Source organism: Melospiza georgiana, chromosome 2, assembly GCF_028018845.1.
Source record: "Melospiza georgiana isolate bMelGeo1 chromosome 2, bMelGeo1.pri, whole genome shotgun sequence".
NCBI lineage: Eukaryota > Metazoa > Chordata > Aves > Passeriformes > Passerellidae > Melospiza > Melospiza georgiana.
In genome coordinates this window covers 111592754-111736932 of record NC_080431.1, presented here as the reverse complement: position 1 = coordinate 111736932, position 144179 = coordinate 111592754, and the positions used below count along the sequence as shown (strand labels likewise).

Below are 144179 nucleotides of genomic sequence, written 5' to 3'. Positions count from 1 at the left end.
ATCAAGAATATATTTTCCCTCCCATTTACACACATTCTTCTGTCCTGGAGGTCACTCTGCTGGTCCCTGGTGGTCAGTGACCCCTCAGTGATCCCTGACCACACAGTGAACTGGTGAAAGGTGGGACAACTGGGCTGGTTGCTTTCCAGTTCTTCCTTCAATTTCCCCAGTTTCAGAGTTGCTTAAATTTTATACAATAGGTCAGAAGTGTCCAGAATTTATTTAATCCCAGGAGTTGGTTCACCTGCATGCTTTGTCCTTTTAAGTATGGCAGGTGCCCAGATTCTTTCACAGGGCTTCCTCTGTGCTACCACAATCATCATACTAAAAACCTGGATGCTTGGCTCATCCTTTGCCAGAGTTAATTAGGATCCTTTTGGGTCTTTTATTTTACTTTGGGCTACTCCTGGGTTCTGCAGTGAACCTTACATGAGGGGTTGTTCCTCCATTATATTTACATATTTTCTTATTTTTCTGAATGCACATGTGGTTTCTGTTCCACTTGGATACTGTTGAGAAGAGTAAAGTGGAAAAGGAGAAATAAAGTAAATGGTGCCCTCATTAATTTAAATAAACTTTAATTATTTTTTTAAGGGGAGATCAGTTGCAGAAATTGTTACTGTAAGAACAATTTCTTTTTTAAAGGTGAAATAATTTAGTGAGAAATATTACTTTAAAATGGGAATTACCCTCAAATCTAACACTACAGAAGTTTATGCAATGGACTGTAAGCTGCTGTATGTCTGAGCAGTTTCAGGGATTGGTACATTTATCTTGTCCACATACTTTGCTCAACAAGAAGCAGGAATATATTAACCCATTCCAATGTCTTTTCTACATGTCTTAATTTTTAATAAAAAAGATTAAACAAATAAAACAATTTATATGTGCATGTGTATTAAATTATAGGGTTTTCTAACAAGTTCACAATATTTATATTAAAATTTTTTTATTACTGAAATGTTTTCTTAAACAGATGAGTAGCAAAAAATTTTATAAACATTTCTAGTACATCTTTCTCTGGTTTTTTTTCTTACTTTCCCAAAACTTGTCAACTTAAATATTTAATTCTCATTTTTATAGTCCTGCCATACAATTGAGATTGTGCTTTAGAATTGCTGGGTTTCTAAAATTTCACCACTAAACCTATCACTAGGTGGAGTTTGTGCTCTTCAAAGGTGTCACCAGCCCCTGGAGCCAGAAATTCTCCTTCTCATGGCCCCTGAAAGAAGTTAAAGATAGTCATTCTGTATCAAATTTTCTGTTTCCAAATTCTCAGAAAACTTTATGTTTTCTGGCACATTGCTTTTGGCATTAAAGTACTCCGCTACCTCAATGTATTTATATAGTGCATTTTGAATGTTTTCAACTGTGTGTCCTTGTAAAAATATAAAGATAAAAAAATACAATTACTCATTTATTTCTAAGTATACATAGATGGACAGTGGTCAACTTCTGATAAATCTAGGTATACATGTTTTATTTAAATTGAAGTGGAATTAGAGCACCTTGCATACACAGATATACGAGTATGTGCACTGAGACATATATGTGTATACTTATAGACAGAGATACACAGATATATGTGTGAATGTGTGTGTGTGTGTGTGTGTGTGTGTGTGTGTGTGTGCACATGGATGATCAAATGTGTGCCTGACCTCCTGAAATTTCCATTTAATCCATATATTTACATATGCACATTTACTGACTTCCAGAAGCATAGGACTCATTTATGCAGCTGCTGCACCCATGCAAGTTTGTGGTAATTGAAATTTAAAAAGGAGAGAACGTGAAAGAAAGCTGATTTAGACACTATTTTATATGCCCAAAGTTAATAACCATAATTAATTTTGTGCAACTTCTTCCTTTTTATTCCACATCTTACTTGTACAATATGCAAAATACATCCAGTCTTTGTCCCTGGGGAATATTTTATGTCATGTTTTGACATTAGGGTAGTTGAAGTGAGCTGAATCCCTATCATGATGGTAAACCACTCTAAGTCCTGATAATCAAGAATACAGAAGCTAATCTTGCATGACTATAGAGAGACTAAGTATGGGTTCTTAAAACATACTCATGTACTCAAACTACTTTAGCTCTTTAAACTAGAAATATAAATATAAATATAAACATAAATATAATATTTCTAAATTCCCTCACAGTGCTTTTAGAAACTATAATATACAACTCACTACTTAGGGGAGTTTACAACATTTGCACACTGTGTTATGTCTAAATTCCTTTAAGGGCCTAAATAATGTTTTGATTAAGTGTAATGAGACCACCATCAGTGCTCAGTATCTCATAGTGATGAGCTTTAAAGTTCACACCTATCTGCCCTTCAAGACTGTTCTGGAATTACATTTTATTCATGCTATGTAATTACCACTTTTTTTTTTTTTTTCAGGACCAGATTGTAATGACTCAGCAAAAGCCTTGCAAAATCTAAATCTGGAGAAACTGTAGTTCTTTGATTTGTACACAAAGAAGTTTTTATTCTTGAGACCATTCTCATTTAATCTCAGAACAGTTTAGACACAGCTGTTTCCAATCACCCTCATCAAAAGCTTAAGAGATATTAAGTTAGAATTTTAAGACATGTTAACAGCATCAAGAAAATAAAAAATACAGAGATTTTGTTCTTCAGTACATTTATTATACATGAGACCATGATTTAGCATTTACCATGATGATTTACCACATACTGATGCATCAGTCAGTATCTAACTGGGAATGAAATATTGTATTCCCCCCAAAATTTTCTGTTTTTCTGGCTGCCTAAGACACACCAGTCCTTCCAGATGGAATGAAAAAAGGGAACTGGTGCTCTCCAAGATTTGCTACATGTGTACTCCATCCATGTGCTTTCTGCATGCCTGACCCAGACCTTCATATTAAAATTTTCCACAGCAAGGGTTTTGGCAGTGGAAAAGTTACTCTTGACATCTGCTTTGTGCCATTTTTAGGAGGCCACCTTTAACTGGGAAGAGCCGAGGAGATTTCTTCAGATCACTGACGTAGGGAGCAAGAAAGTGCTCAGGGATGGGACACACAGAGACTGCTGCCCTGAAGAAAATTTCACTTCCCTAAAATATGCTATTTTTACAGTCAGGGCAGTATCTTCTTTTATATTTTTGACAAGGAGTGTGCCATTGAGGTTTAAGTGTGACCTAGGAAAGAAAGTTATTAGGATATATTAATTTTAAGTTTATTGTTTCACACAAGAAGCTATGTGATCATGATCTCTGTTATTTAAGCTCCCAGAACAAGAATTTCCATTGGTGTACATCTTCCTGACATTTTTAGCCAATGCTGTCCTCTCCTAGGCTGGCCTCTAGTGTTTCTTTCCTGTCTGTCACTTCAGGAAAAGCAGCTTCCTGTTAACAAATGTGAATATGTCACTTAAAATGCAAAGTTAGCCAAGAGCCCTGTACAGGCATGCCCATGGGCAGGGGAGATGCCCTCTGAAAACTGCACTGAGTGAAGAACCAGCTCTGCATGAAGGGATGATCTTGGGCCAGCAGTGGTGTTTCTTGGCTAGCGCTGGGGTTCCTGTCAGGAGCTGACAGCAGCAGCACAGTGTGTGAGGAATTTTGTCCATCATTCCTCAGAGAGCACCCTACATGACACTCACCCACCTGCCTCTTTCTGCCCATGCCTTCCTCTGAATAATTTTGCCTTTTTTCCTCTTCGTGCCTTCACAACAGCAGCACCTATGGAAGGTCTGTTCTTCCTGCCTGCTGTCTCCACAAGTCAACCCCAATCTTTGCTTCTATTTCAGCCTCCCTCTCCCAGATTCTGTCAGAGTTTCTGTATCATTATCACCACTAGTAATGGAGGGATGGGACAATTTTCAGGCTAAGAACCATTTATTGCTCAGATAAACATCAGTCTCAGTGAGATTTTAAAGGAGCAAGTATCCAGCCATAGCTCAAGAGCAGTCACAACTTCTTTGTTAAAAGACAATATTGAACTTTCTAATCCAATGGACAGTCACTACAAGGTTGATTTTGCTTTTCTAACCTACCACCTTTACTCACTTCTACTGCACTGTGGATATTTTGACCCAATAGGTTATCATCACATGTATGCACATACACTTCTATTATAACTTTTAAATTCTAAACTTATTTTATACAGTGACATTACTATGCTATAGACCCTTCACCATCTTACCCAATACAATTTCTTACTTACTTAAGGTATATTCTTACAACTATAGAAACATAAGTTTAAGGCTTTTCTACTTAATGTCTGTGCATTGAATTTTTACATCAATCCAAGCTCCTTCTAAGTCTGCAGATCAAACTCTTCAGTGTCTGTGGAAATTTCTGTTTTTCCAATTCCCGCATTTCCAACACTGGAGTGCACCCCACAGAATGGCTCTGAGTGCGATCCCAAAGGGATGAGTGTCTGAGCACAGCAGGCTGACATCCAGAGGGAAAAATTTGGCCACAAGAGCTGGCAGTGACCACCAGCTGGAAGGAGGGTCTGGTAACAGTAAATGTTGAGTTAAAAATCAAAATGTTGAGTATTTTTAAGTGCCACTGCCACTAAAAATGATGACAAAGTAATGATAAGCTCCAAGAATTCTAGGAATTGTACAGAAGAAAAGCATTATTATGATTATAATTTTATTTTAAGACTGTCTATTTCTGCAGATATTTATAAGAGTAATTCTAAGTATCAGAGCATTTGCATTCGGTCAGGCAATTCACTGGACTAAAACTGTGTGGTTTGGATTGGGGCCCTATTTGTCATCCTCTTATGATGAATTAGACCTTACTCAACAAAAGCTTCATTACACACATGTGGGTTGTTTGGGTATTGTTTTTATTTCCTTATCATTCTTTTACTATTTGGAGAAAAAATATTAGATTGTTACACATTATTAAAATTTGATTTTAATTAGTTTCTCCTCTCTTGTATTTTTATTATCACTGTAACTACAGTTGTTACAGCTATTTTGGTGCAGAGTAATAAAATTATACTTCTGAACTGCTATTAAAAAAAGCAGAAAAGAAAAATTATGTAATTATATTAACTCTTTGACATAACAAGAATAATTCTTTAAGCCTCCAAGAGCATGTAACTTTGTTTTGAGATTTATTTTTCTATTCAACCAAGACATTTTCACACATTTGAGTCCTCTAGTGTTGCTTGATTTCAGTCTTGAAAATTTTCTTTCACCTCTGAACCATGAAAACCGGAATTTTCCATGAAAAGCAGACTGGTTAATTCTTGTGTAATACCAGGAGTGCCAGGAACTCCAACTCACCACAAGCTTAAATAGTTAGAATTTTTTTCTATAAAAATTAAAAGCTGAACTGGGAAAAAAAAAAAATGGACTATGCCTTCCAATTCAATACATGTGACATTTGTTTAATTCATTCATAGTTCCATACACTTTCTCCTATTAAAAGGTCCCTTAAGAAAACTACAAAAATCTAATTTGTTATTAGGACTTCAACACTTTTTTTAAAGTTGCCTTGAATTTGCCTTTCAAGCCCCAGTCTTTTGGGTGATTTCACATTGTTTTCATTTTATCAATCATGAAGAATGGATGTTACATTGCTCAGAGCAAACTGGAGTCTGGATGAAGGCACATCTTGGCAATGGCATTTTTCCAAAGTTCATTTCAAACGGGCCATGAAGGATGCATTCCCACTGCTACTTATGCTCACACTTTTGTGTAAATTTGAGCTGTAAGTTGCAGACTGTGTTAGCTCTTAAATCTGTTGCCTTTCTCAGGGCAGTTGGGACCCTCCAGGAGCTGGATGTCAGAGGAAAAGCAGCATTGCAGGCACGGCTGCTCACAGTGCCCGCTGCAAGAGCCCTGTTCACAGGACAGCCAAGACAAAGAAAAAATTCTGCAACCATCAGTGGTCATGTTGTTTGAGCAGATGGAATTGCACATGCACAATCAGGAGCAACAGCAGAGCAGTCTGAGGTCCCACTGACTCCAGGGAATCAAACAGGATTCTTACCTGTACTAATTCAGACTCCACAGCTGCAGTCACTGATGGCATCTACTGCTGAGACCTCTCTCTCTCACGCTGAGGAGACAGCCCAGCAAGGAGGGTTTGCCACCACAATCACCACATTTCTGCACCCTGAAAAGGCTCAACAAGGCTGCCCAGGAGAGAGGCTGTGACCTCTGGGCAGGGTGGTGCTGGGACAGCTGATGGAGAAGCTGCAGCTGCATTCACACTTCTGGCAGGGGCTTCTTGAACGAGGCTCTCATAGCAGTACAGACCTTGAGCTCACAGAAATACCTAAATGAAGGCCAGTGTTTTGGAAATGGGCAGCCACAAGGACAATACACGAAGGGAAAGCAAGAGATACCTGACCCATTAAGATCTGCTTCAGGTACCTTTATTATTCAATGATATCAGAACACTGAACTCTCAGAAAAGCCTTGCAGCACAGATAAACTGATTAAAGCACTCCTTTTCCTGATGTTCTTCTTTAACCAGAGCAATGTTAGTATTTTAACTCTTCACATGTGGTAATCTAAGAATTCCTTAGGCTGTTAAATTGCAGTTACTCTGATGACACTGACATTGGTTTTGTTAACATCTTTCATTTTTTTTGGCAAACAAGTTCAAAACGGATTATTGAGCCCAAGCGCACTCAGACTCCACCAGGACTGGGCAGAGAACTTGGAGAACAGTTTGTGCTGAGGCCCCAGTGCCACCCAACCCCACCAGGAATTTCACCCCAGAGGAGCTCTAGCACTCGCTCCTGTGCACACCTCAGCCTCAGACAGCAAACTGGGGGACCTAAGTGGGGAGGTATCCAGGGGCACTCCTGATCCAAAGGAAAAGTCAGATGAAAAGAAAATGCTTGGAGAAAGCTGCCAAACACAGCACTCACACAGATTTTTATTTTAATTACCAGCAAGATGACATTTTTCTTAGGTCATTTTGGTGTAACCAGCCTCAAAGTGTGGCAGAATTGTCACCTTCTTTTGTTTCCGGACTAACATTTCCCCTTGAGGAGACTCTCCTTCCTCTGCAATTCTGTCTCTTATTTTTAAAGAAGTATTCCTTTCCTGACTAGATGGTATTTCACTATTTGTCCAGGAAACAGAACAGAATGTGGAAGGGACCCTCAGAACTCCCTGGGCTCACTCCTCTGTACCACCCCAGCACACAAACTCTGGCTGAAGCTGCTTTCACACACCTTTATGGGCTTTTCCCACATCTTTGCCAGTTTAGATTACACATTAAATGCTCATGGTAGGAAGTGCAAAAAGAAAGAAACCCCAAATCTACCTTTAGTTAAGCTGCAGGGTTGACAGATGTCAAATCAAAAGTGTTGGAACATATGACGCTCTGCCTGAAGCCTCCACCTCCGTGGGCTTGGAGTGTCTGGGGAATTTGCTTTCATGTGAAAGGCAGTAAGAAAAGCCTCTAGTCTTCGTGGTTATGGAACAAAGCCTGAAAATGTAACTCCGCATCACCCTGGCAGCTCAAAAACCTAATGAGAAATGTGATGACACCAAACTTTCTTTTCTTACTCTCATGACTTGGGGATTTTTTTTTTTTTTTAACATTTAAAGCTGGCCATCTGCAAACTGCTGAGCAACCAGAGCAGTTCATCTTGAGAAATACAGTCTATTTCCTTGCACTGCTGCCTGCAAAATCCCAGGCATGCGTGGGCAGGGCACTGCCACCGGGATGGGATGGGATGGGATGGGATGGGATGGGATGGGATGGGATGGGATGGGATGGGATGGGATGGGATGGGATGGGATGGGATGGGATGGGGGCCGGCAGCATGAAAACTCCTCAGGGAGGTCCTACCATGCCAGAAATGTTACCGGAGAGAGCAGGAGGGGTTCATCCTCCCCATCCTGCCCTTGTTCACTGGGAGCCTATTTGCCTTGCTTCCTGCCTTGGAAGGACAGACGGGAGGACATCGGGACAGACACACTGTCCTGGCTCATGGCACCGAGCAGGGACCCCACTCCCGGGCTGCCTGAACAGCAGCGTGGGCAGCAGGGGCAGGGAGGGGACTGTGCCCCTCTGCTCTGCTTAGCCCCCAGCCCGGATGGTGCATCCAGCTGAGAACCCCCGCACGGGCAGGCCGTGAACCGGCCGCAGTGAGCCCCGAGGCGGCGGCACTGGAACGAAGTGATCTTTACGGTCCCTTCCAGCACAAACCATTCTGATCCTGTGATTCTGTGACCCCTGTCCGAGCCAAGGCACCACCGGGTCACGGGGCAGCAGGAGCCCCTCGTGGGGGACAACACACGGCACACCGGAGTCCCGGCGGATCCCAATCCCGGCCCGGGAGGCGGGGCCGGGCAGCGGGAGGAGTCTTCCCAAGCGCCCGGGAGCCGCTCGGTGAATGGCCCCGTCCCATTCCTCCTTCTCCTGCTGCCGGAGCCCCGCGCCGGGCAGAGCCGCCGTGAGGAGCATGGGGAGCTGCTGGCTGTGCCTCGCCGCGCTGCTCGCCCTGGGCGCCCGGGCCAGCCTGGAGTACGCGGGTGAGGAAGGGGCGGCGGGGCCGGGGCAGGGCCGGGAGCGGGGCCGGGCCGGGGGCGGCGGGAGCGCCGCGGTGTCCGCGGCAGCCTGAGGGGCCGGGGCCCGTCCTGCTCACTCGCTGCCGACCCGCAGCGCTTTGTGCCTCGCTCTATGTCCGGTCCAGTCCCGTCAGCGTGGATGGAGCCGCGTCCTGGGAGTGGAGAACCGGGTTGTTACTGGAGTGGGTGCCAGGAAAGCTTCCCGCCGTGCCGGGTTTGAGCCCTGCCGGGGCGGGCTGGTGGTAGCTCCCTCTCACATCTGCACCTCCGTGCCGCCGCCGTGGCACTCGGAGAGAGGAGGTGACAGCCGCTCAAAGCTGCTGAACAAGAGTTGTGTTGTCCCTAAGCGTAAAGTGTAAGTCCGATGGGCCAGCCCTGCCTCAGCAGTTTTTGGTGCCCGGGTGAGACTGCATGCAGCAAGGTAATTTCTCTTTTTAATGTGAATAATGAATGGGTGAGTCTGCCTGGTTTCTTAGGCACCTAGTACATTAAAAAATGCATGCTGATGCCATTTCACTTCTAAGTGTTTGTATTTCCTGTAGCAAAATTTAAATGAGCTCAAATTTAGGTTCCATTTCCATGCAAAAAGAAAGGGGTATGTGGTTTCTGCCTGTTCTAAAGCAGATGCATTTTGTCAGATTAGACACTTCTGATTTGGTAGCATGGCAAACAAAGCCAGTGTAAACTGCCGTGCCCTGGTTGTGGTTTAACAGGTGTAGTAAGTGAGAATTTGTGGTCAGAACAGAGCCTTTCATGTCAGTGGGTATGGATTCAAACTGATGTGTGTTACTGGCATGAAGGGGAAGGGCAGCAGTGAACACGGGAGAAAGGTGTCTTAATACAACTTACAGCTGCATGTTGGTGATACCCATATTTTGTTTCCTGGAGCTATCCCTGCCTAATATGTAGTTCTGTCCATGGAGGGGTGTAAAGTGGAATAGGGGTGGTATTTGTGAGTTGAGGTTTTGCTTTCCTTATTTTCATTGGTGGGTTAAGAGTGGCTTTTTTCCAAGGGGGAAGATGTTGGAACACACGTTTATGCTCTTTCTTTACCAAACACTAAAGTATTGGACACATCAGTTGCTAAATCAACAAAGACCACAGAAGTTCCTGTCCTGGCATTTCTCTGAGGATTATTGTACTGCCAAATTCTCTTTATTTTCTTAGGAAGACGAGTGAATGCTTTAGTTTGCGGTTCATGTGAATGTCAGTCTTCAAATAGTTTACAGAGGATGCTAATATCCTATCCTCTGTTTTCCTAAAAGGACAAATGTAACCTCTCTAATCTCAAAAGTCTTAAGTTTTGCATGTAATCTTCAAGTTGTCTGCACAAAAGCCTGCTTGTTTCATCTTTCACTCATTTGAAAGTCCAATTTCCTCCTAATGCTTAGTGTCAAAGGCTCCAAAGAGCTTAAATCGTCAGCAACTGTAATTGTAAACCCTAATATTAAGTGAATGTTTCATGTTACTTTTCTTCTGTTTATTTTTACTAGAGAAATGTGGTATTCTTTCAGATCCTTATTCCCAGTATGAAATCTAGTGAAACTGTTAATGGGTTTTTCTCTAATGGTACTGTGTTGGTGTATAACCATGCACATTAGGTACAGAATGCCACTAAGTAAACTAAAATGGACTTAAAAAAAATAAAATCTCTACAGCACGTGTGTGTGGGGCCCTCTTGATTATACAGGCACAAGCTTATTGAACCATTATCAAGATGTTGACACTTTGTAGGCAAAGCCAAGCAGCCTGTTTTGGATTCATGCAAAATGTTTGTAATTCAATAGTAGATTGTTCTTTAAATATCAGAAATAGTCCAATCAGCTCTTGAACTCATAATTTGATAACACTGAAGTTTCTGGTATAGGAAAGTTGTGTTCCACAATTCCAAAGACTATGTTAAACACCACACTAAATAGGTGTAATTTTCATGCCCTAAGAATTCTGCTGTCAATTTTTTGATGGCAGGCAAGTAGAAATCAAGCTGGTATTCCACCTGGGAAGTTGTAATTAAACTAATTATCTACGTGACATAAGAACGAAAACTGAGAAATATCCAAATAATTAAAATTCTTAAAATACTTAAAAACCTTTGAAGCAGCAGCTGCTTTAACTGGAACTGTATTTTCATATTTTTAAGTTTTGAAAGGATGCTGTGGATTATCACATTGATATATTCAAAGCTAAGAAGGCACTGATGAAATCTCTCTGGTGGCACTACTCAGAGGAAAGTCTATTTTCTCCTCAAGAACAGTTTAGAGATGCAGCTTTTGGTAGTTAAAACAAGAGTGAAACCTTTTTCCTAGGGGCTGAAGAGGGAAATGTGCCCTTGGAGCTCTTCAGAGACTTTCTGTGGTGTTGGGGAGGGTACAGCTGTCCATATGTACATTTTTATGGGGATCACTTGTTCAGTATTTGGGGGGTGTGAAGGTGAAATCAAGTGGCACTGTATGATGTAAGGCTGTGGTAGTTGTGTCTTACGCTATTGGTAGATGAAAAGAAAAGCTCATCTATGATAGAATGAATGGGTTCTGTGCATTGGAACAGGATACTTGTGTGAAGGGCCATGAACCTTGAGGGAGATGTCACTAAAATCACTTGAGAGCCATGTAATATTATGGAACTATTTTCAAAAGCTGTATGAGATTTAATTCAAAGAAAACAATATATACATAAGCACCATATGCTTATAACCTATGTATATTCTGGATTAAATATGGGTAGGTGGAAGTCAGGTTGTGGAAGTGGTGGTTCTCAAAGCTGTGTGCTAGGTCAAGAGCTCATCTGTGAGTGAGACTGCTGAGTGCCTCAGCCCTTCAGAGACAGGCAGTTCTCACCCAGTAGTTTTTATGCTATAAATAGACAAAGGATAGGAGGACAAAACTGAAAGAAGAGAGTATTTAAGACTGCTTAAAGTCAAATGGCAGGCTTAAAAAAAAACCTGGCATCACAATGATTTGATTCCTGCTCCATCAGACCCAGCTGCGGAATGGTCCAGAAGCAATCTCCAGGGCCCTGAGCAGCTGGTGCTCTGCGCTGCCAAGGGTGGGGCCTGTTGTGTCCGCTCAGAGTTCTTTTGTTGCATTTTTCTTCTAAACACAGTTTGCTGGCTGCCTTGGCGGTTCTGGGTGACAATTTGTGTGCACAGGATCCAGTGTGGAGCTGCAGGTGCCGCTCGTGACCGTGGTGGGCACAGAGCTGGAGGTGTTGTGTGCTGGCCAAACCCAGCATGGGAATGAATACTCTAAGGAAAGGTGTCCTGGTCCACAGCAAGGGGCTTGATCAGCTTTAGGATCCCTTCCAATCCAAGCCATTCTATGATTCTGTGATGTTCTGAATACAAGCAGGTGTTCTAAGGCACGACTTCATCCACAGTTGTGCTTTGGATGGGCTGGCTCTGTCTAAACAAGTTCCAGTTACCTGGACAGTTGCATATGAATAAGACTTCCAGCAGCATTCTCAGGTGACCTCAGGCATAACAGATATGTCATGTTAATATCAATCAATAATGTTGACTCATCTCCTGACACTGCTTTCATATATTCCTGAGTGAAGTGGAGCGTTTTCATGAGCTGTAGTAGTTCCCTACTGAAAACTCCTTGCAGCTTAATAAGCATTACCAAAGCAGTACATTTTTTCCTGAGTGGTCCTTAAATAATCAGGTCATTGCCTCCTCTCTGCTCAGCCTGCTCACTCTTCAGCAGCACCTGGGGGCTTCAGTGCAACTGAAATCTCCAGGGTAAGATCACATAAACAGAGAGTGAAATTAAGGATATTTCAATGAGTTGTTGAACTGTCCTTTTCACTCAGAGTGAAATACACCTTGCCAGAAAGCACAGACAAATTAAGTGCATTTAATGTCCTGGGTAGCCAAGTCTGGGCAAGCACTGGAGGTGGTACAGGAGGTGCCATAGAACCATCAATGACAATTTTTTTCATGTCTGTAAGCTTCTGTACCCCTTTTCTTGGTCCACTGCAGCAGTAAGTCTGGCATGACAAAGGCTTGCCAAACGTCTACAGTGTAAAATCTTGCATTTGAGATAGCCATCAGTACATGTCCTGCCCTCCTCTGGGTGAGCACCCCTGGCTGTGAGTTAGCAGGGTGGTTTCCATGGGATCACAAGCCTCTGGGGAAGGGGAGCCTGCTAGTGAGCCAAGCCAGGACAAGATTCACATGAACTGTTCTTGGATGTTCTCCTGTGCCCTCTTGTGGAATTTGATGTGAAATAGGCACTGAGGGTGGGCCCCACCTTGCTGCTCGGGACAGTGCTGTCTCTTCCAGCCTTCTGCACATCCTCACTGCCCTCCTTTTGCCTGTTGAGCATTGGCTCAGTATTTGGGAAGAGCTGCCGACCCCTCCTGGCAGTGTGCAGGGCGAATTACAGGCTGGGAGAGGGAAACACCTCCAGCCATGGCAGAGTGCTGAGCTTCTGGCAGCCTGTGCAGCTCGAGCTGGGGGTGGCTGGACATTTTTGGCAAAGGTTTTTGCCTTTGGAGCAGATAGTTTCTATAACTTCATGCTTTTTTGCTTGCTCAGTGAAAATACGTCTTCGGCTAAGGACAGATGACATCTGTGGGGTTCAGGTGGGCTGCTCGAAAAGACCCAAGTTTTTCTTTTCTGCCTGATACATAGACCTGAAAAATAAAGAATGCTTGAAATTTTGGGTTGTTCTTCTGGGACACTAGAAGGTTATTATGAGCTGTTTTTGAGAAGAAAAAAGAAGACCCACAACAAACATGCAGGATGTGTGTCATAAAGATTCTTGATTGCATTCATTTGTTTGAAACTGGTGAGTAAGTGTCTCTTTATGGGTGGATACATCTTTGATTTGTATAGTCTTTGATTTGTGATGTGCCGCTATGTGTCCGTCAGGGAGACGCAGAAGAAACTTCTGCAGCTTTGCAGTAAGATATATAACATTAAAATTTATCTTAGTACTATCACTTGCTTCAGATCTTGCAGTAGATAAAAAAATGCATGTATGAGAGTACAGCACATGTGAAGACTGGATGATTTAGAAGTTTTGTAAATAAATCTTGTTTTGAAGATTCTGAAACTACTGTGCTGTTGATATGGAAGGAAACTCTTTCCCATTGTGCAAAATTTAAAATTTGTCACAACTCTGAATAGACACATCTCCTTATAATTTGAGCAGCATGAATGAAGACATCTGATTTTTTTCTTCCCTACGTCTTGCCCTCTTCTTGTTCTTTTGAGGAAATGCCACTGTTATTTAGGGTACTGGATTTAGATGTGTTGCACACACATTCACAAGAATAGCACTGCAGTTTGGAAGCAGTGCTGCAGTCAGGCTTTGGCAGCCATGCCATGTTGTGCTGCCTGGTTTACCCAAAGCCTACACTTAACCAGCTTGGGCTGGCAACATGATTCACTCAGCAAAGTCTGTCTCCTTTTAGGCTGTGTCAAGAGAGTTTTAACCTGCCAGGGTCTGTGCTCCATCCCGGTGTCCCTCGGAGGTTTTTTGTCAGACTTCCTGATGCTGACTGGCCAGATGGGGGAAGATGCTGCTTCCAGCTCCTGCCTCAGTTAAATTGTGAGCCTCTGCCTGTTGGAGTTTTCTTTGGAGTTGTAAACTCAAATATAATTACTCAGTTTGAGTCTGCCTGTCTTGAGTCCATCCATTGTGGCTTTCTAGTTATACTGTGTGATTTGTTAGTGAAAGGGTCCCAAATTAACATGCCTCTGCACAGCTAGTCCTGAGCATTAAAACCATGTTGGCTTGCATTCCCTGTTCTAAACTGCCCAGGGACAGATACCAGAAACATTGCACCTGAGTTATATGTCATAGTGAAATGTGTAAATAAGAAAACCATCCCAACAAAAAATATAAAGTTATTTCCCATACTTGCTGGGAAAGGAGTGGACGTGAGTGCTGTGTGCTGAAAGCAGGTACCTTTCCTATTACTGTAATAAGAAAAAAAACCAAAAAAACAGATGACTTGCTGAAGTCACCTGAAGAGGTGACTTGTTTCTTGTGAAGGCATCTGACTGGTAGTTTGCTTCAGCTTTGCAGTACTGATTTCTTTTTAGTCACATTAAAGCAGTTGATTGACCTGTGTCTGCATTCCCTTTGTAATATGGTTTGTGCAGAGAGCTTTGACTGAAAACATTCATTCAGCTGCAGTTATTGCCATTGCACCATATCAAGTAACATCATGTGTGTGTATTTAGTTATGGAAATGCTACAGGTGGCTTTTGTGTCTCTTTGGAGTTGAAAAAGGGTGACCTGGACCTGGTGGAGGCTCTGGGCATTCCTGTGTGCTCTTCTGGCTTGTCTTTCCATTGCTCTCCTTATTGCTTCAGTTAAAGCTTCTGGGTGTGCATCCATTTTAGTGGGTGTCTGGAACAATATTTTGAGTTTCTTGTTGGTACTTGACATTTATTATAATGAGGTAGGAAATACATATCTGGGAGGAACAGGAGATAACCGTAACTGGAAACTTACTTTGACTTAGAGTTTAGGGAAATTTCCAGTCAAGTACATCAAATCCTGAGTGTTTCTTTAATAAGGGAAGGCAGCATTTGTAGGAATGCCAGCAGTGCTCCTGGTATATCACTGATACCTCTGTTTCACCAGCGCTCTGGAAGCTTGCAGTGTTTGACTGTCTGACAGCTTGTCATCTTTTTGGAAATTGGAACACCTGAATTGTGTTTTGGCTCTGTTTTTAGGAGAAGTGTTTCTGATTGGGGATTCTGTACCTCTCTCTAACTGCATGTCAAAACCAAGAATATTAAACTGTACCTTTAGATGTCTCCAAGGCATTTCAGACCTCTTGGATACCAGGAGCAGCATGAGACATGCACTGCAGCCCTTTAAGTACTTTTGTTTCATTCTTATCCAAGCCCATTCTTTTGCAATATTTTTGTCTGCCATATTGTAGGCAAGTCATTAATATGTGTCATACTTATAAAATCACTCAGACATTTTAGCAATAATATGCATTAAAAGCCATAATTTTTTATTTTGTGTGTAATAAAAAGCAACTTTTAACTCTGCAGAAAGATAATGTTGATTTATAGCTAATTTTCCTATTGGAAGAGTAAATTGGTTTGCCAAAACAGGTCAGTCCAAAGGAATTGAAAGTAAGTCCTCCATCTGAGTTAGAAAACATTTCCCTATTTGTAAGCCCATCACAAGGAGTATGGGCATACATTTACTTGCAGTGCGTGAATTTTGTGTCTGAAGTACAATCCTGGTCTCTATTTATTATTCTGCCATTAACAAAGCTTCTCTTACTGCACAAAGACCATGAGAAGGCAGGACAGGCCACAGAAGAGGATCAAACTTGTAGTATGTGACATATGAGAATAAAATGAAGTATTAATGGTGGATTTTGTGGTGTAGGTGGTGATCAGGGTTCCAGTTCACAGGAAGCCATGCTCTCCAAAATCCTCTTGGCCTTTCTTGTATGAAGACACCATGGTAAGTGGGGCTGACAAATGGCTACAGAAGTGCACAAATGCAAGAGAAAAGTAAGACCTGATTGCTGCAAAGATGAGTAATTTAAATAAAGTTCCACCTGCAAGTCCTGGGCACCTGTTCCATTCCACAAACTCCTCACCCTCCTCCCAAGCCCTTTTCAGAGCTGATGCAGCAACTCATGTTTTGTGTTTTAAACATTACTTTTAAAACCATGCTACTCAATTCCTAGTCACCTCTCATTTCCAGTGTGCAGAGAGCTGTGAGGAATCCCAGCCACTGCAGCGAGGCACTTTCTGTGTGTGGAGGGGGCAGCTTGGCAGGCACCATGGTGCACAGCAACTCACAAGTTCAGACAGCACTGCAGCTTCTGGGCTTTTACTTGTCAGCCACCTGCAATGAGAGCATTCCAGCCCTGTAACAGGCTCCTGAAACTCTGACAGCTGGAGCAAGCTCCCAGCAGCAGCTGCCTGATGGACTGCTCCTGCTGACAGCTCCTTGCCAAGGCACAGGGCTGTCGAGGGATGGTTGAAACAAGCTGTGCTATATCTGCTTTTTCCCAGAAAATGTTTCCTGTTCCCAGACTGAGCTGGGTTAGTGTCAGGTGTTGCTGGAGGTTGCCCTTTGGCTGTTTTCTTAGTGTCAGATGTTGAATTTGTGTCAGGTTGCTGTTAAATCCTTACAAATGAGAGGCTGTGAGTGCACAGGGGCAGAGTGGCCAGAGGCAAGTGCCTGGGGAGCTGCTGTGTGCAGCTTGTGTGACCCTTTGCCTTCTGCCAGGACTCCCTGCCAAACACAACATCCCATTTCCCTCCGTGCAGTGAGGCCAGTACAGGCCTGTGATAGTAGCAGCCAGGGAGTGATGCTGTCTTTTGCACACAAGACACACCACACTGTGAAACTGACTGTACAGGATGTTTCTCATTTTTTTGTGTGTTATAGTAAAATTTTGTAAGAGGTGAAACTTTAAATCATGGAAAGGAATCAACTCAGAAGCACATTTTTACATAGACAACTCTGTGTATCCTTTGGTTATTTGGTCTGTCTGCAATGGAAATCCATGTCAAATCTTGGAGCATTTTTAATGACATGGATTCAGATTTACAAAGGGAAGGTAAGAGCATCAAATCCAGGAATATGAGCACTTGATTTCATGTTTGGGTGGTCCAAATCATTATGGCTTTTTACAAAACCTGTGTTCCTCAGCTGAAGAGGTTATTTTTCTATGAAATGTTGTACCTGGTTGAGATACATAGGAAACTGCAAAAGTGATGTTTTTCAATTATTAAAAAAAAAAAAAAAGGGGGGGGAGGATTCAGATTTCTCTTTTCTTCACAGAAGACTTCAGGGTGAGGTTTGTCCTGGTTCTGTGAGGGCTGGTAGTGGGACAGGGATCTCCAGCAGCCCAGAGGCATGAGCAGAGCTGGGACAGGGATCAGCTCTGGCTGCAGGGACAGGCGCACCCCGAGGCCAAGCCCCTGTCAGGGCTGGAGCTGCTGTGAGCATTATGGGCAGTGATACGTCTCACATGTTTGGGTAAAATTCCACATTATTTACAGTGTATTAACTCTCAGTAACAATTTAGGCAGTGGTTTCATTTTTTCGTGAGAACTATTTCTAGCTTTGTACCTTTTTTGTGGATTATTTTTCCCCCAGTGTGTTTCACATGCTCCCTTTTTACATCCATCTCTGGTCCACATGGAAGATTTGCAGATTGTCAGTCTGCTTTTAATGGCAAGCCCTGAAACATCACAAATCAGTTTCTCAGACTTTGATGCTTCTGTGAGAGGAAACAGTGAGAAATACAATGGCATCTCAGTCCTGCCATTCTGAGGCAAACACCTGATCCTTGGTGTATGTTTTCAGTGTCTTTGACTACTGTAATATTTTGACACTCAGAAGAAACTGGTGTAACGAGAATACCACCAAGTCTGTACATCTGTTGTTTAAAAATATCTGTTCTGCTCCAAGTTTCTCTTGTTTTGTTCTTGTAGTTTTTTTTTCTGACAGTCATTAGTTGTCATCCTAAAGATGTTTATGAAACTTGAGAATTTTTTCACTACTAAACTGATTTTGTGGAAACTAAAATTCATAGAACTGACTATTAAAGGATAATACACTAATTATGATAAGAACCTGACCTTGGTAATTTGAAGCTGTCTGGCAGCTTTGCTTGCTGCAGCTGGCCATTCCTGCCAGATGTTGTTCATCAATCCCTGCATATCAGCCTGCCCTTAATGAAAGGGACCCAGAGCATGGCCATCCTTATTAGGTATCATAGCTGCACCAAACACAAACTTCACATTTCCCTGCTGAGCCCTGCAGCTTCCCAGCACGCTCTGTCCTGGTGTCAGGAGGCTGGGGCTGCACCTGCCACTGCAGTTTTAGGAGCTGAAGGAAACAGGGCATCATCATCCTTCTTGCTGAGGACCATGGTGCTGGCCATACCTCTTGTATTTTTTGTATTTAAAACCTTTTTATATAAAACCAAGTTGGCCGTGTCCATGTTCCTCTTCTTTCCAAACAGGTTCCTTTTAGGGTTCCTTTTTAGGTGCTTCAGTCAGCTCTCCTGTTTCTGGTAGTGGCCAGTGGATTTTCCATTGCCCTTTTCCCTCTCCTGAAGAAGCAAGGTGTAATTCTGGAAACATGGCCTCAGTGTGTTGAGTTCATTAAGTTTGTTTAAGTTATTATATTGGTGTTGCCTGGTCTCCTTTTGCCTTAAACTGGCAGTTAGGGTTCCAAAGGCAGAGGAAACTGAATATTATTTTGATTTCCTTTTATTTATTTACTTTCTAGTTTGGGGCATTTGCAGTTCCTGAGCATTGTCTTTGGCACTATGGCTATGTGTGTGGATAGATAGGTTAGACAGATAGATTAGATTGATAGATAGATTAGATAGATAGATAGATTAGATAGATAGGATAGATAGATAGATAGATTAGATGGATAGATAGATGGATAGATGGATAGATAGATAGATAGATAGATAGATAGATAGATAGATAGATAGATAGACAGACAGATAGATAGATAATCATAGAATATCCTGAACTGGAAAGGACCCACTGGGATCATCAAAGTTCAACTCCTGCTCTGCACTGGGCAGCCCAAAGAACCATACCTGACAGCATTGTCCAAATGCTTCTTGAGCTCTGCCAGGCTGGTGCTGTGAGCACTGCCCTGGGGAGCCTGTTCAGTGCCCAGCCACCCTCTGGGGGAAGAACCTTTTCCTGATATTCAACCTAAACCTCCCTGACACAGCTCCAGGCCATTCCCTGGGTCCTGTCACTGTCCCCACAGAGCAGAGATCAGTGCCTGCCCCTCCTGTTCCCCTCACAAGAAGCTGTGACTGCACTGAGGTCTCCCCTCAGTCTCCTCCAGGCTGAGCAGACCAAACACCCTCAGCTGCTCCTCACTCAGCTTCCCCTCAAGGCCCTTCTCCATCTTTGTAGCCTCCTTTGGATGCTCTCTAATATCTTTATATCTTGTTTATATTGTGGTGCCCCAAACAGTGTGTATCATCAGTGAAGCTGGATCTTCTAAGCCAATATCCTCTCAAATGACCTTGGCAGCCACTCTTTCAGAAGGAAATTTGTTTACCCTCTTGATTTTGATGGAAGTGAGAGCATCTTCCTGATGGGGATTTGCCACTGACATGAATATTAATGAAAAAAGAGCAAGGGTTTGTCTCAAATGTTCCTTTAAAATCTAATCAGCATTATTTTTTGCTGGCTCTGTGAAAAGAAATTTTGACTCTACCTTAGGATGTGATTAACATTGATTATTTTAAACAAAAGGAGCAAGCTGCTTCTCAAGAATTGGTTTATACAACTTCTGTGCTTTTGGTTATATTAAATACTGTTTGTTGTGAGGCTGTTTTTAATGCTATTCTTTGTAAAAAAAATTAAATCCCTATCTCCTGTGTCCTGACAGCAGTTGCTTACCTTTTCCTTCAATTATTGGTTTGCTATTAAATTTGAAACTCCTGTACATCTTCTTTTGGATTTTGAGTTCCACCTGTTTTTCTGTTGTCTTTGCTCAGTTTTTGTCCTGTTGACTGCCCTACTTCCCCTGGAGTTGTTCTTTCAGCTGTTCCTCTCTGGTGCAATGCCTGCTTTTTCTCTACCCTTGCAAAGCATTAGTAAAGCATGAGCAGAAGTAGTCCTGGAGTCCTTAAGTCCCTATTTTCTTCAAAGAAGGGTGCTTGCTGCCAGCTTAGGGTTTATAGTATTTCTGTGTTGCTTCTGACACTCTGTGTCTCCACTTACTAAAGAGCAGGAGGAGATCACTGTCAGCAACATCACATTTTTCCACTCCCCTTCTGTTTTCTAGGAACTTGTTGGAGAGTTTCCTATGGATTACAGACAGCTCCTGATGCTAGTTTTCAAGTGTTGGTGTAGTGTCTGACACTTGAAGCTGAGATTTTTCATAGGGAGCCTTTCTTTTAGTCTGCTCATAAAATCTGGAAAACCTTTTTAAAATGGCAGAGCTTCAGAAATAATGTGTCTGAAGGATAAAAAACCCCAGTGTATCTGGTACTGTAGTATTCAAAGTTAGAGGCTGAGATGTGCCAGTTTCCAGTGTCAGCATTAAAAAGAAAAAAAGAAAAAATTTCTTCCATCTGCCACCAATTCAGAATAGATCAGGATTAGTTTTCAACCTCCTCCTTTGGAAAGTTATCCAAAGTCCCCTGGAACTCGTCATTAGAGAGACTTTCAGCTTAAATGGTCTTTATTTAATTAAACAGTTACTCATAGTCCTACCTCTTTTCAGTCCCTTATTAGCCTTCCATAGGTGACTTGCTGTTTTTGTGTTTTCAATGTGCTCCTAAAATGTAAGCCTATGTTAAAGACTCTTAACATCTTAATGTAAGGGAAAAAACCCCGTATTGAAGTATGTTCACAGGAATTATTTCTCTGTTTTCCATTCAAAGTCACTCCCTTCTTCCCACAAGTGAGAGTCCCTTGCTCCTGACTGCAGTGACAATGTCTACATGGATTAACCACCATCTCATGGTGTGGAATAACCACTGAGACACCGCTCCAGGCTCTGACCCTTCACAAAAAAACAATCTTTGCAGAGCCTCCTGTGTTTTGTCAGACACAGAGTGCAAATTCTTCTGTATGGAACATTCTTCTATATCCATGGACAACCCCATAGCTGCTGTGCCTATTGAAGGCTAAGCCAGAGTTTAGGTCTAGCAGAAAACCTATACCTAAAGCTAAACTAAACTAGAAAAGCATCTGTGATCAGGGTAACAAATATATTTTGCAGTATGCAGCTAAATGTCTGTGTTTTGTGTAGATGTAATGCAGCCATACCTTCCTTAAACCTATTGATTAAAGGATGTACATTTTGTTCAGCTGAATTGGTTTGCATTTTAGTGTTTGTGACACTTTTCATCCTCTCTGTGGTAACAGCCTGTGACAGTTTCTGATCATAAAGAGAGATGCTGCCACTAAATGTTTTAGCATTATTTATAGAGGAGTACCTTAGGAAAAAATCAAACTTTTAATTCCTCACAGCCTGAACAAGGGAAACATTTTTCTCTCGTCTCGTCCATCTTAGTCTGCTGCTGGCATAACGAGGTGCCTTTCCAAATGATCAGTGACTTCTTTTGTTTGCCTGCCTTTTCAGAGTTTTTATTTTATTTTGCTGTGTTTCACTTCACTGAAAGTTCCTTATTTAGGTGGAGCCCTTTAAAAGGGAGGAAAGAAGCTTTTGAACCTTCTCTTGGTAGCTTAAAAAATCAGGGAAGCTAACTCTTCTTTTTCCTCTGCTCCTCATTATTTAAGTCTTCGGGCAATGAGCCAAATCAAACAAAAACCAACTCACTGATCGGGCTGAAAATCAATATCACTTGAGGGCAGTCTTCATGTATGTAATAGTCAGATTTTTTCCTTTGAGCCAAGCTGCCAGCTTGATCCCATTCTCTTGATGAATCGTTGTGGCACCTTGTGGCTCATACTGCTCAGCCACCAAGGGAACATGGCTTATGTGGGAGACATGGATCAGCAGAGGAGATGACTGATACTTTTCTTGAAGTTGCACTGATGTTAACTCCCAAATGTATCTTTACTGGCCTTTTGAGCTTTTTTTTCCCCCCACAGTAATCAGCACTTTATTCCAATAGCAGAGGCCTTTCATCCATATATTTCACTGGTTTTTGGTCTACATTTTCCTCAATTTTCTGTTGAAAACCCAATTTGTAGATGTATACACGTTTGATAACTTAAAATTAAATTAAATCGTCACTTTTCATTGAATCACCCAAAATGTCACATCACAAAAGCAATTCAGGGCAAACCAGAATTTCCAGAACTAGTATTCTGGAAATACCTCGTTTGTTTTCATTGAATATAAGGACACCATTTTCATGAAGAATATATATTTTTTTAACAGCTTCAAATGAATAGTATTTAAAAAACAATCTTTGGCCATTTAATGGTGCAAACTGCAAGCAGCATTTGAACATACTGCTCATTCTAACACTAAACACCTGATTACAGGGGGAGCAAATTCATTTGCAATGGAGCAAGGTATGCAGGAGCAGCCTGGGACTGCACTAAGGTTCCTGGATCTTATGGAGGTGTTGGCAAAGAGGTTTGTAGCTTCTTGTTATGTCTGCCAGCTTTCCCTTGACTGCAGCTGTGTTACAGCACTTCTGCCTGCATTGAGTCAGAGCCACTTGAGCCACTTCCACTTTTTATTGCCAGTCTGGAGTGGGAAAAATAAACCAAAATCAGTGGTGGAAAATGTTTTGCTTTGTTTGCTGTATCTAAGGTATCTACATGTGTCCATAAAAGGAGGCAGAATACAGAAATGTATTTTACAGAACTTTTCTGGACTAGCACTAACTTCTGTATCCATACGGTTTCCATCTCACCACTGATTTTTCTGAGAGTAAACTGCATGGGCATGGCCATCTGCTTCTGGATATGGCACTGAGGTGAAGGAAACTCCTTGATCAGGAGTAGTGCTTTTTTTGTTGCACAACATTTGCCAACACATGAAACAAGTTTTATATTGTTATCTGCCTTCTGTGCAGAGCGATAGCTCTCTGAAAATGTAATTAATCTGTTTGGAAACACCTTCAGGGCTCAGTGTCAGCTACAGTGTTTCTTCATAGTCGCATCGGGTCACAGATGGCAAGGGAAGAGGAAAGAGAGAATCTTTTGGAAGAGCCCATGCCTGCATTTTCCTAATCCAGTTAATGATTTCTGTGTTATTGGGTGATTTTACTTCACAAATCATAAACTACTGATGGCATGCAAACTTCAGGCATCTCTGACCTCTTTTGAGCTTGATAATTCTGAAGTTTTCTGTTCTGCATTTCAGTTGTGCTTTGATTGTGACTTTGAAAGAGCTGTTCTTTGATGGGATCTTCTATGAGGCATCTCTCTTGAAGCAAGTTAAAACCTGTGCACTAAAACATTGTGTTTGCATCTTAATCAATACTGAGACACAGTGAATTAATCTGTGTACAGCCCTGAGGGTATCCTCTTGGTGTAGGATTGTTTTCTGAGCCTGAAAGGCTCTACACCTGCAAGGAATAGAAGTACAGCAGTGCATGTGGCTGTGCATGGAAACTCAAATATGTGCTATACACCTGTGTATTTCCATATGTATGAGCAGGGAAATGCTTAAACATCTCTGGAAGTTATTCATTTGGGCTAATAAACTGCACATAAGATTATTAACTTGGCTGGCATTCAGGACCATGCCATGATTTTCTTGATATCCTCTGCTTCTCAGTTAAGCACAATTACTGCTGAATACAAAATGGTTGTGTTTCAATGCTTTAAGGTCCATTCCAACCCAAATCCTTCCATGCTTGTAGGATTTCTATTATAAAACAGCACCAAGAACAACAAAAAATATATAAGCCTTCATAGACCAGATGCAACAAAACACCTAACTGTGCAGGCAGTTTTTAAAGAAATACTGAAGTCCCACCAAAGCAAATGGTTTTTAGACATGAACTTTGCAGACCTCTGGGGTGTAATGTTCAACCAGTAAAGAATGAGATGAAAAACCCAGCTTTCCATTTTTAGTACCATCATAAAGATCAGTGCAAGTATTTTTACACACAAAATGTGAACATCATGACCATTTTGTGCCTTTTCTGCCCCATCATGTGCTTCTTCCAGACTTCTGAGGTCTTAGAGTGACCTTAGCCGTGCCATTCTCCAAGAAGCTCTTCAGTTTGCTGCAGTGGAGTTAAGGTTTTAAATTCACATATTTGATTTGCCTTCAGATACTGTGGAATGTAAAACTCTGAGGCAAAACATTGGAGGAACTAAATCCAGATGTTGCAAACTTACTGGTGGAAACTGGTCATTCTCTTTTTACACATGGTTAAACTGATGAACTTTTTGAAAATGGGAGGAATTCCCAGGCACTTTTTCTCTGATTTGAAGGAATAGGTTAAATGTGAAAGGAGCTTTCTCTTTCCTCCCAGTACCAAGAATAGCCAGACTACAGAAGATGCCACCTAGGTTCATTTAATTAATGTTGTTTTTGTGTTCTCAAGACTGTCACAGTTTTGAGGTGACTTTTGGTTTTTCTGTAGTCTGCAGACTACAGAAGCTGCCACCTAGGTTCATTTAATTCATGTTGTTTCTGTGTGTTCAAGACACAGTGTCATTTTAGTTTTGAGGTGGCTTTTGGTTTTTTTGTTGTTTTTCATTTTGCTCTCTTCCTTTTTGTTATTTTGTGAAATCTATCATGCAACTGAAATTGGCTATTATTGCTGTATTTTTAGGTTTTTTTGCTGTTCTTCATTTCCCAGCAGCATTAAAAAAGTTGGAAATGTGGTGATCTTTGCACTACAGGCTACGGGCAGAGTGGCTGGAAAGGTTCCTGGAGGTAAAGGACCTGGAGGTGCTGGTCAGCAGTGGCTGAACATTAGCCAGGTGTGCCCAGGGGATGCCAGTGTCACCTGGCCTGTGTCACCAATAGTGTGGCCAGCAGGACCAGGTCAGGGATTGTCCTGCTGTACTGGTGAGGCACCCACGAGTGCTGTGACCAGTTCCGGACCCTTTAATTCAGCCAGGGCATTGAGGGGCTGGAGCATGTCCAGAGAAGGGGGACTGTGCTGGGAAGGCTCTGGAACACAAGAGCTGTGAGGAGCGGCTGAGGGAGCTGGGTTAGCCTGGAGTAAAGGAGCTCAGTGTCGCTCTCTAGGACTCCCTGAGAGGAGGCATAACAAAACGAGATCTCTTCCACCAGGCAGCAAGCGATAGGATGACAGTACGTGGTATTTAAGCTGCACCAGGGCGGGGCATTAGGAAAAATATTTTTTTTCACTGAAAGGGTGATGACACATCAGAACGGGCAGTCCAGGGAGGTGGGGGAGTCACTTTCCCTGTAGGTATTTAAGGAACGACTGGACGTGGCACTCAGTGCCGTGTTATAGTTGACATGGTGGTCTCAGGTCACACTCGACGATGTCTTTTCCAGCCTAGTACATTCTGTGATGCTGTGGAATGTCACTTGGCCAGGCGCGCAGTCCCGGCCCCTCGGTGCCCTGGCTGAGGCAGGGCTGGCACAGCAGGGCCGGCTCACGGACCAGGCGGGGATCCCGCACATCTCTGCGGGCCAGGACAGCACAGGGGGAGTCCCGGGGGCCACCGGGCAGCAGGAGCCCCTCGGGGGGGACAACACCCGGCACAGGGACACCGGAGCCCCGGCGGGAGCCGCTCGGAGAATCATCTCCATCTCCTCCTCCTCCTCTTCCTCCTCTTCCTCCTCCTCTTCCTCCTCCTCCTCCTCCTGCTGCCGGAGCCCCGCGCCGGGCAGAGCCGCCGTGAGGAGCATGGGGAGCTGCTGGCTGTGCCTCGCCGCGCTGCTCGCCCTGGGCGCCCGGGCCAGCCTGGAGTACGCGGGTGAGGAAGGGGCGGCGGGGCCGGGGTCGCTGCACTGGATTCTGATATAGAAATGACAGCACCGAGTTCTCGTTTTCCGTCGCTTTCACCGCAGTTTCCCGTGCCAGAACTTTGCCTCTTCTGTGTCACATTCCTTCCTTCTTTTTCTCTGTTACAAAGGAATTATATATAGCATGTGAAGTGTTGTTCATGTGTATGCAGTGCCTGGCTTGGCACTATGTTCTTGTGCCCTGATATTGCCATCGAACTGTACAAGTGAACCTCTGCAATAGAGACAAAATTTTATTTTGTGAATGAAGAAATCTTTTTTTTTTTTTCCTGACATAAACAAAATGGTGTAAATCCATAGATTAATCTTTCAATTAAAGTTTTATTTCATGTGTTTTGCTTGACATCTGCCAGAACAAAGCCCGCACCTATTTTTGGCAGGAACCAGCTATGATAATTTTAGCATGGTCCTTATATGGCTTGGTAGCCAGTTTTCAGTATATGTGAGGCAGAAATGCTTTGAATTGTGCCTGAGAAACTGGAGATGAACTGGCAACGCCTCTTCCATGGCTCTCTAAGCCAAGCCTGTTGTGTTTATTAAGAAAACACTGATTGTTAGGAAAAAGATATGACTGGCTTCTCATTTTGAGGTAGAAAATGAGCTGGAAATGGGAGATGTTGAGCTCCATCAGGAGAGCCTTGTTTCAGGGCAAAAGCAGTGAATAACTCTTTAAGGCCAGTTTTTCTTAGAAAACTGTCAGAAGCGCTTAATTGTTTCTTGTCTAAGGAAAGGCAAATGCATAAGAGCTCACATAATTCTAAGATTTACTAATTTTAAATGCTAAAGTCTAAAATGCACACTAAAATTTGGAGAATTATTGGTGATAACACTGAGGTAACAGTTTATAGCCCTCAAAGTGAGTAATTAGCTAAGAGTATTCCAATTTCTGGCAGAAAAATTGATGCTTAAAAAAGTATTCATTTACATATCAAGGTCTTCCTGAAGCCCTCAGGGATCACAGTTTGCTCTTTTTGCTATGCAGTCAGATTTAAAGTGCAAAGTTTGGTTTTATGTTCAGAAGTCTCTCAGATGTCAGTGTTTAGGTATCAAAATTGAACCTCAACAATAAATATTAAAAATCCAGAGAAATTATTTTAAGTGAAAGACTTCATTGTGTACAAGTCCCTCAGTTTCAGAGGAAATTCACTTCTTCAGGTCCCAGCTCAAACTGGTGGAGGGATTCCCAGTGATCCAGTGCTGGGGAAGTGCTCCCGTGGACCAGCTGCAGATACATGGGCTGGGTTTTCTTGATTCTGGTAGAATAAGAAACCCAAGTTTCACCATTTTCTGGGCAGATATTTTGGGGTTTTTTTTAATAAGAAATGGAATCTGTAGACAAATGTTGACAGAAATCAAACTCTTGGGTTTGATTTCTGCTGAACAGTTGCATGCTTTGCACATGGAAACAGTAGCTTATTGAGGTGCCTGAATTAAATAATTTTGTCTAATTTTAAGCAGCAGCTTGTACAGACCATAGTCTCAGATGTCAGCAAATGGTGATGAAATAACCCCAAATTCTGTAGCTGGAGATTCCATGTGAGAAGCTCCTGTGGCCCCTGAGTACCTGCCCATTGCTTACAAGGTTTTTAAAAGGATATCTCAGAGTGGGAATTTGTATGAGCCTTTCTTTGTAGAAAAGATTTATCTAGAATTTAGATTAGCTTCATGCTCTGAAGTTGCTGACTTTAAATAAGTGTTGTTTAGGAATTTTGAAGGCTTTTTTGCCAACTGCTTTGTTTTATTGATGGTTTATTTGAGTAGTAGTGCTCCAGCTGGTTTCTGGTTTTTAGAAAGCAGCTTCTACCTTTATTTGAAGTTTTCAGCCATTGCACAGGGTTTTAAAACAAATGGAGCTTTGTTGTCTCTTTATTTGAAAATGCCAGAAGAATGCTTGATACCAAACTGTGTTTTTGATTTGAGTGTAACTTGTGTTTGCAGGTCATGTACCTCAGTGTCTTGTTCTTGGTGTCGGGATCTTACAGGTCATTAAGGATGGTTGCACTTGAGTTATTTACATTTTGCTTTTGCTGTTTGGCCTGATGGCTGTTCACTGCCATTGACACTATGGAACCACTTTATAGTGAAACCTCTGACGAGCCCCCTCACCTGTGCCTGCTCTGCTCTCTCTGCTCAGCATTTCACCTACATGGTTGCTGTAACAGAGCAGCTGTGACTTGGCACGTGCCACTTAGCATTCCAATAGGAGCACCAAGAGAAATTTACTATTTCATTATCAAATCCATTTGCCCCTTCCAAATTCACTGTAAAGTAGGTCTGCTATGACTCTGAGCTTCAGAGAAGCCCATGCTGATGACATTGCATAGATTATTGCATCCTAATCTTGCATGTCTTTCTCTCAAAGCTTTCTTTTATTTTTAATTTATATTTCCTTTCTTGCTGCAGTTTTTTTTTTCTCTTCTTTTTTATTGTAGGATCAGGATATTCACCCCTTGAAGATGATGAGGATGTTTATGCACTCACTAGATACAAAGGTGAATGCTTTGCTTGTGTGCTAAAGAGGATCAACTGCTTGCTGACAGAAAGCTTCATTCTTTTTACTTTCTATGGATTATACAGTCTTGGTGATCCAGCTCCATGTTTTTTTCTCATGGATATTTAGATCAAGATTTAATTTCTGCTGTTTTTAACAATGGAAATTAGACCAAATATTGATCCCAGCTCTTTCATGCACCCGAGTAAGTAACTTTTACATTGCCTTTGCTCCTGGGAGATCAGGTTGTGAATGATGAAAATCAGGAAGAGCTTCTCTTTCTTATCCATACATGCTAACAAAACCATCAATGATAAGCTGACTCAAAATCTGGGCTTTCTGATGGTAATGTATAGAAGTACATGCAAGAGAACTTGATTTTCATGACTTTTTTCTTTCCATAGAATTGCTTGCATTTTAGGTTAATCTGCTACCTGAAGTGCCAAGTGAAATGTGTTTTACAAATACATGTGTGCATTCCAAAACCAAATTATGTAGCTGGATGAGTGAAGGGATGTGCATATTTATAAAGCAAATTCAGGTTTTCTTCCCCGTTCTGGAGGACTTTGCCACTCAGCAAGAGTGAGGAGTTTTTTGCCGCTACCAGTAAATCTTCCATATGCAGTGGCAATTTTCTAAAAAGTCTGCCTTTGTCTTAATATCACTCTCCTCTGCCAAAATTCCTCAGAAGCCTAGACACTAAAGAAATGTAGCATTTCATTTGTCGCTTAAATGATAACTGTTTCTTTTTAGTAAATTAATCTGTGGATGTACTAGAGTTATCATCACTTTGATTACTTAAAAATACTGGTCATTGATGTCTTGTTGTACATTATTGATTCTCTGCAAAGAATCAATGGGCCATATAAGAGGTAAGTCATAAAACAATTCAGACATTTATGAACAGCCAAGGGAAGACACAGCTTTTGTGGCTATGTTGCTGTTTTCATAAATGTCTCATCTTCCTCCCAGTAAAATACTCAAGTATAGAATTTTGCTCTCAAACATGTGCACAAATAATTCTCTAAAGCTTTATTTAGGTTAAGCCATTTTTTCTTTGCCTTCTAACATGTGATCCTCTGCAGACACATAGAAAAAGAACTCATAGATCATGAAGATAAATCAATGCCAATTCATGCCAGGGCAGGCAAGTATTTAAAATGTGGATTCTGTGTAAATTCCTTTTGTATGGTGATCCAAAATGGATTATTCTCGTGTCAGCCAAAATGTCACCAGGGTAAGTGAAACATAATGACTTGTTCACACAGACATTAAAAACTGTCCCAAGTTGGGAAGCACTTCTGCCAAATGTTGAGGAACAGACAGTGTGAATATAAGAATATAAAGCATTGGAACAGAAAAGGCTGATTCTTCATTAGCATACTTCTTTATGTTGGTTTGGGGGGGATAGGGGATGGAGAAAGACAAAGCAAGGAAAAACAGGCTGTGTAGCAAACTTCAGAGCTTCTCCTCAGACGTGCAGTCCAGCATTTTGGGTGTGGCCCATTTCTTAGCAAATAAAACTTACCAATAACAGGAATTGAATGGATTTTTGTTATTGGTGCTCACATATGCAAGCAGCATTGGATTTTTCTTTCTGCGCATATGCAAGCAAGCACACAGACTCATCCTCTTTGGCATCTGCAAACAAAACATTGCAGTTTACTTGGAGGGGTGAAAATCACCCCGCTACTAAACCCTTTTGTCTTCATCTGGATGTTTTACTACTTGCTCAGCTTTCCAGAGAAACATGGCCAAGATTTTCTGTGCCTACGGCATTTTTAAGGAGTTTTTCCCTTCCTCGCTGGTGAACCATCAGCTCTGGTGGCTGGTGTAGCAGCAAGCAGCATTACAGCTGGTCACTTGGTGTGCTGGTTGTGAAGGAAGGGCTCAGCTGAGGCTAGTGTTCAAGGGGCTGGGGGAGATGATGCTCTAGAAAGTGCTTTCCTTCCTGCCACTTGGCATCTCTGATCACGTTTCATGAGGAAAGGCTTCCTGAGTACAGCAGTTCCTGTGTTTATCACAGCTCCAGTGCCACTGCTCTGGTGATCCTCATTCATATGTGTTTTCTCAGATACTGTAATGATTAGGCAGTGTCCATATCTCTAAAGGCAACATTGGGCTTCAGCCATTTCTGTTTGCTGCCTGTTTTCCAGTGGGTTCAAACACAGGATACACTACGAAGTGAAAATTCAGGATATTGTATTGCTGAGGGACTTTTTAGTTCTTTTTTATGCTGAGGTGCAAACTTTCTATTAAACAAGAAACCAGTATATAGGTCCTGGTAGTTAAAAATTCAAATTTCAGTTGGGTGAACAGAGCCTGGTATAGATGGTGAAGTTCCAGAAGAGGTGTCTGGGAAATCTCTAGCTTTTATAATCCCCAAAGCCTTCAGGAACACAGATGATCTTGCCTTGAGGCAGGGAACAGCTTATGTACCCCCTTGGGGCCTCACACAAACCTAATATTCTACAAATGCTCTATGTATCTGCATAGCCTTTGAAAACCAATATGTGCCTTCACTTAAAAATAAACAAACTTTGATCTAAAACTTTGTTGTATTGTTTGATGTGCTTTTCAAGTTAGCTGGGGTTTTTCCAGCAGTATTGCTTGGTCTAACCCCCAATATTTGTAAATGGCTTGTAAACCCTGCCTCACCCACTTTCTTCTAATCACAAGCAGTTCTAGAGTAAGCATTGTAATGTTTTAAATCAAACAGATGTGCCTCCTAAGCTCTTCAAGTTATTTGCATCCAAAAAGAATGTTTGCTTTTGTTTTTCTTTCTGGCAGAATCATTTGGTCCAATGTAAGATGCATTTTGCTTCTTTGTAGGAGCTTGTTTTGTTTCTGGAAACCACTGTAGCTGTAGTAATACTACAGGAAAGGCTTTTTTCCTTTTCAATGTTGTGTTTGTGCATTAAACTGCATCTTTTACCTGTTAGTTATCTTTTAAAAATATGAATATGTGGGTAGCTGTTTACTCAAGTCAAGTGTGTTTGTAAAACTACAAAAATTTACAGAAAAAGTCAGGCAATTTACAATACCTGAAACAGATTCTTTGCCCTCTTTATTTTTTTATTAGCCTCTTATATGCAAAGCATATTTGTCTTAACACCCTTTATAAAGGAAGTCAGCAATATACAGTTGGAGTTTATACATGTGGAAAACCCAAGGCAGAAATGTCTTGAACTGATTTGCTGAAGGATTGCGTAACTGGCTGGGGTGAAAGCTCAGCCAAATGAGTTTTCATCCCCCAGTCCTGCCCTTGCAGACAGTGTTGTCTTAGTAACGTCAGGTTTAAGCCCTTCTGCAGGAAAACTGAGGCCTAGTTCTTATTTAAGGAGATCTTCCAAGCCTGGATATGTAAATAAGTGGAAGTTTGAGGTCTCAGAGCGTGGGAAGAACAAGTGGGACAAAAAGACTGGAGAGTTTGGGCATGAAACCACTGAAGCAGAGATTGTGGGAAAGCTCAGGACCAGGAGGATTTCTCCAGGAGGTGAATGAGACAGAGGCTGTGAATCCAAGATGTGTGGCTTCCCCCAGAGAGTGGTCAGAGGTGGTGCCTGAGACTGCACCAGCAGCCCTGGGGTAGCAGTTAAGGAGGCAGAGCTGGGTGTTGGCGTCACTCATTTTTTCAGCAGTTGATTTCTGTTCCCATTAGCTCACACTCCTCATCTGTTGTCTCAGTTTTCATTTGGTGCACAACAAGCACGAAAAATGGGAGCCACTGTGGTACAGCCCCTCAACAAAATGGCCCAAGGCAGTGGATGTGGGGATTTCTTAAATGTGTTGTGGGAGCTGTGGGATAGAGATCAGGGTGATGGACAGGAAATAGTTCTAAAAAAAAATCAAACCCCCAAGCCAAAACCCACTCTCCACCACAGCACTTTGCATAATTGTAAGGTAAATAGCAGAGGATGCATTTGACATTCAGAAAACAGGCTTATAGGTGGGAAGAAACAGAGCTGGGATGATTGTGTGGCTGAGCCAAAAAGCTGAACTGTACTTTACCCTTAACCTGAGGGGTGCTGTTGTACTGGCCTGCTTGTGTCCTGTGCCTCAGTACCACTGTGTATTTGGTGACACTGGGAATAATTTCACCTACACATCTTTGTAAAGGGTTTTTTACTTGTATTGCTGAAAGACAAAAATAAGCATATCACAGTACAACTGCTTCAGAAATGGACTAGTCTAGAGGAAATGTGCCCTTGGTCTAGGCACATATCTAGATTGATAATTAGTCTCAGATTTTAGTCTGCAGATGTTATTTGTGTTTGTTCAGGACCAGCACTGAAAAATACAGATGTAAAGTGTAGTTTCTGTTGGGAAAGTGTAAATGTGTCCTAGAGAGGTGGCACACTGAATATGAATATTCCATGTATGAGAAATGCTGTATTGATTGTTGTTTGTTTATGTATGGTGCTGATCCAACTAGTATAGGAAAATGCAATTAATAACTGTGGGAATTGAGCTAGCAGTGAACATCTGCCAAACGTGATCTAGAATTTTTTTTTTAATACTGTTTGTGACTGTAAGTATGAAGGCTAAAAATCCTGTGTTTTGTTTGTTCAGGGTTTTTTTTTCACCTTCCTTGCAAAATTCCAATGTTTTTTCATGCCCCTCTCTCATGTCACACAGGATTTCAGCATTTGTCATTTTTCCTTTTCGCTTTGCAGTCCCTCCCTCTCTCCTCTCCCAAGACATGCTTTTCAAATCTTGGATCTGAGAAAGGGGCAGGCTTAGTCACTCTTGTGTAGGAAACTTCTGTTGCAGTGCTGCCCATTTTCTTGGTGCACCCTCTTGTCAAAGCTAAACAAAGAATTTGAAACTTTGGCTGGGAAGGGAAATCTCTACTTGATATTCTTCTCACCAGCACTACATGTGGTGGCAAATCCTCACAAGGTGGGGGTACCCATATCCTGAATATTTTACAGCATAGGCCTGGCCAGTTAATAAAGGTTCATTTGGAGCAGGTTCAATGTGACATGTTGGCAATATGATTTATGTAAGTGGTATCTGCTAACTGTGAGAAGGCTTCAACCATCACTGAGTTTTGCAAGGCAGATTATTTGGAAACAGAACTTAAATTTTTTTTAATGAGCACTAAGCTAAAGGTTGAAAGCTGACAGCTGCAGCTTGATCAGGGTGTTCCTAGTGCAAACTTCTATCAAAGAGCAAACGATCTAACAAAGTTGAATGTGTCTCGTTAAAAACAAGAGGGGAAAACGACCCAGTTGTCATCAAACTGCCCACATGGTGGCACACTTATTCCGTGGACAAAAAGCATAGTAAAACCCCACCTGCCCTCACAACCCCTCCAATATAATGGCTACAATCTTTAATGTTTGTCATAAAAAAAGAGCTTTCATTCTTTAAAGGGCTGACCTCCTCATGTATAAGTGCACCTCTGCAGTGTTCTCCAATTTAAAGATTGATGGCTTTTTAAATTTTTTCCTTTTCTTCTCTGTGACCTTGGTTAAGGAAAGTGATTTTATATTTGTGTCTGAACTTCTACATTTCTCTAATTGCTATGAACTTTTACATTTTTCTTCTCTGTGTCAGAAACACCGTGGTGCTCGCCCATTAAAGTGAAACATGGTTATGCAAACTGCAGGACACCTCAAGGGGAATATTACAAGAATGTGTTGGGCACAAGATGTGATATTCGCTGTCAGAAGGGCTACGAGCTGCATGGCCCTCACCAGCTGGTTTGTCAGTCGAGCAAACGCTGGTCTGGGAAAGTGCTCTGCAAACGTAAGTGGTTGCAAAATCTGTGTGTGTGTGACTTGTGCCCCAGCTCAGACAATAAATTCTTATTTGCCATTGAAACTGATCTTTGGATTCGTTTATTTTTATTGGTTTATTTGGCAGAATGCTTAGATATGTAGATTCGTTTGTTGTTGGGGGTCTCACAGGGGTGCATGACATGATAAGCGTCTCAGTGGTACAAACACTCATGGCAGATAGGGAATATTTTATCAATGTGAGATTTTGATTTGTGGGAAGTTTTATGACAGAGCCATAAAGCTCTTTTAAAATATTGCCCATCTTAGACTTTCTAAGTTGACACAGTTTGTACTAGGTATCTAAATGGACTCTTAAAGTAAAACATTTTCTGAGAAGAGAGGAATAGGTACTTGTCATCCCTTTTCTCATTAAATATTGTATCAGAGTTAAATTTGAAATGCAGCTAATGAGAACAGTGTAAAAAAACCTCACATGGAACAAGACTTCCTCCCACTTGTTTGCCAGCTGTGCCTTTATTTTTGTGTAGTATCCCATTGTAACGAGTTTCAACGGGAGGGTAACAAGGGAGGGAGGGTAACAAGTTTCCAGAAGTCTCTGTTTCCTTTTCCAGAAAAGCGTTGCCCTGCCTTGTCCATGCCAACCAACGGGGGCTTCAAGTGTTTGGATGGTGCCTACTTTGGCTCGAGGTGTGAGTACTACTGCTCCCCAGGGTACCAGCTCAAGGGGGACCGCATCGTCACCTGCATGGACAGCAAGGCCTGGAGCGGCCGCCCGGCAGCCTGTGTGGGTGAGTGACCTGTTGGGGTGTGGGGTGTCATCCCAAGGGACCTGCACACATCAACTCCAAAAGGCCTTTTGGATCCAGTTCATGGGGAGAAAAAGCTACTGTCCTGTGGGATTCACGTTCTCTGAACCTGAGAGAGGCAGAGAAGAGAATGATCAAAACAATTCTTGTCTCATTTGCCTGGCCCGTGTTTGTGCACAAGTGGAATGCATTATGGAAGATTGTTTACCTGAAGGGATTTGGTAATTGGATTCTGGTGTGAGTGTTTTGTTTTCTTGACCAATCTGCAAGCTGTGTCCTGATGGTTGGTCAGGAGACAGTCATGAGATTTTTGTTCAGTTGACTTATTGTTCAGTTTCAGTTTAGATCTAATATAATATAGAATAATATAGTATTCTATATTATTCTATATCTATAGATAAAGTAATTAATTAGCCCTCTGATATCATGGAGATGCATCATTCTTCCCACCCAGCGGGCAAAATTGCACCGATCCTGTCCTTCTTAAGGAAGCAGAGAGCAGTTTTCCAAGGGTGCAAGGTTCTGTCACTCAGTACTTTCAGTCCAAAGCGAGTAGCCCAGCATTGGCACTTTAATAGAGATGAGTCTGGTGTAAATGGCCAGCACTTCACAATGCTTGTAATAGCCTTTGGTGATTCCTGAGTGACTTCTTCATAGACTGTGCTTACTGTGCTGCTCTTCCAGCATGTTCTCTGTGCTGGAATCTGTCACACTCTCTTCTGCTTAATGATTGAAAACAGGTTTGAGAATAAACCTGTGGAAACCCAGAGCACCAGGAATATTTCTCTGTCTGCTCTGGGGTGCCCTGACCCCCAGGGGAGCACTGACTTTGACTCTCATTCATGGAGAAAGTTTCCTAAACTTCAAGATAGACTGGAATCCACAAAAGTGTGAAATAGATTATAGAGAGTAGTGTAGGTGTATCATTTGATGAGAAATTTAGGTTTTGGGATTTTTAGTATGTTGTGGATTGGAAGATGGAGGGCACAGCGTATTGTCCTGGGTTTCTTCTTCATGCTTCTTCTTCCTCCTCCTTCATGGGTTTGGGTGGCATTTTGTAATTGGGCAGATAAGTCCTCATTGCAGCTCTTTGGGATCAGTGATTGGGTTAAAAGGGAAAATAATTCAGGTGTCAGTTCTTAATTGGATAGTTTAGTCTTAAAAGACCTTGTAACAAGAGATTGTTGGCCATTTGTGCCTTCTAATGACAAGCTGCCAAACTCACAGCAGTGAGACTGCTTTACTGATAAGAAATAATAAACACCTGATTCTGAACATGAACTACAGTCTAAAGTGCCTTCAATCCAAACCCAGAGAAACCAACATCTGGGACCCCCACAACAACCCATTGTCTGAACTGCTTTTCTTCCCTGGGATCACAGTCTTCAAATATATGCAGAGAATGTGAATGGATTGTAGTTACCAGCATGGTTGCAGTGAGCTAATTTAAATTTCAGCCTAGGTCACTCCAGTTATGACAGCAATTTTCATTACATAGCCAGTGGTCTCCTGGGAACCTCAGCTGGAAGAAGTATTTCCATATACATAAATCAGTAGAGAGATAATCAAATATTGAGATTTAACTTTTCTGACTACTAATGAAATTTCAGCACATAGTGAAGTCTCAGCCTGCTGCTCCTGTTTCTGGGAAGCCTCTGATAAATGCTTCAGCAGCCACTCACAAAGGAAACTATTTCTTTGGCCATCTGAAATGACTGCCAGTAATTTAAAGCATGTGGGTGGTAAAGTGTTTGTGCTTAGTGTCTTGTGTCTATGATAATTTGGTTTTCCTCAGAATGCCTGTGGCTTAGTCTAGGTTGGCAAATGGCTTTGGAGCCTCTCCACTGTGGCCTGATGTTCATAAAGTATTTTTCAGGTTTCCTGTGATTTGGTGTTGTACAAATGTAGAAATGAGCTGCTTGTGTCTAGACTGTTTGTGCTGTCTCTTGTTTTTGGTTGTAAAAACAAGCTTTGTCCTTCTCATTGGTGTGGGCAGAGGAAGAAAAACAAACCTTTTACATTTGGAAATGATAAAATGTTGTCCTGTATTTCCTGGCACTTTCAGAAGCTCATCTGTGTGCAGAGATGGTGAGCTTATTACAAAGGATCCTGTCTTGCAGAGTAAAGTAAGCAAGTACTTTAAGCAGTAAAGAAAAGAGGCTAAGTTAGCACTAACTCTTCTTTTTTATTCCAAAAATGCAGAGTAGTTGTTGCACAGGGTTTCCAGTCCCAGTTGTTGCATAGGATTACAAGTCCCAAGTAACCCAGTAGAAGTAACACTAAGATTTAAGTTGTGGTAATGCTCCATAGTTTGGAGAAGATCCCTTCAAATCTTGTGTGCACACAGCTCCTGTATGCAAATACTGAGATCTGCTGTTAGCAGACTGTTTAATAAGGTTATGTTTTGACCTCCTGATAGGTAGGACAGAGATTTTTTTGTGACCAGACATCACAGACATAATTGTGGCCAGGCATAATTCTAACAGTACAATGACATTTGCAGTTGAAGACTTGTTCCTTAGTGTAATGCAGAAGTTACAGAGCTGCAGCCTACACAGTGGCCAGGAGAGGACTGGCTGAAGAGCTGAGGAGTGAAACTGATGAGAGCAATGAAATAGAAAGGCAAAAGGCTGCTTGATTTCTTAACTTTGATATACAGTGAGTTGCACTGTGCACAGTAGGGATGCTACTTGTGATCAGAGGCATGGGCTGGTAAACTTCATGTCATGGAAGTGTCCTGGGGATTCCACAGCTTTTGGCATTGAGTATGGCTAAAATTACTTGAGACCTGAACTTGAAGTGCTCTTGAAAACAAGGGCCTTTCCTCTACCCTTTTATACTGCAGTTGGACTGGGTAGCATTCTTGCCCTAAATTATGTGGGCTTTGCAGTACAGCAGTGAAGGTCCGTGTAGGAGAGGCATAAGGCCTTTCAGTTGTCAAACATGTATTCATTAAAAGGAAGAAAAAAAAGGTGTATTTTTTAAAAATTAGATATGTTTTAGCAGTGATGTACAGAAGTCCTTATAGTTAGTGAGTATTCTGTCCTAACAAAGCAGACTGTCTCCTGCCCCCACCCTGTAAGAGGAAGGATATCCCTCATGTTGCTGAAATAATTTTGATTAAAAGAAAAATCATTGTATGGCTGGTTTTAGTTATTAGTTATCTAAAAATGCCAATACTCACTTGAATAATATTTCCATTATATCTTTAATGCACTGTAACATGTATTGAAATAGATATTTTCCTCTGGAAGATTGAAAAATGTCCCAGTCTTTTCTTCTGGAAAGATTGCCTTTTCCTGCAGTTTGTATAACAGAGGTTGTGGTAAATGGCTGTCACCAGGCTAAGTCATCCTTTTGTCACATCCTGAGCCTGTATTGATGGGATGCTTGTCCTAGTAGTGCTGACTACTGATGTAAGACATTATCATAAGAGTTACTTGGAAAAAATCAAATGCAGCATTGATTCTCCACAAAAATGGTAATTGTGCCAGTCTTCTGTTTCTCATTTTGCCATTACTGCAGGAAAAATAACCAGCATGTTAAGAGTAACATGCAAAGTTACCATGCAAAGATATATTGATGTTCAGTGTGCTTTAAAAATGCTCCTAATCACATCAACTACTGCATGTTGGGGTCTCTAGCTTGTCAGAGTGACCCTGAGAAATGTTAAAGTCTCTTTTCCCAGCCTGGTGCTTGAAGGAGGAGTCAGAGCTCTTCATTTCTCGGTCTCAAGGTTGTTTATTGTATCTTATCTATAAAATTCCTTCTCCTGTCCAGCTGAGGTGCACTCAGCAGGACAGTCCAGGCTCTCTGCCTGCCTTTGGGGTGGTGTTATGTCTTTATACTAAAAACTACATGTACAATGTTTACAGTTACTTTCCAGTACCTATCACCTATATTACACAGTGAGCTTCTACTCTAAACCAATCCAAAAGTGCCAACATCACAGCAGAAGATGGAGGCCAAGAAGAAGGAGAAAGGCAGGACATGCCCTGATCCCTCCATCTAGCCCCCTGAATCTTCATTCTAAAAAACCTCAAAATCTACTTTTTCACCTCGTGATAAATTCACTATCATTCTACTTAATTTGTCGTGGCTTGCAGATCTTCATCTAAGGTTGGTAACTCTGCACAGATTGACAAAGAAAAGGATGCAGATAAACAGAACATCCAGACTCCCTGGGTGTGACCTTGGACATCCCTCCTTGGAGTTCAAAGCCATCCAAAATGACTTTTTGACTGAGCTATGTACAGAAATTTACAGTAACTACTTTTAGTTGGGTTTTCTGCATTTGCAAAGAGCTGATCACTGCCAGCTCTTCTTACAAAAAGGTGAGAAGTGAAGGCTCCATGAACCTTGGCTGTGATGAATCCAGGGCTGAGGAGGCCAGCTGGAGGTGGTCCTGAGCTGACAGCAGGGAAGGAGCTGTGGAGGAAATGCAGAGCTCTGGCAGATGCTCCAGTGCCCTTTGCCACATTCATTCCACAGACACTGAGCCCCCGAGGATCCAGTGCCCGAGCGTGAAGGAGAAGTCGGCGGAGCCCAACAAGCTGACAGTGCGCGTGTTCTGGGACACGCCCGAGGGACGGGACACCGCCGACGGCATCCTCACCGAGTAGGTGAAAGGCTCTGCACTGTGCTCTTCCTCCTCCTTACCCTCCTGTTAGCAATTCAGCAGGCCAGGTACCCTTTTCCCTTCATTCATCCAAGGTGCTTTTTTCTGGCTGTCACATATCACTGCTCTATAAAGAGTTGCGTGTTTGGAGGTGTTTTGCAGAGTCTCTTTGCGGGTCTCATAATTAACAACTTTTCTTGCTTTTGTACATAACAATGAAAACAGAGTAGTGCATTGCAGGTAACAGAAGAGGTAAGTTTGACTGTCTTAAAAAAAACCAAGGTGTGTCACAAAATAAAATCTGCAATCTTCTTTAGGTTTCTTCCTAAGGTAGTGCCGGCTGCTGATGTCCCAGGATTCTGCAGTTACCTTTAAAGTTACATTTCTTGTTTGGAACCTTGATGGATTTAAATATTGGATTTAGAAATTATAGTTCAAAAACTCTTTGTCACTTTCTATGGTTTCACAGTCCCATTTTCCAGAAGAACAGGGTATACTTCTCACCCTTCTCACCTTCTACTACTGTCTCTGATTTTCCCATTTTTATCATGCAGGATTTAGGTTAGTCTATCTGGATTACTGTAATGGTGGGAGCATGGAAAATTGTTTCTTTCAGTAAGCAGGTTACATCATTACATTAGTGGATTGGTTAAGCTTAAAAGCTCAGAGTTGTTAAGCTTGAAGATGTTTACAGTTTCATATGAATACAAAAAACTAATGAAAGACAATGATATTACCCTTTTATTGCTATAACTTAATATTTTTATAAAGAAGAATTCATTACATAATTAAAAATTAATTGGCATTGAGGTCTGATGTAACAACTTGGTGACAGTTAACAACATCAAAAACTACACCTGGTAAAGTAAAAACTTCAAAAATGTCAGAATGAAGACATTTCTAAATCTTTTTGACAGAGGAGTGTCTGATAGGCAAAAAAATGGGGAGTATCCCATGTAGACTCTGTCATACAAGTGACTGTTGTCAGCTCAGAAGAGCCAAGCCCTTAGTTCAGTGGAAGCTTTTCCACAAATCATATCTCTATTTTATAAAATATTGCTAAGCTCTGCTGTTTTATACAGTATGCAGTACTTTTCTTAAATACACAGTTTCAGGAGTACAAAAGCTTTTCCATTACATGGAAACCTCTTTGGTTACATGCTCTCTGCTTCAATACTGAGATTATGTTTTACACATAATTCTCCCACCTTGTTTGTAAGACAGGGGCAAATTCCAGGTGAAAATGCTGCTGTGGGTCACCACACCCTTCTGCTGTGACACTGAATCTCACTTTCTGTTCCATTTCTGATATTAACACTCACAAATGACAATCACTGGAGCAGTTCAGAGCAGCCAGATGGGAATACATCCCCTGTAAGAGGCTGGAAGTTTTCTTTTTTAGTGTTGACTTTTTCTTGTGTAAGGAGAAGGAAGCTTGAGCTCCTCTGAGCATGATGGTCTTGGCTACACTGGTTTGTTTTATAGGAAGGGAGCAGACCCTGCCCACTCCAACACCCTTGTCTCAACAGGGTGGGCTGTAGGTAGCAAATTTAAATACTCTGGTTGCTGCTGCCCAGCTTCTTCCTTTGCCTACTCTCAAGTCTTCTGTCCTGCAGGCAGCCAGAAAATCCTATCATGCCACAAACATCCCTCTTCCAGGCTTTTACAGCATTGTGAGTAAATAAATGCTGGTGAATTTATGAGTGTCTGTCCTGTTTTATCTCTTGGTTTAGTGTTATTTTGAAAGGCCTGCCACCAGGGTCACATTTTCCAGAAGGTGACCACAAAATCCAATATACTGTGTATGACAGAGCTGGAAACAAAGGCACCTGCAAATTTCTTGTTAAAGTCAGAGGTAAGGATGATGTTTTACCTGTAAATACAGACACTGATTTGCGCCTGGCTTAGCAGGCAATTTGAAAATGTCCTCATTTCTGTATTTATCTGCATTTGTCTGTGTATATAAACTCCTGTGATGATGCTGAAAGGGAGAACAGAGTCTTGCTGAAGACCCTGGGGGCCAGCTCTGCAGCATTGCTGCACATCCAGGAAGAGCTGGTTTGCTCAGCCCTGCCTCCAGCTCCACATCCCTTCCCTCATTCCAGCTTCTCCTGCTACACAGCCCTGTGAGCTGCTGAAACAAAGAGGTGAAGGGCTGGCAGGGCTGCCCTTTCACAGGCCCAGATGTTAACCTCTGGAGTTGAATATACAGAGGTGACCTATGGTTTTCAGCTTCAGCCCTTTGTGCTCCATGACCTTTTGTCCCATGCATACACCTACACATCTGTTTCATTTCACATTAGAGTTGAGGGATGGGGGAGTTCAGGTTGGTTGTTTGGGGTTTTTAAGTGCATGACTAATAACACAGAAAGCAAACAGAAAATGTCTTTGGTACTGGTATTCCACTGACCTGTACTGCCTCAGTAACAAATGGTGATTCATGCTGTGTCTTTCATTTTGTTTTGTTTTTTCTCTTGCTCAAAGTCAGGCGCTGTGTGAAGTTGAATGCCCCAGATAATGGCTACATCAAGTGCTCAGGTGATGGCAATAACTATGGTGCTACCTGTGAGTTCTCCTGCATTGGTGGCTACGAGCTGCAAGGCAGCCCAGCTCGAGTCTGCCAGTACAACTTGGGGTGGTCAGGAGTGGAGCCAACCTGTGCACGTACGTGAGTATTTCACCACTCTGCCAGGAGGAATCCAGCACAGGGGTGCTGAGGGCAGTGAGAATTTGGGAAGAGGGTGGGTGTGGGGTGGAATAGAGCTGCTGTGTCCCAGAGGAAAGAAACTTAGGGCAATGAGAATTTGGGAAGGTGCTGTGGGGTGAAATACAGCTGCAGTGTCTTAGAGGTAGGAAACTTAGGGCAATGATAATTTGGGAAGGGGGTGTGGGATCAAATACAGCTGCAGTGTCTTAGAGGTAGAAAACTTAGCATCGTTTTTGTCTTCTTTGTCAGTTTGCACTTAACAGCTGGAGCCTTTGCCACCTTTGACTGCCCTTTCCTAGAGTTTGTTTTAGCTACAAAATGTCACATTCTGGAGTCAATCCACTGTGCAAGCTAGAACAGTCTACAGTAAAATTGTTGGCTTCAATGAGGCCAGCATTTTACTCATGTCTTCTTTATTATTGATTCTTGTTCTTGTGTTTCTGCTGTTGAACTCTGCCTCTAGAAATTGACCTGTTTTCAGTGTGCTTCCTAACTTTTGTTTTAATTTTATTCCAGCCATGAATATTAATGTGAATGTGAGGACTGCAGCTGCACTTCTGGATCAATTTTATGAGAAGCGGAGACTGCTGATTATTTCAACTCCTACTGCTGCTAACTTCTTCTACAGGATGCAGCTGGGGATGCTGCAGGTAAAACACATTTAAGAGGAATATGCAACTATTTTTTTTTTAAAGAAAGACACAAGAGAACAAGCTCCACTGTTTTACATAAATCCAAAAACTTCAGCTTTTATATTGTAGCCACTGAAAGATCTGGCTCAAGCAGTCATGGTTCCAGATTAATCCTTTTCACAGGGGTTTGAGTTGAAATATCCCCCCAGTCTTTAACTCAGCCCCATTCTGGATTGTGCTGCCTCTGACCAGTCACTGAATCCCAGGCAGTTCTGGCCCTTCCATTCTCCCCAAATAAATTTAACTCATGCTCAATAATAATTCCCTATCTCAGCTGCTAAAGAAGTTTTAAAAAAAACCACAAACCCAACCCCCCAGCTCTTAAGCAGCTCATGCAGACCAGGCCCCCAGAATTTGCAACTACAATGTAAGGAAATGTGAATAGCTTCAGAAATAAAAAGTGCACCAGCAAACAAAGGATCAGAGACGCAGCACAGAAATCATCCAGAGTGCTGGAGATAACATTGGGGTGTTTTGTTCAAAAAACCCCAAAACACCTGGTAATTTTCCTTATGTGTTGTAAGTGTGATGCCTTTGTTAGCTTTTTGCTAGTCTGAGGGCTAGATCTAAAAGTGTATCTGTGTCCTCAGGGAAAGAACCAGTCCTGTATTCTTTCACAGCTACAAGTGTTCCTATCTTGCTTTTTCTTCTCACAAATTGTAACAAAATGCAGTATAAATAATCATTGAGATATGACTGTGATGATGATTTTTACTGCTGTCTTAAATTATACTTGTATTTAAGGAAAAAAAAAGAAACAACCCAAAAGCAGCTCCTTTCAGCTCCTTTTCCCTATTAGATAAACTTGGCAAGAAAATTCAGTATATTGATCAAACTGAATTTAATGGCTATAGTACATTTCCACTTATTGGCGGCAGGCAAATGAGTTGGCAGGGAAGAAAACTTTCTACAGTCAACTTCTGTTTCACATAATTTGCTTTGATTGCCAAGTTAGGTTATTGGTACAATGCTTGGCATCCTGGCATCTTCTCATATAACTACAGAGACAAGTTGATATTTCTCCTAGGTGGTCCCTCTGTGTTGGTTTTCTTAGAGTATCTGAGAATCTGTTACTTAACCTCCCCTGGAGTCACGAAGCTCCAGTTCTTTGCTGTGAGAATTTGAGTGTTTGCAAAACATGCTCTCAAATCAGTTTAAATCATTTGACTTAAGCAGAGGGGACTCTGTGAACCCTTGCTGCACACTCAGAGCATCCCCCTGTTGTCTCAGGGATAACCAACCCTCCCCTCTCTCTCCTCTGAACCCCTGCAGCCAGCACAGTGTGGGTTGGACCTGCGACACGTCACCGTGGTGGAGCTGGTGGGTGTCTTCCCAAAACTGATAGGAAGAATAGGAGTGAAGCTGCTGCCCCCATCACTTACCCTGCAGCTCAGGTAAAGGAAACTCCCACTGCTGTGTGTTTGCACCTTACCCTGCAAGTTGCATTGCTTTTTATCCCTGCAACTTATTTTCCAAATGCCACGTGTTCTACTCTAATGTACACAGCTAGACACTGCAAAGTAGGTACTGGTGAGCACACTTGGGGATTAATTTGCTGGCTATGTAATAGCTACAGCAAATTAAAACACAATAACAAATTTATTTAATTATATATTTAGTATGACTGTATTCATAGGCCTATAAGTCTGTATTTTTGGGTGCTGCCACTGAAAACACTTCAGAGTCTGTCTGTATTTGTGTTGGAGTTGCTCCTTTGCAAGGACAGTCCCAAATGACAGAGACAGCTCATCCCCTACTCCAGGGCTACTGGTGGTTGTGGCCAGGCTAAAGGGGAAACTCTTTCAAGTCCCATATGTAGGAATAAGATGGGCAGTATTTCAAAGAGGAAATTATCTCAACCTCCCCAGCCTGACTGCAGCATCAGCAGTTCTACTGAGGTGCCTGAACTGTTTTGACTTGGGTTTAGACTGGCAGAGGATTGGCTTTCACTTGAAAGAAACACTTCAAATGCCAGCATTTCCTAAGGACTGGAAGAGGAAAAAAAGCCAAAAGTGAAGGCTGCATTGGCAGGAAAAGAAGGAGTTGCTTAGAAAAATGTCAAGAAGCATTTTAAGCAACATGATCTATGACATGCCTGAGGAAAGGGGGTAAATTTTAATTGGAGACAATGAAAATTGCTGACACAGCAGAGAGGGGATTTTTAAAAAATATTTTAAAAAAACTGTTCTCAATAAAAGAAAAAGGAGAGCACAAAAGCACTCTTTTTTAAAATGAAGATACTTTTACTAAAGTTGAAATGGTTTTCTTGTGGCTCTGTAGAAAATAATGAGCTCTCTTAACATCTCATTCCCTAGTCTCTTGCAACCTTTAATGAAGCTACATTTCATAAATTGCTATAGTATGACCTGCCCTGCACTCAGTGAAAGTTTTTTCTTTGTTGTTGCTTAGTGTGTGAATTACAGCTTTCTAGTTCTGCAAGGTGCTCAAATCAATATGAAATGCACTCTTAAGAATAAAGGTGTTGTCCAGAATTGACATTTCAGTAAGCTAATGAGCACAAGTGCCCCAGTTAAACTTTGGAAAGCACAGAAATTTAGCATTTCAATTTTTAGAAGTATTTTTTCTTAGGTAATATATGGCACAAGATGAATGTAGTTTTCTTTCACTATTGCTTAGCTTTAACGTTTATTTTAGTTTGAATTTAATGGCCAAGCTCCCTGATTGCAACAAGACTATGCCTAGAGCCCTCAAACTTGTTAGGAGGCTAAGGAAGGCCAATTTTGGTGCTTCACACCTTTGCAAAAATCCCCCCAGATTCTTCTTCATGGCAGCTTTCTCTCATTCTCTCATGGCTGTCTGAATTTATTTACCCCACACTAATGATGTTGACTGACTGCATATCCAGGCATCTTCTAGTTCATGACTCCTTCAAGCAAAAGATGAAAAGAGCACTACAGATAAACTTTTGTTACTTATGTAGCTTTTGCTACTAGAGGAGTTTAAATGACCACTTCCACCACTTTGGAAAGACTCCTCCATTATTAGCAGTGGCTTTTGTTCCTCTAAAATTAGAGTCACAGATGATTGTTATTAGGAAGCAGTGAAAGCAGACTCCAATAATTTTGTCCTGATTTTTCTTACTGTGACTTTTGATACCAAGCAAAACCAAGAAGTGGAAGCCAATAAAGGAAATAGTCTTACTTTTTGTCTAACCTTGTTCCATTCCTGTAACAGCAGTGGATACTGGCAGAGAACAGAGCTGGGTGCAGTCACTTTGACACGTGCAGGCACCTGCTCTTTAGCTGGCTCTTAGTTAATGCTGAAACCAAACCTACACTCTGTGTAGCCCCTGTGACCATGCCCACCTTCCCCTGCTCAGGCTGAAGAGCCTGGTGCTGCCCTTTAACAAAACCAGTTCCTTGCTTTGCAGGCTGCTGCTGAGGATCCCCCATTTCAGTTTCAACATTGTGGTGATGGACAAGCACGGCATGGACAAGGAGCGCTACCCCTTCCCAGCAACCCCAGCTGAGCTCTTTGCCCTTATTGACAAGTTCCCCTTGAGGAAAGATGAGATGAAACTGCAAGCAGAAATTGGTCACTCATGTCCCTAATTCAGCATTTCAGGGCCTGCAGTTGTCGGTGAATTTTTTTTTTGATCCACAGAATTCTCTCCTTGGTGCTACACAAAGCATGGCTTTTAATCACTGATGTGATTTTCTGTGTCTTGGTAAATCTGGCCAGCCATGCAGCTGTTCTGCATAGAAGGGTGCTCTTTTGTACTTTCAGTCATCTTTAGATCATAGAATGGCCTGGGTTGGAAGTGACTTTAAATCTCATTGAGCTCCAGCCCTGCTGCCATGGACAGGGACTTGTTGCACTAGATCAGGTTGCTCAGAGCCCCATCCAACCTGGCCTTGAACACTTGCAGGGATGGGGCAGCCACAGCTTCTCTGGGCAGCCTGTGGCAGTGCCTCACCACCTGCACAGTGAAGAATTTTCCCCTAATATATAACCTGAACCTGTTCTCTTACAAGTTCAAGCCATTCCCCCTTGTCTGTCACTCCAGATTCTTGTAAAAAATCCCTCTCCGTCTTTCCTGTTGGCTCTGTTCAGGGACTGGAAGGCCACAATTAAATCACCCCTGAGCCTTCTCTTTTCCAGGCTGAACAATCCCATTTTCTCAGCCTTTCCTCACAGGAGAGGTGCTCTGTCCCTCTGATCACCTTGGTGGCCTTCTCTGGACTTGCTCTGACTGGTTGATGTCCTTCCTCCTGCTGGGGACCCCACAACTGGATGAATGTGGATGTAGAATTTATTGCCTAATGGAACTTCTTGTACAGAGAGTAAAGAACTGAGGCACGTTTCTGAGAGTTTATTTTGGATTTTTCATTCAGTGTAAAATTGGGGTTTCTTTCTTACTGTTTATAATTCTTTTTATTAATAAAATATTGTTTTGCAAACAGATAGTTGTCTAAAATTCCACTTGGGGGTTAAAGTTGGTCGACTGATACAGAATTTGGTTCAAAATATCTTTCTGCAAACCATTATAAAAGACATTAGCCTCACATTGAAAGTGTATAAGGAACCCACTGGTGCCTTTTAGTTCCACTAAAAAAAAGTGTCAATCACAGACAAAAAGCATGAGCCAGAGGGAACACAAGCATTGATTTTCAGCAGCAGCAGGGACAAAATTGGTGATAGCAGGAGCATGGAAGTCATTGCCACAGGGAATATGATGAAGGAGCAGTGATCAGTGTAGAGGATGGACAGTAATTACTACGGCCCATGTACTGCAATTCTTAATGGGAACATATGTTCTTACCTGCTGCACTTCTGCTTGCGGCTTTTAATGGCCAGCAGTCTTGGAGTAGCAGACTTTTTTCTCCCCCCTGCACCTTGGAGACAGACCAGGCTGTTGTTTTGATGGCAGGGAAACTTACTCCAGGGAAACATTATCAAGGATTTGTCACTTCCAGAGCTGTGAAAATACTTGTTTGCAAGTCATCACTTTGAAATTAACAAAAAAAGTTCCCTGTTTAATAAAAAAAAATATCAGGAGGCAGTCAGAACAGGGAAAAATTTTCTTTTGTTTTATTTCAGCCCAGAGTCTCAATAATCCACAGCAAAGAATACACATCATGCATGAAGAGTACAAGGGTCAGAGGAGTGAAAAGTGGGAATTACAGTTTGGATGCCTGTTCACAGGGTATGATACACAATTTAACTGTCTGAGCTAGCACCCAGCATCTGTGCTGTTCATTCCTGCCCCTCAAGAGCACAGTCTCATTTTCCAGCCAAATGCTTGTTTGACTTTGACCATAAGGTAGAGTTTTAAATTTTACAGTGGTGTCAGCAGCACAAGAACAGTTTTAGCAGCATCTTTACAGCAATCCTTACCAGAATTTGGTCTCTTGCATCCTCTGAAATGACAAAAAAAAAAAAAAAGGAAAGAAAAGAAGAAAGGAAAGGGAAAGGGAAAGGGAAAGGGAAAGGGAAAGGGAAAGGGAAAGGGAAAGGGAAAGGGGAAGGGGAAGGGGAAAGGAAAGGAAAGGAAAGGAAAGGAAAGGAAAGGAAAGGAAAGGAAAGGAAAGGAAAGGAAAGGAAAGGAAAGGAAAGGAAAGGAAAGGAAAGGAAAGGAAAGGAAAGGAAAGGAAAGGAAAGGAAAGGAAAGGAAAGGAAGAAAGGAAAAAAGGAAAGGAAAGGAAAGGAAAGGAAAGGAAAGGAAAGGAAAGGAAAGGAAAGGAAAGGAAAGGAAAGGAAAGGAAAAAGAAGAGAAAAGACAAAACTCTTCTTTTAAAAAAGATTGGTCCTGCAAGTGAACTAATGAGGAAGTGGATGTGAAGAGAGGTAAGTCAGCCTTGACACCAGCTAGCAAAAGCTAATTTGTGGGCTGAAGCATGACAGCATCAAGGAGGAGCTGTGTGGGGTATGCCATGGCAGGATGATCTGCTTCCCAGTGTTAGCAGAGTGTTGCTGAACACCCAAGAGCGGCTGTGAAAGCACGGCTTGGCCCTGCAGTGCTGGTGCCAAGGGCCAAGGAGATCAGGATGCACCCTGAACTCTGCAGGTGGTGGTGCCAAGTTTGCCAGGATGAGCAACTGAGGGGCAAGGAAGCTCTGGGCTTTCCAAGTGTTGCTGTTAGGAGCAACGGACAAGGTCAGGACTGGTGACAGAAATCACAGAAATGCCATTTCTCTTCCAGGCCTGACCAAACAAACAAAACAAATGTTGAACCCACTGTAAAGGAGCAAGGAGGGTGAGAGCCTGTGGGGTGGTGGACACAGCTGCACCCCAAGCTGCCTTCCCTCTGTCAGTGGTCAAGGGAATCAGGGCTGGGCACACCAAGGACGTGGATCTGTGAGAGGAGTCCAGAGAGGAGCTTCTGAGGTGGCCCAAGGGCTGGAGCCCCTCTGCTATGGAGACAGGCTGAGAGCACTGGGGCTGGTCAGCCTGGGGAGGAGAAGGCTCCAGGGAGGCCTTAGAGCAGCCTGAAGGGGCTGCAAGAGGGCTGGAGAGGAATTTTCAGAAGGGCATGCAGTGATGGAAAAGGCCCTAAGCTAAAGGAGGACAGGTTTAGATGGTAGGAAGAAATTCTGAGGGTGATGAGGGCCAGGAATCTGAAGGTTTGGAGCACCAGGTTGGATGGGGCTGTCTGGAGCATGGAAGATTCCCTGCCCACAGCAGGGACATTGGAATAAGGTGATCTCAACCCAAACCATTGTGTGGTTCTGTGCCTGTGGAGCAGAGGCAGCCCAAGGACACATCCATACACAGGCTGCTGCGGCCCCAGTTCTGACTCAGGCTCTTTAGCATTCACGTGCTTAGAGCATGAATCACAAGTGGACGGTTTAGGTTTTTTTTCCCCTCACTTTCTCACTGAAAAAGGAGAGCAACTGATTTCCAATGATTTAAAATCTATTACAAAAATAAAAATCTTGGATGGGTCTGATTTTTCTCCTGTATTGCTGCAATTCCAGTCTGCTCCATGTTGATTTAGGTACACAGTCAGTGCATCCAGTCTTCTTTCCTGACTGCATGAACAGGAGCAGGGCTGTACAATTGCTACAATCAGGGAAGTGATTGCAATCACTGGGCTGTTACAGGAAATTGAATTAAGTGGAGGAGAGTGCATGAGTGATTGGATTACTAGTTATGTTCTGCACAGAACATCTCTTAAAATCCTGTGATTAAGAAAAGCTGTTCTTGATTAGTAATACAAGGATTCTGGCATTTTCTGTTGGACATTTTTGTGGGCAACAGTGAAAAGTACTATGTGCCATCTCTGTTTTGGAGTCAAATCAGCCTGCATGTATGGTATACAGGGATTTGGTAGAATGGTCTCTTGGGAGTGTTTGAACCAGGGATTTAGTAGTTCTGGCTTTAGCCCAGCGTTTATATATGCAAATATATTCCAGTCACTCATCCTGTACACTTCTGGTCCCAGAAAAATAACGCTACATAAGCAAGGTTCAGTATCTACACCAGTGCACTTTTTTTTTTAAGGTTTCACAAAAAATTCTCCTCCCTCAAAGTTACAATGTCTGGAGTCTATTTCATACTCCCAACTCTTCTTGCTATAGCTCTAATCCTACCACTGCTGTCAAAATGCAAATCTGATTGAAAACAGGAATATTAGACCTGCCATAAGCCTTACCCTTTCCATCCCACCTCCAGGCTGTTCATTGCAGGAGATGTGACGCATCCCAGTGCGTGGATACAGTCATGGGCTGGAGGTTCCTACATCAATCTGGACGTTCTGAGTGTGAACCAGAAGACTTCAATTATTTCAGATGAGAAAAGAATTACTGTTCCTGACAAGCAGCATCTTTTACAAACAAAACTATTGAGATAAATTGTGGGAGGCAGCAGTTTCTCAGCAAAAAAGCAATTTTGTAAATGGCCTGATTTTCCCCAGATTCTACCTAATAATCCACCTAATTAGATGAGAACAACCCCTGCTGTCACACACCTCCTCTACAGCTGCAGAAGAGAGACAAATTTGAAGTTGCACATCCCTATTCTTGAAGTTCAAAGCCTTCTGGGACAGAAAGTGTTGTGTTTTAATGAAAACACCAATGATCCTTCACAGCTCTGCACTAAACAACCACAACATGGGACTTCATTACAGCTCAGTGCTTACATAAGAGCATGAGTCAGACTGCATCACATAGTTAATGAAAATGCAGAGCCTGAAGAGTAACCTGGAGGGTATTTAAATACTCTAATGATCACAACCCACTTTTTAAGTTGAGGTGGGGGAATAATAGAGCTCAGGCTGTGCAATCTCAGTGCTTGATCTCTTCCAGCCACTCACCACAGTCTCTGCTCCTGCTGTACATCCACAGGAAGCAAAAAGTGCTTCACACCTTCAGTAGGTGGTGCAGCTCCTCTTGGCCATGGGGCTGCTGCCCATTTCTCTCTGCCCATTTGTGGCTGGAGGGTATTTTTATGGCAGCTTGGTGAAAGGAGGAGTGGGAAACCACCTGCAGGGGCTGGAAGGCAGAGAGCAGCAAGGCTGCCTGGTCCAGAGCAGCCAGTGAGGACACAGGCAGCTGAGGAGAGCACATGTGGTTTTTCTCTGGCCTCTTCAAGCAGTGACCCAGCTGCTGCATGCTCTGTGAGACACAGAGGGAACAAATGGGAATGCCAGTGTCCATGCAGAATGTGCTAGTGCACATCTAGTTACCAACATGCCTCCCATTGCCACCCGCACAGCCAGAAAGTAACCAAAACCTGAATTTCAATAATTAGCATAGCCCATACTTCAAATTTACAAGGAGAATTAGTCAGCTATCACCTCCAAGAGAAGGGGAGGAGGAACTACAGTTCAGTTGTACAGGAGGAACAGAGGTGCCTTCAGGATCCTCAGGCAAGTCCTTGAGTACAGTTCTGAGTAAAAGTACGGAGAGCAGAGAAATGGCAGCAGGGCTCTTCCCCTGCCTGCAGCTGCCTTCCAGTTTTTGGGTGTCTGACCTGCCCATAAAGGCCAGAACCAGCCCAGGGACGAGCTGGACAAGAGTGGTGTGAGGGCAGAAGACCCTGAGCTCACCCCAAGAGCCCACTGAGCCCTGCTGAGCTGGTCTGCCCTCAACCTGGGCACAGGAACTGAGCCAGAGGCAGCACAAGCCCTGAGCCCAGGGTTGGCCTCCTTGCTCATTGGGAAGGCACAGCAAGCCACAAAAGCCCAGGGGAACCACAAGAAGATGTAAGAGAGCCCTCAGCCCTGAGGTAAGTTGAAGGGAACATGACTCTGCTGAAAGTGTAAATTAAGGGGTCGAATGCTTGTTGGTTTTTCTTATCATAATAATTAAAAAATAAATCAGGACCAGAAATTAGAGAAAATATGCATTTTGAACATACCTGGATGTTCAGGTGGGCAGGACCTTGAACTAGGGAAGAGGCAGGAGATTCAGAGATGGAGGGGAGGACCTGATGAACAGGGGGAGTTAATATACATGTAAAATAATTTTATAGCAAGGAGGAAGAGAATGCTGTATTTCCCTTTTCCTTAAAATTGCATATTTAAAAGAAATCAGATTTAATGCTTATGAAATCAAAACCAGCTTAATTTCTACACTTTAGGTGCTTTTAAGACAACAAAAGGAGAGACAGAGTCGATCAATGGAGTCTCACCTCTGAAAACATGCAAGGCCCTTGCATTGGTCATCACATATAAATGTTGTCATTACCTCAGTGAGATAAGATGGGATACTCCTGGGAGATATGGGAGATATATTTTCCTGTAATTTTAGGAGAGACAAAGACACAGCAGCATTTCAGTATTTTAATTTAGAAGACATAACAGAAATCTTGACAACAGCTGCAAATGTCTTACCAGCCATCTTTGTCCACAAAACAATGTACAATGCACAGTACAAAAATGTTCTCAGCAGAAAACATTGCTTTGTCTCAATTTGGGCAAAGCTTAACATACTGCAATGCCATTTACTGCTTCGACTGTTCATGTCCACCAGAATAATTGAACAAATTGCTAGCAACAGATTTTTAGCAGAACAAAGGCAGCACGAGGGCATTCTCTAATTGCTGCAACAAATGACTATGCTTGGCTTTAGGCAAACCTCAACAATAAGAACTATTCTCAAAAATATACAGAGAGCTGTCAGGAGCAGTAGCACACAGCCATGTAAATGTTATTGCCACAAAGTAGGATTGTTGAAATAAATAATCTAAATAAAAGGTCAAGATGCAGCCAGGGTGAGTTTCAAAAACAACCTAAAAAGTCACCTAAAATGCAAGCTGAAATTCAGTTTCCAGTGTTAATATACACAGTATAATTAACACTGTAATATCACTTATTAAACAGCATTTGAAAACATGAAATCATCAGGGAGGAGATTCATGGGCACAGTGGTCAGGTTCTGCTGGCATGCTTCTGAGCATCTCCTGCTGAGCAGTGCTAAAGGGCATCACTGCAAATCTGCATCCTGTTCTGGAACTCACCATCATTTCTCTGGGGTTCTCAAATGTTAGCATTTATGGGCATAGCAAAAAAATAATAACTAATTATTTGGGAAAAAAAGTTTATAAAGTGCATGGGTCAGGTCTCAGAAGATACTTATGTCATGGTGGCAAAGTGCTGAAAATCAGTATTGTGTGTTAGCAAAGGAAAATTTCAGTCTTAACCACATATAGAAGAAAATAAGTGGGGTTCTCCCATCACTTGTGCATGCTGCCTCCTCCCAGATATTGGGGATCAGATTCCAGGGAGAACCTTCTGGTCAGGGCTGCTGAACTGGAGGGAGGGGTGAAGGGAAGAGAAACCCTAGCAAAGATTCAGGTACAACTCTTATTACCTTGTGAGCCCACAAACCAGACAGCTGTGGAAACAGGGCTCTGATCTCTTCTCCAAAGGTGTAAGAAACCCAAGCAGCTTTTCTCTTCGTGGATGCTACAAAACAAATCCAAGCAGATTTTCTCTTCATGGATGGTACAAAACAAACTGCAAACTTTACATTCCTGAAGCTGGGCAATGTGCAGAGCCATCAAAAAGTCAAAATTGCACCAGACAAAACTGCAACCCTGCTGTTACTTCTCCTTATCAATTAGGACCAGTGGATGCTTAAAAGCTGCTCTCCTGTTGTAGTTGAGTTGATATTTTGCAGAATACAACTTAGAATAATTGCATTTAGCTCGACTTAACCAGTCAGGAAAAGAAAAATCAAAAATAAATATATAAAAATGCTTCATTTGTGCTGCCTCAACATAATCTGCATTGAAAGAGGCACAGAGGAAAAAGCTTCCAGTCTAATGAATCATGATCAAAACATGCTCACCATCCCAATGCTTTCTCTCTTAAACCATTACAGCTCGAAAAGAAGGATGGAAATGTGGCATCTGAAAGGCATCCAGGGAGGGCAGTGGCATTTGGATTAGCACAGGAAGGTGGCAACAGCAGCCCCTGGGCGTTGCAGCTTTCCTTTCATCTCACTCAAGTGTAACATGGTGGAGGTAGAGGAGATAGGAAGGACATTTCAAACCTATTTCATCTGGTTTTGGAATCTCAACAAGCAAGTAAGTTTAGAAGCCTGAAGTCCCCATTCAGCTGATAGAGAAAATTACCAGAGAGCAGGGCTGGATACCAAAATCTGTTGGCAGAGCTTGGAAAGCCCTCAGCATCAGCTCTTTTTGATAGCTATTGGCACTGTCTGTAGATGTTTACTGGCCCAAATTGACCTTTTACAGCTAAAGTTGCACTTCTATTCTTCTTAATGGGTTGAACTCTCAAAATTTAATGACGAACCTTGCTAGAAAAATATGTAGCAGAGTAAAATGTGTTTTGTAACACAGTTTCTGCACCCACTATAGATCAAATTTCTTCTCCACTGATGCAGCTTCAGTTGTTCAGGTCTGTGTTGAAAAAGACTTCAGAAACGTCGGCTCTGCTGTATCTCTGCTGTATCTGTTTACTCAGGGCATGAGTTTATGAATCAGTGTTAAAATTGTGGCCATTTCCTCCCAAAAATTAGCTTTGAATAAACCATTAATGCACCTTCAATATTACAAATACAGATAGAAAAGGAAGGCTTTGGTCTAATTTCTGGCTTTCTGTCTTTTTTGTTCAGCCTGGTAACACACAGTACATGATGACGCACAATTATGGGCAATTAATTCAAATATCCGGGAAACAAGAAATCACATCTGCAGTTAATCATCTTGTGCTTTTTCCAAACCATAAACCATCTTTACAGAAGAAGAGAACAAAGAGATGAGAGACATAATTAAATGTGACATTTTCCATAAATCAGATGATTCCTACAAATGGGCTGATAACATCAGAGAACAGCAAAACTTTCCAAATTGCTCTGGTGTTTATCTGATGCTCATCATCTCTCCGAGGCTCTGGTGAGTGTGACATCTTTTATAGTGACACCATGCTGCAGATCTGTCCCTGCTAACCCAGGAGGTCATTCCACTCTCCTACCCCACACCCCCCAATGGCAATCACCACCACCTTGGCTGGAATTCCCTCCCAGGTGAAACTGTTGCCTCCATAGGCTGAGCCTGCTCAGAGCCCAGCCTGTGCCTTCAGCTGTGGGCTCAGAGTGACATTTTGGCTCTTTGAAGGAAAAACAGAGCTTAAAGCCCGTGTGTGAGCTGGGTGACACTTCCCAGATGCAGCCATTCACCACAAACCCTGCCTTATGACCAAAATGGGCGGAAGTTGAAGCAGTGAAATACAATTTTTTTTTGGTTCAAAGCAAAATGTGATTTAGCCAAAACATTCATGCTTAGGAGATTAGGAAGTATCATTCAAAAATTAGACAAAAGCTTGTGTTCCATGCAAAAGTAAATTACATTTAAAATTAAGTTTTTTTCAGTTTAACAAGTGAAAAAATGCCCATTCCAAGGTCCAACTTGGAGGAATTTTCTTGTTATTATTTTTTCCATTTTCACCATCAAAATTAATCAAGGCAAACCATTCAACAGACCAGTGTTCCTCCACAACTTGAACTGGAATTTTACCTCAAGGAACCATTTTCTTTACATTCAACAAGTTTATCTGTTTGAAACAACTTCTAGCAGAAGAAAAAAAAAAAACCCAAGTTTATGACTACATGTCAATGTAATATTATTATTCTCAAAATAAATTCAGGTTTGTAGTACAAACAACCAAGAGAACTCAAAACAATTCTGTTAAAGAGAGAGGTAGTTAAGGTGTCAAAAGTTAAGTTGGGTCACTTTGGAAGATAAAAAATAATCTAATATTAAGGACAGACTATGGTGATAAGAAAAAGGTCATAAAATGTTGTGTGCTTGATATTTGTGCTCTAATTTATCAGCTCACAGCACCTGCAGCACAGATTTGTAGAATGACAGAATCATTTAGGCTGGAAAAATTAAAAGTCAGCTAAAACCAAACTAGACTTCCCTCACTGCCCAATTTCAGCTGAACTTCAGACAAAAATAAAGAAAAGGTAAAGAAGAAAAATGAAGTCAGTTTTCCTGAGTAACCGCTGATGTTTGGTTCCCAATCCGAGATTCTGTGGGAGAATTTTCAGTTTCAAAGATGACTTGGTAATTTCTGAAAATGGTGAGTCTCCAACTGGGCAAGCAATATCTCCAGTGACTTTTAAAAGTCACATCAGAATTTTGAAATAACTTATGCATAAAGAAACAAATAATTTCATTAAAACTACTGTTTTCAACACAAATAAATACTGTTTTAAAATCCAATAATATTATGATTTTAAAAGACTGACTGTAAACTTTCCTGCAGTTTCCAGGCACTCCAACAAGAAACAGGATAAAATATCTTAAAACGAGAAGAATTAATGTTACATTTTAAGATTTTGAGTTAGTCTCTAAATACATGTACTTAATTGCGCACTAGGACAACTACAGATGTCAACATCTCCAGCAGTAGTTGCTTAGCTATCAGAATATATTCTGTTGTTCAATCAAGATTTCTTGCAATAAACTTTGGTGGGAAAAAATGTAGGAATAGCTATAGGTGAATTTACTAGTGCAAATAGAAAGCTGTGTTCTAATTGTGGAAAGTTCAGAAGAAATGCTGTTCGTTCAGTTTCCTGATCTTCCTTTGTCTTACACCTTGAGGACCACAAAATTACTGTTGAACAATTGTCACAGTTAATAAATTAATGATTGTATTGGCCAAGACCACTCATCATTAAATCCACTGGGGGATGTTCAGGAGGAAAAATGCCCTACTTGGAATACAAATAATGTGCATGGGCCTGAATGAGACCCCAGTCCATTCAGAGGAGATTTTACAGTTATGCAAATCATTTTGGCATGTGCTTTAATCCCATTCTGTTCTATACAATCTGTTGAATCAAGTTTTAGCTAACTCCATCCAAACCTGGCATGTGTCTCATCTCAGTAACACATCAGATGGGGACTGGCATGTGGATATATTCCCTCTGTTCAATGACATCAGAAGGTTCTGGCTAGAGCTGTCAACTGAATGAAAACCAGCAGCATCATGCAATTCTGGAAACTGAAGATTTGTTATGATTTATTTTCATTAAAGGCTCTTTGAACCAAGTCTGCCTTTTATACAAGTGCATTAAAATACCCAGAGGATGCCAGGACACCAGCACTGCCCCCCAGCTCACTGCTGCCTGGTTCTAGGGCAGTGCAACACTAAATTGGCCCTGCTTGGCTGGGTTTTGGTCCCAAGCCTGTCGTGCTGCACCACTGCACAGCCCAACAAGCAAACACCATGAACAAACACTGCTTGCTGTCCTTCATAACATTATGGCTTCTTAATTTACAAACACCAAAGCACAGACTCACTCTGAATCTGCTTGTTCTGTGCCACTGCTGCCTTTGGGGCCATCCCTGAGCCACAAGGAGATTCATAAACCTGGCATCACTCACTAAATGACCAGCAAGAGAGTTTGCTCAGTCTGAGCAGCCCTCAGGCAGGATGCTCATCAGCTGCACACAGCCACCAGAGGGGACAGACAAAGCCAGTCTGATCTCTGTGCAAGGTCCTGCTCTCACTGGCTTCAGGAGAAACAATTCACACAAGAAGCCTGGGTAAGGAATGTGTGCATGAAAGTGCAGAATGCAATAAAGTTTCACTCAGAGCCTTAATGTCCAAGGCAAAGGGTGCAACCCTTCTCAGGTTCACATGGGCCAAGTGACAGGAGCCTGGACACCCCTGCAGCCAGGAGTAGCTGTGGCTTTCCCCAGCAGTCAAAGTCCTTCAGAGTCTGCGTTTCCCCATGCTGGATCTCAGCATCAGCACCCCTTCCACTGCAGCTCCTGGGCTGTCAATCATCTTCTGCCAGAGGTGCTGCTCTTCCCCTTGGGAGTCCATCCAGTCAACCTCCTTGCCATTGCTCACACCTGGCAATTGTAAAAACATGGGAATTTGCCGTTTTAGGAGCAGTTGGATAACATCACTCCTCATTTACAACAGTGTGCAAGAGAAATGACAAGCATTTTACACTTCCTCCTGCACAGGGAGTTGTACTGAAAACACACAGCTCCTGGAGAGCCCCAGTTTGTCATTGAACGCCTTCAGGCACATGGGAAGAGGCTCAGAAACCTCCCCACACTGCACTAACAATTTTTCCCAGCACAGGGGGAATGGATTCATGCCTCTTCCAGCTCACACCATGGCCAGCAGAAGGGCTGCACAGAAGTTATTTGGCTCCTTCTCACTGGGATGCTAAGGAATGCTTCCCAAAGTATTCACAGTTCTTTTAGACTGTGCAGAAATACAAATGGACACATGATTTTTGTGTCTCATTCAGTGGAGGAAAGATCTAAATCATCTACAGATTATCCACGTGTTGCCTTTTCTCCATTTTCAAATTGCACAACTTCCTGTGTGTTTTCAAAACACTCAGTGACATTTCTGTCCTTCATACACATGAACCAGGAAAGAGGAGAGCAGAACAAGAAAAGCAGCCTGAGTCAGATGGGACCTTACCATTTCCAGTGCTCAGACGGACACCTCCCAAAAAAATATTACTGGAAAGAGACTCCTTGTCCCACACAGTCAGCTCCAGGCAGACATTCCTTATGTCCCCTGAATTCAAACCACTGAAGGCAAAAGTGTGGTTCCACTGGGGGTTCACACTCCTTTTTACTATGGGAGTTTTGTGTTTTGTAGCTTTGCTGTCATCTGGGAGCAGGTACCTGGGAGATAAAGGAAAATTAATATGGAAGTGGATTTTCACATTGTATTTTTAACATATAACAGTCATAGAGAGGCTCAAATGGGATCAGGACCCCATCTCCCCACTGGTATTATGTTAAGCATCTACTTCAAGTGCTTATTTTGCATTTGTGCTCCTTTGTTCTCATACCTACAGTGTCAGTTATCACAAGCAGAAATTGGAATTCAGTCTCCTTGCCTCAAGACTCAACTACAAACTTTTTATTTCAGTGAGGCTAAATATAGACAGTCATAAAAACATTGGCTAGAAGGGACCTCTCTGGAGTCATCGTGTCCATCTCAAAGTGCAACAAGAGATTGTCCAGAAAGAAATTAAAATTATTTTTTCTACTTGAAATGTATGCACTGAGTGATAGTTTCAAGTGCAGCAGAAGATCAAGATAAATTCTAAGCTCCTCCAGGGAATTAAAGACAGGATGTTTCCTGTGGGCTCTGTTTAGTAACAACACTCAACCCATTAATATGAATTGGAACATATCTAGAAACCAGCAAACCTGAAAACTATCATTCAGAGCAAAAAATGGCAAAGAAAAATGTTTTATGATATCTATTACTTCCTAAATGTAACATTTATAATGCATATCCTACATTTATGAGAAATCCATTATGATGAGAGATGCAGGATTTAGTTATTTTTTTTCAAACACAAGCATTCTATGTAGTTTGGATTTTGAGTGTCCAACACAAAATGCTGAATATCTAAAAACCTCACATATGTTGTCATACTATATAAATTTTTTGTGTACCCACATGTTTACAGGCATGTGATACAAATCTTAAATTAGATCCAGTGCAGTCATTAAAAAAAGGAGAGGAAAAAACCCCACAAACCCTTTAACAAAAGTGTCAGATGTGCCTCCTGATTTCACTGCTGTTAAATTCTTTGCTTCTTTGATGAGGACTTCTAATATGCCTCCAGATGGCAGATGAGAATCTCCTTTCTTTCCTTTTTTGAAGCCTCTCTTTCCTAAGCATGGAACAAAGTTGCAAAATTACAATCAGAAATTATATTTTAGTATATATAATATACTCACAGACTGCAGGCTGAGGCCCTGACTCCATTCTAATAGATATAATACAACATATCATAACATATCATAACATATCATAACATATCATAACACCTAATAGATATATCAGTCTATATTGTAAGACTGATTTAAAAATGTAAATTGTCTTGGCCAAATTTTTAAGAGTAATCATCAGGAGTGATGTTAAAATGTACTAATTTTAAAAACTGCAGGCTGTATCTGGACTGAGCTGATAACAATGAGCTTCTAAGGGAGCAAACCTTGAGTAAACCTTACTACAAGTAGAGAGAGGGAATATCATCTGTCAAAAAAAAAAAAAAAGAAGAAAGGAAAAGAAAGGAATCTAATCCATCAAATGCAAATGCTAACAAGCAATACTGTCACTGAGACAGTGATATTCCTGCATCTGGTACATCCGTGTGCACTCAGGTGCTACCCAGTGATTGCTCTCACTTCAAAGGATTGCTGTTCCTCATGCTAACACCATGCAAAGAGAGAGTAACTCTCCTCCCTTGTTCATTGCTGATGAAAATAATGGGTCACCCTGAAGAACTCAAATAAGATTTTACAGGATTAAATTGCAGCAGTGATACAGTACGACTGAGCAGAGGAAAAACAGTAAGAAAAAAGGGTGAAAATGAGGAGGCAGATTCAGGTGAATTAAGCATGAAGAACTAAGTGAGGTCTCTTACTTAAGCATTGTATATAACTAGCTGAAAAAAGAACTCTCAGACTGCAATGCAGACAATTTATTTCTCTGTGGCTGCCTTTGATCATGTTACCTAATGTCTGGATTTTTTTTTTAATTAAGTCAGAGCAATGCATCAACCACTGACTACATATTCCTCTTCCATTCTCTCTTCTTAAGCTCAGTGTAAGAGAAAAGGATGAAGCAAAAGAAACACACACATGGTTCAGAATTTCCAGATGTAACTATTGAAGCCAGGTTGGATAAGGCCTTGAGCAACCTGGTCTAGTGGAAGGTCCCTGCTCATGGCAGGGGACTTGGGACTAGATGGTTTTTCAGGTCCATTCCAACCCTTAACATTCTGTGATTCTATAAATGAGCATATTAAAGTATGATTTCAATCTTCACCATTACCATTACTTCACCCTATGTGAAGATTTTTGATACATCATCATCACATGACTTTTAAAACCCTCATTATTAATGTTTGTTTTACCTTGAAACTGCCCCAGAGGAAGCATTAGGTTTCTGTCCGGGGGAATATAACGCAAAACCACTGTCAGTTCTCCTTTGTATTGAAGCCCAAAATCTGTCACAGCCTCCACCTGGAGAAGAAAAAACCAAACCAACCAGAAATCCAGCCAAGGTTAATCATTCAGCTTTTTCTTTTGATTATAATTCTGTTGAAATATAGCAATAAATCTATAGTGTTTTAAACACTTTTTAAACACATCAAGATGTATCAGCCCACTTTCAGAAAATAAGACATTCAAATTGGAGGCAATCACATTTTAGAAACTTTCTGAGCTAGGGAATGCAAGCTCTCAGAAAAATAAATCCATGTGGCATTAGACACTGTTCAGTGAACACACAGATGAGTTATTTAGCATGAGTAAGTGAAAAAAAAACAACAGCAAAAAAACCCCTCAAACTTATTTCTGAGTATATAAACTATAACTGATTTAATCTGATAGTCAGTCTTTATTTGCACCAGTCAGGGTTTAAAATCTAATTAGTTTCATGGATTTTAGAGAAGTCCCTCCTGAGTCAGTCTTTGACGGGATGTGTAGGGAACAAAGGGGAGGGAGAGCAGAGTGCAGCTTTGAAACACAAAAACTTCTTAAAAACTGGTATTCCCAGTGTCCTCTTTGTTTTCTACACAGCTATTATTTCTGCATTTCTACATCTTTTTTATAAATGTTTAAATCTTACCCAGAAGAATGCAATTAGTGCCCTTCAGTCCATCTTTCAGGAGAGCTTCAAAATAATATCACTGGCAGGGTACTGAATTTCCATTCACTTTGCCAGAAGTTGGAAACTACATTTTGAGAACTCTGGATGCAACACAGAGAGCTCTGACTTCCCTGGTGGAGCTGGGACCACTCTCAGCAGCCTGGTGCAGTGAGAGCTGTCCCTGCCCATGGCAGGGGATGGGAACAGGGTGATCTTTGAGGCTCCTTCAAACCCAAACCATTCTGTGCTTCTGTGATGTAATTTCTGTGCATGCTTCAGTGCTCAGGTTTGGGTAAAATGAACAAATCTTCCTGATTTCTTCAGAGGGATGAAGGACATGGATAAAGGGAAAGGTGCCACAGAAGCCTTTAAGGAGTTGTTTATGGAGGAATGTCTGACCTGTGAATGTGGAGGAATGTCTGACCTGTGAATGTCTGACCTTCTATGAGATGTATTCAGCTTGTTTCCTGACACCCCACAAAGGTCAAAATTCTATTGTCCAGAGAAAACAAGTGAAAATCCCCACCAGGAATTCATAAGGTGTGCACAGAGGGTCAGCATTGCCTTCACCTCACAGACTCCAGGCTGAGGCACTGACCACTCACTGGGCTCAGGATGGGACAGAGAACAAAGCTATTTTAGCCACAGCAACAGGGCCCTTTTGTGACTTTGAAGCATTTTTACAGCAGCACAGGCACTGCTGTGTTGCTCTACCCACTGAGAAAAACAGTCTTGTCTGACCCCAGTGTCCAATGCCAGCTGCTACAACAAAGTACTAAAGAAAACCTGCAGTAAATGGCTGTGGAATAATTTACACATCTACATTTTGCCAGTCAGGCAGCTCACTTTTGGCCTAATCTAAGCGACTTTAGGCTCAAGTTTCCCATAAAGGCATCAAAGGTTTTTTTTATTTAGTTCTGCTTGTGGACAAGCAATTGTGTAAGTCCTAATGCCAGAAAAAAAATTTGTCAGCCTCTCCTCCAAATCCACATGACTCTATAGTCTGTTCTCTCTTTAGCTGCAGAACTATTTCTCTATTTTTTCTGACTTAATCACACTCCTCTGGAAAACAGATCTCTCAATGCTCATAGAAGAAACACGTCTTCAAGTCTCCAGCCTTTTCACTGAAGCAGCTAAATGATTCATGATAAAACAAACAAAGCACTGTAATGTTTCCCAGAGAATATTTGATTGCCATTCCTCCATTCCTGTCTCTATCAGGGGTCCATATAGGAGAACAGTGTGTATTGTTTGCATGGATATTAGCCAGTGCTTCTTTTAGTAGTAATAATTGATTTTTTTTTTAAATATCATCCTTGCTGATCAAAAACTTTAGCAGTGTTCTAAGTTTAGAAACAATGTTGGTAACAACTTAGGAGGCAGACAAGACCAATTCTGTGTTTGCTTTCTTTGACAGTAAAAGAAGTAATTTAAAAATCCTTTTAATGTTATTGGAAATAATCAGATACCACCTTCCAGCTGGACTGGCTGAAATGCTTAGTGCCTCATTATTTATTTTGCTCAGCAGGAGAGCTTCATGACTATTTTGGTTATTTTTCCGTTAAGATTAAAAGAAATTACCTAGAAATTAATTACAGAGCAAACAGATTCATCTCCCACCTGATAGAAAAGCAGAAATTAAACACTCTCTCCTGAAACCCAAAAGATAATATGATTTCCTTAAATGTAATGAACACAGAAAAACCAAATCATCTGGTCAACCGTGACAATATTAGCTGCACACCTTATATTTTTTTTGAAATTAGAAAGATACACTTTGTTAAATGTCACTCTAAACCCCTGGAATTCCTGGGGATTACGGCTGCTGCAGGAGCAAGCAAGAGAGAAGCCCTTAATCGTCTGGTTTACAGCAGCTCTTTGAATCTCTTCCAAAAACAAAAAAATGAACACCATTGCCAAAGCAGGGCAGCCCTGGGCACAGGAGTCACCCTGCCCTCCCCTGAGTACAGGGCTTGCTCTGTTTCACAGACCTCTCAATCTGCTGGCTGAGCAGCCTCTTCTTGTGCTTCTCTGTTTAAGGTGAATGAGAGATATTAAGAAATTGTTTTGTCACATCTGAAAGGTGTAAAGCACTTTGAACTAAAAAAAAGAAAGCTTGTTTCTTTAATAACCTCTTAAGAGTTGGGTAAGGGGAATGGTAGGGAAGTTTTTTGTTTTATATGCTATTTTAAAAGATTAATGTATTTACTAAGTAATTTTTTAAATTGGACTTTATTACTTTATTGGGCTTTATTACCTAAAAAAAAGCTTTATTTAAAGGTTTTTGTTGTTATTGTTTTTAGTAGCCAATCATATGTGAAAATTTCATGAAGACTTTAAAACCAGCAAGCTTTTACTGAATTAAGAATAAATTTGCTTTTTTTCATTGTCATATTAGACACTTAAAAAGTCTTGCTTTATAAAAAAGTTCCAAAGGAAAAAAATAACTAATTCTTGTTAAATTTGCTTCACAGCACTTTCACCAGTCCTGGAAACCCTTACCTTGGGCTGGAGCACAAACCACTCATCACCCTGATTTTCAAAGTTCCAGGAATCAAATGGAATTTCCACTTCCCCAAGGAAGCTGTTGCGTCCAAATCTGTCATAGTGCCAGACAGAAACCTGCAGGGTCCTGGTTTCCAGCTGTGAGTGACTGATGACATACTACCAACAGAAAAAGAGAAAAAGAAACTCTTAGAATAAGCAGAAATAACATTTTCCACAAATTCTTTTATGGCTCTAGCTCAGTTGCACCAAGCCCAGAGCAGTTAACAAATGGAGCATGAAAGAGAGATTTGTTTTCCTTGCAAGCAAGATTGATCTAGCCAGAAAGTTCAAAATATTAATGTGAAATCTTTGCTGTATACATCCATAGATAATTTGTGTTACTATCACTATGGTGGCTTTAGTTTTGGTATTATTTACTGAGTATTTATGACTATAAAGTAAATTACGATGCTTAAAAATATGATCCTACAAGTTAATTCCCTACAGGTTTATATAAAAGAAGCAGATCAACATCTAGGTTGATAAAAAGAAGAAGCCCCACTGATTCTTTCATCCCTAAACAGAGTCTGGTTAACACTGCTTTCCAGAAAGCAACCTCTCATTTCCATTTTTTTCTTTGTAGCTTACAAAAACTTGTTCTGAAAACAAATCCAGCAGCATCTGCAAGGCATGCACTGAGCCTATCAGTAACCATTGTTGGGTTTGAAAGCTATTAAAAAACTCATGTCTAGCTATTAATATACCAAAGCTATTAAAAAACTCACATCTAGATATTAATATATCAAAGCTATTAAAAAACTAGCATTGTAGTCTAGCAAATACACAGAAAATTATAAACATCTGGAATTCTGGCCCTGCACACTCTACTTTTAGCAAAAAGCCCATTATTTCCTTGACATTCACCCTTCTCCTAGTGTTAGCTGAATAAGCTAATGTCTTATTTTTGCATCAGGAACAATATTTGGACATGGACAAATACCGTCCAAAAGCTGAATCAGTCAGGTCAGTTGGCAAATTATGTACAGATCTATCTACAGTGCCTAACCCTAGATGGCAACTGTTCCACTGTGAGAAACCTCATATTCTGCAACAATGGAGTAAAACTCAAAGAGGAAAGATACAAGACAGATTTAATTCTTTTTATTTTCTTTTTTTAAACAGGATTTTCAGTTGGGATGAACAACTCTTCCTTACCTACACACATTTTGTTATATTCTGTATTTCAAAGAAATTTCTATGTCCTATCTTCACCCTGCAATTATGTTTAGGGCTATATTACTTGATAAATAAAATCTAATTCTCTATTTTTTCCCAGTTCAGGCAAGCCTTAATTTTACTCTATACCATTTAAAAATGAGGCTATAAAAAGTCTCCCCTTGGCAAGCAGCATGGCCAGAGTGTGTGTGCCTGCAAAATGGTTTTGTAGCCAGGCCAAGCCAAGAACACCAGCCAGGGAACATCTATTTGCCTCTATTATAGGAAACTTATTTAAAGTGTAACTGAAATTTAAAAAAAAAAAAAATCAGGAGAAACTAAAAGGAGTTTCTGGTTCCATGGTAGCCTGCTGGATAACTCTTTCAGTGGGTAGGAAAGGGAATTTTGAGGTCAAGATGCCAGGGAGGCAGTGAAGGGGCAGCAACCCCCTCATTCCCACCTGCACCACAGAGCCAGGGAGGTGAATGAGAAGCTGGTGAGGAGCTCAGAAGGTTTCAGCCTCTCTGGTGGAGGTGGGTGAAGGGCAAGGAAGGAGAGAGCTGTGGGCACTGTGTCCTCAAGAACAACAAGCCCACTGCAATAGAAAATTACCTTCATCACAGGTTTTAAAAAGACAAATAGTGAAGCAGATGCTAACATTTTCTTATCAAAGTTAGTTCTGCTTTAGAAATAAGTTATACCTCCCAGAAGAATTCAGATCTTACTGCAAAATGTTATTTTCTCTTCTAAATCCGTTAGACAGGAAGTTCTAATCCAGCTTTGTTTCAGCATCAAGCATATAAAATCTTTAAGGTGCTTTTAACAACTCTAAGCTCAGGCTAGATGGGAACATCAACAGTTTTGAAAGAGATCTATGGAAATTAATGGAATTTTTAAGCATAAAGGAGAGAACCAAACAAAAGTTTCTTAATGCTGAAAGCCAGAAATTGCAACTCATAGGTTTGGTAGATGTTTTTGCTTAAACACCTTCCCTTTTGAGGCATTTCTTCCAAGTTCTAATCCCTGTACTGGAACACATATAGAAAATACCTGTGAGCACAAGTGAAACATTCATCAGAGCCTGAGAGAGAGAGACTCTTCTCACCTTCAGTGTCTCATTAAATTCCGGGTTGATGCTGTTACTTTTAATTTTGGTCTTGCGCTTACTCTGGCGGGACTTGTCAGGCAGGAGGTAGGCTTTGACATAGCTGCAGAGCAAGGAGCAGAGAGTTAGCCAGGAGTACAAAATTGAGCACAGACCTGACAGAAGGTAGGCTTTTCATAGCTGCAGAGCAAGGAGCAGAGGGTTAGCCAGGAATGTAAAATGACCAGTTTGAGCACAGGCCTGGCAATCCTGCATCAGCAACACATATGAGGAAATTAATTTTTGCAGTGTGAAGAATGTAAACACATTGCAGAGAATATGCAAAATGTGGAGAAGTATGGCCCTTACCTCCAAAGGTTAAGTTAGGTAAGACCAGAATAACAAAAGGCAGAGCTAAATTAATTTATTTATTCTCAGAAATGCAACAAACTTTCCTAACAATTTCCCTTTTGCCATATATGATTACCAACTGGTTTTATTTGGTAATCTATGATTACCAACATATGACAAAATATACACTAAACCACAAAATAATTAAAAACTTGTAATTTGTATGCCACATATCAATCATGATTAGAGATACTAATTGTTACTTTCTCATGAGGGAGTTTACATATTATACTGAAAACTATGATGAGAAACTCAGAAAACAGCCGGGATTGTTTAGCCTGGAGAAAAGAAGACTCAGGGGTGACCTTATCACTCTCTAAACTCCCTGCAAGGTGCCTGTGCTCAGGTGGGGTTGGTCTCTTTCTCCAGGCAGCACTGACAGAACCAGAGGACACAGTCTTGAGCTGTGCCAAGGGAAATATAGGTCAGATGTTAGGAAAAGGTTTTTTACAGAAAGAGTGATAAAGTTCTGGAATGGTCTGCCCAGGGAGGCAATGGAGTCACCATCCCTGGATGTGTTTAAAAACAGACTGGATGTGGCACTGGGTGCCAGGGTTTAGCTGAGGTGTTGGGGCTGGATTGGACTCAATGATCTGGAAGGTCTCTTCCAACCCAGTGATTCTGTGAATTCTGTGAAAACATGGTACTTGCAAAGTGAGTATATGGGCAAAAATACAAAGTTATTTCCATTTTCCTTGCCTCCAGAACATCACTCCTCTCATATACTTCAGTTTTGATGATGGAAGTAAAAGAAACTTGATGCTGCCTGCCTATTCCTTCATACTTTTTTCCCTTTTAGTATAAAACAGGTTGGTAATTTAAGCACTCTTACTGTTTCCCCAGAACAGGTACATGTTGCCTTAAGAAGCACACATGAAATGCCCTTCCCACAGGGAGCCCAAACCAAGCCATCACCAAAATGCTGCTTGTACCAGCTGGATCCTGTGAATTCCCAGGCTTGAGTCCCAAGCCCTGGTTAGAGCCAGGGTGGGATGTGCAGGGGACACCCCGGCAGAGCTGAAGGAAACTCTCAGTGCTTACGGGTCTGTCCTTTGCTTCCTCTCATCTGCAATGGCCAGGTTCCTGCAGCTCCTCACCAGGACGTTGAGGGCCCCTGTTTTGTAGATGTAGCTGATACTGAGGAGGATTTCCCCGCTGACCTTCACGTTGCCATAGTCACCAGTCTCACTGTAAACACTCACCATGCTGTTGATGCTGGTCTGGAGGGGAACAGAAAAAGGGCTCAGAGCCTGAAGCACTCTTCTCTTCCCCAAAATCTGCTATTTTTATTTTTATTTTTCCATAAAGCTACAGCCTTGCAATATGGTCACATTATTTTAGGACTTGCTATGGAAACAGATATATATCATAGAACAGAATTGCCACGATTTGATGTGAAGGGAATAAGAACTGTAGTTAACACTAGTTTAAATGTCTGGGTGGATGTTTTTCCATGCAAGACTTAAACTTATTTATAAACATGACTGAATTTAAATTACCACCTCTTAATTAATACATGGACTGAAGAGCAGAAAGGCTACATAAATTGGAAGTTCACATAAGCTCCAAGCAGAACAACAAAAATTTAAAAGTCACTTCTCTGGCTCAGCTGTTCACCTCATTTTTAGTGAGTCTCATAAGACAACTGCTGACAGAGTCCTTGGGAAAACTTACAGAGATACTTCCCATAATGGAAATAGTATAAAACCACATTTATTTAAAGTGACACCTGTCTCTAATTAACAATTCTAAAAGAAGGAGCAAAATTCAACCCCTACCCCATTTCTGCATATTTTGTAAAGTAAAAAAATTTTATCAATAACACCACAATTTTTTTTTTTGCTACAGCATAATATATCATCCCTCAATCCTTCTTCCTTCATAAAATGCAGATAACTGCTATGAGGATTCCCTCTTCCAAAAGTTTACGTTTAGGAAAAAACTGAATATTTTTTTAAAGAAAACTGGAAAAATATGCACACTGCCAGAACCAAAAACATTTGAAAAATCTGGAATGCATTTCCTTTTGAGTCATTGAATAAAATTGCTCCAAAACATATATAACCACCTAAATTCTGACACCCAGGAACCTTGCAAGACAGCCAGGTACAGCCTTCAACAAAAAGGGAGAAAAGAGAGAGAAACCTTAAAAGTAAGCTAGAGCAGAGGATTCAGGAGAACTCACAGTGTCACCATCTGCTTCGGGAACATTTAAATATGTCCATTTTCTGTCAGAACCTTCTGGGGAGTTCTTTAAGGAAGGCAGTGCAAAAGATCAAGAGAAAAGAGCATTAGACTGATAAGAAAGAGTAAGTGCAGTGAGAAATCTTTATCTACATAGAAAGATAAAGGAGGTTTGTATTGCAAAGCCATGGTGAAAAAGCAAGAAAAAGGTAACACCAAATGAGAGAATTCAATATTGAAGGATGCATGGTTGAAAGTAATTACATAGAAATGTAATTACTGTATCATCTCTGCATCAAAATAAAAAAGTTATGTTTTAGAACAGTAGCTCAGCAGGTTTGGATTCATAATGGAGTACATTGGATTTGTTCTCATTTACATGTGCATGCCACTCCTCCCTGAAGCCAGACAAAATCTAAGAATTCCTCTATTTGCAGCACCAGTGCTTTTGCAAGAAAGGGCAGTTTCTCTGTGGAGTTCATAAGAACAAATGACAATTGCACGAAAATGTTGAAAAGTGTCACTTTTTGGGAAAGAAAAAGGTGATTCATTATTGGGGGAGACTTTTTCCCTCCTCTGCTTCGCAGAGCAGGATCTCACCAACTGTGTCTTGATCCATCTCCTCCCTGCCAGCTGCAGGGAAGGGCACAGTCCAGGGAAAGCAAAGTCCAGCCACACAGAAGGAATTGGTTTGTGACAAAATCCAGCTCTCCAAGCACCCTGCCCAAGGCCCCTGCAGCACAGGAGGCTCGAGGGATAAACAGTTCTGTGTCAGTGTGGTAAACAACAACAGACAGGAAAAAGCACTATTTACATAAGCAATTATTACCCATAAATTTGATTTTATTCCCCATGTAGGAAAAAAAAAAACCCAACAAAAAAGGTGGGTTTGATGTACTTATGGTGGCTGGCTTTATCCTTAATTAAGAAATAAATACATAAAGAAAAATGCTTGTCCTTTTAATACTTTTTATAATTGTCTCAAATTCCATTAACTGGACTGGTTAAAATTACTGGAGAATAATCAGCACATACCAACCAATGTGACATATTCCCTCCAATTTCTAACATACCTTGAGCTAAATTCCAGCCTTTACCATTTATACATTTCCACCTCTAAAATACATAAAAATATCCTTTTACAATGTTAGAGATTTAACCACTCCAGTGTTTTCTAAAAATGCCTAAATTATCCCTGCAACAATTTGTATGCCCACTTCAGGAAAAAACCCAAGGTTATACCAATACAAGGAGGTGGATGAGCTGTTTTCTACTCCAAACACTTCTCTCTCTAATCCAAACACTTTTTTTTCCTCAATCTTTATGTAAGCAGGCAGTAAGGGATAAATTGCTGGGTTAAAAAATGCCATGACAGTAGATCTGAAACAAATAGATGGCACCTGACCCTTGAATTCATGCAAACACAATTTCTGAATTGCTTGCCAAACATGAAGAAAATTATTCAAATTTAGTAAAACTTGATAAACTTCACTTTTTGCCCCCCACTCCCAGACTCTGTTCTGTAGAATTTACACTGGACATTGCATACAATAAATGTAAAATCCCTAAGAAAAATATTCATATTCCTATGTAGTAAGTAGCAAACAACATATGAAAGACACAGAGTCTCATTTTGACACCTCACTAAGAATTATATTTGTTTTGCATCATATCTTATTCCTGCAGTAAAGCACTGTAACATTTTAGTCTCACTGATGTGGTGGGTCTTGACAGCACCACATAAATATGTGGAGGATGAAGGATGAAGAAAAAACTAAATTTTTAAATTTTTAAAACAGTTCATGCAATAGCATTGGGAAAACACAAAATAGAAGACTAACAATGAGATACAGTTTCTCTTTAATGCCACTTTCCACTTCCAATTTTGCTCATTCATGTTGCAGGCAGATTTCAAGTGTATTTTATCCTTTGTGATATTTCTTTCTTTTTCCTCAATTATTCATTGTAAGACTAGCCATATTTATTTCAAATTCAAGAAAGAAAAGAAACAAAAAGTGAAAAAATGAAAGGGAAAGGAAAGGGAAAGGAAAGGGAAAGGAAAAGGAAAGGAAAGGGAAAGGAAAGGGAAAGGAAAGGGAAAGGAAAGGGAAAGGAAAGGGAAAGGAAAGGGAAAGGGAAAGGGAAAGGAAAGAGGAAGGAAAGAGGAAGGAAAGGGAAGGGAAACCATAGAGTTATGAGTCTACTGTTCATTAATAAGATTATTTCAATGTGACTTAATAGTTAACAGTCATTTCACAGATAGCACAGGATAAAAAATATACTGGTCAAGAAGGCTCAAAGGCTTAAAACAATCAAAGTGAAGGTAAAAATATGATGGGGAAATGTTAGTAACACATTGAAGGGGAATAAAGAAATGAACCTGTAAAATTGCCCTTCTATTGGAGGGAGAAGCAGCTGGCCATTCACAACTTTGCCATTAACATTGCATGCAGTGACATTAAAAAACATGTCATGGTGAATAAGGAGAAACAGAAGCATTGAGATGTGAGATTATCTCAAACCTACAGCCCTGGAAAGGCTGCACTTTGCTTAAGAGAAAGGTCAGAGGGAAATCTACAGCAAAGGACAAAACCCAGCACATGGACAGAATGCTGCCTGAAGCACAGAGGGAAGGATCTCTAAATGCAGTTCCTTCATTAGAGCAAACACTTAAGCCCCTGCAACCCTCCTATCAATATTCAGAGGAAATGAAAATCATTCTGTCCATAAAATCCCTGGGACCAGCAAGCACAGGAGGCTGTGAGTCACTGCCAGCCTGGGCTAAGTGGGTGCAATTAGCCCAGAGTGCACAGGCTACAGGTGCTCAGATGTGCTGTGTCTGCCTCTCTGAACAGCAAAAACCAGAGGGAAAAATGGTCTGACAGAGCAGATCTAAGAATCAAAATGCTCTGTGAGCTTAAATTCAGCCAACTCCATTTCTTTGGGATCAAGAGCTTCACTGGGGCTTTCCTTGGCCTTCCTTGCACAGAGACTGATGGGGGTGCACTCCAGAAAGGACAGTTCTTTGGTTATTGTCATAGACCAAATTTTCTCCTCCCTTTTAGTATTCAGACTCATCTTCATCCTTTTCAGCACTCACACACTCTACATAGATTTCGTGGCAGCTTTCTGCAGTCCAGAGCTATTCTTAGACACATAAAGCCATAAATAAGAGTGGCCAGAGAGGATTCTCTGAAGGTATTATTAGTTGCCCACAGATCCCAAAAATGAGGTACACAGCAGATAGCAATAAACTAGACATGTCAAAGGCTGCTTTTATTATCTATTTTCTTTCCCAGTTATTAACAGACTGCATAATGAACAGCAGAACCTTCTTATACCACTTTTGTTGCTACCATCAGGTGCAGCCACCCCTTTATTGTCACCAACCTAATCCCCAAGCACCTCTCCCCTGCAGTAAAGGGAAATACTCTCCAGATGTGGGTGGCATAGGAATCATGCCATGAAGAATGAGAGAAACCGAGCTGAGGGAGGGACAATGATTCCATGGAAGTGGGATGTGTGCAAACACAGACAAATGTTTGTGTCCCAAGAACTGAAAGATCAGAGAGCAGTTTGAGATGGACCATCCCCCCCAGCCCCGTCTCTGTTTCAATTTAATTTAGATCAAGTGCTCCTCTGCAAAGCTGAGCAGTCACACACTGCAAACACCTTTGGCTTGCCTTCTCCACATGTAAGCTTGAAAATACCCCCAGCATATGAAGAAGTCTGCTAATGATATGCAAAATAGTTTTCTCTTTCCATGTCCTGCAGAGAACAGCATTTTAGCTTTGAGCAGCATTAATACTATAATAGAAAGTCTATCTGAATGTTAAAAGATGTTTCTCAAGTGTATAATGGAAGATGAATGTGATAAGTGATATGAAACAATTTCCTTTCTGGAGGAAATATGGTCTTTTGTGGAAGGAGAATGCATGTATTCCACCCAAGATCTTACTGTTGATAATCCACTTGTCATATGTTCATGCTTTCTTGGATAACAAGAGGCCACTATGTCATCAATATCTTCTTCTGTTTCTTCCAGATAGCCCTAAATGACAAACAGGCATTTTAGTAGTTGTGTTCTGCACTGTGTTTGGTCAGCCTCTGTCACTTAATTTTGGTTCACAAGTTTTCCACTTTAGGAAGATGAAGCTGGATGCACTCAAATTCTGTTCTGTAAAGGAATTTTGGTTCACATTTTCCACATCTTTGCACAGACACAGAGCATAAGGGGAAGAGACAGCTGTGGTTTCAGGATTCAGTTGTTAAAGAACTGAAAATCTTCACACATAGACTTCATATCTTATATAGAGCCAGTTGATAAGCATTTTAAAAAGTAATTAAATTTCTGTATTGTATTAATAATTAAAAGGTGGAAAATCAGTAATTGCATAGCTTCATATAGGTGCTTGAGTTTTAATAAGCAGGACTGAAGTTTATCATCTTTAAGCTATATACAGAGATAATTGCTCATTTAAACACAGCAATGGAGTAAAATCGAAACCAAATCTTTAGATGTGATTGGTGGTCCTAATGGAACTCTTAACTTTTACTTAAAATAACAGGAAAAATGCCAGCAGGCAATTATAATCCTATTAGGCATAGCTTGGAAATCTCAGTGTTTCCCTAAGCCTTATGGAAGACATATTTTGAAAGACTTTGTTTTTAATTTTAATGGAAGTCAGATTTTTCAAGTTCCTTATATCTGCTTTGCAGCTATAAAAGCCTCACCTTTTGACCCAGCTCATTCTCTGTTGCTTAGCTGCCCTCACTGTTTAAAGCTAACCAGAGAAATACTGGATTCAAATTCAGGAGTCTCAAAGACTTCTGTGTTAATCAGCAAAAACAGAGCAGGCAGAAATGCTGCTGGAGAGTTGAATTCACAGTTTACATAAAAAAAAATTTGTAGCACATTTGCCATACTTTACATGAACTTGGCTGTTACATCTCTTCTCCTTTGCTCCAGTCACTGAACTGGATATGAAAGCACCTAAAAGTGATTTTCTAATACTTCTTTCCAATTGTTACTGCGTATGTAATATTGAGCAGAGGGAAATCAGAACAAGCTATCACCAAAATTTACATACTGAAGAAAACACTTAGTTTCATGTTCCTATCATGAGCTTGCTCTGTTGGTCTCTTATCTTTCTAATCTTTTGAAGGCACTGTTAGTCCCCCACAGAAGGAAAAAAAAAAAAAAAAAAAAAAAAGGAAATAATAGATACCTTAAACTAAATGAAAGGAAGAACCCTTGGAGACCTAGGCACAACAGCAAACTATTTCAGGGAGACAGACAGCTGAATCATTCAAAAGTAAAATATCCCATAAACCTGAAATAAACAAACAAAAAATCCCAACAAACCACTCCACCTGTAATTTCTATTCTCCTCATTAAATCAGATTCTAGGTGATGTAATCTAGCTTTAAGTTTGGAACAAGAATATAATTTTCTTACTTGCCTATGGAGCAAGAAGAAGAAATTCTATACATGAAAAACTCTTTTCTTTACACTGTTGTATGCGTACCAGTGAACTCAAAAATAAAAAATGCTACATTTTTACTGCAAAATAATTAAACAGAGGGGGGGAAAAGTAAGGCAACATTTTCAGATCTTGTGTTTCAGTCTAGACACTCAAATTCTAACATTGCTCCACAGTGTCCTAACAAGTGCTGAATACCAATTTCTGCCTGCAAGCAGAAATCTGAAACTTAAAAAGAACAATTACTTTAATATTTAACTTACACTCTTAATTTATTTTGCACCAAAACGATTTCATTTCTCAGGAGTTGTTACAGAATTGCAACTATGTAATTGGTTGCTGCTATTAGCTTATTAAAGTTGAAGCTTGTAGGATATTAATCAGATGGTCTCCAGTGGGGGCTATAAATGCACATCATCCAATTACTCCTAAAAAAGCAGCTGAGCATGCAATGAAAACTACTTGGTCAGGAATTCAACACACACCTCTCCAAAAATGTGCTCACATTTGAACACAACACTGGATTTAGCTGGTTCCCCATGCTCCTTGATAAATCTGTACCACACCATGTGGGTTTTGGGGCTTGTCCCTTTTCATTATCAAAAGCTATATTAAATAGAGAAGCAAATATCCATTCAATTTTCCAGCTGATTTCTCTGTCTGGGTAATGGTTTCCCTGATAAAGGTGGGAGCAAAGTAGCTAAAAGCTTTTCCTATCCTTTCAGCTGATAAATTCCAGCAATCTGCCTATCTTATTGACATGTGGCATCTCCCATAGCACTGCTGTCAGCTCCCATCACCCAGGAACAGGAGACTGAAGGACCTCAGCTGGAAAAGAAGGAGGTGTAATTCCAGCTTTTCTCAGGCTGCAGGAGCTGTTGTTACCATCATGCACCTTTCTTCTTGTCTCTTACATCAAATAAACTAAATTCCAGCAGGAATACAGCTTTTATCTCAAACCACTACTTCCATAATAAATATGAAGACTCTGAAGGACTCCTGTGAGACAAACTACCCTAAATGAATGTGGTAACACAAAAGCTGATGAATGCAATCAATTCATTTCATAAAGCAGAGAAAGTGAGGGTATGGGTAGAAGCAGAGATCTGTGACTCCTGTTATGAATGAATTTTAGAGGGGAATTAGCACCAGACTCCAGAGCAGCTAAATCAAGGTTATGCCACAAGAGACATCTCCTCTGCTAGCAAAGAAGCTACAGAGTTGCAGAGATGCAATCTGAATTTCATTCAGTCAGCAAGAAAGAAATACAAAACAAAATCTCTGATTGAGAAGAGAACATTTAAACAGGGAAGGAAAGCCTCTCTGGATTTGTCATCCCTGGCAGCTGCCTCAGAGAAAGATCTAATTTGTAGCAGTGAATTAGAGCACATAACAGATAAAAAGAATATAAAGTTTGCATTTTTTTATTTTGTGCTTTTCTTCTGCATTATTTTCCAGCTTCTTAACAAAGAACACATCAATTTTTTTATTACAATTTTAAAATTAACCACTTATTTTTTGAAGTTTTTCTTCCACCAACCCCTGACACACAGGAAGGTCTTTTGTTGATTCCTCAAAGATTAACCCAAAGCAATGCTGCAGGCACATTCTCTGGCTGCTACTAATCCAAGAAAAGATGGAAATCCCAACACATGGTTTTCTACCAAGACTCTAATTTCAACACCACAGGAAGGGGAGACATCTGCCATGGCCAATGCTCTTCTGGAAAGAGCAAATGGAAGGGTGGGGCTATAACAACAGGGAAAATGCATCAGCTACCAACACACATTTGGAAACTTTAGAATAAACTGTGATTAGGTGAAGAATTATTTAAATAACTCCCTCCCCCATGCATAATTAATAAGCTTGGATGTTCTTTTATAGCACTGATGCACATCTGCAAATTGCCCGTCTTGGATATGTGCATAAGAGGAGATGGAAGTTGTGAATCCCTTCAGGAAAAAAAGCCCATAGAATACACAAAAAAAGGCATGGAGATGTATGGAAGAGTCAACAGGAAGATAAGGCAAGCAACATTGCCAGAAGAGAAAGTTGGGTCTTCCTGCTAAAATACAGAAAAATGGAAAATCAAACCAGACAGAGAATAAAGCCTTCAAACTATGAAGTTTCTCAGCATCAAAATTAAAACTTATGCAAATATGAATTAACAGAATTTTGGAGCATGGGCAATTTAGTGCCTGAAATTTATTTTCAAGCTAGGTTTCTTTCATCTGTGAACTCAGACACCCAGCAAATTAACAACAAATTGGAACCATGACTGTTCATTGAAATCACTCTACAGCAAACATACTCAGAGGATGACACTATTAAAAAACTCATTAAATATCCCTGGAAGAATGTCCTGCCTTACCCACATTTTATATAGATACACACACAGTCTTGATTTCATTGGTCCAAACAAAGAGAATTTCCACCAGATGAAAATTTCCATATTTATAACTCACCAGTTCCTGATCTAAGGCACTAGGTACAGATTTGCTTCTTATGCTCAGGGTATCCTCATTTCCTTCAGAGAAAGATTCACTCAAATCTATCTCAGATCTGCTACGGTCTGGGAAACAAAAACAATTTAAATGTTTGCTATAGTTTTTACAGAAATATTCAATTTCATCTTCCATACAAGTATTTTCCCAACCCCAATGTTTTTTTTTAACAAAAAAATTTAAAACAATATTTTAATTATCTGTCAAATCTATGGCAACTGAACACTATGATAAATGGAGAAAGAAATATGCTTTCTGATGCTGCTCAGCCTTCTGGGCAATAATTTTACCCCTGTACTATTTATTTATCTACTTTAAATGTCTTCTGTGGTTGATACCATGGATCATCAAGATTTTGACTTTGGTAGGCCTGCTAGCCTGGAATGCTCAGGTACTCCCAGTATATCCCAGTTGCCTGGAATGTTGCAAAACTCACTGTCCAAGTATTCACAGTGATTGCCACATCTACTACCACCACTAAAAGCTCCCCAGCATCTGCATGAGAATCAAATACCTGGGAATACAAAGGGATGTAGAAAGTATTTCTGTCATTAACAGTGTTCATGGTGTAGAAATTAGGAGGAAAATAATAGTTTCAATAGCTCCAGCAGTTTCTCTCAGTCCTACAGGTCTCTCATCCACTCTATAGCATAAGACATAGAAAATCTTTCTCTAGGGCCTCTTAGTCCTCCCCATATAAGTGTTTTGTGTGACTGTTTCAATATATTTAGAAAGAGAAGAGGGGGAAGAAAGTACTTTTAGATCCTGCAGGTAGGAATCTGAATGGTTTTTAACTGTTCATCTTCTAGCAGCTCTACAGCTGATGTGGCAGGAAAAGTCACAGTCCTGAGCTTAATGTCCTTTGAGTTTTGCCAAATGCAGAGTCTGAGGCCTGTTCCCAAGTTTCTGTAGCTATGCTCAGCATCCATCTGCTTTGGTAACATGAGGTCAGTTCTTATCTACCAGGAAAGATTCTATTTTGTAAGGTAGCAGGAACAGGAGAATTTTTGCTTCCTAAATAAGTAGCCATCTGTTACATCTCTGCCTGGAGTTGCACTGAACAATACTCTCAGGGAAACTCTGACACTTTCAAGCTGAAATGTCTGAGGTGAAGAGCATTGCCTCCTTGGATTAGCTCTGCGGGATGCACCTCTGGGTTCCTGCTTTGGGCTAAATCCAGCTACAACAGTGAGTCCTGCGGTGTTTCAGAGAGAAGCCTGCACACCCAAACCCACCCCATCAGCCCTGCAGGAAGCTTACTGAGTGCCTGGGGGAAGCAAAAAACTGCAGGGTGCTCCTGCCTTCCATTTCAGAGAGGAAAAAAAGGATTTCCAGCCACTACTGCAAAGTGGCTGTGACAGCACCTTCCTGTGTGAGCCCTTTCTACCTACCAGCCTACAATGAAATGAGGTAAATTACAGATGGATTGACTTGTTCAGAGCATCACTTATAAAAATGAACAGACAAGGAGTCGTGAGGGGCTTGTTCTCTGACCACACATTGTTTCCCAAATTTGCTTCTGGGCAAAGTGGCTGTGAAATGTAATGGCAGCATGTCACAGACATCTTTTATGAAAAATCCTTTCCTTAGGATTTTTCCTCCTGAGAAGCTGAGGCCTCAGGAACAAAATGTAAACAATGGTTATCTGCTGCTGTGGAATGGAACAGGTGCATCTGTGATTGGTCTAATGTCGTTATTTCTAATTAGTGGCCAATCACAGTCAGCTGGCTCAGACTCTCTGTCTGAGACACAAGTTTTTGTTATCATTTCCTTCTTTTTCTATTCTTAGCTAGCCTTCTGATGAAATTCTTTCTTCTATTCTTTTAATATAGTTTTAATTAATATATATAATGAAATAATAAATCAAGCCTTCTGAAACATGGAGTCAGATTCTCATCTCTTCACTCATCCTCAGACCCCTGTGAACACTGTCACAGCAGCAGCAGAGTAATATTATATACTAGTAGTATTTCATACAGGGGGGACACACAGAGAATAACTAAACAACATGCAGTTGTGAATGAAATCTTGTAACAACTCTAAGAGAATGTGGTTTACCTAACAATAATGTTGTACCAATGTTTCTGGGATAAGGATTCCTATTTTTATTGTAAAACTTGTGAAGGGGTATGAACTTGATTAGTAACAGGGAAGTGTTTTCAGAATGAACAAGTTTATGAAACTAACATTTGGTTTTCCAACATGTTTCAAGAACAAAAGGAGAGGAGTCACAAGAATGGGCATAATCCTGTGATAATAAAGGCTGCCACAAAGAAGAAAAAGACTTAATACTTGCCTGATGACAAAGATATCCTAGAAACTGCAATGGAAGGTGTTCCAGATGGTATCCTGCAGTGCTTCTTTACTAAATCTTCAGGTACACTTTCACTTGCTGGAATAATCATGTCATTTTCCAAGCCTGTGTCCTGTCCAAGAGGAAAAATGCACAAGCCATAAATACAAAATCTAAGTTTATTCACTATTAGTTTATTAAAAGCATAACTTTCATTAGATTACAGAGCCCAAAGCTCCTTTGACATCCAGTCTATTACTAAATATATTTAGATTTCAGTCTAATCTGCTTTGCTTAGCACTGATGATGCATAAAATTAGCACAAAGATGCAATGCTTGCTTACATTCTGAGTTTGCAGCTGAAAAATCAGAGTAAAGTATCAGGGAAAAGAAATACTCAAATCTATTAGAAGCTCACTCAGCTGATAAATCAGGAAAAAAGGGAGAGGAGAGGGGAGGAAAGGAAAAAGGAAAGGAAAAAGGAAAAAGGAAAAAGGAAAAAGGAAAAAGGAAAAAGGAAAGGAAAGGAAAGGAAAGGAAAGGAAAGGAAAGGAAAGGAAAGGAAAGGAAAGGAAGTGTTTTGTACTAGCACAATGATTTCAGCCAGGGCAAAACCAAAAGCATTTGAACTAGTTAAATTATGTCCTATACTTTAACCCCTAAATTAAATTTAGGGGTTAAAGTATAACCCCTTAAATAAAGCCAATATCCTTGATATCATTCTGACCTCTTGCCTACTTGTAAAAGAAAAGCTAATAACATAACTCCATCTAAATGAAATGGATTTTTCAAACAAATCTAATGCACATGAAAGCAAGTTAGTTGATGTGCCAACAAGAACATAAATAAAACAACTATTCATTTATTCACAGCTCCCAAAACTGCTCTTCATATACACTACCTTAATTTTTTATTAGGAAAGACCACATATTAGACTAAGTATCTGGAAGTTAGAAAGAAAATTGATGTGTTCAAAAGGGCTCTGATCTAAACACTCATCTACCTTTTTTCCAAACTTTAATGGTAAATACCCCGCAAGAGACATAACAGCACACAAGAGGAAATGTTCTGATAACATGTTTATCACACATTTTGTGTTATGGAATTATTTATGCAGAGGTCAGTGTCCAAGTCCAGAAAAAACTAAAATCAGTTTGGCCTGATTTCCTGCAAGGGCTGGACTTGCAAAATTCCCCTTAGCAGTCAGTGGAAGAATGCTAGATTGTGCATGCTTGAAAATCATCCTTATTTTACAGCACTTACTCAAGGCTCCAAAGTTCCAAAAATGCTTATTCCATCCCTTGTGACTCCCAGTTCAGAATCTGTAACTCATTATCTAATGTTGGACATCCACAGCAATTTTTAGACAAAAGATAAACTCCTGCCAAACCAAAAACCGCCTCACTGATAACAGCACGAGGAGCTCTGCTCTGGCAGGGACCTCCACAGCAGAACTGAGGCAGAAATCAGACTTTCTCTGTCAGGCTCATCCTTATCAATGCAGGGTTGACCCTCAGCCAGAGGAATAATCTACAATGACTCCATGATTTCAGAGGGCTGAATAATTGCTTTATTAAGCTATAACATATTATTTTACATGCTATACTATACTAAAACTATACTACTAATGTATTAAAGAAAAACCCACAATCCTTTCAGACAGTCATGACAGACAGTCATGACACATGTCACACCAATTTGACCTAATTGGTCAATCAGTCCAAACAACCATCAGCAGAGTCCAATTAACAAATCCTGTTGGTAAACAATCTCCATAACACATTCCACACGTGCCAAATATCAGGCACAGTAAATAGAGATAAGAATTGTTTTCTCTCCTCTCTCTGAGCTTTCTCACTGCCTTCCCCAGGAAAAATCCTGGGAGAGAGAATTATGTCTCTCTCTGTTCAAAGAGTATGTGAATAGCACATATCCTTACTCTCCTGCAAACCAGCCTCCCAGGGCAGATGCAGCCCAGTGCCCCCGTTTGCTCCCCAAGCCCAGTGCCATCCTTACCCCGCTGCAATCCGCGGTCATGCTGCGCTTGGGAGAGCGTGCCAGGGAAGCCTTGGCAGTGCTGCCTCTGCCCCTTGCATGTCCTGCAGCAGCCCCTGCACTGCTGCTGCCCAGGGAGAGCGTGCTGCCTCTGCAGGGGAGACAGAGGAGGGAAGGGTTATTGCTCTGAGCAAAGCCAGCCAGCTCATTGAGCAAACCATGGCAAGGAAAGTGCTGTGCTAACTTTGCGAGAGTAACAGAGCCCTGGTGGGCTGGGGGATCACCTGGAAAGGAAAAAAAATACAGTCAAAGATGAATTAAAATTGCTTTACACATACAAGTCATACAAGTATTGTCAGTGCTCCTGGCAGAACTGCAGATGCCTTAATGGGCAGCTCCTGTCCAGGCTGCAGGAGCTGTTTGTCCCTGTTCAATCCATACAACATTCACATCCAGCAGGACGAGAGACAACTCATGCAACCTTCCTACCAGGCTGTTCCACTGGTGTCAAGGGAAACAACAGTAACATGACATCTCTGGATGTTTTACAGCCAATTTAATGCCAGCACTATCTCCAGAAACTCTAAAATCCTTGCCCGTCCATCCATCCATCCATCCATCCATCCATCCATCCATCCATCCATCCATCCATCCATCCATCCATCCATCCATCCATCCATCCATCTCCACTTATTCACTGTCCTGTTTCTATGTAGTTTTTTCGGTGATGTGGTTTTTTGGTGTTCAGTTATGACTGTAGACCCAAACCAGCTGACTCTTTCAACCAATGTAGAAATTTAGGAAGGTTGGACAGGTCTTCTTGGATGTTTCACATTAGTAAAATGTGAAAGAGTTAGTATTAGTAAAAGTAATTAGTAAATTAGTATTTTAGCACAAAAGTACTAGTAAATTAGTAAAAGAGACAAAAAATCATCTGTGACCAGCACACCAGACTCCAGTTTCTGTCTAACATCACAACGGGTGAAAATTTTTCCATTGAACAATTTCTGTTAGAAAATACTGGTAAACCCATGTGAACACTGAGGGTAAGAAAGGGTAATCTGTTGCACTTTTAAAACCTTTTTAAACAACAAAAATTATTTTAAAATGTGTCCTTAGTTCTTATATCAGTCTGCTATTAGAGAGAGATTTGACACATTTTAGACATGTTAAGTAGACAATAGAAAAACAGTGTTGTGACTATGCCAGACTTCTCCTCATGCTAGAGAAGACCAGAGTGCAGTGGGGTGGAGTGCCTGTGTAAACAAGCCTGAAATTTCCACACTATTTCTCCTATGAGTATCCTGACCTGATGCAGCCTCCCAGTTCATTCAGCAGCAAAAACATTTACAGCATGCAGCAGTAAACATTTTTGCTGGAATAGAAATAAACCAAGAGAAGAAGTGAATTCATGGCCTGGGTTTCCCTGTTCCCAGCTCAATACATCTTCTCTTAAACAGAATCATTTAAAAAGGAGAATTCTCTCTTGGTTTCCCTGCTGGCAGGTGAAATACTTCCGATTTTGACAATATTACTCTGGGCTTTGGCAAAGGACACCAATTTCACTAGGTGAGAATGAGATGGCAAGTAGAGAAGTTGTGATAATGATTCAATACCCCTTAATTTAACAAGTCTTGCACCTTGGCTCTGAGAAACAGCTTGAAGATGATTATTTATGTGAAAGTGAACCAAGGCAATCAAAGATAAAAGCTGTCTTTATAGACTACTTCACTCCTAAATCTGTACAGAGGGGTTATCAGGTGCTGAATTCCACCACCCAAACAAAATTATTTTGTTTCATTTATGGTTAACTGCATGATAACTTTATTGTAGTTTGGCACTCAAAAAGAGCTGCACAGACCTCTTACAAGCATGCCTTTGTCCTTATCCTGGCAAACTCTCAGAGAAAGCTACTAATATTGCATAATCTCAGTATTAATCATAACAGACAACAGATTCCTGAGGTTTCTCTTAGATCCTTCACTCACCTCTACTCTATTCAATGAAAATGCAGAAAATGAGCAAAAATTCCACTTCTGGTCTCGTAGAAGTCAGGTATGAGTCTGCTAGGGTATAGAAGGCCTAATAAGCTTGATGAAAAAAATTAGTGAACTGGAATGATTAATGAAAACTAGCTTGAAAGCTGAATTGGCTGGTAGGTGCTGCAGCACCCGGTGGAAAAAAAAAAGAAATCAAACTATCAACAAGAAATCAAGAAGATTGTCACCATCAGCTTTAGACATATTGCAGAACATATAGAAATTGGGATTTGAATTGTAGGTAACAAAGAGAAGCAAGTTCTTGCCTGAACAAGAAGGTTTATCTATGTGCATACTAAAGTCCATGATGTTCCTTTTACCTGTTATCCATTGTTCCTGCATATCTCTTTGGAAACACTAGTTTAGAGGCAGGAAATTGCTATTAGAACTTACAGCAAATTGTTATTATTTTGTTAATCCAAATTGTAAAATTGCTAGGTGTGTGCACCTGAACAAAAAATGTGGGTTTATATCCTGTATGGCTGTCTAACTGAACAAGGAAACAGTGAGCTGGTTTTTGGCTTCATTTTGAAGGTAGGACATGACAGGAATGTTGATCCTGGAATTTTATAATGCCATCAGAGGCACTAGCAGAGATCTCTTAAACCCAGAAGAATTATAAAATGACTGGGACAATAGTCATGGAAAGAGAAGGGCAAACAACCTTTGAAGAAGAAAACATAAATTACAATCAATTAACATTTCATTAGTAAATAAAACCAAGGAGCCTCAGTTCTGTAACATGAACACAACTCATCCATTAAAATCCAGAAAACAAAACCAACGTACTGACATCGGTCACCAGCTGAACACGAGGAGAGTAAGATAACATGAGTGGAGACAATTTTTTTGCTTGTTGGGTGTTTTTTGGTGTTTTTTGTTTGTTCCCAGACAGCACCCAAGGAGACAGAGCAGCCCAGGGCCCTGGCCCTGGGTTGGTCCCAGCAGGAGCTGTCCCAGACTCCGCTCACCTCTCAGAGCTTGCAGCTGATTTGCCTCCACGCAGACCTGGCCTTTCAGCCTCTGAGACTGTGCTCCTTTCACCTTCATCCTTTCCATATGTGATTTCTCCTTTGGTAACTGCCCTGATAACCCTCCTGTTGAGAACAGGGAATAAAAGATTTTGTGATAAAAGTTGTGATGCGTACAGTCCAGTAATTTAATCTACCCTATAGACAACTCTGGATATAAAGGTCAACAAAGCACCAAGTCTGGTTATGAAACTAGTTCCTGGGGGAAAAACTTTGTATTTACTAGAAACTGCATTTTAAGACACCAAAACACTAAAACATTCCTGCTATTCAAGCTTAGAACCAGAACTGCCTCTTCTGAAAACTAATCTCTTTTTTTTGGGGGGGGCGGGGGGGGCGGGGTGTTTATAGTTAGGAAAGTATTTTTGACTAAGTGTGTGTATTTTCTCTAGAAAATTATGCTATGTATATTTTCTCTTTAAATATTTCCAGAATTTTATACATCAAAAGCCCTAAATAGGCCATTCCTAAAAAAACAGAACATCTCTCCCTTATCCTGCAAAACATGACCTAATGGGACAGAAATGAATGAAATTAAGTTTTGCAAACTAATGGTATTTCTCATGACCTTATAAACCACAATAGACTGAAAAGTTATCCCATTACGCTGTCAGTAGCAGCTGGCCCCAAAAGAGTCTTGCTAAAAGAAATACACTCATGAGATACACACACATGGAACCTGAAGGAGGAAGAATCAAGCAAGAGGAACAATAATGAAATATTTCTAAAAGACACCACCAAATATACTAGGAAAAGCAAGCCAAATTCTTGTAGGATTAAGTTTCTGTTGTGGGGAATGTCACTACCAAAAACATTTCTGTCCACAAACAGAAACAGCAGCACTAAATTAAATAAAAATTATAAAAATAATTTTTTCTTGTAAGGGAATATGATTCATTGGTTTGCTTAAAGGATTTAAATGGAAGGAGGATTAGAAAAGTAAACTTTAATGCCCTCTTAGTATAGCTAGCACTTAGCATGACTCAGAACAAAATCTATTATAGAAGATTCCTTGGGCTGTTTCTTTTTTCACTGTAGTTTAAGAGGCCAGAAGCATTCTCATGCACTTTCCCCCTATATTAAAGAGATATAAATCACTGGTGTTAATTTCTGGAGTCTCTGGAGCAGGTTATTCCATACTCATCTCTCCTTAGAAGTAAAAAATGTGGAAAGAATCCACCTGCCCTATCTTTAGGATTTCTGATAAAATGTGCTCTTCCTTTCAAAGAAACAAAGTTTTCCAAATACCATTGGGGCTCCAGCCATGATATGAAATTCCATTCAGGTTTTCTTCCCACTCATGCAATAGCCCCCAGCTAAGTCCAGACAAAACTTGTGCAACCACATGGTCAATGCATTGGCTGTGTCCCCTGAGAGTGAATGCCCCTCAAAAGGCCAAACTGGGTTAAACCCTGCAGGATGAGCAGCAGCACCTCTGTTTGTTCACTCTCACACACACATTCTTAGGCTGTACTTGCACAGCTGGAAGCTCCAAGGAAAACTTGGGAGCCAAACTGACCAGTATACATTAAAACCAGGTCCTACAAATGCTAGTTTTTGCCTTAGCTTCTCTGGCAAGCCTGCCTTTAAGGACACTGTTACTTCTGAGTAGAAACAAGACAAATCCAGAAAGTAAAATTTACTTTTTTTCTGCTACCTTTATAGCTGAAGGATAATTGCTGATGCATTTCCCAGGAAACAGCAATGTAATTACAGTAAGTATGCCTTTAAACGAAGGCAGATTCTCATCCCAGGAAGTTTGACACTGATGTGGAAGACTGGAAAAACTCAAAAGAAAACCTATCCAACCATATACAGCTAGTTTTAGATTTATCAATTTTCAAAAAAACCCAAAACCCAGAAACCAAAATAAAAGCCTACAACAACAAAACCAAAGGATTTACCCAATCTTTCTAGGTCTGCTAAAGACAGATTTGTGCCCATTTGTGGAGCAGACTGGTACATCTGGCTTTTCTTCATTCTCTTGGGGTTGATTTTTGAATGTTCTTTCATCATCTGTATTGGAAACTGGGTCTGCAGTAGAGGGAGGAAGAAAATAAAAGGTGAACTTCTGCACAAATAACACAGGACATCAAACAACCTACAAAAACAGATAATGAAAAAGCCTTGGGGGATCTTTGTAATAAAATAAAACTTTGGCTTGAGATGTTCCTCATTACCAGCTCTTGAACTACATTTCCAGATTTCTCAATGACAATATTTAATAACCAAAGGACCTGATATTTAATTTTGAAATGTACGGTATCTTCTGTGTTGAATGAAAGAATGTCTTCATAATTAAAATGTTTGTTTACCTAGGAGCAAGGTATGGGGAAAATGGCTTAAATAGATTTTTCAATATATCTATCAAGTATTAAAAAATGACATACCCAATGTGACCACTGAAATAATATCAAGGATTTATACACTTGCCACCTTTACAGTTTCTGAGGCACAGTGATATTGGCAAGGTCTGTATTTTCCAAGGAACAAGTTTGCACCATGAATTTTTTCCAGTGGCAGTAAACCAGTCCCTCCCCTTATAAGCTAGGGGATAAAGCTGAGCATAAATGCTGCATCTGAAACAGACTACCCAACAGCTTCTGTGTTCAGAGCGAAGGAGTTAAATGAGTACACACCATCAGCATTCAGGAAAAACTCCAATTTCTTACACCAGTGGTCCTGTGGTACCCTGCAAGGTACCAGAGCAGCTCACACACACTGGGCTGTGCTTGGCCAAGACAGACAGACTGACAATTTACTGTACTTAAAAGTGCAGGTGTAGCTTGTTTGAGATACTTGGGCAAAGGGAAAATCTGAATACCAGGTTGCCTGGATAAAGCCCATGATCCAACAGACAGCACAGGATCTCAAATTCACCTTTCTTCTTCAGAGTCGAAAAAGAAAATTTGAGGGATTTTTACACACCACTGTCACAAATAAGAGAGCCAAAGGCAAAAAAAATGACCAGGCTGAGATCTCTCCATACAGCCAAACTTCCTGGCAGGAACTGAGAACAAACTTTCTCAGTTTGGACAGTGAGTTTTTGGACGGTGTGTTTCCACCTGTTTGGACAGTGAGTTTCCACCTGTTTGGACAGTGAGTTTTTCAGCAGCTCCCTATCTCCACAGAGATACTTCTTTCATACAGGCCTTACCTTTCCTGAATATTACTCATTCATATATCACTGTATAGGCACAAATAAAAATACTAAGATTAAAATACTGATTATATTTCAGTCAGGAATAAAATGCAAGTCAAACACTCAAGAAACAAGGTTTTGAACTTATAAAGCACAAGCAAATCTCCCTCTCAAGGTCCCTACCTGGGAATTTGTGAAGGATTGACTGTCTGACAAGATCAGTTCCAAGATTTGATTGTTTGAAGCGCTTTGCTCTCTCTTCAAAAAACCATTCCCCTGTCACTATCCGTAGCTCTCTGTGAGAGGAAAATGAGAAAAGCCAGAGACACATAAACATTAACAAACTTGGCCAACCAAAGCTACTGCAGTTATCAATCAGCTGCCACACTCACAAATTCTGGGCAACATTTGCACAGTTCAAAATAAAGTGTAGAGAGATTGATTGTAGAGCTTGAAATAATAAAACACTTAACAGAAAAATATTACCTTACTTTGTGAATGGAAAGGAATTTTTAGTAGATGGAAATTTACTTGGCAAAAACGTGTTCCAACCACGTTTACAAGATTTCTGTAAAATACACAGAACATTCTGTCATCCTAGTCTTTTGTGAACTACTCAGTGTCACAATTTCCAGTATTTCCAAAATGACTAAAGACATAGAAACAGCAACACTGAATTGAGGGAGAAAATTCCCCACCAAAGCTCCTGCCAGATGAGTCAGCAGTTCATGGACCCTATATGGTTACAGAGAGGTTGCTCCAAGTCCATATATATTTTTCATTTCTAGTTTTATATGCTGACACTATCTGCAGTTCCTTCACATGGCAGTGCTGCTATGATTTAGCTGAGTGCTAGCAGCTCAGAGCAATGAAAATTTGTCTTTGCTGCTCTTCTGGATGATGCTGCTTTTTCTGGTTTCAAATTCTTTTGCCTATGCTAGCAATTAATAAAACCTGTACTGGCATTGCTGGGTTTTTTTGTTGGGTATGTTTTCATGCTGGTTGTTTGCCTTTTCCTGAATTAGTTTCATTATGGCACAGCATCACCATTTCTACTGCCTCACTACACACAATTGATGGTTAAAAGCTACTAATCATGAATACTCTAGTAAAAAACAAATAAACAAACTAATAACCCCCAAACATTAAAAACTGATTTAGCTCCAGACTAAATCAGTTCCTGTTTACTGTTCAATAAGAAAACTTTCAAACCTCTACTGGAGAAGAAATCATCCAGTCCCTTGGGCATGAAAATTACTACAGATGGATTTAGAGCACTGATCAATATCTTCACTATTAAGTTATTTCTGAGTCATGCCTGAATGCAGTCTTACCTGAGAAAATACTAAAAATTACACAATAATATCCTGACACTGGTGAAAAGACAAATATTATCAGTTTGTCCTAACCTGTTAATGAATCATGCATCTTTTATGACTCACTAAAAAAAAAAAAATTAGAAAAATCAAATGTCCACTTGCATAGAAATAGATTATTGCCTTATCTTGTTGTTGCAGACTCCTAGTGAAAAAGCCCTCCATAATTCATCATCACGGTCACTCAGTCATTGTGAAAGGTATTAAATAAAATCTTTATGCTTCTACTGGGAATTTTTAAATTACTTCTGTTGGTTCCAAACACTGAAAAGGATTCACTTCATTAGAAACTATGCCTGGCCTGCTGGCTTAACAAATGTTTTTTTCTCAGATGTGTATTTTCACAATTCTCTAACAGCACTTACTTCTCTGTGCAGTTATTTTATTGCAAGACTTCTGACATGTTTAATGTTTTGTATTGAACCATAAACCTTCCAGACCTTTCACTACACCATCAAATTCCATTGCAATGTGAATGACATATCACATTGCAGTATCATCTAGCCAGTAAATTTGGTTTTTTCCTCAGTTAGTAGCCAGTTTGACCACAAAACTCCACAAGTGCTGCTTTCCCCTTGGATGGAGATTTCATCCATCCCTGGTATCTTACCAGAAATACTTAACTTGATCAAGGTCAGAAAGAATACTGCCCACATCCTTATCCAGAGAAGCATCTTCACCCTTCTGCAAGCTCTGACACCCTGAAGGAGCTGTGATCTTCCCCCAGGTTCAGCAGAGTTGGAGAATGCTGCACACAGATCTCCAGGTTTTACAGCCAAACCTTGCAATTGTTTCCACACAGCCCTGATAGTGACACCACCTGGGATGCTGTGGTTCATGGAGGGGCAGCTCTTTGCCACAGAGCCCCTGGAGAGCCATCTCCTACATTTTCTGGCCAGATGTGAGCAGTGATGAGGGAAAGGAAACTTCTTGTGTTTCTTCTTTCAGCCTGGGTGGAAGGGTGGCTGAGACCAGAGCATGCTCGTTTTACTGTTCAGCAGTTGTGATCTGATGTGGAAATTTAGCCTGCAATAGCAGGATCAAGAGCTCAGGGAGAAGTCTAGGGGCTGGAGAGATTGAAGGAGCTCCAGACAAGGAAAGGATGGCTGGGGCAGCTGTAGAAGGAGACCAGGATGGAAGTAGATGGAGGACTTTGGGCTGTGCAAGGAAGGATCAGCAGTGCTGCTGCTGGTGGAGGCAGGTTCTCCTCAGCATCCATCCCTGGGAGAGGGCCCTCCTCTCCTCCATTCCACTGTGGCATGGGACCTTAGAGCTCACCTTCAGACTCCCTCTCTGTGTCCCCACTCCATCCCACACCTGAACCTCTGCTGCCTCTCTCTGGTAGGAAAGCAGCCTCCAAGATGGGAAAGGCTGGCACCAGGCTGGCAGTGAGGAAGGAGAACTGCACAGAAGGACTTTCCCTTCCTTTGCCATCCCTGTGTAACTACTGAGCCAATACTCATCTTCTTCAAAACATAAGCTTTGCAGGGAAGGGACAGATCAGTTTATTTGGGCAACAACAGCTGATCCCTCTATCTTCTGGCAAAGGATAACTAAGCAATCTACTTCTCTTAATAATCTCTGTTATCTGCAAGCTGCCATTATCAAACAGCCCCAAATTACACAGATTGTGCCCTCTTGCTTAGCCAAGGATGTTCCTGGACATTGCTGGCAAACACTAATTGGGCCCCAAGGAAAGAGGAGGGTGCAAATTCCTTTTTCAGGGCTGAGAAGGCAAAGGAGTGCGACAGTCACTACACCGGCAGAGCTGAACCTTGTGCCCATTCAGGTAATGACCCCAAACTGAACTGCCCACCTGCTTCATTAGACTGATCTTATTAAAATCCACCTTTTTGATGAGGTGCCAACTCCTTGCTAGGGGTGCTCTGAAGAGGCTCACACCCATTCTGCTCTGGCTTCACCAGAAGAATGAGGTCTCAAAACACAGACAACTGCCTCAGCTGAGTCTCAAAACACGGCAAAGGGAGGGAGAATTGCCTGCTTCAGTCAGGTGCTTCACCCCTCTGGCCAGCCCTGTTTATCCACAGTTGTTGAAGTGAGGGGAGAATGACCATCCTATAATGCATCGAACTCATGTTTATTGATCGATCAGCCAGTTTAAATAATAGTGTTAACGAACTTCATGCATATTCCAAAATCCAGGTTCATGATAGGCTAACAGAGAAAACTCTAACCACTCCTTTTGTTTTACAATACCGTTGATTGTTTACACAAAATAAAACCAGTGTTCCCACTGTGATATGAAAGGTTCCCAAAATTTCCATATCTGTTCCCAGGGTGCCATCTTTTCCCAGAGAGGGTGTTTCGCTTGTTATGGGAAGACTGTCTGAGAACCTTATTGTTTATAAAGTGATGCCTGAGAGAATCTAATTGTTTATAGAAATCAGGCTGGGAACTGCTTTTGGAACTGCTTTGCAACTACCTTTTACTTTTCTCTCAATTGCATGGCTTCATGGCCTTTTTCTTTAAGCCATGCTTGAACTAAACTCTCCACACACAGTGAAAGGGAAAAAACAACAGGCACTGACATCCAGCCATTGTGAGTGCTGCATGAAACAAGAGACCTCAGCCCTCACTTCAGACCTTCATCCTTATTTCCATCAGTGTTACTGTCTGTCTTCAGATCTTAATTCAGCTGGCAGAACACTTTTTGCAAAAATATCATTACTCAACAGATAATTTCTACAAAAATATCACTTTCTAATGAAATAACGGGAAAGTCCCCAAGCTTTGCAGATTTGAATTTCTAGTATTGAATATATTTTCCATGTATGCTGAACAATTCACACAAAGACTTCATGTTCATGTTATCTTTATCACTCATACATGTCAGGAGTACCTATTAAAAGAATTTTTGCTCTACACATAAATAGAAATTACTTCAGATCAAATGATTTCCTAAGTCTCTGACTTGAAGATTGAATTTAATAATTGCATTTGACATTCTGAATCAAAAAATTGAAGAGCAAGAATTAAACAGTCTTATTATAATAATAATAATGTTATTTTCATGCAATTATGACAAGGGGAGTCTCTCTTCTACTGAGATAGAAGAAAGATGCACTATTTCAGATACAGGATTAAAATGAACCCTTTCTATCTAAAGAAAATGAACCCTTTTTGTCTTTCTATTTACTCAATAGCACATTGAATCAGTGCTTGCAGGTTTGGCTTTGGTGTTTGCAAAATGGGCCCAAATACCATGCAGACTGCAGATCATGGTATGTGCATGCATTTCTGTACTTTCTCAGTTAGATGTAGCTCATGAGGTAAACAACATGTGTAATTTCTACCAAAATAGGATTTAGACTGGCCTTCCAAGGTGTTTAGCAGATGCTGAAATCAGTAGCTTTAGAAAAAAAGGAAAACAGTATTATAAACTCTAATAACAGCAATTTTTGCATGATTGCTTTTTCCTACACTCAGAACAGATAGGAAGATTAACATTCAGGCAGTTCAGTTGAGTACCAAATACTTTAGGTATCTGCTAAAGTCCTTCTACATTAATCACTGATCCACCTACTCCCATCATCATGGGAAAGGGAGCAGGGATGGTTCCCTGCTTCTTCCCCCTCTGTGATCTCCCACTAAACAAAATAATGACACTCTGCTCAGTTTAGAAACAGAACCCATAACCTATGGCCTGCCCCTCAAAAACTCAGATTTTCCACTCTCATTTCTGTGAGGCACTTCATGGTTAAATGTCCCAGTTAATAATAAAAAATTCATTTCAGATGGAAAGACCCAATTGTTACTTTCAATTATTTCTTTAGGGCAAAGCCCCACACTGGTAAAACAGTTTCCTCTCCATTTAATCATCTTGTCTATCTCACATCCACAGCAGATGCAAAAGATTCAGCCTACCTTCTTTCCATCCCTGTTTCTCAAGTTATTTTACTTCCTCCTCAGGAAGAAAATGTGGGGAAAAAAAAGCAAAACGAAAGGCTGGATAAAATTCAACCCATGTTTGAACATAGTAAAGCCCTTATCATATACCCTCACATATGCCTATCTTTGTATTCTACTCCACACAGTATTATCTGCAATATAAATTAATTCCACTGTAAGTTTTATTATGCTGTGAGGCTATTAGACAGAATTTTGACCTGGTGAAAAGAAGGCAAACTTGCATAGAAGTTACTAAAATAAAATTATAAGAAATTTGAAAAGCATTTGCATAGTAAAACATTGGAAATGCCTCTATTTTTAGGCTCCTAATGGGAATAAATGTTACTAAGAGATTCTGATGAATTTTCATGACATGTTAAGACAGCATAATTATTTCAGAGATTAAGGTAAATTTTCCATTACTGCTTTGTTCTGCTGTAATAGCTTGAGCTAACTAGACATTTGACATATAAAGGCAGTGCTCCCAGATACCTAGACACCCTTGCAATGGGAAGTACAGACAGCATCATGGTGTGAAATCAGCCCTTCAGAAGACACCTGGAAGAACTCTAGTTCCTTCAATCTATTGATCATTTTGTCTGCCAAATTTAAAACATAAAGTGGTCATAATATAAGAAGATGCAGGGAAAAAATAAGATACTTTAATGGAAAGTTTCTCTTTTAACACCCATGTTTGAAAGCTCCTGATGACCTCAGTTCCTTGCACGGAGGGAATGGAGCAGAAATCTTCCTTTTTCAAGTGCATCACTACATACAGGCTGGATTTACCTCATTAAATAGTGCAAAACCACAAATATCAAACAAAATCACATGGATAAGGACTGTCTTGTTCTCTGACCATAGCTGGAGAACTGAAGACTGAAGACTTAGCTCTAATCCTTCTTGACCTGTAAATGCTTTGTCTTGAGACTTTCTATTTTCCCTGGTAATAGCACCTATGAGGGACAAAATCCAACTAAATAATTTTCTCCTTATGGACATTCAAGGGAGAAATCCTTTGACAGTAACTCTAACTGTAAGACAAGACTTACATATAAACCTGTTTGTTATACTTAAAAATACTGATGAACCTCTGTCACTATTCACATTCAAATATCTTTCCTCAAATTCACTAAATTTTTTTGAAAGCTTTTCAGAATGTAATTAATGTATTGTAACAAGCTTCCCCATCACCAGAAGCTGTTTTTCAGGCAAGTCTGTCTCTGGAAAAATGGCAGATGAAATGCTCTAAGTATTACTTTATGGAAGTCAGATTCTCTTGTTGCCAGATGATGTTCTGATTGACAGATGAAAAAAGAGATTGTATTATTAAATGCGCTGGTGTCTCACCCCTACGGCCACCATCATGTAACTATGTTGTGCTTGGGTTTTTTTAATTTATTCAGATAATAATATTATGTTTTACCACATACTCATAAAATTGGTGTTTTGAAATTACTGTTCTCCAAATCAAAGTGAGCAAGCTTGCAGCTTGCCACCATTTTTTCCCCTTTTTGTGGTAGCTGGACATAAATCCACCATAACTCTTAAAGCAATAACAACTTTTGATCCCAGGCCACGATCCCATTGATGCCAGGACAAAATGCCCTTTCACTGTTCTGAAAGTATCCCAAACTCCCGTGTTAGGACTGGACAGGCAGGACTCAAAAAGCTCATAAGGAAAGAAATGTCAAAATGTATTAAACAAAGCAACAGGCAGAAGGTGGCTGATATTACCTACATTCTTTTTACTGACAAAATTGTTTCTGCGACCACTCTGGATTATCTGTGTAATTCAAGGTATTTCTGCAGTAATTTGAGCAGTAGATGTCTCTTTGAATGCCCACACTCCCCACCCAGTACCAGACCTTCTGCTCTCACACCAAATGTACTCATTCAGTTTTTCAACAGTTCTGAAAATCTTGTAGACACTTCCTGCAGGTGTAATTCGTGACTATGAGAAGGGCTTGTAGAAGCTACTGTTATAACCATCACCTTAAATAGAACTTAAAGGACACTCTTGAGCACAATTTGAGGAGCAGAGACATGAAGTAGCACAGCACCAAAATTGTAAAGGGCTCACAAACACTCCTCCCTGACTTTTAAGGGTCTCACAGTCTGTATGACAACAGACATCACATCACAACAACAGTTTAGCCTGGCTCTGCTAATGGAACAGCTCAGCAGGGGCTGGAGTCAATACAGACATCAACATAACCAAGGCTGCTAAAAAAGGGACAAAGGAGAAGGACAAATATAAAAGTGCTCCAACACTCTTTGGAAAGCATGGTAAAGCAGTCCAATTTGACAGACACAAACACTGCATGTAGGTCAGTGCTACAGAGCTAAAAGATTTTTCTCCTCTTCCTACCTTTTGTTTGCTGCTTATAAAACATAAATGTCTCTTAACACCATATTATTTTCTCTTCCTTGCCTTCTGCCTTTTCAACTTGTCAAAGGCCCTGTTAGCTTAATCAGCTCCTCTATCAAATGTAATTAAAAGAGCCTAAAAATCCTGATTTCCCCTGCATTTCTCACTTGGTAGAAAAGCAGAACTGAAATAATTTAAATGAGAACTATGCACAATGATGTCATTGAAATGCCTTTCTCAAACTTCCATCTCCACACTGCCCACACAGAAGATTATCTCTCTGTGTACTCCCAGCAATGTAAAAGACATTTTACATATCATTAACTGTCATGAAGCCTTGCAGAAACACTGCATATGAACAAAAAGGAAGGGGAGAGAGAGCTTTCAATTTAATAAAGATACTCAACATGGACAGAATGTTAACACTTGAAAAGTTCAGCACTTTGCAAGAAAATTACCCCGTGGTGTGTAATAACCTAAAGTCAGGCTTCAACCAGAATTAATTGTCAGGATGGTTGCTGAGACCACTGCTTGGCTCACAGAGCTGCAGCACAATCAGGAGAAGCAGAGGTCACACAGGCTTTGAGAATTTGCCTCACTCATCTCTCAGCCCCAGAGCAGGACCATCCTTACTGATGCCATCATCCCAAGAGAGGTTTATCCAACCTGTTGTAAAACAACATTCTGCAACCCTCCCGAGTTATGTCAACATTCACACCATCTAAATTACATCCTTTCACTGCAATTTAAGTATCACTCTTCCTACCCAAACAGGGGCCTTGGAACAGCCTGTAAGCCACATTCTGTAGATTTAAAATTCAGGTATTTTCTCTTGCCTAGGCTGAACACTTGTGACTCCTTCTATTGCTCTGGACATTCTGCGTGCTAAGTTTCATTATTTTCTTCTGAATTTCTTCAGGTGGCCTGTCTGAATTCTGATACACAGAAATGGGCAGGTACTCTACATAAAAGATGATTTTATAATGTACTTTATAAGCCATAATTTGGCTTGTACATCAATGTGTGATGCTCAATTTTTCTGCAGTGGAAAATTCTGTTGATTCATGTTCAACTTTTATCCAGTACAATACTCAGATCCTTTCCTAAGGAACAGCTGCAGAAGCTGTTTTTATTCTCATTTTATGTTTCTGCAGCTGCATTTTTTCCCAAATGTAGCACTTCCACATGCCCATAGGGAGCCATCACTTGCTTTACCTTCAAACTACTTCTGTAATTCTAAGCATCACTTTGAAACCACATCTTGTCCTTCAGCATGCCTGGAGCACCTCTCAGCTTTATGTCTCCTGCAGGTGTAACTGGCAAATCCATCTGCTGCATCAAGGTCCTTGACTAAAATATTTAACAGTAATAAGCCAGGAAATATTCTGCTCGATATCACTGGTTTTAAAAAGGATTTTTTTTTTTGTTTGTATGTGTGGTGCTTTTTTGTTTTGTTTTGTTTTTTGTTTGGGGTTTTTTGGGCTTTGTTTTCTTGAGGTTTTTTTTTGACAGTGAAATGTCCATGCTGAGAAGAGAGCTTTACAATTTTCCAGGTGGGTCTGCAATCACACTGGCAGAATTTATTCCAGGGCACAGCTACCCTAATTTGTCAGCCTATTAGAAAGGAACAAGAGAGAGTATCAAAAGGTTAACTTCAGCCAAGTTATAAGACAGCAACCAATCCTCCTCTGTCACCTGTCAAAGGTGGAAATTAAATTGGTTTTGACATCACTTGTTCTTGAGCCAGCTCTTACTCCTCATCCTGTCACCTTCTCTCAGCTTTCAAACAACACTGCTACCGTTTGTTTCAGTGTTGTTAGAGAAATTAGAGGTAGTGTGGCAGGGTCAACAAATCTCTTTTTCTTTTCTCCATTTTTAAAGAGCAGCATTGTGTTTGCTGTTCTCCATGCTGTCACCTCACTCACACCCCGTCACTTCTGAAAGGCACAGCACTGACATTATCCCAGGAACTGCCTGAGGCAAAGTACAGGGAGCTCAGCCAGCCCCTACTGATTTAAAATCATTTCACAAATCAAACAAGTAAACATTATTTGTCTTACCAGGTGAGACACTGTCCTTTGGGTGTGCCCCACTGGATGCAGAGGAGTAAGGTTCCTACTTAAAAATGGATGCAACCTTCTAAAACTAAAGTTTGAAGACACAAACCCTAAACTCCATGCTCTGCTGTGTTAATTTTTCACTATGTAGCCAAAGTCTTGACAGAATTAGCGATTTGAGTTCACTTCCTGAAACAATTTGCCCTTTCTGATCCTGTTAGTTTGAAGGTCTGTTAAAATAATTCTGTATATTTCTTTTTTTATCCCATCTCTTTCTTACACCATCCAGTCCTTACACAAGGATACATAACTGCGTTTTGTTGCCCGACACATTTCTTCTTTTCTTCATGGTTATCTTACTAAACCAAGCAAAAAAATCCCATATTACCAAACTAATCAAGTGAATTATTCTTCCAAGTCTTTGGAAGACAAGCTCATTGAAACTGGCTTGGAATTCAGAAAAGAGATAGTGCAGCAAATAAAAGCCCCAGCTAAGCCTCTCCCCTTGTGTATTCTCTGTAAGGGGATGTACAATGGTAGCACAAAATCACTGCCAGGGCTGTAAGCTCCACACGTGGTGTCCTGGTTTAGGGCAAATTTGGGAGAAAACCTTCACAAGGGGCCCCTCCAGAAAGCCAACCCACACATCCCCTACCCTCAGCTGGTTCGGGAGGGATTTCTCAGAGACAAGTGGAAAGAACCTGTTTATTTAACAGGCACAGCACCCCCAGCACACAAAATGAACAATACGGGATGACACCACTCTTTCACCACTCTGACAAAGATGACAAATTCAGAAAGTCTCTCTTGGGCGTGGTCACTCTGTTCTCAATCTCTGTGGCACTGGGGCAGCTGCTGCCCAGAGTAGGCCCCGCTGGGCCACAGGGTGCAAACTCTCGGTGTTCCGAGTCCAGGCCAGAGCAGGTTTGAGTTGGTCCAAAAACAGGAAAGGAGAAACAGTCCAGGGAACAATTTGAACTGTTTAGCTAAACTAGCTAATGAGCAGAAGCAAGAGCAAGAGCAAAGCAGAAGCAAAGCAAGAGCAAATCAAAAAGTAAAAAACAAAAGCAGCACCATGTACTGCCCCGTCTGTGTGTCCCACCAACCATGGGGGAGCAGCTGATAACAAAACCTTCACTCTTCAGAGCCAGTCTTGAATCACAGAATCACAGAAATTCTAGGTTGGAAGAGACCTTTAAGATCATCGAGTCCAACCCATGTTCTAACACCTCAACTAGATCATGGCACCAAGTGCCACATCCAGTCTTTTTTTAAACTCTTCGAGGGACGGTGACTCTACCACCTCCCTGGGTAGATGATTCCAGTATTTGACCACTCTTTCTGTAAAATACTTCCTCCTTAATTCTAGCCTGTATCTCCCTTGGCGCAGCTTGAGACTGTCCTCTTGTTCTATCTGTTGTTGCCCGGAGAAAGAGACCGACCCCCAGCTCACCACAGCCACCCTTCAGGAAGCTGAAGAGAGTGATAAGGTCACCCCTGAGTCTCCTTTTCTCCAGGCTGAACAACCCCAGCTCCCTCAGTCGTTCTTCATACGGCTTGTGCTCCAAGCCCCTCACCAGTCTCGTTGCTCTCCTTTGGACACGCTCAATCATCTCAATGTCCCTCCTAAAGTGAGGGGCCCAGAACTGGACGCAATACTCCAGGTGAGGCCTCACCAGTGCTGAGTACAGGGGAAGAATGACCTCCCTGCTCCTGCTGGCCACGCCGTTCCTGATACTGGCCAGGAGCCATTGGCCTTCTTGGCCACCAGGGCACACTGCTGGCTCATGTTCAGCCGACTGTCAGCCAGCACCCCCAGGTCCCTTTCCACCTGAGCACTGTCCAGCCACACCGTCCCCAGCTTATATCGTTGCAGGGGGTTATTGTGGCCAAAGTGCAGGACTCGGCACTTGGACTTATTGAACTTCATCCCATTAGATTCTGCCCATCATCCAACCATTCCAAGTCCCTCTGCAAAGTCCTCCGTCCCTCTAACAGATCAACACATGTTCCCAGCTTAGTGTCATCTGCAAATTTGCTAATAAAGGACTCTAAACCCTCATCCATGTCATCAATAAAAATATTAAACAGAACTGGCCCCAGCACAGATCCCTGAGGGACACCACTGGTGACTAGTCGCCAGCTGGATGCAGCACCATTCACCACCACTCTCTGGGCTCGGCCATGCAGCCAGTTCTGAACCCAGCAAAGAGTGCTCCTGTCCAAGCCACGGCCTGCCAGCTTGTCTAGGAGTATGCTATGGGAGACAGTGCCAAAGGCCTTGCTGAAATCCAAGTAAACAACATCTACAGCCTTCCCTGCATCCACTAGGCGGGTTATCTGGTCATAAAAGGTGACCAGGTTGGTCAAACATGACCTACCCCTCCTAAATCCATGCTGGCTGGGTCTGATACCCTGGCCATCTTGTAAATTTTGCGTGATGGTGCTTAATATAAACTGTTCCATTATTTTGCCAGGTAAGGCACAGAAGGCACGGAACATAATATCCAGCATAAACAGAACACACCAATGGGGATACAAGCATCACAACGTCACTCTGGGACACTTAGGTTAAAACACCCTGGTTATAGAAGTGCCCAACTTACGCAATCTTGGCACACACCGAGCACTTCCAGTGCCCCTCTGCCCCCAGCACCCGGCAGGAGCTGCAGACCCTCAGCTGGCAGGTCTGGCACAGCTCTCCCCTGTCAAAAATGAAGCCCAGGCTCTTCTGGCAGCGAACACAGACCCTGCTGCTGTCCTGCTGAGAGTGGCGGTTCCCGCCTTTCCTTCTCACCTCCAGAAGCTCATTTTTCAGTTTCCTAGAAGTAAAAAAAATAAAATGTTTTAATTTGGAGATTCAACTCAATGATCTATAAGAACTTATTAACAGATTAATATTTTATGCTAAAAATATAAGACATGAGTAAGTCCAATTGTTTCTTTTTGTATTTCTTGACACACACATGACACAGAGTAAATCTATTCCCCAGCTGTCAGACATGCAGTCAAGAGGAAAATCTGGTAGATCACTATGAGTAAATGCAGATAGCTGAGCAGTTCTGGACAACTGACAAACCAACTTTGCTTGTTCTTCATCAATAATTCAAGTCATGCTGAGCCCAGGTTGACAGCAGCTCAGAACTGACACTATCCAGTTCATGCCCAGAAGGAAAGAAGGAAACATTTTTTGCAATTAGTGTGCATTTAACCATATGCCAGTGCAGAGTTAGGTAGGAGTATATATGAAATTCTGTACCAGGTATTTAAAGCCTTGGAAGAGCCCAAATCAAAGACCTAAATAGGTAGTGGTGTTATGCTGTGATGCCACAATCAAAGTACAAAAGGAGAATGCCACTTTAAATAGTGTGACTTTTAGATCTTACCGGTTCTACCACTGACTCTACAGAATAAAAATATTTGTGTTTAAGACTAAATTTTGAAGTCTGTAGTTTCAATGGCCAATGAGTTGGGCCTTAACAAGAAAATATCAAGCCACTGTAACTAAACTCAGTGGCTGCTAAATTCTTTCAGTTTTACATGCCTGGTATTGCCGTGTCCTCATTACCCCACTCTTCCCTATGCTGTCTTTCATGCCCATCAGCAGCCAGGAGCCCCCAGTGTTATCCCTCAGTCATGAAGCACTCCAACTCACTGAAATCACTGTCTCTGTACACACACACATGCTTAAAGGGGGATTTAAAAACCTGCTGCCACCTTCACCTAAAGATCAGAAAAAATGTCAAAAGAAAACCACATGAAGGATAAAACCAATGAAATATTACAGGCTGCAGCCCAGTAAAGGAGGCCAGGAACATTTCTTTGGCCATCAGGGAGTCAGCTCTGACAGAATTAGGTTATTTGTGGACACACTGCCTTGCTAAAAGATTGGCCAGCATTTGGCTTCCCACTGGGATCCCATGAGCAGCAGCTGCTCCGCAGCCCCCTGACCTGTGGATGCTCAGCCTCTGACAGCTCTAGACAAGGGCATGGCCAATTCCTCCAGGCAGCAACTGCAAATCCCAGTCAAGGGTTTTCCTGTGCTGGTCTCTATCCAGAAGTGAATGCTTCACCCAGCTTCAGACCCTTCTCCTACATTCAATCCAAACAGCCTTCCTCTCATGCCTGAGCCTTCAAAACTCTGTCCAGGCTTTATGTGCTTTCTTGGTACTTTGCTAACTGTACTTGCAGCTTATTGATTGCATCTTACATGTCCCCACTTCCTGCAGAGATGCGTTTGGTGCCAGGCACGTGTCCACTTCCTTCTGTGAGTCAGCTTCAAATGCAGAGAGTGTTGTGCTGTGCTGTGAAAACTGTCAGTGGTGCTTGGTGCTGCCACAGTGCACAGAGAAAGGAGATGATTCCTATTTTTGCCAGCCCAATCCTTGGATCTACCTTCCAAACATCAAAAGAGAACTCATCTAATTCTTCTGAACTGAGAACTAAAGGCAACCTGTGATGGTGCTCACAGGGGTCTTAGGCTGAGGGAAGAGACAAGGATCTGACTCCATGTTTCAGAAGGCTGATTTATTATTTCATGATATATATTATATTATATTATATTATATTATATTATATTATATTATATTATATTATATTATATTATATTATATTATATTATATTATATTATATTATATTATATTATATTATATTATATTATATTATATCTATACTAAAATAATAGAAGAAAGGATTTCATCAGAAGGCTAGCTAAGAATAGAAAAAGAAGGAAATGATAACAAAAACTTGTGCCTCAGACAGAGTCAGAGCCAGCTGACTGTGATTGGCCATTAATTAGAAATAACCACATGAGACCAATCACAGATCTACCTGTTGCATTCCACAGCAGCAGATAACCATTGTTTACATTTTGTCCCTGAAACTTCTCAGCTTCTTAGGAGAAAAGATCTTAAAGAAAAGATTTTTCATAAAATGTGTCTGTGACAGCAACCCACCCCCAGAATACTCTGGACAACACCACATCTATCTGCTTGAATAACAAATACACCTTTAGGTACTTGGGAAGATCTCTAATTACCCCTGAGTTTATGGTCACTCACATCTCACTAACCATCAAACAGCACTCACAAATGTTTAATGATTTTCTGTCACCCTCCAGCAATGTGGAGTTGTCAGAGATAAAGTGCTGTGGCCACTCCGAGTATCAGCTGACCTTAGGGAAATTTGTTGATTGATTGTGCTTTCACACAGTCAGAGGTATTGCAGCACTTTCCAGGTTCAAATTCACCTTGCCCTGGACTTTTGCAATGACCTCAGGAGCAGGAATTCCAGGAGATCTGTCTGACCTGTGAGGACTGAGGCCAAGAAGACGTTGTGCACATTGGCCTTTTCCACATGCTTTGTCACTGGGTCCTCTATTGCACCAGCAGCAGGCCCACACCTTTCCTTGCTTTCCTTTAGCCTCCATTTTCACAATTACAGTGTTCTCCTGTTTATCTCACCTAATTTGATTGCCAAACTGGACCACCACTTCTTTACCTGATCATTGGTCATCCTCTCTCTACCTCATCTTTTTCATGGTCTCCTGTCAAAATTGGGACTTTTATACAGCAGAGCCACTGAGGAATGTTCAACAGAGAGTCTTTGAGAGACAACTGCATTTTTAGTTTTTATTCAGGTTTGCAAAGATTTTGTCAATCACATACCAAAGAACTAAAGAGGCACAAATAATTCCGTTCCGGGTTCTTTTGGCTTCATTACCTGCATGCAAACCAAGCACCCGATCCTTACCCAAGTGTCAGAGTAACTCAGAAGATAAAAAATTGTTCATGCTCAAATCTCAAAAGGGTCAGAATACTATGCACAAGCAAAGGCTTATTTTTTCATAACAGATTTCTTTCCAGTGGCTTAATTTTACTGAAAAAAATAAATTAATCATGACCCATTGCATTTCAGGAATTTGATACACAGTTATTGGCAGATGCCATCTTTTTGCAATAATCACCGTGTCCTGTGCACTGCATCCAGTTGTCTAATGATGAAACAGAGCCTCCACTGAACTCCTTCCACTCCAGACTTCTCCTTCCCCACTGCAACTTTCAGGCCCTTCTATGCTTAGTTAGAAGTATTATTAGGCACAAAATCTGTTTTAAGTAGTTCCAATTTAAAATTGGGAAATGTCTATAGGCCCAAAACAATAAACAGAGCATTTTTTTTAATAGTTTGCTTAGAGACCAACATCTTGGAAAACATATCAGTGTTCTTGTGACATTACAAAGACATTATTCCTGCTATTCAGTAGGTGTGATTGCAACAGTATTTCCCAGTGCTTATGTGAAACACAATCTAAAATTCTTATCAGGTGATAGCTGATCTGCTAACAGTGGAAATCCTGAGAAATGTTTGTTTTCTTATTTTTGAATATAAATTGCCTTTGATGACTTCCAGGGAACTGAGACAAAATAAATGAATCCACAGTTACTCCACTCAATTAAAAATGAAGAAAGAAAAATTTAAAAAAGAAGCAAAGAGTGCATGGACAGATACACAGGATGTGAACATTCGAGATTCCCTGCTTTATTTGTTGAGCTGAACTTCTGATTGACTGCAACAAATACATTCATATCTTCAGAAAATAAAAAATGAACTGTCTCAAGGGCCAGGAAGAGCAGGAGGAGGTGGGTGAGTAATTTGACAAAATCCATCATCATAACAGTCCCTAAACAAGCCCAGCTGAGCTGCACTGATTCACTGTACTGAAAAGGGATAACAAAGGGAAAATAAAACTCAGCAGAAGCCAATTTAACAGGCTTCTGAGAAAAAGGATCCTATCATTCATTGAAGGTTCTAAACTTTTCATTAAAATGGCTGTTTGATAAAAGATAGCTATTAAAAATAAATTTGCTTTTCTGCCAAGCTTAATAGAATATGTAGCCATTTTTCTAAACTATATATTTATATTAAGATCCTTATACTGTCTGAGAAAATATGTTAAGCACATTGGAGAAGAGCTCTCTTGTAACCAGATTCCAGGTAACACTGAATGCCTCAACCTGAGCCTTTCCAAAGGTGGCCTCAAAGGCCAATGTAAAATACAGCAGGAAACAAAACAAAACAAAACAAAAACCACCACAGAAACTGGCTCCAGAATTCACAGCTCTTGGCACAGCTCCATTAAAAAAAAACCAAAACCAAACAAACTGTTAAATGTAATAGCATACATAATTCCTGAGTTTGATTTTCAGATTTCTCCTGGATCTTCTTTCTCCCCATTTCAAAACCCTTTCTCCTCTGAAGATGTAGAGCAGCATAATCCAAGTCTACCTAATTTTATTTTGCCATACTAAATTTCCAGAGTTTAATGGGTCATAAAAAATTGAATTAAATTTTAAAAAAGGGCAACCCTTTCCCTCCCTCAGTCAATTATTATTAAAGAGTTTGGCAGGAAAAAAAATTGAGTTACTTTTGTACAGACAAATAGAAACATCCTTGTTCTGAACCTGTGCAGCTGCTAACTTAGATATTGAAGAACTTTTTCTGTGCAGGAACTGGCATCAACATACTTGAGTATGAGGAAGAAAGGCAATTTTCTTTCCAGACTGATTCTCAGTACTTTCTTCAAATTCAGCCAGATTCCCTTCACTGTCTGGCACAGCATGCAGGAAATAACAGTAAATATTGTTGGGAATTCACAAAAAGAACTGGGCTATTACCAACTTCCATTGAGGTCTCCTTGAATTATAAAATATGAGTCCTTGAAGTATTTTTATACTTAATAAGCACAGGTTTTCACATTTTGTTTATGTAGCAGCTCAACGTGATAAAAATTGTGTTAAGAAAACCTAAGTATGGAGGCACGTTGATGACAACACAGGGAAAAAACAAAGAATGAATTTACAAAGAAAAAGAGATCTGGCATAAGAAATGACAGAACAGAGCCCAGTGAAAAGAAGGAGAGGAGGCATTGGAACTGAAATTATACTGGCTATCATAATGATGGCAAACTTCCATAGATGAAACTTTTTCTGAGTAACTTAGTCACTTATTCTCTCAAATAAAAATGGTCACTAAGATTAAAAAAAAAAAAAAAAAAAAAAAAAAAAAAAAGACAAAAGAGATCTCCTGTTGTTTTCTTCCAGTCCTTAATAAAACAGACTCTCCCAGCATATGAAAATTAATCACCATGAGAAATTCTTTCACCACTGCAGGATTGTGGTTCTCAAAGAACGCAGGACGGCAAAACAGACACCTCCATCCTTAGACGCAATAGTAACAAGTAATAGTAACATCCTTACTTGCAATAGTAACTGTCCTTGATGGAAAAGCCTCTGATTCAAAAATAACAAAGTGTTAGACTGTGCTAAATACACCTCATAAACGACTGGGATGCCAGACAGGAATTTTGCAGCTTCCAGGTACAGATGGCCAATGAGCTTTAACACAAGGACTCTCTCCTTGAAATATTTATAAGCAGTTTTTCAGAAACACAGACCATGCACCATATTACATACATTATCCTGCAACCATTTTGTGCTTATAAACAAATCCAAATGTATACTCAGCAGATCAATCACTTCCCATTCCAGTCCTCCAACTTCTGCTTTTCTAAAGTACTGCCTGGAGCTACCACATGGTGGTATCCATGCTAACAATTTCTCCTATTTTATAATGAACTTAATACCATAAATTGTTTCCATGGATCTCTTTGGACTGATAAGAGGATGTCATTTTAGTCGGATGAAAAGACAGGAATGCTAACTTTCCTTGTCAGTACGGACCTGGGGCTGGTGCAATTCTTACACAACTTCTGGTAACCTAAATGCTGACAGAGAGGTACAAGCCACAACCCATTAAAGCCTTTTTTTTGGACAAAACTGCAATTTTCTCAGCACAGCAATTGTTACTTTATCTCCTCTAAAAGCATGGCATTTGTAGCTGTGCTCCACAAAGAATGGAAAAGAACTTTGTATTTTAAACCCCAACAAAATAGTTAAGGTAAGAATTAATGATTTTACTAAAATAATCTTAGCAGTTGAAAAAAAAAAAACATGATGGTAATTCAACTGACATCAAAAGCATCATAAAGCAATGCTTAGAACACTGCAGGTTATTTGCACAAATAATCTATTAACAGCTTCAAATCAATATTCAAAGAAAATATCCAGTCATGCAAGATGCAACTTAGAGTTAAGAACATAAATCATAATCTTTATTAAGGAGGTTATTTGTATTATCAAAACTAGAAAAGTTTCTCTGTATTATCAACAGAGAAAAAGGACTTGATGACTTCTGTGTTTCTCTCTCATGTGGGTGAAATAATTGTGCATCAAACAAAAATACAAGAAGAGCCACCTGCACTCCAGAAAACAAGTATGAGCCGCCATAGTAAAAACAACCCTTAACCATTTCATTATTAGGATATCCTCTTGCATTTACCATTGCTTTCACAATGAATAGAAAGGTTTTTTAAGTTAAAAGGGCTTTTGAAAACTAATGGGAAGAGAAAAAACCAAAAATTGTTGAGATAGATTCAGAAAGAATGGAACAGGATAATAAGAATTCCTCAGTAGAAAGTACAAGTAAACTTCTTCCCAGAGTGGAAAATGCCTTGAAAATAAATAAAAAGGGACTTGCTCTTTGCAAAGTACTTCAATAAAGTATATAACAGACTGTACCAAATGGAATTTTAAAGACAACAAATGTTCCCCTGAAGTATGCTTATAAGCCGTGATTATAGATCCTTGCCAAGTTGTACTGAGAAAGAGAAAATAAAAAGCCTCATAGGAAGCAGTTAGCTATCAAATTCTTTATAGTTTTTATACTATGGAAATCTTTTATAGACCACATTCCACTCTTATCAGCCAAAGTATGGTCTAGTGACAATAAATAGGAAGCCCATTGGTTCACACACAGGTGCTAGAAGTGTGCATAAGCACCACATTGCATCATTAGTTATTCTAATTAGCATTTTATTTCAGATTAGCTTGACTTTGAGTATTTTCTTAGGATGCTTCTTTACCAAAATGCTGATAGGCCAATACCACCTGTGACTTCACTGAACTGTGCTGAGCTGACCTCTCCAGGGGTGCTGCAAGCTCAGCAGATATGGCAGATTGAATTCCAGAAATGCCATAAAAAGCAGGAAAAAAAAAAAAAAAAGGCAGCAACAAAAGAAACCCCAAACTAACCAAATGAAATGAAGCAAAAAACCCCACAAAACCTCAGGAGTTTTAAATTTCCATTTGAGATTGGGAAATGGCAATAGTAGAAAAAAAGCTTTCAGAGGCTTTATGAATCCAGTGATCTGATCCTCTCCATACTGATGCCTTTGACAGATGATTATCGGCACATCACACATTTCCAAGGTCACCACCTCAGGAAACCAAATTAATTTATTTGAAATTTTTATTTTATTACTAAACAGGGCAGAATGCTCTGGAACAAACAGTGCTCCATCTGTTTTCTTTTTCATCTCAAAAACCATTAAGGAGACAAAATGATTAATTTTTCCTCACCACCGTAAAGAAACACCATTTCTCAGCCCCTCTTTTCAGATGAGCCACTGTGCTCCCCCAGGTAAATGGGCTGCACACCAACAGGGCATTGCACTCAGACTGGGTTCAGTTGAAGGAGAAAAGCTTTCAAAACCTGTATCTAACTCTGCACAGATTTCCAAATAATGGAAATTCATTAAATTTCCATTAATTTTCAATTTATTAAATTTCCATTAATTTTCAAATAATGATTTTAAACAGTAGGAACTTCAGCAGGTGCTGAACATACACCTTTGCAATGTCTAAAATGTCTTTGCACAATGCCTAAAATGGTTTTAGAAAATAAGAGGGAAGAACAATGAAGCCTGGCCTTGGGATTCATGGGCTGAAACCAGCAAAGGCTGGAAATTTTCCCTGTGTCATTTGTTATATCCAGCAGCCTCAGCAACACCAAGTGCTGCATCCCTCCACACTAAGCCTCTTTCTCAGAACCAACACTGAGAAACTCCAAAAGGGCAGTGGGGGGGAGTGAAATGAAGCATCCAAACCATCCTTGAAATGCACAGGGACCTTTCCAGAACTGACACTTAGCTGAACTAACTCAAACTGAGCTTTCTAAAACTGCTGACTCAGCCTGCCTCCTCACCTTGCTCTCTGAACTTTACTTTTTACTTTTCTGAATAGAAAAAGAACACATGGACTCTATTAATACCTTGAGACTCTACTTCTCCCAACAGTGACTTTTGAGATAAATACCTGAGATTTTTAATTTCATTTATTAGTAAATCTAAATAATTTGAAAAATGAGGTGTCCCTCCTCCCTATTCTGTGAGCACCACAACAGAAAGGAGGACACCATCATGCATTTGTCCCATGCTCTAGGAAGTCCTGAACAGAGGCAGATGCCAGCTTTCTGTCCCTCTGACACCTTCCAAACTTCTGTCCCTCAGCCAGCTTTGTAGACAGGCTCTGTGTGCAGCTCATCTCAGAGGGAGAGTTCCATAGCCTTACTAAAACTTCCCATTTACAGAGGGAAATTCAGCCAAACCAGACTAAATTTACACAATCTGAAATTTAAAAGAACACCGTTGCGTACTTTTGCACTTGTTATCTTTCTTATACTTTTGTCTTGAAGCAATGCACATGATTTTTGTTTACTGAGAGCCATACTAGCAAGCAATTTTCTTTTTAAGATGCTTTACTTGAACATCCAATTACCTGTGTCACCTTGCAGCACTCATCCTTGTATGAGGCACGTAGAAAACCTTCACTGGGTACCACAAAAACATCTACCAACCATATATGCAAAAGCAACAATAAAAAAGGTTACCTGATTCTTTTATCTTCAACTTTTTTCAAGTACTCATCTCTCTTCAATACTCCCAAGATTGTTTCCCTTTCGTGTTCCAACAGAAATGACAAATTGATGATCTCTGAGTGCTTTGTCATGGTCCTTCCACAGCCACTCCAGCAATGACCACTTTTGCCAAACAATACTGCAAGGATTTATTTGCACAGGTCCAAAGGCACCTTTGTGGCAGAGTTACAGGATCCACACAATCAAGAGGTATTTTGGAAAATGCTTCTTTGAATTAACTGGGTGTCAAGATTGTATTGCTTTTCCTTCCAGCTACACAAGAAATAAAGGTTTTTCCTTTGTTTCTTCCTTGGGAAAGGCAGTCATGTTCCTGGTTCCTGGCTGTCCCCTGGGTCCTGGCTGATGCTCACTCCCAGCCTTCAGATTTCATCCACTGCAGCTGCAGAATCAGCTTCCTGAAGAACTGTAATTTGGAGCCACAAAATCACTGGGTATATTTATATCAAACTACCTGAAAGTCAAAACAAATTGTGTGGGTGATTTTGAAATTACCATCAGAGTCTGATTTGACAAAAGCTAAATCTAGCAATGGTTTGGAAGCCACTGAAGAATGGCCTACAGATATGAGGTTGTTTCAAGGGCTACTTAAACACAACTGACATAAAAGTTTGGTGTTTTTTCCTAAGAAAAGAGTAAAAGATTCACTGTTTCTGCAATACAGATCCAACTATCAGGTCACTTTCGTCAGTAAGAGCACAGGACAGGAAGGTGATACACAAACTGAAGCACACAAGTCATTGCAAGGCAGAAATTCAAGTCAGGAGAGCCAGTTTTGAGCTTCTCATCACTGCAAATTGGGAAACAAGCACACCACAGACAAATACTTCTGGTTAGATTGCTGTCTTAGACATACAACAGCTAAGTAATAAAACCACACATGGAAAAAATACTTTTATTCTCTGCATTTATTTTAATAGGAAAAAACAACACACACACACACCTCCAAAAAAACCCCAAAGCTGGACCATTAAGTTTGTTCTTCAATTCTTGAAAAAGGTGTTTCTATTCATACCATAAGACCAAGTTACTTGTAAGCAAAAGGAGGAAATCCAACATGTGAACTCTTCTTTGTTATTACCAAGAAGGTCAGGCTCTTCCTTGAACTGCTTAGAACAATGCCTGGTGAAAGCACTTTTAACCCAAGCAGATCATAACATCAGCAGACTGGGGAGCATGGGGCATCAACACAAATCTCACAGAGTCATTGTTTGTCTGGTCGAGGAGCTCTGAAATTCTGTTTGCTGATTTTCCTTTCAGGGTCAGCATGGGTGACATTTTCACAGGCTTTTCTTATTTTTTACTGGGGAAAAAAGGACCGAGCTTTATTGGAAATGGAAAGCCAAGAGGCAAAGGGGAAAGACTGAATGAAACAATTAGAAATTAGGGACAACAAAAGTGTTAAAAACTATCTCTGACCCACTATTAACCCATTACTGGGTTGATGGCGTGCTACAGGTAAGCAGTGCAGTGGGATGGCAGGCAGGCTGCCAAGAACACTCTATCTTGTGAGATATTCTGGCAAGGCGAGCTCAGGGGAGATAAAAACTGCTTGATAAGGTTAACTTGACATCTAGTAATTTCTTATCAGCTTTTCTTTTAGCTCTAAAGAGATTAGTACTGCTACCAGACTAGACAAAAGCCTCAAATATTCCCTTTGACTTAGTGTGCTGCTGATCCTTGAATGTCCTGGGAGATTATTCTCTCAGTGCAGGGAGGGGCACATGACATCCAAAATTTCTAAAGCCATAATTGGGAATCCAGTTATTTTGTTTGCCACCTGGAGGGTCAAATACACAGAGCCCAGAGCAGAACTAAGCACTGGTAGGAGTGATGAGACCACAAACTCTCAGATAAATCAGACAAAATTTCAGAGAGTGCTACACATTCCTGGCTAGATGTAAATCAGCTGAAAAATCATTCCATTTAGTTTCTTACAGGGAATGAATCCTAAAACACAGTGGTCCATTCAACAAAACTGTGGTATCTCATGCTGACAACTGTATTATGGTGAACTCTGTGAATCTTGACTAGAAATCATTACAGTCTTGTTTGTAAAGACAACAGAAACTACGTCAGAGATTGCAATGTAGAGAAGAATGCAAAGCATTATGAAGTTTATCAGATGGACAGAGAGACATAAATTATTTTCATGTTACCCACATTAACAGAAATATGTTTGTAGCAGATTCTGTTCTTACAGAATAAGTATAATCAACTGCAGTTGAATTCTATTCACAATGGTTTATGTGTCTTTCTTTGTGTTTTTTACTGAACATTCCATGCAGTTTATCCTTCAGTCACATCTGTGACAAAACCTTGTGGATTTTAACTGTCCTTATCACCTAACAGAGGGATTTGGCAGCTATCAGGAAATATAAGTTTACCTGCATATGTGTTCAACCAGTTTTATGTAAAGTACATTGTCAATTAGCAACAGAATCCTCCTACAGAACCAGGATGGCTGCCTGTTTAATTGTCTCAGTATTAGCAGGATATAAACCTCACCAATGAGAGTTTAAAAAAGCAGCATCCTCCAATTACCTTATTGCTTTTGTGGACAGCACACTGAGCACAGCAGCAATGCAGGTTTTGTGTTCAGGCTGCAGTGACAGAGCTGGTGCTGGAGCAGCCCAGTTTTCCTGCATGCCACCTGTCCAACACATGTGCACCTACCAGAGAACTGACAGAAAGACTCAGACTCACCTCATCTTCCAGATTTTCTTCTGCACTATGAAATTGCCACTCAAAAATATGATTTCCTAACCAGATACTCCCTCCCTGATGAAACTTCAGCAAAAACCTCCAGAGAAGCTCCTCTTTGCTCAGACAGGCTTCCTTCTACACATGTTGCACTCATGATCTCTGCCTAGATAAAATTCTGTACCCCAGGCTAGCTGAAGTAGTGGCAGCAGTTAACTTTGCATAAAACAGGTTTTCCCAATTCTTTTATAATTCTTAGACAATATTACCCTTGGCAGGCTAATTTTTAGGACTGAAGATGCTGCAGGTATCTTTACCCCTAAGGAAGCAGATCTAGTAAAAAGTCCTTGGTCCTGCATTCTCCATCACTCCTGCCTAATTAGACAGATTCTGTTTGAAGCTATAAAGGCTGTTGCTTGTTTTGCCTTGTGCTGGTACAAGATGTGCCCAAACCACCCCCACCTCACAGGAGACCACCTGGCCTGGCCCCTACCCTCTGTGGCACATGTAGTTGTTAAACAGGAGAACAGTGACCTGTTCTCCTCTATTGGAAAGCAGACTAAGGAGTAAAGAGACACTGTTTTCAATAATCTACCACTTAAGACTTCCCTGCTTTATACAACACATTATTAGAGATTAGGCCTGTATTTCAAATTAAGACTTAATAGGAAAATTTGCTCTTCTCCTTTCCTGTTGCTACTTTTGCTCTCTCTCTAAATGGTCCAGAATAAATTAGCTGACAAAAGCTGAATCATGGATCAACCTAGGGCTCAAAAACAAAACCAGTCAGCCAGCCTTTAAAAGGTGACAATGCTGCTTTTAACAGACTTGTGATGTTTTATTAAGCAGCCCTGGGGCTGATTAGGAAATGTAGTTGTTTTCATCCTAAAGTGAGTGAAGATTTCACATAACAGAGCATTTGAGGAGCACTAAAATGTGAATTAGGACACTGGGAAAAATGCAAACCTCTCCTAAAAGGATAGGCTTTGCTCTAATCTCCATACAATATGTAAAGAGAACATTAATTTCTTGATTCAGAGTAAAGCAAAGATCTGATATCAGATGTGCAGAGGAAGGAGGCACTTCTTTCATTCCTGCTCCACTATGACATAATCCCAAGGCTGTATGGAAGTGAGCTTCTCAAGCAGGTGGTTGTTGTCTCATGAGAAGGTAGAAAAGACTTTCCCCAAAGCTTTTGCCACTTCTCTTACCCCACAGAAATGTATCTCCAGAATGGAGTTTTACTCTTTGAAGCTATCGTTGAAGGAAGATACTTTAGAAATAACATGCACTTATTAGCATAAGGCAGCAAAATTAGACAAAAATTAATAAAAAGGTACAATTTATCCTGCACATAACTGCATTCACTGCACACAGGTATCATATCTATCCAGAGAGCATTTGCTCACCCTCCCAAGACAAAAGAATTAAGGATTGCCTAAAAAACCCCAACAACACAAAAAAACAGGGGAAAAAAAAAAGCATTACAATGTGGAAGAACACACCACTTATTTTTGCTAACTGTAGTCACACAGTTGTTTGTGACAATTACAGCACCCCCAAAACTGAACCTCCCTGAGGGGCACCAGTTCAGAGGCACAGGAGTTATGGTGAATCCTCTTCAGTCAGTGAAGTTTGCAGTTACCACAGGCACAGTGACCATGAATGTTCCTCCTGAGCATCCTCCTGAGCCCAGCAAGACAGCTGTCCTCTGCACTCCAAAACACCTCTGCTTCATCTCTCCCCCATCTTCCTGGGAAGGAGGAGAAGCATCCTGCTCCCTAGAGACAGAGATGAAAGGAAGGGAGAGGAATTATCCTCTTTTCTTCAATGGCTCTGTCATCAAATTGCCTCAGGCAAGAAATTGCTCCCACTGTAGAACCATTATGTTTACTTAGCTGGAAGCCAGGACCTGGAACATTTTAGTGACTCAGCAAGAGAGGAAACATTTTCCACATGCACAGACTGCAGTGGCACAGGACCCACAGCATTGCCTCACCCTGAGTGACAGAGCCTCCACCTGCTGCTGGCAGGAAATTCTTTGCAAGCAGAGAAATATTGTTTGCAATACACATATTTACTAGCATGGGTGTATTTAGGATAGGCACAAACTGCATCTTCATACTGGTAAGGAAATTCCTACCAAGAGCAGCTGAATGCAGCGTGGTGTGGTGGCTGTGATTGACTTTTGCCACTGTAGAAGCTGAGATGGATCATGTCCTGACAAGGCAGCAGTCACTGCTGGAAGCAAAGCTGCATGGGGTACAACAGCCTAGCTGGAAACTCCGCAGGAACAGGATTAGTGGCATTACTGACTCTTCCCTGTGCTTCAGGAAGCCACCTCCCAGCTCAGTGCTGGCGCTGTGGATCACAGCATGGTGAATCTAAATCCAGTGCACACAGCTTCAACACTCAAATGAAAAGAGGCACATATCATACATGTGCTGCTTAAAACACACAAATCCTCTGTACACTGAGTTCATTCACATGGGAGTCTGACGTAAAATTCAAAACTAAGGTGGCATCCGTAGGCAGCCACCAAAGCATGGTCTACATCCACATCCACAGCTGTTTTTCTCTTAGGTAGCCACCAAAGCATGGTCCACATCCACAGCTATTTCTCTTTTTTGAGGCCCACAGACACATGTAAGCCAATGATGGAGGAAGGAGGGGAAGGGCTGCCCACGTTAGTTCTAATAAAATGGCAGGAAGACATAAAAAGGCACAAATATAAAGCTTACCATGCTGAAACTGTAGTGCCCAGCTTGGTTTCTCCTGCTCTCACTTAAGCCTGCTGCTTGTAGAATGCCATGAATAGGAGCAAGAAAAACCAGCTTCACTTCCCAGCAATGTGTTTGCAGAGGGCACACGCCCAGGTGAGCAAACCAAGTGTCAGCAGGTGCTGAAGGACCAGGAAATGCTTGCTGCACAAAATCTACAAATATGTAAGGTGAGATAGAGCCAGTCAAGACACCAAAGTCAAGTGGCAAGAAAGGAAAACCAAGCCACACTTGTTGAATGTGATCTTGGTTAGTTGCACATGAATTGGGCTGAGTGAGAGCTCTGGTCAGTATTACAATGTACATAGTGAGCAGATTCTTTGGTTAAGAGCAATCCTCAAAGACCTTTAGAGTAGGAGCTGGAAGTCATGTATTGCAATAAAGAAAGGATCATGTCCAAGTGACAGCAACACTGTTTGAAGAGTCATTTTAAGCACAAGTTGGTATCAAGTGCACTGGAATGAACACAGGCTGAGAGAGAAGTTGAAAATATGATTCCTTATGTCTGCTGCTTTCTAATCAGAGCAGTATGAGAGTGTTTGACTTCAGAGTAATTAGAAAAACTCAGATTTGTTAATCAAACAAACCCAATGGATTCAGAAGCCGTTCATTTTTCAGGTTGGGCGCAATTCCAGCTGTCTGGAAATGTCTTGGCAGAGCTGTTGTGTCCCTCCCTACAGGAGTGCAGATCTCTGCAACCACAGGCAATGCCTGCGAGCTATATCTAATTTCTACAATTACTGTAATAATATTTCCAAACCAAAATCATGAGTGTTTAAAGACTAAAGCAATAAAGTTAAAGCTCATTAAGTCTATGGAGCAGACCTTGCTGTGTAAGAAAGCAGTAAATTAACTTGCCTGACTGTGCAAATAAGAGAGCTAGGACTAAGCTCAGCACTGACAACCTGACCATTCATTAAACATTGCTCCTTCTGCGGGTCTCACCCTGATTGTTTTTCAGCCTTGAAAGAAAGCATTAAGTAGCACCAAAAAAAAACATTTTAAAAAAATTACATGTTCTGTTTCCCTGGTGTAGAAATTTAGGCTCATGTAACTGCACAGTCAGGTTACAAGCCTCAGGAACAGAGAACAGCAATGCCCAGAGAGAGCTCATTGGAGACACTGCTGGCTGCCACCCCAACAAGCTTGGCTGATTTTTCAGACTGGGGAAAATGCAGCAGCCATTCAGGCAGGGGATCAAGTGCAGAACAAACCACAGGTAGAGAGAACACCAGGCAGTTTGTTGGGGAACATAAGCTCATGCTCCCTAGAGATCCTACAAAACAGTGAAAGAATTTAACTCCTTCAGAGATGCTTTGGAATAAACAAATATCTAAGAATCTTTTCTATATTAAGAGAAGATTCAGGGGTGTGACTGTGTTCACAGGGGTCTCAGGTTGAGGAAAGAGACAAGGATTTAAATCCATGTTTCAGAAGGCTCGATTTATTATTTTATGATATATATTATATTAAAACTGTACTAAAAGAATAGAAGAAAGGATTTTATCAGAAGGCTAGGTAAGGATAGAATAAGAAATAATGATAACAAAGGCTTGTGGCCTGGACTCTCTGTCCCAGCCAGCTGGGCTGTGGTTGGCCATTAATTAGAAACAACCAACGTGGGCCAATCCCAGATCCACCTGTTGCATTCCACAGCAGCAGATAATCAATGTTTACATTTTGATCCTCAGGCCTCCAGCTTCTCAGGAGAAAACATCCTAAGGAAAGGATTTTTCATAAAAGATGTCTGTGACACAGGGGAATCCGTCATGTTTGAAATAATTTATTTACAAACAGGAGGCAAGGAGTGGGAAGGATGACACAATAGGGTGGCAACCTTTTTCTTTTGTTTTGCTCATGATTGGGTAAATATGGTTTACCTTCCTGGTTGAGTATTCAGCCAGAAAAGAAGACACTTCCTCGGGCAAGAACGGAAAGAAAATTCGGTGTGTCAGTTTGCCAAATCAAAGAAACCAAACAGATCTGAATCAAAGAATGAATGAAGGAAAAATACTTCTGCTATTGTTAAGCAAATAGCATCTGTGCAATGTTAAATCAGCCATGAAAATATGAGTTAGGGCTTGAGTCATCTCAGTCTTATTACTTAGTCACAGTGTGTGAAGGCAGCAATTCATTCAGCACTGAACTTTACCTTAATACGTGTAAGTTAATCCCTGCATCTTTGCACTTTCTGTGATAAAATGGAAAGAGAAGCAGTAAACTGAGGTGTAGAATAGAATGGACTTATACACAGTTGTAAAAAAAGTTCTAATATTGACCTCACATGTTTTGCTTAATGCATAAATTATGAATTTAACCAAGACTCACCATTATGAAATTTAACTAAGACAAGACAATGTATCAGTTTTTTACTTCTAAAAATCTGTAGCACCCTTTCCCCACATTATAATACACATGGTGTTTTGGGAGCAGGAAAAAACTTGTTGACATTGAATTATTGTAGAAAATGAAAGCAAGTACAATGCCAGCAAGATTCCTAATTCTTCTTTCTAGCTACCTGTGTTTCTTTACAATGTCAACACAGTTCAGGGGAAGTTAAATTGATACTGATATTGTGCTATGACATGACTGCATTTGACACCAGGATCACAGGAATGGAGCAGCTCACACAGGACAGCAAAAAGCCCCGCTCATGTTCATTACAGATCTGGTTACAAATTTTATTCATCATCCTTAAGTTCCCTGTCTCCTGTTCACTGGATTTTGAGGCTGCAGCCACCACCAGGTGTTGTGAGATCCCTGGGGCAGTGGTCTGTACTGCAGCACTGTTACAGGCAGCTTCATCTGACATGAAGAAGAAAATGCATAGGAGAACAAATGCACTATTTTCATTACTTAACAAGACTCCCTTATAAAGATATTTGGGCTGGACTTGATGATCTTATAGGTCTCTTCCAGCCTTGAACTTCTGTGATTCTGTGATTTGTTTCTTTTAACTGTAGCAAGTGATTGACTGAAATATCAACAGGTTTACTTGATTTTTTCCCCAGCAGAATTTGCTCACCAAAAACCAGCAGCAGATATGCTGCACAGAAATGGATGATGGTTTTTCAAATGCACAATAGAAATCTATTATTGTCTTCAAATTCAAATATTTTCATTAATTTGCTGAACTAAGAGTACTCCAAAGGAAGTGCCTTCACTTCAGCAAACATTTCATTTTGCAGAAAAACTCATGACTCATCTGAGCTTTAGTCCACTTGAAAAAAAAAGAAATCTTTTATTGATTTTGCTTTTTTCGTGAACGAACCAAAATGAAATTCTCTCTGAGCTCTGCAAGAGGGCTGCAGGAAGATTGCTGAGGAACTGCTGCAGAGTCAGAGAGGAGAGAAGCAGAATCTACTAGAGGAGACATTTGGAAAAGCATCCACCAAACCAGTGAAACCACTCTGGGCTTGGGGAGAAGGTAACACAAAGGTGGTGTGTGAATGAGGAAAGGTGCATGTGGAGTGTGTCTGTAGGAGATGAAAACTCTATTCTCCATTATTTCAGCCTGTTTGATGCCAAGTGCTCATTTGCCTTTCTGCCACAACAGGGTGGTGTAGTAACACTCATTTTACACTATTCTTGACAGTGACTTTCTATTTGATTTAACAGAGCAACTGGATTTGCATTTTAATGAAAAGGACTAAGTTTGATCTCCGTGCATACCAAGGGTATCCCATCATACACCATATGACCTCTCTGTACAGGTGTGAAAAATCCTTAGGAGATTCACCTGTGCAGGGCAGAGGTGGAGATCAGGATGGTTTGTGGATTTTAGGCTAGGTAATCATTAAAGGTCCCTTCTGATTCAAACCATGACTCTATTCCATGATTTCTCCAATTTCTTCTGACCTAATCATTCCAGTCCCTCTCTATAAGCAGCAGAGAGAGTTAGGCATTTCCAGGGCATGACTCACCTCATCTTTCCTCATACAAACATTTCACAAAGGTCAGAGCAGGCCCTGTCTGGGAGCATCCATTTCTCTCCACTGACTGTGACGAGGATGAAGCACGACTGCCTCAAACCCAGGCATGCAAAACACATGAGCAAATGTGTCCTACTTCTCATTTCCAGCATAAAAAGGGCTGCTCACAAGGACACTTGTCCAGACACCCACCAGAGGATATAAACAGCCTAATCAGAGAATGGGATGAGCTTGGAGTGTTGCCTAGTTTTGTTTTACATTAAATACAATGCTACAATGTTTTTCTCTACAAGCAGCAGATAAAGGTAACAGGTCTGTTAAATCTTCCATGAAATGCATCAGTGTGTTCCTCCAGAGTATCTGCCTCAAAATGAACGTGGTCAGAAAGTCTGCATATATAAGAATAGAATTTTCCAAAATTCTTGTGGCAGGCAGGAAAAAGCCCCACAAAAATCTGGTTAGAAAACTCTATGTATTCTCCCAGGTGACACTGCTGTTTGTCTGAAGCCTGGGTTATGCCTCAGCTGTCAGAGCCCTGAGGATCCCTTCCAGCTGGGCACAGGAGGTAGTGGGCTATGTGGAGTTTCCTTCTGCTTCCCAAGGTGAGATTTGCAATAAAATGTCCATCCAGAACAGCCCAAAGTAGCAGGAGATGCTCTGTGGGGAGCAGCCATGTGTGGTTCATGGCTGAGGAGCAGAGTTGGATCAGTGAGAGAGGAGCTGGGCTCTGCTGCTCGATCTCTTTAGGAGCCCAATGAACCCACAGAGCCCTCTCAGCAACAACCTGCATGGACTGTCTGCCAGCAGCAGGCACAGCTCAGCATCCTTTTTCACTCACTGTATGACAAAGAGAAGTGGCAGATTCCTCTGAGAACACTGTTATTCAAACCAGAGGAACATCTGGGATGGCTTTCATTGCCATTTTAAAGCTCTGCCCGTGCAGTGCAGCCCATCCAGTGCCTCAGACGGGTGTCCCCCGAGGCAAAGCCATGCAGCTGAAGCTGCCAGTGCTGAACAGACTGTCTGGCTTCTGCCTACTTTGCACTAAAAAGCAACCACAACTGCTTGGCAGCACAGTCTCCAAGGGTAGGGTAGGTAGAGCTGCAGCCAGGGACAGGGCTGGAGGAGTGAAGGTCAGAGCTGCACCAGGGATCACTGTGTGGGGAGTGCTCCAAGCCAGGAGGAACTGGGGGCAGCTGCTAAATATCACTTTAGAGAACATGACAGGAGAGGCCAGATGTCCATTGCAGAAATGCCTTATGAACCTGAGACCTCGACCAGTCTTTGCCAGCAATCTGAATTTTTTAAACAAACAGCATCTGATATACACAATATTATGATAGCTTTTCATAACTCTAAGGAAAGGATCAGAAACTTTCTCATCTACCCTTCTGGCTGTGATTTGCCAAGGCAATTCCATAATATAATAGTAGTGGGTGCTGTGCAAACAGCAGGAAGAGACAGAAGCTCTCAAGAAGCAGCTCCTACTCCAGCACAGACCTTCAATCATGTCTCTTCACTACATGTCCCCTTTGCTGCCATACCATACACACCATAAACATCTCCCTCTTTCCAGCTAGATGTGGAAAGCTAGATGGCATCAAAAGCAAAAGAGTTCAAGAACCTGGAAGTGAACTTCCATACTGTCTGCCCATCCTAGGGCTACTTGTCCAAATTTCCAGAAGAACAAGTGTTGGGCACAGGCAACTACTACTGGCTCACCAGCTTTTGGGTGAAAAGGGAAAACAGAAATTATTCAGGAGAAAGGTTGCACAAAGCTGCATTCACAGGGTATTAATCACAACTTGACCTTTCTGCAGCATTTTTATACCTCCTTTTGGCCAAGATTTACTGCAGCCATCTGCATAATAACTGTTTCAGCCTTTTAATTGCATTTGCAATACTGACAGCTTATGCCACTTGAAATTGTATCAAAATTTGTTATTATGTGAGGGCTAAACTAGCCAGTGGTCAAGGTCTGAGACAGAAAGCACAGTGGATGGACACTTACAGTAGAAAATCTAGAAAAGTCTTGTAGATCAGAACAAGTTTTCAGGGATGGTCAGTGTGCACAGAGAAGACAACCAAAGTCTGCCAGCCCAGAAGGGATGGTGGCCCCATGTCCTCACCTGGAAAGAACACCTCCAGGATGGCTGGGACACAGTCAGAAGCTGCTCATAGTGGTGTTTCTTGCCACTGGTGCTGGCTCTTGCTACCCCACAGCAGCCATCCCATCACAACTTGACTGTAAAGCAAATTTCCTCCTTTACCAGTACAGGTTTTGAGTGCTAAGGATATATTTATGGAAGCCTGGTTAATAATTTTCAGTGTGAATAGGGCTGCATTTTTCCCAGTGATCCAGTGCTAGATACCCATGTTCCACAGCTGAGCATTTCTCCTCACATATCATGTGCAGCAGCTATGGTTTAATAGATGCCTTCAGGGAGTGCATAGGAGTGATAAGGACACAAATTTTAGCTTGGGACTATTGAAAGGTTAATAAGGTTTATCTATTCAATCACTGACTCATTCAGAGCAGAGATTTGGGGTAGGTTTTGTTATTTTCCCAGTCAGTGTACCAGCTTTCTGCTGCACACAGCTCATGCTCTTAGCCTAGCAGGGATTCCTCTCAAAAGGATTCCTAAATGCACCTTGTCAGGGGCAGACTACCTTGTATTCCAAGATACTCTGACCAAAAAAACCTCCTTACATGATAAATAGACATGACTATGGGAGAGGAAAAGACTGATTTTTTTTGTGATTTATGCCATAATAGATCAAGGGATCTTTCCAGTCTGCTGGTTTTGGAACACCACTCCCCACAGGATACTGCCCTGTGCTCCTACAAGCAGATTTTGGTGACAGACAAGTATTTGGGTCCCCTCAGAGACTGAAGGGGAAGAACCTGTCAGGACTAGAAATCTGTTATTTTATGACTGAAGAATAAGCTTCCCCAGTTTTAAAAAAGTCCATAGTTTTGACTCTATCTACATCTTTAGTCTTTCCTCAATGATTACTGCAAACCAGCAAGTTCAAACACACTTTTCCTCTTTAATTAAAAGTCCCTAAAGGATTGTTTCCAGGAAGCAGAGTAAATAACCACAAACAAAAAAGACATCTTAACAAAAACACTTTCTGACCACCCTAAGTGAATAGTCTATAGCAACTCTTACCTTTACCACTTGTGAAAATCAGTGATATTCCAACTCTCAGCAATTAAGTTTCTCTGTGTGTGTGTGCGCAATGCCCTTAAGCAATTGTTCCTTTCTTGTGAATGATATTCCTGGAATTCTTCAGTAAACAAAACCAAACCTGTAAGTCACAGCTTTTGGTGCTACCTCAGGCTTTCAGCTGTTCAACATCTTGAAAATATTTCAATTTTTATTCAGCTCACTTGGCACTATGAAAAGATTTTTGAAATACAAAACCACAAATCTCGTTTTCTACAGGATTTCTGTTCCATTCAACAATCAGGAAAGATAATGGCAAGGGAGCTGCCAAAATTTCTTCCAAGTTCCACCATTCAGCATAAAGCCCATGTCTCATACGTGGAGGTTTTATATCTTACTTGTACACACGTATCCATGTGTACAAATACAGATCTTTATATAACAATTTTGATTTATTAATTTTTATTTATAAAACCAAAATCCTTTAAGTTAAAATCAGGTCAGGAAGGGAAACACTTTGGTAATCAAAATATCTTTATGTCTGACACTCCAGTTACAGACAGCCTGATTTTTCAATTGTATAGTGTATCCATAATCCAACATTATTTTCAAAAGACTCATGGATACACAGCAGTTTGTGTGTCATGCCCTGAAGTACAAAATTCTTCACCTGGTTATAGGGAACAGAAATCCTCCACTTGTCCTCTTCCTCTCTTTCAAATACTACTCTCTCCAAAGAGCCACAAAACCTATTTTTCTAAGGGGGAACCCCCTATATTTATCTTTTACATATTTTTAAATATATGCACAACAGTGCAGAACTGTAAAGCCATGACTGTGTTTAAAAAAAAGTGATTGTGAACAGGAAAACTGATAAATTGGAAAACCAGTGACAAGTAATAATATTATATTTCCATATTCCTATTCAACAAAGCGTCTAAAATCAACTGGAAATCTGAAAGACTTGTCTACAACGTTCATTTACAAGCATCAGCACTATTCTAAACATAATAATTCCCATACAGAAGATCAGTAAAAGACACAGAAAGTCTGTCATGGAAGCTAAATGTCCTTTCCATTTCTCTTCTTAGAAGACACTACAGGATATATATTTCTATAAGCTTTTTCTCATGTAAGATTTTAAAAAGATGCAAAAATGAAGCAAAAATGTTGAAGTCAGATAGAATGTTATTAAGGCTGTATAATGTACCAGGAGAAGCAGTAAAATCCAGGAAAAGCCTACATTACAAACTGAAAATACAACAAGCTAAACACAACTAATGTAGCTTTGTCTTTGCCACACATTATTTACTGAATGAGAAGCACAGCTTGTAAAGAGCACACCTCAGGCTATTAAAAGCATGTTGAAAGAATAAAATATCCTCCCTCAGTGTGAGGGGATTGCACTTGGAAAGAAATCGTTGAAGTTTCTCAACTGCTTCAAATTTACCTCAAAACCTCAGACCAAACCCAAAACAAGAGAGGCCAACCTGATCCCTTTATCAACCTGTAATCTCTCTGTAGGGGTAATTCAGTGTTAAATACTTGTTGAAAATAATATCTGAAGACAAGATTAATCTGTAATATTTAATCTGTTACTGAGAGAACTGCAAGACATTTCTGAAATGATGGATCACCCTTAGAAAGGGTGATCACTTCTCTTTAATAATGAGTCCTAGAAACTCCAAGCCACATTTTAACAAACATATTCAGATTCTCAGCCTCTCCCTCCACTTCTTCATCTCTTGTATTTATAAATAAACTACCTTCAGCATTACTGCACAGCCTCTTGAAAAGAGAAGCACGGTACTTTACAAAACAATTCATGATGGGAGATGGAAGAACTTTCTGATTGAATGCAGCGTTGTTCAGCTGCCAGTTTGATGGCACAACTCTGCAGTGGCATAGGTCAAGCACAGCATGGACTGCAGCACTCACACAGAGAGCACAGCGTGCTGGACTGCTCGCACAGAGCATCCTCAGGAGGGTCTCCTGCCCCAAGGAAACGCGTGGTGCTCAAGCAGGGAGCACCTCTCCATTAACAACCACTGCAAAATTTTAAGCTGTCCTTGAATTAAATTAGAGCTTGAGCACTTTGTTTAGGTGCATAGGGAGGGAAAGGGGCTGTAGGTTGAACTGTGCTTTTCTACAGAAAGGGTCAGCCTTTAGATCATCGGATTTTCCAACCAAGACATTATCAACTTTGATAGGTTTTGGTAATGTTACTTGATAGATTTGGCAAACTGATAAACAGACACACTATAGAAATTCATTCTCAATGTTCCATTCTTCCTTTCTCAAGAGGAATTTTACCATCAGAGATGCAGAGCTGCCAAATCTCATCCATAAGATTCACCCCACCTTAAGCTCCTTTATTGTTCAGTTTCCCTCACAGCAACCCAAGTGCTTTTCCCCACCTGTGAACAAACACATCTGGTCAGGTCACTACACATCTGTCAGATGAGGTAAGAGGAAGACAAAATCTGCTTTGCAGCACCACACCTGAACATCTCACCTGGTCTGTAGCCCACCAGGGAGCCCAATTCAGTCTCCCTGTGCAGATCCAACCCTTCCAAATAACCCAAAGTGCATGGGAAGCAGCCATCCCACAGCTCAGGGCAGAGGTGTTCCCGTGACACAGTGAGGGATACAAGTCTGCACATCAGAGGAAGAGAAACAAGAAGTTTGGAGATTGCGTGGGCCAAGGATATCTTGCCCACATGTGAACAAAATCTGATTTCCCAGACTAAAATCTCCCTGGGATTCTTGGCAAATAAAGGAGAGGCTGTCTCTGTCTAATCACTGAGATGATCTCACATGTGGGATGTTCTCCTCAATTGTTTGTGAAGTGAGTAAGCCAGGACATTCAAAAAATATTCTGTTTAAATAAAAAAAATAAATAAAAAGCTTAATTACTTATACACAGTCCAAATGTTTGGGAACAGGGATGTCCTACTCACAAAGGCAAAAGGAGAGGAACAATTAGATTTCCAGGTCTCTAGGTGTGGACTAAAATTGGTTTAATAAATGAATTCATGGCCCCTAGATGTACTAAGTACTGTTACAAACTGAAGATTACTCATGGTCTGCTGAGGAGACAAAGAGAAGATATGATTGAATATTAAGTATATTAATGCTTTTAGACACTGGAACATTCCCTCCAGCCTGCAGAAGGAAGACTAGCTGGCCACTTTGACACAGATTACTCAGACTTCTCATTTTCCTGCTGCCACAGAATTGGGTAAGGAGGATTTAGACTGTCAGATTCAGCAGAATTCTGGGGAATACATGATATTTCATTTTATATGTGCTCATATATATAATATCCTGTGGGATCTCAGCACCTCAGGATGGAGGTGCAGAGTGGCCGAGACCACCCTTGGGGGGCTCGGAGGTCCTGGAATGTTGCCAGAAGTGTCTGGTGGCTGGACTTTGATCCTACACGGGAGACGACACCTGTATGAGGATGGGAGGATTTCACTGGGTGAATGGTGAAGGGATAAGTTAATTAGAGAGTGAAACATAGGGTTTAAGAATTTCTGTACAGGGGGGTCTAGAGAAGTAAGATGGAGGAATTGGGGCGTGTCCTGTCCTTCTTCTTCTTCTTCTTGGCCTCCATCTTCTGTGGTGATGGTGGCACTTTGGGATTGGTTATTACTAAAAGTGCACTGGTTAATAAGGGTAAAAGGTATTGGGGAAAAATTATAAATATTGTACACGTAACTTCGAGTATAAAGATAGGTGACCGCCCCAGGGGCTCTCAGTGTGCCCATGGCTGGCTGCTGTGCAGACCTCTGTCGGGCCAAAACTAAATCTTTTAGATAAACAATTAATAAACACCAAGACCGAGAAAGATCTGAAGCCTCTTCTCGTCCTTTGAAGCACGGGCTGTCCAAGGCCATCCCTGGGCCTTTCCAGGCCATCTAAACAGCCGAGAAACCGACAATATCCCATGAAACCAGTTCAAAATCCATACACCAATTTACCTGCTCTGACATCTTTCTTCTATTGAGCTCTGAAATTTTCACCAGCTTTTCATGTATTCTTCTGCTGTAGTAGCAGGCAAAGCTCACTACAATTAATTTAAAGGCATTTAAAGGCAAATTTAGTATTACTTAGCTCTCTCCAACTCTTCAGTTGGATTGTGTCTCCTCAGTAATGTATTACCAAGATTTCTAAAATAAAAGTTCGATCTATACAAGTAATTTTCATGCATGTTATTATAAAACCTCCAAATTCTTGGGAAGTTTCTTGAATGCTTTTGTTCTGTGATATTTTGTCATGCAAATTATCAGTTCACCTCTGCTCATAAGAGCTCCTAGAGCCATGGAAAAATACGGAAAGGGAAAACCCTCCAAGAGGAGCAGCAGGCTGGTACAAAGATGAAACACATGTAAACTACAGCAAATCTTTCAACTTCTGTCTGCTTCTGCTTGCAGCCAGCACGGGGAGAACCCCATCTCCTGGTCCAAGAGGTTATGCCAAGGAAAAACATGGGTCTAATGAATGAATAAATTAATTGCTTTACTTTGTCATAGGTGTACATAATTTCCATTTTCACAAATTCATACACAAGTTTTAGGACAGGGACTTCAGACTTAAAAGGATAGGAAACATTTTCTGTCAGGGAACTTTTTTTGCAGATGGTGTTAAAATTTGTCTGGTTAAAACCATTTTTTAGCTTGTGGAGGAAGGCATAGCTCATATAAGTTCAGTAAGTCTTGCAAAAGCTACCAAGTACATGAAAACAAACTTCCCAATGGTCAAATTTGGGAAATTTTGGAAAAATGTGGAGAAAAATCCTCAAAAATTAAACAAAAACCAACCATAAGCACAAAATAAAATAAATACAAAGCAAAAAATATACTATGTGCAGGAGGTATTGGGCCAACTGATCTATAAAAATGGCTGGTTATGCCACTTGCATCCAAAAGGGTCAATTCCATCTGTTCTCACTCTTAACAGAAGGGAGATTCTTTCAAGACTTCTATAATCATCTTTGTCCTTCTATCACCATCCATATCCTTCTATAAGCATCCCTTTGTCATCTCTAAAGAAATTCAAGCTTTGGGACAGCTGAGACTACTTGCTTAGTTAGCAGAAGGAACACTACACACCCAAACAATTCCTTTGATGACTTTCTCATCTAAACCAATACTAGAAATGGTGCAAAATTAAATTAAACTGTAGATTGAGAGAACAAGGCACTGAAAGCTAAGACTAATACCCTGGGGTAGCAGATTCGAAACATCTCAGTTTGGGAGGTTTCACAGAATTTAGAAAGCTGGCTTTGATTTTTTAGACTATCAGTTGTATTAATTGCAACAATCCAGACACAAATTTAACTAAGGAAGCACAGAGGCTTTCATTTAAGTTTTGATTTATGGACAGTTGTGGGAAGGAAAAAAGAAAGTATTCCTTGGTATTTGCTCCATTCTATCTGTACTTTCTGGCATAATGTAAATATGTAAATGCTCTTATGTTTTGGTCTCAGAGAGCAAGAAAAACTGCACTAGCACAGGTCATGAAACATCACTGAAATGTATCACAGTTAATGGTTGTGAGCCTTAAACACTATTTTGCTGTTTTCCACTTGGATAACTTCTCTCCCTTTTTATTTTTTTTCTCCATTTTGTTACAGCTTCTCTCACCCTCACCCTACTTGAGGTCTCTAGGCACATAAATAATTAAAGTTATTTAATGTGAGGAAGGTGTAACAATAGTCATGGCAAAGTCATTCTGTCTTTAGTGCTCCACGGGAATAAAAGATTGAAGAGCAATTGTGCCAGGAGTTAGAAAAGGGGCTCTGAGGGTGAAATAATTAGGCCTGTGAAAAACTATCTGGTTTTGCTGGAGCTCAAAACTATTATTTCCTTCGTTTTTCAGCCATTGTGATTGCAACAATCATTCTGTTCACACTCACTCTATACTAAAACCTGCTCAAGCCAATCCAGTTTAGATGCTTTTCCAAAGCAGAACTGCCACAAACCTTGGAAAGCCTAATTTGATTGTCAAGATTGACATTAAAATCTGTCCCTGTGAACATGGACATCTCAGTTTTGGGTTTTCATTAAAGATTGAGAACTACCAGCCTCCAGTTCCGCTTTCAGCCTCCAGCAGATTTCCAGATGTGCAGGAGTTCCCACATATAACTGAGTGTCCATGTGTGAGGGAATGAACCATTTAAATTCATGTCTGGAAGGACACTAAAAGGACTCTCCCTACCCCTTGTGTCAGACAGAATTGCCTGACAATTGAGAAAAATTGCCTGACAATGAGAAAAAAGATCCCAGTTTGAACTGCTTTAAATACAGAATCCAACCTGTAAAATAAACTGATCGTCTCTGCTGAAGAAACTGAATTATCATTATTTTGTTCAGTTGGCTTCAGCTCCATTTTTAGTTTCCCTCAAACCCAACAGTTTTAATGCAAGGTTGTGTTACAGCTGTTGGAGAAAAACCAAAAGGTCTCAGGCAGCCAGGGCACTGCAGCAAAAGCAGCACAGCCCCTGAGCACATTAAGGCGTCCTCTTCCTCTGGTGGGATCACTGGGCACGTTTTCATCCAAAAAGCACAATTTGTAAAATTTAAATTTATTTCTAAATAATCCAAAACATCTCAAGTACTGCACAGCATTCCATTATGACACCATCATGACCATGCTGACCTTCTATTGACATTTTATTTTATGCCAGGGCACAAAATCAAAATGGGAGAAGTCAGCCTCTACTGCTGAGGATTGTATACTGCAGGGCACAAACCCCACAGATGGAAAGCCAAAATTGTGCTGTACCATACTGAGTATTTATCAAATCAACATCCTCAGATTCCATCAGGTATTAACTGGAGGTGCAGAAGTAATAAGCTGGGTGGATCAATGCAATGGGATCCCCTAAATAACAACAGAAATGTGGTAATGCGTTAATAGTCAAATACTATGGCCAGTCTCTTAATTTAAGGATGTAGACATTTTATAGTATAAAAAATAATTACATTTGGCTAATCCAAAAACATTTGCTTGACCTGTGACTGACCAATTGAAAGAATCTCATTTTCAGATTGCTGTGCAGTTGGCCTATTTTCTTTTTGCACTATCCATAGGCACTTGTAAACAAAATACATCAAACCACAGGGAATACATCTCCATGTTAGAGGTATTTTCCACTGCTATTTTTAGGTACTCTTTCAAAAGAGCAAGTTTCTGTCTATGCTTTTAGAATGAACCACAAACTGATCAGTTATCCAAGGTCCTTCAAAACTCAACACAAACCCACTGGGAGCAAAGACACTCTTCCTAAACCACAAACACAGGTTGCTAATTGTCACTGGCCTCCTGCTAAGTCTTGTTACCGGATATTTTGTTATTAGAATTACTGATTAAACAACAAAAACCTTGCATTCCTGGCTGTGTGAGGCTGCCACATGATGATTCATTATTCTGTCCCTCTTGCCATTCCTCTGTTCCTTGAATGTCACAGTGAAAACCTTCAACCTGGTCTCATTCTCTCCCCATTAATAAAAGCCAGAATTTCAAAAAGGGCTTTTTTAAGAATGCTAAAACAAAACTCAGTTTGAAAAATGTGCAAGTTTATACATGATGTGTGGTCTGCTGCCACGGAGAATCAGCAGAATTGTATCAAATCAGAAGGCAAGGGTATCAAAAAAGAATTGGAGTACTTTTACCTTTTTGAGCCTAGGGCAATCAAAAACACATGTGCTCCACACAGCATGTACAATTAACTGTTCCACCATAACCCCCTTGAGCAATTAAAGTGCTCTCATTTTTGCTGAACTCATGGGGTTTTCACAGTTGAGATCAGCTGTTCATGTGCTGGTGATACACATTGACTCACCCCAAATAAACCTGCAATCATCCATGACATGCTGTCTGATGGCTGCTTCTGGTATCAAACCAAATATGATATTGCACAGATTTAAAGTTCAGAAACAGTTATTGCTGTTAAACATTACTTTTTCATGGAGAAAGGTCAGAAGAAAAAAGCATTATTTGTGATATTGCTATGCATTGTAAGGTGGCCCACTGCAGACACAGCGACCCTCTGAATCAATCTACAGTATGTTTAAAATTAATTTAATGAAATTATTCTGTCTTTAGTAACAGACCTGGCTCAGATCAATCCCATCAGAAACCAAGATGTGAATGAGTGCAGAGGCTCAATGACTGAAATCCAGAACCTTCATGATCTCAGCAGGCACAGGAATGGCACAGAAGACAGACTGCATGGCTCAGAGGGAAAATTCTTACAGGTCAATGGTCCAAGACTTCACCAAGCCTGATTCTGAATTCTTAACTACTTTTGCTCCCAAACACAGTCTTTTCACATTTGGAAACATGGTGTGGCAAACTAATATGAAAATGTTTTCACAAAATTAATCAGGAGTTCATCTTTCAATTCAAATACAAGGACTCTAACATTAATTATTTAGACACTTAATTGAGAATGTGCACTTTCAAAACTAGCCTACCACAAATCACGCTGATGTGTTTCTGCTCTCTTCCACAATAAAAGTGAAATGTCACTGGCAAGGTCATGGTTTAAAGGGATTTCATGGCAAAGAGCAAATTCCTGCAAAGTTGGAGGTTGCAAGAAAAAAGGTTTGTAAGAAAAAAACTTGAACAAGAGGGAATTGTACTTTATCATGGATGTTACCATTTAAATAATTTTATTATAGATTCTCACAATCTTAACCAAAACAAACCCCTGCTCAGGAAAAACCCCCTCAGGAAAAAGAGGAAATCCAAAGGAATTTTATTTCTAGTGCCCAATGCTGACAGCCCAGATGAGGGGAGAATGCCTGGTTAAATCCCCATGAATAAATTCCATTCAGGTTCTGCATCTTCATCTAGGAAAGCCAAAGCCAAACAAGCACTCCCTAAAGGCAGCACAGGGTTTACAAACCCACAATTCCCACCCCTCTTCCAGGGCACTCCTCACTTTCCCTCACCAGCCAGGTGACACCTGTGTTTGCACAGGGTTCTCAAACTTCTCCACCTTTCTTTGCTGCCATCATTCCCCAGCAGAGACCAAATACCCAGGAGAAACAACCTTCTCCCTTATTCATTCTCAGTCTTACCTAATAAATCGTTATTCTTGAGTGCATTAATCGCTGTTCTCCTCCTAACTGCTTCCTACTCATCCATGTTGTTCTGACAGCGGGGGTTTCAAAGCTAGACAGAGTTGAGAACTACATTCCCATTAAAAACTAATTATTTTTTTCCCCTCTAAAATTTCACATTGGTAGCAACAATAAAGAGAGCTCTAACCTGGATAAAGATGCCAACAGCTAATAGACATTTTCACTACTGCAGCATCTGAATTTTAAAATATTTAAAAGTTTTAAAATGCGTTTGTAGAATAAAGGAATAGAAATGCTCCTTGAGAGACAAATATACTTGCACTTATACTCCAGAGCATTACTAGAGTCAAGGAAGCTGTTTTAGAGCTGGCAACTGTGAAAAACATTACAGAAAAAAAGAGCTAGTTTAGAAAACACTGTTAGGGAAAGTGGCTTCTGCAATGCAACATTTCCATGCAGACAGCTGTGTTGCCTTTTTTTTTTACTATTAATCTTCAGTGTTAAACTCAAATATGTTTCAGACCTTTGAAATCAAACAGGCTTCAAGAACACTCACTTTCCTAGTATTTCTATCTTCTGGATTCATTTAGACAGGATTAAGACTCTACTCCCGCCACAAATCTCATGCTCTTGGCTGTTGATGTTAACACACTCCATGATGCAGTGGTGCCATTGCTTCACTAATGCCTACAATGAATGAATTCTAATTCCTAGACCAAATCTTTATTTAATTGAACATTTATTTAACTGAGGCCTTCCAAAACTGCATGTGTGTATAAACACTTGTTAATCTTGGCATTATTAGCCGAATTATTTTCTTAATGTTGTGAGAATGGGAATTTGGATCCTTATTTCCTCCATTTTTCTCTTCTCTGACTCACCAGGGATTTTGTGCAAAGATTCAGGAAAATGAATGAGGTTTCAGAACCAATAATAAGTAGAACTCTTCCTGACACTGAGCTTTTCTCGAGCTCTGTAATGGCTGCAGAAGTAGTGAGGCAAGTTCAGATTCAAAGCACATAAAACTGCTCAAACAGCCATCAGCTGTGTCATGCAGTAACAGCAAACGAAAAATATCATTCCCAAGTGACAAATGGTTTGCTTTCAGACACCAGTTTTTCCCAGATATTCAATAGCAGAACTCTTGGAAACAATGTTCCCGTGGTCATGGACATTTTCTTCCATTGTTATTCAGGTAACACTTGCAAGTTTTTTATCATATGCATAGAAAACCCCCAAACCCAAACATCTCCTCCAAGCTCCACTCCTTTTCAAGCCCTGGGAACACAATGGTGCTGTACACAATTCCTACGTTGTCTCCACCTTGGTATATATTTATAAATTATATAAAATCTTGGAGACCCCCATCCTGCGGAATGTTTGTCTCCCAGCTTTGGATGCACCGCTACTTACAGAGCCTGCCAGGCACAGCTTGTGGGGTGAAAGGTGGCAGAGCAATCCAAAAACCCCTGGAGCCCCAGGTCAGAGACACGATTGTGTCCAGCTGCATGCAGATCACAAGTCAGCCCCACACAGAATGCAACCACTCCTAAAAAGCACAGGCTGTGGTGAAAGATAACCCCTCACACACCAAAAAAAAAAAAAAAAAGTCAACAATGAGGGATGCCCCAGGTAATTTAAGTATTCCAGAGGTGCAGTTAAGTGAAGGTGCAGAGCAACACCCTTCAAAATAAATAAAATGCTTATTTAAGGAGCTTCCTGTTAATACCCATTTGTGGAATATAGTTCATACCACAATGGAATTTTGTTTCATTTCTGATTCCATTTCTGTTTCTAAGCAATACAAAAAGCATACCCAGGGAAAAGTTACAAAGCAAATAAAAAGGTCTAGATTAGAGTAATTGAATACAGAAATTTCAGTGCAGGCAGAGAAAGATTAAAAAAAAAAAAAAAAAGCTAGACAAACTCAATTCTCAAGCAATTGATTCTGTCCTGAAGCTGTGCTCCAGCGTATGGAAAGCCCCACAAAACAGTCACAATATGAGTTTAAAACAGATGTTGGGTTTCTTTTTAACAGCAGACCCAGGGTGTTTGGAACAGAAAGAATGCAGAAAGCTTCATTGTTATATATATACATATATATATATATATATATATATATATATATATATATATATATATATATATATATATATATATATATATATATATATATATATTTATGTATTCCTTCAATATAAGGAGTTGAGAAAAGTTATTGTGAAATTCAAAGAATTACACACATATGAGCTTCCTGTGCCTACCAAAAATTACCCCCTTACCTACCACCCTTAGAACCAAATCCATGCTGGTGTTCAAGGTCTGTTCTTCCCACTGTGCTTGCCTATTCTGCTTTCCTGTGTTTCCAGGCTCTGGAGGAAGAGCCCCACGAGTGTGCTCATCCCTGCTATGAACAGTTTGATTAGAAGGCAGAGTAAATGTGGGCAAGGCAAAGGGCAATAAAACACTGGAAGCAGTGCTCAGTCACAGCACGGTCCTGCACTGCAGATGTCTTCAGCCATCATTCTAGCAAACAGATTCCCTCCTCCCTCCACCCCACAAGACCAAATGTCTCACTAAGAGATGGTAGTTAATCACCAGATATGAAATTTATCTCTCTTGATAAGGAGACTTGGAGCATTATGTAGTACAGACATGTCTTTGCAGACAGACAAACAACTGGGTGACTACACCATGACACTGAAAATTGTTCAGTTAGATCCTTCATGCCTACTGTGTTTCCACTGTAAAAAATACAGCTACAACCCAAAATTTACATAGAATTTTGGTTAAATATTTCTTCATTCCTAAAGAACTTAAGATTTCAACTACCATAAAACAGTCAAACATGCTACTATTTCTTAAGGGTAAACATAGTGCTGAAGGCTGCTCAGAAATGTTAACTTGTTAAATAACTTCCAATGTTTAAACACTTTGATAGTGTCTGGGAATTGTACCCACACCTGAGCCTTACAAACCACATTCCTGAAAGCTTACTCAGATCTATGAATAGCAACTCTCACCTTCCGTAATTGTTCAGATGGAAAACAGAAACAAGGAGACCCCGGGAGCTAATTGCACTTGGGGAATAATTTATATTAAAGACACACAGAAAAACATCTGGTGAAAGTCTAAGCATTGATGTCACAGAAACACAGAATGGCTTGGGTTGAAAGGGACCTAAAAGTTCATCCAGTTCCATCCCACCTGCCACGGGCAGAGACAGTTCCCACTGGATCAGGTCACTGAAAGCCCCACCAAACATGGCCTTCAACACTCCAGGAATGGGTCATTCACAGTTTCTCTGGCAATCTGCTCCAGTACTTCACCAAGAATTTTTTACTAATATTCAATCTAAATCAACCCTCTTTCAGCTTAAGGGCATTACCCCTTGCCCTACCACTATATGTCCTTGTCCAAAGTCCCCCTCCAGCTTTCTTATAGCCCCCTTTAGGTACTGAAAGGTGCTACAGGGACCCCCCAGAGCTTCTCCAGGCTGAACAACCCCACCCCTCTCAGCCTCCCCTCATATCAGAGGTGCTCCAGCCCCCTGATTATCTTTGTGGTCTCCTCTGCACTCACTCCAGCAGGTCCATGCTGTTCCCATGTTGGGGGCACTGCAGGTGACCCCACTGCTGGGGTCTCACCAGAGCAGAGGGGCAAAATCCCCTCCCTGGAGCTGCTGCCCCCACTGCTGATGGAGCCCAGGAGACATTTGGCTTTGTGGGATGCAAGGGCACATGGCCAGGTCACACAGAGCTCGTCATTCACCAAGACCCTAATGTTCTCCTCAGGGCTGCTGCCAGTATTGTTGAGCCCTTTTACATCAAGGAAGTTGGGAAGCAAAGGAAAGAGAATGCATAGAGAGAGTGCTCTCAGAGATGATGGAGTTTTCCTGATTATATGCCTAATGAAGGCAATAAGGGTTCATTATGATCACTTGTTCTGTCTTCCCCTACATAAAGCCCATAAGATTTTCCCATACTAAGTCTTACTAGAAATAAACCTGCCTTTAGAAAAACCATCCCTGATTTAGTTTTTTAGTGATGAAAACCTCTAAGAACTTATTAGTCTAATGAATGTTTTTATTTTAAAAAACTTCCCTCCCTGCCTAGTCCCAAGATGCTCAAATTTCCAGCACTACTGTTCTTAAACCCTATTTTTCTTCAGTAAGGAGGCCATTCCTCACCTCAACCTTTTTAGGCAAGAATCCAAACATTTCTTCCTTTTGGATCCACCAAAAAACAACATATGCTCCAAGCATGTCTTCTGCAGGGATCTTTAAAAGGCTTAATGGGCTGCACCTTGGACAAATCTCCCAGCTGAAGTGCACACAGCAGAACAGTAACACCTGTGCCCTTCAGGAGTAATTGTCCCACCTGCTCTATCATCTCAGATTCACTGAAAGGGCTATTTCCCTGGCAGTCACATTAAATGTTTCCTGCCAAGACTTTCCAAAATCACTAACTCTGGGGTGCAGAATCCCTTACTGTTCCCTTGCTATGACTCTACACTTGGAATACTGAAATCAGTATAGCTAGCTGCATTCAGTAGCTATCCAGTATCCAAAACTACTGTGTAATTGGTTCTCAGCCTCTGCAATTTATTATTTTCTTTTTATAGCCATAACATAAAATTGAAGTTATACATTATTGTATTTAAGAATAAGTATCCAAAACTACTGTGTAACTGGTTCTCAGCCTCCATAATCTATTATTTTATTTGTATAGCCATAAAATAAAATTGAAGTTATACATTATTGTATTTAAGAATAAGTGAATATACTTTTTAAAGAAAGAAAAATAGAGGCAGCACACGGCAAGAGCCGATCTTCACCTGCACACCCAGAGCCTCTCACCTGCTCAGCGGAGCAGAGAACAACTGTGCGCCCGTTCTTTATCATCCCTCCCACGGCACAACAACCCCAGACGGTAAGATCTGCCTCCTGGGGTTTTCACATTGTAGAAAGCATTGTTGAAAAATAAACCCCTACCAAATATGCAGGCATCCCCTATGAGGTTATTAGCACCGAAGTACCCGGTCCCCGCAGCAGGAGCCGGACCAGAGCAGCCCCAGCGGGAGGGTCCCCATCGGTGCGTGCCGCAGGCTCCCTCCTCGGGTTCTGCTCTTGGAGTTAAGAAAAGGGAAAAAAAGAGAACTAAACAAAAACACCCCCCTCAAAACAGTTGCTAATAAGAATGAAGGACTCACCGGGAACCTCGCAGGAGAGGAAAATCACGTACGAGCAGCACCATCGCTGAGAGCTGCTGCTGCTGCCAACTCGGAGGTGAAGTCCCTGTGCCGCGGGCTCGGCTCCTGGCACGGAGCCCGCACCGAGCGCCGACAGCCCCGCACTCCGGCGGGGCACAGCCGGCTCGCAGGACCCCGCGGGTGCAGCCCTGCCCCGGCCACCCCGGTACAGCCCCGCCACGGCCACCCTGGTACAGCCCTGCCACGGGGAGCCTGACACAGCCCTGCCACGGCCACCCTGTCGCCCGTCCCCGCCCGCGGCACGGCTCCTCCCGCAGCCCGGGGCTCCGGGGCTGCCTCCAGCCCAGCCGTCCCCGCCGGGAGCGGAGCCGCCTCCGCCGCGTCCCCCCGCACCTCTCCCGCTGCCGATCCCGCCCCGCGGCCGCGCTCCCGCAGCGCCTCTCGCCGGCTGGGAGCAGGGCCGGGATGCTGGAGCAGGGCAGGGATGCGGGAGCAGGGCAGGGATGCTGGAGCAGGGCAGGGATGCGGGAGCAGGGGAGGGGTGCGGGAGCAGGGGAGGGGTGCGGGAGCAGGGCAGGGATGCTGGAGCAGGGCAGGGATGCGGGAGCCGGGGAGGGGTGCGGGAGCAGGGCAGGGATGCTGGAGCAGGGCAGGGATGCTGGAGCAGGGCAGGGATGCGGGAGCCGGGGAGGGGTGCGGGAGCAGGGCAGGGATGCTGGAGCAGGGCAGGGATGCTGGAGCAGGGCAGGGATGCGGGAGCCGGGGAGGGGTGCGGGAGCCGGGGCCGCCGTCCCGACCTGCCGGGAGCGGGGCGGAGCAGCCGGAGCGGGAGCGGGTCCGGGCGGGAGCGCCTCCGCAGAGCACCTCTCCTCCCTTGTCCTCTTTCTCCCCGCTCCTCCCTTCTCCTCCTTCTCCCTTCTCCTCCGCTCCCCTTCACCGCCCGCCCCGGGCGCCACCGCCGTCCCATGCAGGGGGGACAGTGCGGACCCCGGTCACGTCGCCCCATCTTTCCCGGGTTGGGAAGGGCGCGGACCCCTTTAGCATCATCTCCCAGTTTTCAGCAGGGGATTAGTAACACGGAACTGGCAGCTCAGGGGGCGATTGTGTGATTTCTCAGAAAGGGGAAAAACTCCGGTATTTACTCTATGGTTTTATGGTTTTTCAACCTTTATTCAACAACAGGTGTATCTGCACCGGGTGAGGGAAGCGTCCACAAGGTAAAATTGTATTTCAGAATATAATAAAAGGCACTTGTCATAGCTGTCCTCCTTACACCCATAGGCAGCACTTATTAAGCTTTATGACCATCACTTCCAATGGTTCAAGAGAGCTGGATTTATCAAACAGCTACAAGTATTACAAAATATTTCAAAATTCAAAAGCAACACAGTGAAAATCGCATCTCGATTCATCCAGATGAATTGAGTGATTCATTCGCCCTCAGGTACCAGAAGAGCTCATATAGCAGGCACCTAAGAAAGATAAGGAAACCAATTTAGCACTTCCATGCACTTCCTTACAAGTTAAAATACTATTCTGCAACTGGTGGAATAAACAGAGGTATGCCACATGAAAATAGCTGGGCTTTTCTTATTCATAGCTGTGAAATTATATCACTTTCAAAAAATTCTGATGCATACAACCAGAATCTCCTGCTCAGCTTTCACATTAAAAATTTAGCATGAAATTTGCAGTTTATGTACAACAGCAATGTAATATTATTCATTACCATCAAACTATTTTTTTAAAAATTGCTGGGTTTGTGTTACTTCAAATAATGCATGTGTTGCAAAAAAATATTATTGGGAGGTACAATATTTACTTGGCTAGTATATAAACACAGCACCTTTGAAGGATAATTTGAGTTTGCTACATGTTATACTCGCAGCATTGTTTTTTGACTTGTTCAGGCAAAGCTATTGAAGGGACTTGCTCTAAATTAAATGCTCAGGTACATCCTCTGCCTGCAATTACTAGAATAACACATTGCTCTCTGTAACAGTGTGAATCATTATCTAAAAAGCACCCAAGTGAATATATTCTGTAATGCATGATTTAATTGAAAGTATTAAAACAACAACTCCAGATTCACGTGGGGTTTTTTACAGTTTCATCTTATAAATGTTGTTTGGGGCTGGTGAAAGGAAGGAAGGGCTGACAGCCATTTGCACACCCAGAGCTCAGGTATAGCATTACCAACCAGACATCCAAGTACAAGGAGAATTTCTGAGGAACATCACAGACCTTTTGTGTTTCTCTTGGGACAGAAAGCAGCCACTCATAGAAACTGGAGGCCCCATGGAATTTAGGTAGCACTGCCCTTACTAGTCCATATTTATTAACCACACTTTGTGATCCATAACAGACCACATGAACCAAGGGACGTGTAAACCAGGATTACAGAAATCTATGGCCTGTTTAGAACAAAAATAAAATGTTCTTGTTGCTATTTTTTTGGTAACTCCAATCTCCATGAATAACACTTGCACTGCTGTAAAGAATTAGCCAGCTATGGTCCCAGACTGCAGCTTTATTGAGGATGAATTGCAGTGCTCGTGGCCCTTTTTCCAGAGTACTGTGACAGCTCCCTTGTCCTCTGGGACAGAAGTTTTGCAGTTTTCTTCTCTGGATACAGAACTAGTAATCCCATGCATCAGAAATCAGGGAACTTCAGCATTTATTGATAGCCTGTTTCACACAGCCATAAATTCTTCCAAAGAACTTGTACAGAGTTCAGTTCAATAATATTTATGAACAAAACCTAGTTTTCTTCCATTTCAGGTAGCATTGAGTGCTCTGTAAGCTTTATTTCTCTTCACCTTAATCTAAATATCAGAAAATATTAGATAAATAATCTAAATATCTTAAAATATCAGAAAAATAAGCTATCAATGCAATTTTCTAAACTGAGAGGTTTTGAGGAAGAGATCATATGCATAAAACAGAGATTTTTGATAAACACCCATAGCTGATAACAGCAAGAGTACTCAGGAGCAGCTATTTACATTTTTCTCCTGGATAATATATGTGCTAGGAGCAGAATTTGGAAACAAAATTAAAAAAATAAAAAGCCTTTGTGGAGGAAGCTGAGACGTGCAGTTCTCATTGTCCAGTTGAGCATTTCCTGGGCTATTTTCCAAAAGTGTAATTGCAGTCATCATGGAGAGAGGAGTGTGCATTTTGCCAACTCTGTGCTCAAGGGGTCGTGCTATCACTTCCTGGAGGTATTCATAAAAAATAGAGACCTCAGAAGTACCTTCTAGCAGTCAAAAAATTAAGGAAGATATTTCAATGAAAGTGTCCTCTTTCTGTGTTTTGGTTTTTTTTTTCCCCAGTGTTTTGAGATCTTGTATGTTCTGCATTTTAAATTAAGGGCTTTTTGGCATTTCTGTAAAAAAAGCTCTCTGATAAAATTTTAATGTAGCCTGTGATACTGATGTGCTGCTTTGCACTTCCAGCAAAAGGGGAAAAACCTCAAATTTATGTTTGGAAGAAATGCCTGGTTTGATGCACTAATTAATAAAAAGGCATGATAATATTTCAAAAAGAAATATAATGCTTCAGGAGCAATACCAACATGCTTCTTCAAACTATTCATCAGTTCACTCAGAGCTCCTTCTTGACAAAAGCCAATTTAATTTAACCAATGTTATTATGCCTGCTGAGTTAATTTTACTTAAAAATACAATTCATTTCATTTGAGACAGTTTCCTTCACAATTCCTTCTTGGTGAGTGTGTGACATACAAGGTTTGCTGGAATTTGACATAGCCCCAACAATCTTTTCAGTGTATATCATGAATCTTCATGTGATCAGCACAACTGAGTGGAATTGTGATCCAGACCCACCTGCTTTTCTTAGGGCTTGGATTTTGTCTTTGTAACAATGGCACTGGGCTGTAAGTCAGAGCTTCTTGTCCCTGAGCTGACTTGACCCACTGTTGTTACTTATGTGACATGAAGAAATTTTCTTATTACAAAGCCAAGCTTCCCTCTGAGACAAAAGAGGCATTTTCCAAGCTTCATTCCAGTTATTCACTGCCACCTCAGCCCTCTCTTCGTCTCCATACTAAATAAGCATTGTCAAAACCAAGGAAATATTATACAAGAAGAATGAAGCCTCTTGTACAAGAGGGCAAATCTTTGCCAAGGTTTTCCTTAATGTTAGTTGCTACACCAACAGAAAAATTACACGTCACAGACTTAGAAATGAAAAAGGGAGAACTGGTGACATTAGCTCTTCTGAGACAAGGCCATTCCTGTTTCAGCCACTGAAAGGATTTAGAAAAGCAGGTATTTACAAAAAGCTTTTCAGAGTAACTACAGCATCTCCTGTTCCTTTTAAAGGAGAAGTTAAAAGCAGACACAGAGAGATATCATCCTTTCTCACATCATAAAATGAGGAATCTATTTACTTTCTCCTGCTTTTCTTTAGTACATTTAAAAGAAAAAGAATAAGAAAAGACACTAATTAGTGTCTCACTGTGCTGCATTTGAGTCAGTATTTGAGTTACTGCCTAGAATGGACTCATGCAAGCTAAGGGAATGCTCTTACAAACCCCATTACTGTGTGCACGATTTATATTGACAATTATTTTGGTGTCAGCTATGTCATTTTTTGCACAAGAAAGAGCTGTGCAAAGTGAGTCACAGCTGAGCTGTAGAATGAAGTGCTGCATGAAGAAGGTTCAGTTAATATCCAAGTACCTGGTGTTCCATGATGAAAAATATTTCTCCAGGCAACACTGAAAAAAACACTGGAAGAACTTGAACATTTATGATGCACCTGCAAAGCATAGGCTGGGACCCAAACATATAATTTCATCCCAAATGTACTAAAGTACTTTTTTAGAATTATCATTTTACTTCAAAATAGCTAGCTACAATTTTTACTAATTAGCAAATTAATCAGTAAAATAATTGTGTTTTTCATAAATATTTTATTGCAAGTAATTTTAATGGCCTCTACAAACTTCAGAAATGTTTAATGAAACCAGTTGATTTCCTACATATAAAATTTGTAAGGTTCATCAAGAATATAGTTCAATACACTTAAATGTTAGTTGTCTTCTAACTGTCAGTTGATAAGATTTAGGACTTTTTAGAAGATGCAGAGGAAAAAAACCCAGAACACCCCTAAAATGCCACACAATAGAGAAGGAAGAGAAACAGTCTTCTCTTAGCTCCCTAATTATTTTTTTAAACACATAATCTTAACATTTTTGCTGGCCCCATGAGGAGTTATGGCATTTCTTCTAAGAAAACCTCCCTCAAACTCTGCAAGATGACTACAGTTACTTTGCTGGAAACGCAGACACAGACCCTTGGAGCCTGTCAATAATACATGGATTGCAAACATTTCTGGGGATTCAGGCAAAACTTTTCATCTTCTTCTGTTTTCTGCCACTGAACTACTCTAAAGCCAAGATATTTCACCAATGTCTTCATCATCCTGACTCACTGCAATGCTTTGCAGAAAATGAGTCTTTAAAACTGCAGAGTTTTATTGAATTAACATGGTGTACCAACTCTTTGATCCCCAAATTTTTCTTTCTATGGAATTACCCTGGCGCAAGCAAAGGTACTTGTCAACAGCAGTAACAAATATTTAAGGCAGGCTTTATTCATCAATGCTTCTCATTCTGGTCAGAAACTGAAAGGACATTTTAGCTCAAACAAATTAGTTCAACTTGTCCTTGACAAGAAACCCTGCTTAGGAACAGAGAAGCTGCATTCTGCATTTAAAACAGGGTTTGGAAAAATAACTAGGGTGACAAACTCACATCTGCACAGCAAAAAGTACTTCCATTTATTTTATACAGTAATTCTTCACCATTTAGAAAGCTCAGTGAAATAGAAAAAGGCTCTAATTTGTTTTTATTTCATTTGCATGATGTTTTGCTAAATGCACTTTTCACAGTAGTACTCTTATGAGGTGATTATTGCTAAGAGCAAAGCTGTAAACTAAAAGGGGCTCTGAGTTACCAGATCTAGTTGCAGGTGTCTCTGTCCCTGATAAGGCGTTGGAGCTGGATGGTCTTCAAGGTCCCTTCCCAACCAAAACCATTACATAATTCTATGATTGTATCATCTTGAATCAAGTGCATCTTCAACATGGTTTAAGTGACTTATAAATACAACCCAAATGTTGCCTTGAACACTTGTAGTTACCCATGAAAGTCTCTGTCACTCCCCTCCTCAGCTGGACAGGGAGAGAAAATACAACAAAAGGCTCATGGGTTGAGTTGAGGACAGGGGTAGACCACTCACCAGTTACTGTCAGAGGCAAAACAGCCTCCAGCTGGGGAAATTAATTTATTTCCAAACAAATCAGAGTAGGGCAATGAGAAATAAAACCAGATCTTAAAAATATATTTCTCCCATTTATCCCTTTTCCCAAGGCTTAAATTCACTCTGTAATTTTTCTATCTCCTCCCCTCCTGAGCAGCACAAGGCAGGGAATGGGGGCTGGACCACCCTGTCTGCTGGCACTGAGCCTTCACATCAGCTCAGCTTCTTGTGGTGTTTACTCCACTTTAATGCTTGGGGTTTTTCCCAAACCACAAGAGAAAAATAAGATCACCAAAATCTAAGTGCATCCATGTAACGTTCTTGCCAGTTCTTAATTCAACATCTAATGGTATGGCAGTTTGTACTATGTATAACAAGAAAATGTCAGGAGTGAATCCTGTAATGGTTATTTTCACCTCAGTAATGTAAATAATAGTGTAAAAGATAAGTGCCTGGTTGTGGTAAAGAGCCACATGTTGTATTTAACTTTCATGCAATTAAGGTCTTGCATTCCAGAAGGGGAGAGTGATGTGCCTGCTTTTAATGCTGACACTGAAGCATTTCTAAATTTTAAAAAATTGAGATTAAGAGTGAGATTAAGATGCTTATATGCACAGCACACTATAACAAAATTCACAGGCTGGATGTTTTCAAACATAACCTTTTTCAAACACTTCTCAATTTCACTTAAATGTTTATACATCATGAAATCTGTCGTCTTCAAACACACATGTTGTGGGAGTATTTGGGCACAAGCTCCCAAAATTTATAATCTTACAACAGCATTATGATGACTGCTTGAATAACATTTAAAACAACACCATATTCCATATATTTTAACATATTATCTAATATTATTTACCAGAAGCAAATGAAGAGTTACAAACATGTGAATAGGCAGCCTTGGTAAATTTTGATGTTTGCACAATAAGATCACTGAAAGTAATTTTATTTACCAGACAAGACTATTTACAGAAATCTTGACAAACAAAAGAGTTGTCTCAGAAATCATCCAATTTCTGAGCCTTCATAGTCATATGAATATCCTCAATAAGACTTGTCTTATTTCTGATTCTCTGATTTTGGAGGTTACCCTTGTATTTAAAAAAATCAGATAAATTGAGATTTCGATATAGGGATCACATATTTTCCTGAACCATCTGTGGTGAATTTTGATTTGTAGGAGGAAGTAATTCAATACATTTTTAACAAAGAGATCTGGAGCTATTTTCAGTTGAAATGAACCATTTCTGGTTTAAGAAAAAAAGTATAAACTCATGGAATTTATTTGCTTTATTTTTCAGTTTTGATCATTAGAAATTTCCAGTAAATTGCTTTGCACATTGCTTTGTTAATGGCTTTGGAAAAGTAAAATATATTCTATAGCTCTCATTTCTTCTACTTGGGAAATAAAATCTTTTCCAACCACACATATAATCATCTATTGAGTTTCTGAATCTCAAGTTACAGCTATAATTGGTCCAAAAATGTTAATACACTGCAATAGTTTATCATAGATGTAAAA

General features: G+C 40.9%; 3 protein-coding genes across 7 annotated transcripts in view; 2 read left to right on the top strand and 1 right to left on the bottom strand.

Annotated features, from left to right (window-relative positions):
• Positions 1–898, top strand: part of LOC131095832 (cilia- and flagella-associated protein 251-like) — a 7881-nt gene extending 6983 nt beyond the window's left edge. Inside the window, exon 4 of the mRNA XM_058043954.1 lies at positions 1–898. This exon is cut by the window's left edge and continues 1319 nt beyond it. The gene's annotated coding sequence lies outside the window, so the exon portion shown is untranslated.
• Positions 899–25769: 24871 nt separating this feature from the next.
• Positions 25770–47395, top strand: SRPX (sushi repeat containing protein X-linked). Of its 3 annotated transcripts, XM_058043918.1 has the most exons (10): positions 25770–25862; positions 28344–28403; positions 33965–34156; positions 34761–34937; positions 39447–39573; positions 41307–41428; positions 42058–42237; positions 42797–42930; positions 44245–44366; positions 46364–47395. In XM_058043918.1, exons 1-10 carry the CDS (start codon positions 25793–25795, stop codon positions 46542–46544), a joined length of 1365 nt encoding a protein of 454 aa, XP_057899901.1. In that variant the 5' UTR covers positions 25770–25792; the 3' UTR covers positions 46545–47395. The 3 variants fall into 3 exon arrangements, with proteins under 3 accessions (XP_057899901.1, XP_057899907.1, XP_057899914.1); XM_058043924.1 differs by lacking the exon at positions 28344–28403; XM_058043931.1 differs by lacking the exons at positions 25770–25862; positions 28344–28403 and adding an exon at positions 28427–28607.
• A 7453-nt stretch (positions 47396–54848) lies between these two features.
• On the bottom strand, positions 54849–136661 carry SYTL5 (synaptotagmin like 5). Of its 3 annotated transcripts, XM_058018374.1 has the most exons (18): positions 136365–136659; positions 109426–109924; positions 100247–100462; positions 88111–88223; positions 86690–86819; positions 84726–84851; positions 81737–81866; positions 79724–79853; positions 77389–77495; positions 73399–73491; positions 69442–69507; positions 68298–68476; positions 66867–66969; positions 64562–64723; positions 61323–61431; positions 59939–60074; positions 58859–59067; positions 54849–58269 (listed from the first exon to the last, which is right to left on the bottom strand). In XM_058018374.1, exons 2-18 carry the CDS (start codon positions 109542–109544, stop codon positions 58127–58129), a joined length of 2271 nt encoding a protein of 756 aa, XP_057874357.1. In that variant the 5' UTR covers positions 109545–109924; positions 136365–136659; the 3' UTR covers positions 54849–58126. The 3 variants fall into 3 exon arrangements, with proteins under 3 accessions (XP_057874357.1, XP_057874358.1, XP_057874359.1); XM_058018375.1 differs by lacking the exon at positions 73399–73491 and having other exon boundaries at positions 136365–136660; XM_058018376.1 differs by lacking the exons at positions 69442–69507; positions 73399–73491 and having other exon boundaries at positions 136365–136661.
• Positions 136662–144179: the final 7518 nt, after the last annotated feature.

Excerpts from the sequence above, each read along its gene's own strand:
- SRPX (XM_058043918.1), top strand. The coding sequence starts at position 25,793 with ATGGGGAGCTGCTGGCTGTGCCTCGCCGCGCTGCTCGCCCTGGGCGCC. Across the intron at positions 28,404-33,964 it reads TGCACTCACTAGATACAAAG|AAACACCGTGGTGCTCGCCC; the intron begins GTGAATGCTTTG and ends TCTCTGTGTCAG. Across the intron at positions 41,429-42,057 it reads ATTTCTTGTTAAAGTCAGAG|TCAGGCGCTGTGTGAAGTTG; the intron begins GTAAGGATGATG and ends TCTTGCTCAAAG.
- SYTL5 (XM_058018374.1), bottom strand. The coding sequence starts at position 109,544 with ATGACAAAGCACTCAGAGATCATCAATTTGTCATTTCTGTTGGAACAC. Across the intron at positions 79,854-81,736 it reads TGACCGCGGATTGCAGCGGG|GACACAGGCTTGGAAAATGA; the intron begins GTAAGGATGGCA and ends CCTCTTGGACAG. Across the intron at positions 58,270-58,858 it reads CCGTCTGAGCACTGGAAATG|GTGTGAGCAATGGCAAGGAG; the intron begins GTAAGGTCCCAT and ends TACAATTGCCAG.